The sequence below is a fragment of the Stigmatopora nigra genome, chromosome 4, assembly GCF_051989575.1.
Source record: "Stigmatopora nigra isolate UIUO_SnigA chromosome 4, RoL_Snig_1.1, whole genome shotgun sequence".
NCBI lineage: Eukaryota > Metazoa > Chordata > Actinopteri > Syngnathiformes > Syngnathidae > Stigmatopora > Stigmatopora nigra.
In genome coordinates this window covers 6,479,382-6,612,173 of record NC_135511.1, presented here as the reverse complement: position 1 = coordinate 6,612,173, position 132,792 = coordinate 6,479,382, and the positions used below count along the sequence as shown (strand labels likewise).

The 132,792-nt window shown below is 37.4% G+C and overlaps 6 protein-coding genes across 16 annotated transcripts; 3 read left to right on the top strand and 3 right to left on the bottom strand.

Moving 5' to 3' along the window:
• Positions 1-5,766: 5,766 nt before the first annotated feature.
• foxb2 (forkhead box B2) lies at positions 5,767-6,979 on the bottom strand. The gene has a single exon (XM_077715475.1). It carries the CDS (start codon positions 6,825-6,827, stop codon positions 5,910-5,912), a length of 918 nt encoding a protein of 305 aa, XP_077571601.1. The 5' UTR covers positions 6,828-6,979; the 3' UTR covers positions 5,767-5,909.
• Positions 6,980-12,756: 5,777 nt separating this feature from the next.
• On the top strand, positions 12,757-41,430 carry LOC144195040 (protein prune homolog 2-like). 8 transcript variants are annotated; one of them, XM_077714378.1, is made up of 20 exons: positions 12,757-13,028; positions 16,139-16,237; positions 17,175-17,380; positions 18,281-18,450; positions 19,172-19,288; positions 20,179-20,267; positions 27,176-27,325; positions 27,567-27,901; positions 27,973-30,912; positions 31,600-31,923; positions 33,231-33,337; positions 34,375-34,719; positions 34,788-34,887; positions 35,026-35,157; positions 35,329-35,415; positions 36,435-36,533; positions 37,071-37,112; positions 39,025-39,078; positions 39,614-39,646; positions 40,167-41,430. In XM_077714378.1, exons 1-20 carry the CDS (start codon positions 12,990-12,992, stop codon positions 40,195-40,197), a joined length of 5,499 nt encoding a protein of 1,832 aa, XP_077570504.1. In that variant the 5' UTR covers positions 12,757-12,989; the 3' UTR covers positions 40,198-41,430. The 8 variants fall into 8 exon arrangements, with proteins under 8 accessions (XP_077570504.1, XP_077570505.1, XP_077570503.1 ...); XM_077714379.1 differs by having other exon boundaries at positions 27,970-30,912; positions 34,393-34,719; XM_077714377.1 differs by having other exon boundaries at positions 27,970-30,912.
• A 2,510-nt stretch (positions 41,431-43,940) lies between these two features.
• tmem167a (transmembrane protein 167A) lies at positions 43,941-45,383 on the bottom strand. Its single transcript, XM_077714376.1, has 4 exons — positions 45,237-45,383; positions 44,537-44,646; positions 44,380-44,414; positions 43,941-44,311 (listed from the first exon to the last, which is right to left on the bottom strand). The coding sequence occupies exons 1-4, from the start codon at positions 45,237-45,239 to the stop codon at positions 44,241-44,243; spliced, it is 219 nt and encodes a 72-aa protein (XP_077570502.1). The 5' UTR covers positions 45,240-45,383; the 3' UTR covers positions 43,941-44,240.
• LOC144195038 (DNA repair protein XRCC4-like) lies at positions 45,330-62,043 on the top strand. 4 transcript variants are annotated; one of them, XM_077714374.1, is made up of 8 exons: positions 45,330-45,429; positions 47,438-47,606; positions 48,338-48,516; positions 54,509-54,675; positions 55,095-55,238; positions 56,619-56,719; positions 58,674-58,809; positions 61,916-62,043. In XM_077714374.1, the coding sequence occupies exons 2-7, from the start codon at positions 47,468-47,470 to the stop codon at positions 58,799-58,801; spliced, it is 858 nt and encodes a 285-aa protein (XP_077570500.1). In that variant the 5' UTR covers positions 45,330-45,429; positions 47,438-47,467; the 3' UTR covers positions 58,802-58,809; positions 61,916-62,043. The 4 variants fall into 4 exon arrangements, with proteins under 4 accessions (XP_077570500.1, XP_077570501.1, XP_077570497.1 ...); XM_077714375.1 differs by lacking the exon at positions 61,916-62,043 and adding an exon at positions 60,912-61,073; XM_077714371.1 differs by lacking the exon at positions 61,916-62,043 and adding an exon at positions 59,864-60,637.
• On the top strand, positions 61,914-93,017 carry LOC144195037 (brevican core protein-like). The gene is made up of 13 exons (XM_077714370.1): positions 61,914-62,031; positions 67,553-67,616; positions 69,329-69,709; positions 70,546-70,720; positions 70,822-70,949; positions 71,747-72,040; positions 87,410-87,523; positions 87,624-87,737; positions 87,914-88,072; positions 88,162-88,244; positions 89,777-89,921; positions 90,528-90,710; positions 90,785-93,017. The coding sequence occupies exons 2-13, from the start codon at positions 67,553-67,555 to the stop codon at positions 90,940-90,942; spliced, it is 1,998 nt and encodes a 665-aa protein (XP_077570496.1). The 5' UTR covers positions 61,914-62,031; the 3' UTR covers positions 90,943-93,017.
• Positions 93,018-94,409: 1,392 nt separating this feature from the next.
• On the bottom strand, positions 94,410-102,370 carry hapln1a (hyaluronan and proteoglycan link protein 1a). Its single transcript, XM_077714967.1, has 4 exons — positions 102,147-102,370; positions 96,932-97,273; positions 96,224-96,526; positions 94,410-95,312 (listed from the first exon to the last, which is right to left on the bottom strand). Exons 1-4 carry the CDS (start codon positions 102,229-102,231, stop codon positions 95,011-95,013), a joined length of 1,032 nt encoding a protein of 343 aa, XP_077571093.1. The 5' UTR covers positions 102,232-102,370; the 3' UTR covers positions 94,410-95,010.
• Positions 102,371-132,792: the final 30,422 nt, after the last annotated feature.

Genomic DNA, 132,792 nt, shown 5'->3' with positions numbered 1-132,792 from the left:
AATCTACAACTTTGAGACAATAAGCTTTTATGAATGTACTATATTTACACTAGAGGGCACCGCAGGATTCATAAACCCTTCCTTCCTGCCTCAACTACTACTTCACACTGCTGGACGCTATCCCATCTTTTCACAACAGAGCCATGAATCTTTTATTAAAAAAAAGGGAATTTTTTTAAAATATTTTTTTCCTTTAATTTCTATATTAAAACAACACTGATGTTTTGATCGTGGAAGCATGGAACATAGAAGGACCCAAATGCAGAGAATTGGGCAAGGACTTGGAATTGAGGGCACTAACAAAACTTTAATAAAACATGGCAAGGTTCTCCAAAAATAAATACTTTGGAATCAAAGAAGTAAATCAAACCTGCAGGAAACGAGGATCATGGGACAAGGGCATAGCAACACGGGGGTTTAAATAGACAGACTAGGGTTGATGAGACAATCAGAAACCCCTTGGTCACTCAAGAGGGAACAAGCAGGAGATACACCTGGGGCTGGAAGACAACAGGTGAACTCAATGGGCAATCAACATGGACAGGTCACACAGGGGAAAAAGACATAGGAAAATGAATCAGTAATAGGCCTTGTTTTTTTTGTGTCTAACCCTGAAAGGGGAGGCCTGGCCCGGTGGATTGAGTGGTGAGCGCGTTAGCCTCACAGTTCTGGGGTCCTGGGTTCAAATCAAGTTCGGTCCACATGTGTGGAGTTTGCATGTGGGGGTCTGTGTGGGTTTTCTCTGGGTACTCGGGTTTCCTCCCACATTCCAAAGACATGCATTGTAGGTTGATTGGACACTCAAATTTGACCCTAGGTACAAGTGTGAGCATAAATGATTGTTTGTCTCCTTGTGCCCTGCAATTGGCTGGCCATCAATTCAGGCCGTCCCTCGCTTTTGGCCCGAAGTCAGATGGGATAGGCTCAAGCACCCCCATTGCTGTCATTATATTTAGAATGGACAGGGCATCAGTGGAAGCCAATGAGATAAATGACATTCCTTGAAAGGGTTAACCTAAAGACTCATAAAACATGTCTTACTATTAATTGGAGCCTTTTATCACTTATTTACTTAGGGTTTACAGAAAAAAAAACATCAAAATGGCATTTTAACTGTATTTTCATGTAAAAGGTAAGTGCTGCTTATTCTTCATCTAATCTAGAAATGATTTTCATGATTACACTAATCAAAACATATTTCTCAATATGAGATCCCATTTCTGTGACCCAGTGATCCTTAATATTAACAATGTTCCATTATAATTGACTGGTAAATACAGAATGTGGAATAGCATCTTCACTGTGTGATGAATAAATTGAAGGAGAGAGAGAGGTCCTAAAGGTCAGGAGTATTTTTGTGGAAATGGAACTCGACTTTATTACGTTAATAAAAGCCAAAGTGCTTGCTTGTGATGCAGCAGTAAATGATTGAGAGTCAGATGGTAACCTCGCCGAGAATTGTTTTTGTGATTGTTGATTAACTCTAAAAAGCAGACAGAATTTTACCCAAATACAATCTTGCACTGTTCATATTAACATTAAACAATTAAATTGCAGTTATTGTATGAGCATGACCATAGAGAGTGTGGCTCGGTGGGCAAGTGTTTGGTTGGTCTCACAGTTCTGAGACCAAAGGTTTGATCCAAGGTTTCGGATCTGTCTAAGGGGAGTTTGCATGTTTTCACAGGCTTGCATGGGTTTTCTCTGGGTACTCTGGTTTCCTCCCATATCCCAACAACAGCATGGTAGGCTGGTTGAACATTCTAAATTGCCCCTAAGCATGAATATTTGTTTATTCACTTGTGGTCACCAATTCAGGGTATCCCCTGCCTGCTGCCCCTGGTTAGCTGGGATAAGCTCCAGCACCCCCCACGACTCTTGTGAGGATAAGCAGGAGGGAAAATGAATGAATGAATGAATCATAGATAGGCAACTCTGGGAATGAATTATATTCATGTAAAAGACAGTTGCTCATGTATGCAAATTATGAGTTTCTTGTATATCATATTATGGATTAACTATGGGTTAAACACAAAAAACAATGCTTATTAGCACAGTCATTTTATAAACATGATTACTGGTGCCTCAAGTCACATAGGCATGACATGAATCATAGGCTCCAGCATCCCTGTAACCCTTGTGAGGATAAGCAGTACATAAAATGAATGAAAGACTAATGATTACTAAAGAGGATCTATATCTCTTTAACTCATTGGCTGCTGTTGATTGTGATAGAAGAACCAGATATGCTCTAAAAATCAGTTTTTTACATTGAACTAGTTTCAATTTCCACTCATTGTACGTATTTGATCGTAGAGTTGCTCCTACCAACATGTTCTACCCACCTGTTGTAGTTTTGTGTCTTAATCGAATGCCACAAGTATAAAGCCGTTGTAGTCATGACACATTTTGACAAGCGCAACCATTCCTATAAATGTTAGGTAACCATCGTATTTTACCAACTATAACACAAAACAAGCACATCAAAAACATTTCTACTGTTTAAAAGGATGTATTGTTTTTTTTTAATGATTTTCACTATATACCTATATTCATTTTCTATACTGCTTATTCTCTCAACGGCTTAGCTATAATACCAAGCAGTAATTATACATTACTGGGTTTAATTTCAAAGACGAAAATAAGATGTTTTTTTTAATCAAATTGCGTGCAAACAACTCCAAATTTGGATGAACTCACTAGCTGCGATTGATGGGACTAAACGTCTAATTTATTTCAACAAGGAGGGCTGACTTTGATTATTTACTTCTAGCAGTCTAGCCTCTCCCAGTTCAAATAGATTAGACGTTTATCATTGTCAATGGCGCTGAAACATGATCTTTCACCTTTTAGATAATTTTGACATGCACACGAACCTCCAAGCAATTGTATTTCACAGTGTGTATGAGTTATAATGATTAGAACCAAATTAAGATGTTCATTATGATGTTATTATCACTAAAACAACGCATGTAGAATTTGCACCTCTGGCCTTTGTGAAATGCACTTAATTATTACTAATACACGATTACCTATTCAGCACTATAGTATCACTTGTGACACTAGCACACCTCTGAACTCCATGATTTATGGATATTTTATCCACTTTTAAGTCAAATTTAATACTGTGATCTGCACTTTGTGCTAAGTTTTTATCACATCATAGGAAACCAAAAGCAAACCAAAGCAAATTTACAATAATAAGAATAAGGAAGGCTGCTAATTAGTGTTTTTTAGTTAGAGTTTTTTTTATGCCTGTTACCGGCATACTCTTCAAAGCTTGACAAAAAAATGACAATTTCTGGTTTAAAATAACCTTTCGCCTGGGGCAGACTATTGTCAGTCTAGATTTTTGACAATCTATTTAAAATGGTTTCGAGCACCTGTGTCAAAGTGGCGGCCTGGGGGCCAAATATGGCCCGCCGCATCATTTTGTTTGGCCCGGGAAAGTAAATCACGAGTACCGACTTTCTGTTTTAGGATTAAATTAAAATGAAGAGTATAGATGTATATTATATTTCCTGATTTTCCCCCTTTTTAAATCGATAATTGCTATTTTTTATCAATACTTTGTTTTTAGTTCAAAAATCATTTTGAAAAAAAAATAAAATATATATATATATATATATATATATATATATATATATATATATATATATATATATATATATATATATATATATATATATATATATATATATATATATATATATATATATATATATATATATATATATATAAAAACATTGTTTTAGATCTATAGAAAACTGAAAATTCAGGGCCTTTAACTCAGTTCATTTAATCCATTTATTTAAAAAAAAATCTAAATATTATATCTAAAATGGTTCGGCCCACATGACATGAGTCTGACACCCTTGTTTTAGAGCTTCCCACTGTACTGTTTAAGATTGAAACTTTCCTATCACTGTATTTCTAGTGTTCGACAAATCACTTGCATCTACTGTTGTTGTTAATTAGTGGTGTATAATTATACAATCCCAAACTGAGGTTGTTTAGGGAATTAAGACACATCCGCATACACTTAGATCCCTAGGCACAATCTGTACCACTTTTGTAGCTATGAGCAATTCATAAATCATCGTATGTATTCATTTTTGTTCTAAAAATATGTAGAAAATCACATTTCTTTTGAAATTGGAACTCCTTTCAAATGACACGTTCTTATAAAATAAACAAAGATATGATTGAATCTTTAATATAATTCATAGATTAATTTTGACAAGACTGAAAAGAATACAATGAAATAATCACAAAAAGTCATTCTGACATGAATTTTTATTTATTTGACAAGACAAAAATAGTAATGATACAAATCCTCTTCACTTTATCTCTTTCTAATTGCACCGTGCTGATCGAATTTGAGCTAATTCCATCTAAGAAATAAAACACCCAAAGAGCGATCACAACGTATGTTCCTCTTCACTGTTGCAGCAAATCGTTTTTGTTTTTTTTCTCTCCCACGCCTTTTTCCTCTTTCTTGGTCGGCTTGTGCATGGCAATTATTTGTTCAGAGGGTCGTGCGACAGTGGAAAGACGCTGTTTTCTAGGAACCTTTGGGATGCTAAGCAGGGGTTTGTATACAAGTCACACTCAGTGATGCTTCATCTGCACAGAGAGGAGAGCTTCAAAGCCACTATTTAAACGCCGTCAAAAAAGAGGGATAACTTGTTCCCAATCCCTTTTTTTTAAGTTCAACTCCATTCATTTGGGACATCACCTCATTTGCTGTGTGTGTTTTATGCCACATTGTTTTAAAGGTCATGAAATCTTGTGAAAATTCTTCTCGAATCACACTTTCTGTTACACTGACATGATTTAATTTAATTTAAATTTGTATGTGTTTTCAAAGTGAATACTTATTTATCTTTACATAAATCACATTATAAACCAGATTAAACTATATTTTCTAATGAAAATGTATACTAAAGACCAGCTTTGCTCTCTAAAACCAATTGAAGTTATTTATTTAATGCTTTCCTTTTGCCTTAAAACCACAAAAGCACAATCAGTTGTTTGTTCTCTACAAATCATCAGATAAATACTGAGCATAAAAGAAACACAATGCACCAAGGCTAAAATAAAAATGGAGTAATACTGGAAAATAACAATAAATAATACAATTATTTCAATAAATGTATACATTGCATTTGGGAAAAATGCTAAATTTCTTTGGGTTCAGCATGATTGTAGTTTTATAATAAATCACACATTTTTTTCTGGGATCTTTACATTTGTGGACGTCACGTCAAGTTATGTCAGCCAAAATATATCACTTAAGATACAAGAGTGGCCTGCATGACCCAAAATGTGATGTCCTTTGTGGATGCCAGTTCAGAATCGCACATGTCAATCCAGTGTCTGTGGTTTTCTAAAACATGGCATAACAACTATTAATCTGGAACACTTTATATTTTGGGCTATTTTTATATGTTACTTGTTAAAAAAAATGTTTTTTTAAATACTTATGCATTTCCCATTTTTTTCCAAATCTCAATCTGACTGAAAAAAATGAATCCGTATTCTGCTTCTCAAAAAGAGTCTGCATCAGTGAAACCTTTTTTCCTATTGACCAGTTTTATTAATCACAATTAAACGTATTTAATTGTGAATAAAAGAATGACAAACTCCAAAAATGCCAATAACAATGAAAATATTAAAATAAATAGTGTTTTTAATATTACATAACTCATTGCTTGCCATTGACAATGATAGACGTTCAATTAATTTGACTGCGAGCAGCTGACAATAACAGTCACTACTCTAAATGGATTGGACGTCTGGCACTGTCAATGGCAAAATTGTAACAAAAAATATGATTATGGAAAAAAATCTATATTTCTAACGCAGTTCAACCTTTTTTTTGCTGCACAACCATCATCCACCAGTGATTAAGACAGCAGAAGACCCGGGTGTAGGGGGTTACCTTTCCCCTCCAGACCATCTCCTTGATGTAATGAAGACGTGGTCGAGACCGGGGGGCACATCCCTCGACCATGTGACCCGAGAGCAGGCGTGGGCTTGATCGGCACCGGCACAGCTGGTAGCACTGGTCCGTTGGCACTGGGATGATGCTGATGCTGATGGTGCTGGTACATACTTTTTTGCTGGACCCCGAAGGGTAGGTACTCCGGTGAAGGGGCCAGAGCTTCGGGTAGCATCCCAACGTGGGGCCACATGGAGGTCATCAGCTGTGGGGGTAAGGGGTAGCCCAGGTGGTGCATGACGGAGGTGAGGGGCACGACCCCCTTGTAGTCCCGGCTGATGATGTTCTCAATGGCGAAGGGGTGTTTAAAAGCACCCGGTTGCGCGCAGGTGACGCCCCCGTAGCTGTGGAAGTGCGTCGGCTGTGCGTGCGTGAGTGAAGGCAAGCGGTCGCTAGAGGGCTCCTGGTGGTCTGGTTTGCCGCTCGGCTGCAGGTGGTGGAAGTAGTGCAACATGGGTGAGTTTTTGCACGCCGCCAACTCGGCTCGAAGCACCTTGAAGCGCTTCCGGCGGCGCAAGAAGCTGCCGTTTTCGAACATGTCGCCGCAGTCCGGGTGCAGGGCCCAGAAGCTGCCTTTACCGGGCTGGTCGGGCCGTCTCGGGATTTTGATGAAACAGTCGTTGAAGGACAAATTGTGCCGAAGGGAGTTCTGCCAGCGTTGCGTGTTGTCCCGATAGTAGGGGAAACGTTCCATGATGAACTTGTAGATGTCACTCAGAGGAAGCATCTTCTCTTGGGAGTTCTGGATGGCCATAGCGGTTAAGGAAATGTATGAATAAGGAGGCTTCTGGTCACTGTAGGAGTTTTTTCCTGGTCGCGGCATCACTTCTTTTTGGTTCTGTCCGACATCCGTGCGTAAAAGTCCTGGCGTAAAAGTTGCTGGAACGTCCTTTCACTTTTGTCGATCTGTCCTCCTCGTGTGAGATGTTCACCACTCCGCTTGTTGTTGTTATTGTTGTTGTTGTTTTTATATATATCTGTGAGACCCCAGCAGGTCCGTGAAGCTATTATCCAGACACTTAAGAAATGGCACGCAAGGGTGCATGCATGCTTGTATGTGGATGTGTGGGAGGAGGAGAGAGAGACTAAGTCTCTCTCTCCTCCGGTCATAAGTCTGACTTATGAATAAAAATGAAGAATGAGGTGGGTATTCAAAAATATATTAATGAGACCATAGCAAAAGACCACTAGGGCACATCAGGTAACTTGACTCTAGTTGAGTTTAATGTGTTCAATCTCCATAGTCATATGTCAATGTATGATTTTTTTGAAACTCTATTATTTGTTCTATGCAGTCCAAATATTTATTTTCAATCAATAAAATGCTATGTTTCATTTAAAAGGAAACTGTAAAAGAAATACACATATTTTATGACTAGTCACTTTCCGTCATTATCACTGTAAAATTAAATAGAATTCCCATTGGTCCTGTTAAGAAAGGATTTGAAGTAAATGTTACTTAAATTCTAGGTCTCTTACATCATTTATGATTAATAATCCCAACTCATTTTAATGGGTATCAGCCATGGGTAAACTACGGCTTGCGGGCCACATCCGGCCCATGAGGCGTTTTAATCCGGCCCGCCGACGTTGTCCAAATAATGTATTTTTTTCCCCAAGATGGCGCAGTTACACGGAAGCCAGCGGCAGTAGCTCTGTCCACTCTTAATTGTTTTTTGTGTTACACAGCCCCTCTATCCTTTTTAAATTACATTTTAATATTTCTTAATACATTCCTTCTTACTTTACTTTGTACTTTTTACTTTAATGATGAGTGATGAGTATGTTAATACTTTAGTCCTTTTTTCTGTTTATGTTTCATATGTACTGTTAACGGATGCACTTTTTTATGTGTATCGTATCTTGTGCTGACCCGGCCCACATCTGTCAAATTTTTAAAGTCAATGTGGCCCACGGGCCGAAGAGTTTACCCACCCCTGGTTTATACTGTGATCAGGATTAATTAATTCGAATTACTTTACATCAGGTTTCACTACATACTATTAATCACTGTAAAAAAAAAAATAAACTCCTCATTGGTCATGCTAAATGCGAACTCAAAACATGAAGTATACACATTACTCTTATTCAAGGTCTCTTCTGTACCTTGTTTCATGTAACCATAACTCATTTTATCAAGTTCATACCGTGAACATGATTACATGAGTCAAATTAATTTGCATGATCAGGTCCAAAGGACTTAGTAATAGTTATATTTCGGAATAAACTAAAGTTCTAATGATAACTTTGCAACAGCGTTACTTCTCTGCCCTGTTATGCTATTTATTCTATGCTATTATAGTTTGTATCCCTGCTGGTAGCAACATGTTATAGATTTACTTCATCTGAAGTGCAGATTACTTATAAACATGGCTGTGACTTGATAAAAAGAATTAATTATTCACTTTGCATTGAATTAAACGTGATGAATCACAGTATAACAGCACAAAAAGACTGTTATTGTCCCTGTTAGAACTTAAAAACTCCAGCAAAGTAGTTTGACTTCTAATTTCAAATTCTGTCATCAAGATCTCAAAATGTTTCTTTAAGCTACCTGTCAGCTGGGATAGGCTCCAGCACCCTGCGAGCCTAATGTGAACAAATAGTGTTGAAAATGAATGAATGAATATTAGAAAATAGTAAAATAACTTTAAAAATGATCCATGCTAGCCAAATCGATAAAGCTGAAATTGGCTAAATAAACTTTAAAAAACAAGTTCAGTATTTAAAAACAACAACTCAGAATTCACAGGTGTAAAAGTATAACTTTAAAACAACACATTCTCTAGTAGCTTTTCTGTATTTGACATCTATTTTTTTGTTGAAAATAAGTGAAAAGGAAAGAGAGTAGTAACTTCAAGAGTGACTATGCCCCTACTTTCCCAAATGCCAGAACAAAATTCAAAATTGTAGGCCACCACTTTCCTTTTTAAGGCCGAATTGTCATCCTATTTCTACTTCCGCTTGGTTTTGGATACCCGAATGTCGGCCTCACTTAAATGTACTCGGCAGCACTTTGCGACTTTGCAAACAATAAATCATGTCTTGCTTTGCGCACCATCATCACTGAGCTCAAACACGTACACACGCGGACACACACACACACACACATGCTGCTCTTGATTAATTGCAGAGAGGGGCGTGCAGCGGCTGTCTGTCTGCTCAAACACTCTCGGGCGGATCCTACAAGGATGTAAACAAACTTCAAGCTGACTCTCGATGGAGCTGCAACTCCTATTCCCCCGCCCCTCTTTCTTCCTTTAACTGTACATCCTTCTCAGGCCAGGTGTCATGGCTGGGGGTCCTTGACAGGGAACGAGGGGCCCTACCCGAATACATTGCGATAATTAAGCCTTAGGTGAGTTTGGCCTCCTCGGAGAGGAAATCCAACAATGTAATTAAGGGACGGGCGTAGGGCTGCGTGGGCTATGAATATTCAGGAAAATCAGTGCTAGTTAATTAGCCACTCAAAAGGTCAACTGATGCGGCGCTGGGGTTACTTAAAAAATGTGACTTCAGTTTTAAATCTTTCTAATGTATTCACTCTGGTGCGTGTGTTTGGTTGTTTTTCTTCCTCTTTTTGCTTTGTTTTGATTTCTATGCACCACACGGGAACGTTTTACAGGACCCTCAGAGGCCCTCTCTGCTCTGAAAAAAAATGTTTCTCTTTATGCTCAGGAAAGATCAATATTAAATCTGTTTTCGCAAAGGGGGCCGTTAAATAGACACCGCGGCAGATCTGCATAACAAAATTAATTAGGTAACACGCACACACACAGGAATACGCCAAAGTCCTGGACAAATATCGGGTTATAAAGCACACCTTCTGGGCATTTGCAACATATGTCGGAATTATCCCTAATTGACTAATTACATAAATTACTCATTAAGTTTAGAGCACATCAATTATAAAAGATGTATCAATTAATTTTGCATAAATTACAAGTGGCGGCGGCGGGTTGCACGCAGAGGGCGGCGTGGGGAGTAAGGGCATTCGGGTGGGGGTCTACCAAGGTGGAGGCGCTTGTCTGTTTATTTCTTGTCTTCAGTAATAATAATGATGTGTTCGGCTTAGGGGCAAAGATGTTCCTCCAACCGCTGCCTTCCATTCGCATGTTGGGGAAAGTGAGGGGGGATAGTGGAAATTATACTGATAATAATAATCTTAAAGATCTCTGCTGTAACTCATGAGGGTTGCGGTAGTGTTAGAAAAAGTCATTAAAATCAATTAGTAGTGCCTATTGTTTTCAGTGCAAAAATTAAACTGGTTTTAATAGCGGCGACCAGATGTCCTAAGAGTAATCAGTGAGTTTAGGCCTCTCTGGTTTTATACAAATGGGTATTGCAGCATGGTATAGTTTAAGATTTTATAGAAGGGATTTGAAAGACAATGTTGTGATGGTGTAGCACTACAATTACCTGACTTTGTTGCATATGGTTCAGTGGGTGTGAATGTGGTGTGAGCTGTGTTTGGAAGAAAGTGTCAATGGTCTAATTCTGAGCTACAACAATCCACCGACAAAGTTATTATAGGGAAGAAACCTCCACTGAGTGTATCAATGTACAAATGTAAAGGACTTTGAGCATAATAAAAGCATGTAAATAATTGCACTATTCATACAATCTCATTTTACCATTGTAAAACTAACTTACTATATAATATGGTTGGATATATAAATGTGAATAACACAAGCTTGTTTAAGAACTTATCAGTTAAATTTACTCTTAGATTCTACTGCAATTTTATTGCCTAGCAACATCTTGGTATTGATGGTAGCAAAAATTGTTCTGACTTCCGGCTGTGAAGCTGCATTAGAGCTGCTACCATTTACACATTTTTCATCCCACATCATGCTTTGCAGTTGCCAATTTTGTCTACTTCCACAAGACACACAATTCCACCAATTAGTTGTAGGAGAACCTTCAAACATCCTCCTTAAATTTCCAAAATTTCCTTGCATTCCTTGCATTTCTAACTGAAGAAACTGTTATTGAGTTTTTGTTGTTTCTTGGCGCTGTCCGTGGTTCTGAAGTAGACATGCTTAATTGGTGTCTTGATGGAACTTTTTCTACATATATTCTACTTAGGCCAAATTTTCAAAATGACTGCTGACTTAACAGAATGTCAAGGCTGTCTTTTCTTAAAACAACAACACCAAAGTTTAATTCCACTGCATATATATATATATATATATATATATATATATATATATATATATATATATATATATATATATATATATATATATATATATATATATATATATATATATATATATATATATATATATATATATATATATATATATATATATATATATATATATATATATATATATATATATATATATATATATATATATGCAGTGGAATTAAACTTTGGTGTTGTTGTTTTAAGAAAAGACAGCCTTGACATTCTGTTATATATATATATATATATATATATATATATATATATATATATATATATATATATATATATATATATATATATATATATATATATATATATATATATATATATATATATATATATATATATATATATATATATATATATATATATATATATATATATATATATATATATATATATATATATATATATATATATATGCAGTGGAATTAAACTTTGGTGTTGTTGTTTTAAGAAAAGACAGCCTTGACATTCTGTTAAGTCAGCAGTCATTTTGAATATATATATATATATATATATATATATATATATATATATATATATATATATATATATATATATATATATATATATATATATATATATATATATATATATATATATATATATATATATATATATATATATATATATATATATATATATATATATATATATATATATATATATATATATATATATATATATATATATATATATATATATATATATATATATATATATATGTATATATATATATACAATATATATATATACATACTTTGGAAGTACATATATTTTCTATGGACTGAGGAGATGAAAGTGCAGCGATTTTGAAAACGTGTGAGTCCACTTCTTGCTTGATTTCATTTTTTTTTTCTGCTGAGGTTAACAGTAATTAAAAAAATAATCCAGAACACACCAGGAAGTGAAGTTTAGTATAGTTAATTTATTAATGATTTTTTTTGCTGTTGTGCTATGCGGTAATTAGACAAAAATCTGAAACACACCACAAGAAAACTTTGGGATGGCGTATTAATTTAGTTCAGTTTTTGTTGCCGTGGAAGGCCCATCCATTTTTCTTTAGTTTTGCTAAATAACAATAGAAATCACCCAGCAATAATGGAGTTTAATTGGGTTATCGGTGGTATTCACATTTTTTTGATGAGTTAAAACATTTAAGTGGGGAAATCAGTGAGAAGACAGAGTTTTCAAGGGGACTAATACTAACCATACATTTTCCGAACACCTTATCCCCACAAGGGTTGCAGGGGTGCTGGAGACCATCCCAGCCAACTATGGGCCTCTGGTGGGGGACGCCCTCAATTGGTGGCCGGCTAATCACAGGGAACAATGAGACGGACAAGCATTCACGCTCATAGCTGGGATAGTCTTCAACACCTCCTCCGACCCTAGTGAAGATAAGCGGTTCAGAAAATAAATGAATGAATATTAGGGACATTTTTTGTATTTTTTATTAGTAAAAGCTGATTAATTAACTTCAGACTTCTTGTTGCCTGTAGGTACTCAGTTAGCCAGTAGAGGTCAGAGTGACTCCTCCGCCACTCCAACTAGTGGCGTCCGTCTCCCACACCCAGGCAGCTTTCCGAGAAGGGGCGGTGCCAACACACACACAGCTGCAGAGGGACTGCTGCAGTGAGAGCTTAGCGGGGGGTGACTCCACGTCCACGCGTCTTTACGACACGTCCCCGCACGCGCTGGCGTTTCGACACATCCTTGTCCCCATCGGTCTCCTTGTGTGTATCCTATGTGGAGCTCCACGCTGGTGCCGCGCCGACGCAGGGCGACATGGACGACTATCTGCGGAGGGTGGACTGCAGACTAGGGGTGAGTTGCAAAGCCCCCGTCTGTTTGTGTGCGTGTGTGTTTGCCACAGGCATCTTTCCTGTTGCTGCACCTGTAGACACGCATAAGAACATTTAGTCTGATGTACCCCTCGAGGCTAAAACATCAACAAGTTAACCCACACCCTCCTCACCCCATCTACCCATTCAATGGGTACCCTAGCATGCTAGCATTCCACTCATTAGTGATTCTCAAGATGGATCAGCAAACAACAAAGTATCTCATTTTCTGAACTGCTTTATCCTCACTGGGGTTGTGGGGGGTGCTGGAGCCTATCCCAGCTGACTTCGGGCAAGAGGCGGGGGACAACATTCTGAATTGGTGGCCAGCCAATCACAGGGCACAAGGAGATAAACAAACATTCATGCTCACACTCATACCTTGGGGCAATTTAGAGTGTCCAATCAGTCTACTATGCATGTCTTTGGAATGTGGGAAGAACCCACAGTACCTGGAGAAAACCCACACAGGCCCGGGGAGAACATGCAAACTCCACACAGTTGGACCGACCAGGATTTGAACCCAGGTCCCCTACTTTTAGGCCAACACGCTAACCACTCATCCGCCATGCCTCTCATAACAAAATATGTTATAGTAAAAGAAAAAATATAAATGCATACACATTGGTTCATTAAAGATTGGCTGTTTCCTATTTGTGCTTTAGGCCAATCATTTCATTGGCTTCTACTGAAAGCAATAGACGTCCAATTTCTTGAAACTGGGAAGGATGGAATAGAATGAACAAATGTTCTTCTGTGCCAAACTTTCCAGTTCAAATTGATTGGACATGTACAAGTGACAAATTGAAAGAGTTGCCAGGCATTCTTATTTAAATGGATTGCATGTATAAAAGTGACAAACTATTTAAAAAAGTTTAAAAGTTTTAATAGCCACGTGATTGCACATCTATCATTGCACCGTGATTGTATCATATCAATAATTCTCATATTCCAACTGTTTTCTCTTGGCAATAGGATTTGTTTTCATTGCCACAGTACAAAAACATTTACATTACACATACTATTCCTGATTTCTTGAGTTCTTGGTCATTAATTAATACTATAGAAATATAAAAAAATACATAAATATGACCTATGTCTTGCCCCCAGGCCTTTACGCTTAACACCTGTGCTTTATATGCAACATTATATGAATATATACGAGATACACGTTGTGTTAATGTTTATTTTGACCTTTTTACTATGAGGGGTTTTGTGGAATCAAGTTTGACATGACAGGAACTAGTTATACGATCATAAAAGTTGCACAACAATGTATTCTTGTGTTCTGTTTATGTAATGCAGCTTATTGACCATTTTGCCTCTTTTGGAACATCGTATGTTGTATTCACCCATTGGCTGCCTTTGACAGTGATAGAAGAGCAATCCATTTTGACTAAAGTGTAAAATAGATTAAATGACTACCACCACCAATGGCCGCCAAATGATTGGATCCATTCTTTTTTCCTGCTTTCTCATACTTTGATAATAAGCATGGGTGATTTGTGCCATTGGAGGCTTCACTGTCATTGGTTATGGCGCTTTTGCGTGGCCACCATCCAGAGGATCCATACTTGTAATTGCCTTGAGTCTTACCTCTCACACTGATTTGAGCTCTATGTGTGTGTGCGCTCGTGTGTGTAACTCTGCAGATGAAACAATGTGCTGCGTAGCCTTTCGTCATTTTCCCCTTTTGCTCGGAGCAATCTGGTTACATCTCTAACTGGTGTCGCGATAATAACTCCAGGATGTCGGAACTTGTAGGCTCCACTCATCCCCATTTTGTAAAATTAACAATTATATAGTTGTACATTAGATTTTAAGTGCCCTCAACGCGTTGAATTCTATATATTTTTCACCCTCTTATTGTCACGTCTACATCGGGCCAAGTTTATGATGTCACTCATGAGGCTCCTCCCATTATAGCAAGTCTGATTATATTTTCAAATTACTTTATGCCACCTCATCTCATTTTCTGAACCGCTTCATCTTAATTTGGGTCACGGGAGGTGCTGGAGTCTAGCCCAAGCAATTTGTGCACCAGGCTGGGGACACCCTGATCAGTGGTCAGCCAATTGCAGGGCACAAGGAGACGGACAACCATTCACGCTCGTACCTATGGTCAATTTAGAGCGTTCCACAAGCCTTCTAAGCATGGTTTTGGGATGTGGGAGGAAATCGGAGAACCTAATTAGACCAATGGAACAAATTAGTTCTTAACTTTTGGTGTTTTGGTGTGGGTTTTCCTGCTATTCAAGATTACATGCTGACACATGCACATAGACGCACATACACAGAAGAGAAAGACACTAAGTGGATGTTCCCTTGCTAATGCATCACTTTCTCTCTCTCTCCGGTTGACCGCTATTGATTCGTCCTCCCTCTCGCTTTTCTCGCCTCCTCTTTTCTTCTTCCTCATGTTCACATTTTCAGATATCTTATTTCTGCCTTCATTTCCCATTTATTTGGTTATTGAGTATCTCCCCATACTTTCTTGTCTACTTTATTTGAAACGTCTATTTACACTCATTCATTTATCTTCAGTCCCGGGTTCCGACGTTTCCTGGAGCCTATTCCAGCTGACTTAACGCGAAAGGTAGAGTACACCATAAACTGATCGCCAGTCAGCCTTAGGCCATACAGCGAGACAAATGGCCATACACACTCACAATCATACTGCCACCTGCGGGAATTGAGCCTTTGCCTCCCCACACCGAAGTCAGGCGAGTGAAATTCTACACCGCAAGGCGGTTTCAGATGAAAACTTTATTTCTTCTTCTTAAAATTGAAATATGATTATTTGTTTAACATTCTGATTAAAGCAAACTGGCTTCACGAACGAACACCTTTTGGTGTTGTTTTTTTATTTTTTAAAGGATTTAAAAAATAAATATTGGCATTGATAAACGCATCATTATTAATGCAGACTGTTGTGTTCATCTTCAGTTGTTATACTTCATCAAGGCTGAGTCAAATATTGAAAAAATGCCAAGGTTGAATATCACCCATACACTACATTGCTTACCGAAACTCTTCTCCCTGGTGTTTTTGTCTGTGTGCATGTGTGTGAATATGGTTATTTTTCTTTTCTAGGGGTTGAGTGACAAGTATATCCATGCTGTGCTCGGCGGTCCAGAAGCAAATGTGGACACTGTGGCTGCTACACTGTGCTTAGCGTTACACCTTAGCCAGGTATACACATATGTCTGTGTATATATGTTAAGTCTGTTTGTGTGAGTGGTGTTAGTCATGCATTTTTATTGTTTATTTGAATACACAGAAAAAAAGCAATAAGTAGATGCTGTCATGCTTTTTTTTCAGTTTTTCATTTCCTCCAACAAAGATTAAAACCTGTCCTGTATCGAAGGTAAAAATATTGTAAAATACACTTTTTCTTTTGGTGGGTTTTTAGAAAATAGATCTTCATAAGGGAAATAGTGACTGGTGACTACAAATCTGTAGTGTAATAAGGTTTTATGTGGACCATTTTAAATATAATATTTAGATTTCTTTCCATAAATGGATTAAAAGAACTGGATTAAAAGCCGTGAATATTCAGTTTTTATATATCTAAAACAATGTTTATATTTTTAGATTTTACAAAATGATTTTTGAACTAAAAACACAGAAAAAATGATTACAAAAATTACAATTATTGATTTAAAAGGGAGAAAGTCAGGAAATTGAATATACATTTATACTCTTCAGTTTAATTTGATCCTAAAACAGAAAGTCGGCACTCCTGATTCACTTTCTTGGGTCGCACAAAATGATGCGGCGGGCCAGATTTGGCCCCCGGGTCGCCACTTTGACACCTGTGAGATTGCTCAAGGAGGCCTGTGTTCTCTATGTTTTGCCAATTAATCAAAAACAACATTTAAAGTGACAAAACTATAAAATATATTTGAAAAATCTTAGTATTTTAATGTAAAAAATAGCCTGAAATCAGATTTCCGATTATGCTCCTTTAGAACGGTAGCCCTGTTCTTAGTACATGTGTGTATGTGTGTGTGAGAGAGTTGCATCAGGTTAGTTATTTGTGTGTGTGTATTCCAGGAACATACATTGAAGCTCATAAAGTTTGTCCTTAACCCCCATGTCTCATTTCTGTATATATGATTCTCCTCAGACGCAGCCCTCTTTGGGCGTGTGCGTGCCGCTGCTGTGCGGCCGGCGTAGTGACGCAGCGTGGCTGCCTAGAGAGACCCTGGGATACTTGCACAAGATCAAAGTGTGCGAAAGCCACTTGCTTTGGAAGGATGATCTGGACCTGATCAAAATCCACCAAACAGGGAAACTGTCAGTCACATTGTTGAGGAATGGCTTGCTGGACAGGTATACAAACACTTGATGCACTTGATATTTGTTCATTAATACATCCAGTGACTTGAAATTTTATGCCAGTCTGCAAGGACCTCCCGTTTGTACCATTATTTTTCAAGCTAAAATAAAAAGAAGTATATTAATCTGGTCTGTTGATGAAACATGACTTGTATATGAGCCCATTAGTTGATTAGTCACTTCAAATGATTGATAATAATCGATTATGGCAGCCCTACCAACTGTACATGCACGCAAATACATAAAAAAATAAGTAAGTGTCAAACTAAAGGCCCAGAGGCAAGAATATGGTCCACCATATAGTTTGTGTGTGAATATTGACTTGAATATTTACATTTTTTTCCATATTTAAATAAACAAAATTTAGAAAATAACATAGAAAAGAATGTTTATCTTAGTGTTGTTGGTAATTGGGAAATAATATAAAACATAAATGTATAATTTTCCCATTTTTTAAATTCAGAAGATAAAAATCAAAAATAATAAAAAGAAATTATTGACTTTTGACTTTCACTTTTTTAATGAAAAGCAAAACCATCAGATATAAATTTGATTTTCTCATTATTATTTTCCAATGAGAAAAAATGTGATGAAATGCTCATGAAAATAATTCAAAGTCAACAATGTTTCTGAATTTATCAACAATCCAATTACATTATTCATTAGATAACTAATTAGTTGTTCATTTGTTAATTCATCATGGCAGCTCTACTTGGGATACATTAAAGCTGGATAAAACAATAACTACAATTTGGTTCATGATAAAAAAATTAGTTTGGCACTAGGGAGTACATGTAAACGTTTCTCTTTGCTCACACAATTGTGCACTAACATACTCGGGGGTGTGCGTATTTGCAAATGCATCCACTGACCTTATGTATATATGCAAATCAGCTCTGAGCTCCACACTTTGGACTCCAGCATCCTGAGAGTGGTTCATCACCATGATGATGATGATGATGATGATATCTGTGGCCTGAAGTCTGCAGCGGTGACGGTTGCCACAGAGCTTCTTCAAGAGGCACCAGAGCGCGTCGGAGCAGCGCTGAGGGAGAGCCTCGGAGGTGAGGCAGAACCGTACATGCACCCTGAGGGGGGTAATGAGGCGATATGTGCTCAAATTCAGTCACTTAACATCCACCATGAGAGGAAAATAGTCGAAGTGAGAAACGGAGACACAATAAAGTGGCACTGTTGCTGAGTTAAGTATGGGGATGGGTATTCAAAACTTTTAGATGTATACTCACCTTCATAAAAAAACTAACTGGGTGTGAGTTGCAAGTTAGATACATTTGGCTTGCTTATTTAAATGGTGCTAAATTGAAATGTTATATTTTTACCATGTGCACATGACAACAAGTCAGTGGAGATGCAAACTTCGAGTTAAGAAAATGGCTGTGGCGTGATATATGTTTGGACATCTACAGGCAATTCAATGCCTATAGGCCAAATTTGGTTCTTGAAAATGTTCTCCGCGAAAGTGATTCAATGAAGGGGAGAGTGAATTAAGGCCAGGGAAAGGCTAGAGAGACTACACACAAACACACAGAAACAAAATGATATAATTACATAACACCACGGCATGCAGTTAACTTGACTGTGACAGTCATTTGAACAAAGAGGCCTTCATAAAGTTGGAAAACACAAGTCGAGACGTCTATTATGAACGGACCTAAATTAATTGAAGTACTCTCTATATATATATACATACATTGACTTATAACATATTGCACTGTACCTCGGTGTAAGTAAAATACATACATATATTTGTTTATGTGCTTTCAGAGGCATTGCGGCTCCAAAATGAAGCCTACAAATTCCAACATGGCCACCGGTCCGAGCAACTCGATGAGCTGCAAAGACGCTTGGAGTGGTGTCCTGACAGCAAAGGTGGGCTACAAGGTGAGAAGAGCCGTATGATTGGAAGTCTACCATTGTCAATGGCACAGAAAGAATTAAAGTAGCTCGGTGCAGGATTAGTGGCCAAACATGTTACTGCAATCTGGGTCAAAATATTAAAGCACACAACAACCTATTCCCCTTTGGGTTGCCAGAAAAGCAATTTTCAATGGAGAATAAAGAAGCATTATGATACTAATGTTGCATGTTAATCAGAGAAAACTGAGGATAACAAACTAAACATCCATGTTGCAATGGCCATGTGAGTATACAATGTCTTCTACAATACGTATACAGTACACAATACACTCTTTAAAAGGAAGAGTGTCAAATTGCACTGCGGTTATGTTGATACTACACGGATAAATAATTTTAAGTGAAGTAAGTTAGTCCAAAGCATCTAATTGTGTGGAGTTTGCATGTTCTCCTTCCTGGGCATGCGTGGGTTTTCACTGGGTACTTTGTTTTCCTCCCACAGCCCAAAAACATACACTTGGGCTAGTTGAACAGTCTTAATTGCCCCTTGCTGTAAATGTTGCTGTGTATTGAGTTTTAAAATGGTAAAATCTCACCGTAACCATTGAGAATGATGTGAGAAGAATTTCTTTAATGTTTATTGAAATATTAGAGACATTTAATGATTAATAGAAGTGCAAATATTACAGAGTGGTTATTTAAAATTGTTAAACGGGGGATAGTCACTTCTTTTTGTGCTCTAAATTGCACACGGTATCTTTCCTCTTTTATACCGAATGTAAACAAAATGGAGTTCAAATTGTAAAAAATACTGTGAAGAATGATGGCTTCAAATTGTGCAAACATTAATGGACTAAATATTGTGGAGGTTCACCATATAACTGTTAGTCTTCTGTTATTGTGCCAACATGGCCTAGGGCTGGAGCACCTGCTGTCCAAGGAGCTGAAGGAGTTCTCAGACGGAGAGACCACCATCGCTCTCACCTCGGTCATTGTAGGTGAAGAGGTAAGCTTCTTAACTTCTCGGAAATGTCTGAAATCCCAATGATGGCCCGCTGCCTGGAAAGGCATGGTCGATAGGGTTGTTGCCATGGCGACTAATACTACTACCAACCAGGACACCCTTTACATTTCTGGAAAGATACTATTTGATTGCCTAAACCATTTAATATTCATTATACATTATTTAAAGTATCAAAGTAACAATGAAAACAACTCACAACATTAAAATCTATTGATTGATATGATAATTGAGAGGTATGAATGAACTGTGGGCAAAATTTTTGTAGTTGGAAAATCAAAATAACAAAACCTTAAAGTCATAAAATCTTGGCATATAGATACATGGACATTTTTGGTTATTTAGTCCTCATTATTAACATATGTGAGCGCAAGTTATAAAGTAGAGTTGCTAATTATGTTTTATTATTAATTTTTATTGTTATATAATTCTGTAAAAATACATTATAAAGTAGGGATATATTCATTCATAAAAATAACTCAAGGTCATGATACTGATAGTTTTGTGACACTGCTTCAAGCTGAGTCAAAACCAAATACTGATACATTGATAATGACAAAAAAATCGCCTACATAGCAAAATTTAATTATCGGAGCCAAAACCATTGGATTTTGAGAAAAAACTGTTCTTTTTTCATTGTTTATTTATATCCTGCTTTATTTTAAATACCATATTGGGTGCAGTCTAAATGTTACCATTGCAACAACCACCCGTTACATATTCATTCCTTTTCTCCCATCTCCATCTCTTAATGTCTTCATCCACACACATAAATTCATTAATATCTCCCTCTCTCTTGCAAAGCCCATCTCTGAGTGACTGCCCAGTGTGCGATATTAGACCAATGTGTAAAATAAATGATGTCTGTTGCCAGGGGGCTTGGGCTCTTTTTCCCCTGGAACACTACCCAACGCCCAAGGAACATTAAACACCCACACTGTCGTTTAGTGAATAAATAACTATTCATTTCAAAAGGCTTATTCGTGGACTTTCTGTGCATATTTTAGCACGGGAAGTGGGCTCCCCATTAGGGATTTTAGATAGAAGGAATGGCCAACGGCCCAGTGTCACGTTGGGCCGCTAATGACGTGAGATGATCCCCCGCCCCTGTCGCATTTGCAGTGTGTGTATTGATACGTGGAGTTTTAATTGTGTTTGCGAAAAGGGCCCTCCATACCAGCCGGTCATTTGTGGAGGTGCGTCAAGTGCTTACGGGGGTACTTCTACAGCCTTTAATGGATCTTTCCGGAAAACTAAATAAATTACATTCAATTAGCTGATAATGGTTTGTGTGCTTGGCGACTTGGTAATGGTTTGTGTGCTTGGTGACGGGTTCAATTTGTGCAGAGAGATTTGGACTATAAGATAGGCTAAATGTCTTTGATTGACTATGAAATTGAAGATTTGTTTGCAAACCCCACTGCCTGGTGGGCGGGTGGTTAACATGTCGGTCTCACGGTTCTGAGATCGATGGTTCAATCCCAAATTCGGATCCATCTGTGTAGAGTTTGCATGTTCTCCCCGGGCTTGCGGGGTTTTCTCTGGGTACTCCAGTTTAGTGACCACTACTACTATCACTAATACTACTACTGCTACTATCACTACTACTACTGCTACTACTACTGCTACTACTACTACTACTGCTACTACTACTGCTACTACTACTGCTACTACTACTACTACTGCTACTATCACTACTACTAATACTACTACTGCCACTACTACTACTACTGCTACTATCACTACTACTAATACTACTACTGCTACTATCACTACTACTACTGCTACTACTACTACTACTGCTACTATCACTACTACTAATACTACTACTGCTACTATCACTACTACTACTGCTACTACTACTACTGCTACTATCACTACTACTAATACTACTACTGCTACTACTACTACTACTACTACTACTACTACTGCTACTACTACTAATACTAAAACTACACTTTCGGCTTGTACTGTGAGCGATCGTCACAGAAATACAATTTTTCACTCATTCATTCATTCATTCATTAATTCTCCCTACCACTTCACAAGGTTCATGTGGGTACTTGTGCCTATTCCAGCTAACTGTGAGCAGTAGGGGGGGGGGGCACCCTGAACAGGTTGCCAGCCAATCGCAGGTCACACTGAGACAAATAGTCATTCACCCTACCACTGAGAGAAATTGCATGAGTCATGAGGAGTACATGCGAACTCAACACAGGAAGGTCGGAATCCACCGTAGATCCATCCCTCAATCTCAGAACTCTGAGGCGGACAAGTTAACCACTCACACAGCGTGCTACACCTGAATCAACTTTAAAAAAGAAGATTTAACTTGAAAAAAAATCCCACAAATTTAAGAATTCCTACTTTTTGTTTTTGAGTTTCATATCTTGAACAGCACATTTAGATGAACAAACAGTCAGACAACTATCAAAATAGTTGTTGATCCCTTTTCTAATTGATAAATTGTCTGTTAGTCCAATAATTGTGGTAGATACTAAACTAGCCCCCCAAAGCAAACCATATACTGACGTAACCTGCCACAAAGATGTGTTTGACAGTACGGATCTCGATGGAGACTTTATTGATCCTCTCCAAGTAAAACTGAAGGAAGCGGTCTCTTTTGATACAATACATACATCAAACAGCGTGAAGCTCAAATCTTAGTGTTGTCGTCAAGTTGTTGTAAGTATGTGTGTGTGCATGCAAATGAGCCCAAGCAGATGAAGCATTGTTGGGATGACGACTTGTCATGCTGTGGAATTGATGAACTGTAGGAGGGACAGCGCCCGCAGCCACAAACATGACTTTGTGAGTAATGTCTTGTTTTTCCCCTAGTGTGTTAATATGGACATTTATGCTTAGTGAATAGACTTTTAGAGTTTGTCACTTCCAATTGAGACTAAGTTTGAGTGTTGAGTTGCAGTCCTGTGTTGGACGTTAGTTATCGTTTTAATGGCCACCGATGGCCTCTAATGTTTTGTTTGTTCATGAGCCTGTGGTCCTTCTGTTTGCTTAAGTGGAGCCACTTTTTTCACGAGGCTCCTTGCACAAATAATTACGCTGGTTAATGACGGGGCCCGCAGCCAGTGCGCCCGCTAAATGCCTTTCTGATGGGAGGCGCCGGGAGACAGCAGGTGCAGAGCGGGCCTCCTGGGGACTAAGATTGAAGATGAGAAGTCCCCTCTTACTTCCCCTACTCACTCATTTTTTGGGATGTTTTTAAATAATACAATAATGCTTCTTAACAAGTTATAGAAAAACATTACCACTCTGTCATTCCATAAAATTGCGATCAGATTAGGACTGAGCAGCCCGGCGGATGACTGGTGAGCGCAGGGGTGGGCAAACTTTTCGGCCCGGGGGCCAAATTGACTTTAAAAATTTGACAGATGGGCCGGGTCAGCACAAAATATGATACATATAAAAAACTGCATCCGTTCATAAAATGTATGAATCAATGAATGAATGGTTTAACATCTCAGTTTTAGCCACAGAAGTATATAGCAATGGACTCAAACTATCCATGGCCCAACCCCGATCACGTCACCAGAAATTGAGCCCGATTAAGTCACATTTCAAAGGATTAAAATCGGGTGAAAAAGTTTAGGTTTTATAATGTATTGATTTTTATCTTTAAACATCAATGAAGTAGCTGTCACTGATGATGAGAGACTTCCAATTTCATTGTGACTGGGAGGACTGACAGCAATCGGTTTATTGCTGCTCACCCCTCATTCATATGATATTAGACGTCTCTTTGCGGCAATGGCAGTGAAACAAGATCACGTTGCATAGCAGTTATAGAGGAAAGATAACAAATAAAAAAATACTCTTTATATATTTTTTAAAAAGCAAATGTCCTGGTGAAATAAACGTTACTAAGTTGTCCCAAATACCAACCCTCACTAGCTACCTAAAAAGCCTTGAAGGGGTTATTTTTGGTTCCTTTGAAGCCTGACATCAAAGTTTGACAGTAGTTCTGAAGTGTCATACTGCATTGGTTATTTAACCATCTTAACTTTTCCCTTTTATCCTCTTAACTCTTTATTATCATTCTCTCCTCGTAGCATCTATGGGGTTTTGCGTGCAAAAAAACCCAAAACAAAACATTTGTGATTCAGCTCAGAATCACTCTAAGCCACACACACACACACACACAAACACACTCACACAAACACACTCACACACACACACCACCACCACCACCACCCCCACCACAACCACCACCACCATCGAAACCCCACGCTGAACGAATGAAGCATCATCATCAAGAGACCAAAAGATGGACATATGCGCTTGTTTTATGCAAACTTTTACCCCCCTCTCTCCTTCGCTCTAGTGTTGATGATGCTTCTACGTGTGTGCGCGCCTTTGAGCGGGGTGGCTTCCGCTGTGAAGGCAGACACGTGTATAAATCACAGCTGCCTTGATGGATTCATCAGGGTGGCTGAAAAGCCTCGACTGTCTTTCAATGTTGTGTCGAGTATGCAAAGGGTATGCAAAGAGTCTAAATGGCTAAACGCTTGATTAATTCTTTGTCGGTGACAGCAGGAAACTATTTTGATGTATGATCAGAATTCGTCGTGTGGAAACGTTTACCTGAAGTTGTTCAACTCTTGATGCCTGTGGATATAAGTACAAAAAAGTAGAGTTTAAATTATATATCACCGATTCTTTTTTTTTTTTTTTTTCCAATTTTAAAATTAAATGGCAGTGTGGCTCAGTGATAGAGGGGTTGGTACCCTACCCAGATGTTGTTGGTTTGATTACCTTCCATGGTATCCCTGTCTGAATATCCTTAATGAATGTCAGATTACTTCTAAATGATGATATAGTCATTTGAAATGGACAAAAAAACGCCAAAACATTTGTCATTTAAATTAAGGAAAAGCTCTATGTTACAATTCAGAACAATATTATGTGAAAATATATATCAAACAGGTTAATATGACAAGATTCGATAGACATTTTTATTCTTTACATTTAATTTTAATTCATGTTGTTTTTGTCATTATTTTTTAAATAATTTAGGTTTTATTTTGGATAACATTTTGTCAGTGAAAAAGTTTTTTTAGTCATTAATCATTAGATTTAAAATTTCTCATAGTTAAAAAAACAAATGTTAGTGTAAAATATATAGAATTTTTCAATTAATGCCTTTATAAAACAAATATACTGTTATATAAAAACGTCAATATATTTGTTATTTTAAACAGTACAAATATATTAACACAATGTTGGATCATTTCGATCTATTTATCATTTTTTTCCATTTTAAATTATATAAAATTACTTATGATTAAAAACTTAATATAAGAATGTTTCAAAAATAAATCAATCATGAATACCCATACAAAGTCTTAAAATCCCCTTCACTATAAAATTCCTATATTCCTTCCACATCTCTGATTAATTTTGACGTATTTCAACGTCAAAGCTTTACACGTGATAACACTCGGCCAGAGTTTCAGTAACGTGTTGCTAATTTATAGAAAAGTGCAGTCTATGGAAGTGGTTGGGTGGCTAATTTACACTGTTGGGAGCCAAATGGCGGACAGACTGTCTCACTGCATGTCATCTCATCCCGTTTTTGTATGCTTCATCTTCTCTATGCTCGTGTGAGTGTGGGTAAGTACTGTAACGTTAAACCAGCGATAGGCAACATGTGGTCTGGTCTGTATTTGTAGGGTAAAACTGGATTTGTAGTCATATTTTTTTTACTTTTTTTAATGCATATATTTTTAACAACTTGTTTTCGAGAAGTCATTCAATTATTTCAAAGAAGATTATTATCTTGGGTTGGATGTGATTTTTTCAACTACATTTTTATAGGAATTTATCTTTTATACGTATTTTTTAATTAACTGGTTATCTTAATAAATAAAGAAAATGAATAAGAATAAGTTACTATGAGTGTGGCCCACAAGATGACTGGTTAGCGTATTGGCTTTGGGGCCCTTGGTTCGAAACCCAGATCGGTTGTCCTATGAGGGGTTTGCGTGTTCTCCCCGGGCTTGTGTGGGTTTTCTCGGGGTACTCCGGTTTGCTCCCACATTCAAAAAACATGCATGGTAGGCTGGTTGAACGCTTTAAATTGCCTAGGTATTAATATGAGCATTTTTTTTTAATTCTGACTAATTTTACACAGATATTCTGCAACACCGCCCCCTTGTGCTCGAGTTATGGCACATGTGACAACAAACCAATGTGGCTCCAAAACCCTGTTCCCCTTTACTTTGACCCATCTGACAATTTTTTTTTAAACACAACATTTTAGCTTGTAAAAAAAATACAAAATCAACAGTTGCACAATAGATCCAAACAAATGAAACAAATGTGTACTCTGCAACTTAAGCTTGACAAACAAGACAATCAGTTAACATGGCTTTCTGCATTCATCCATCACTGCGAGAGAATTAGCATAATCTGTGTGGCGGATCTTTTAAGAGCAAACACTAATTGCCATGCTATAAATCAGTTTGACAGTTTTGTCTATCATAAATGAAGCCCTCCTTTTGCGAGGGAAATTATATCTGCGGTCATGTGTTGGCTCTGTAACAACAGTCGGAATTATATAAATTATTTTTACACCATGGTACACTGCACAAAAATGTTTTTTCTTTTTTTTCCCCTAATTATCTTTCTTTCTCTTGCTCTTGTTTTAAGAGACATTTTCATCCCTTGAAATGTATTAACCATTTCAAACAATTACAAGTTGCTCTTTACATTTTACATTAATAAAATTCTAATCTAACATTATTGTTTCAAACATGCATTCCCGATCCCTACAAAAGTTTTTGGTAAAATTCTTCCCAAAGATTTTAACAGTGAACTGTGTTTATCACATGTTTTTTAACAACAGATGTTGATATTTCTTTAATATTTCCCAGTGCGGGTACACTTATGAAGACGCCTTGAAATCTTTCTGCAATCGCCATGGCTATGATGGGTTAATGCTTCTCTTGGCTGTTGAAAATGCTGCCAATCCTCCTCGCCTGCATATGGTGGTCTGCTCCAACAACATGGAACTCCTCAACCAGGTGAGCTACCAGTGTTGTAAAACCCTTTATAACTGTGCAACCAATTTCTCTAAGCAGACATAACATACTATAAATACGTACAACCTTTTTTAAAGGAAAAAAAATCCTGAACAACCTCTTGCTCCTTGAAAAAAAACCTCAACTGTTTGGGCACTTATAGGTCAAATATTGCATATATCCTAAATACTCCAACTTTTTAGATGAATGTAAATAAAATATATGGGAGTGGCTGTCATTTCAGATCTGCTGTGAGCTTGAGCAGACCACCAGCTGGTCTCTCTCTAGTGAAACAGGAACGAGAAGTTGTCTGCGGGTTTATCAAGTGCAACTAAATGCCTTCTCGCCTTCGGGCACTTTATTAGTGCTACTGGAAAAGGAAGTCCGTGGCCTCCTAAAGGAGTTTGTGGACCGCCGGAGCTCGTTACTTGCCTGCCGCCCCAGCAGCAGGACGTCTTCCACTGAGGGCGTGGCAGGCAGTGTTGAGTTCTCCCAGGGTTCCTCCGGCATAAATGATATGGATACATCAGACACAGAAAGAGCTGATGGAGGTGGTGGCGATCCGATGGCAACAGAGAGGTGGGTAAAATGGTCGAATATCGGAACAACTAACATTCGAACATCATCCAACCTTTCATTTGTTCCAGCAGGGAAGCACCAGAGGGGGAGGATGATCCAGGAGATGTTCGAGTAAGTGGGGAGCTTGTAAGCCCTGACAGCGGTATGAACACCATCCGCAGTAGTCGCTCCAGCAAGGAGAGCTCTGTGTTCCTCAGCGATGACAGTCCTGTTGCCGAAATGGTTGGGTCCATTGCCGGTGCAGGGAGCCTCCTGTTAAGAAACTCTCCTCTCGGGTTATTGTCCCTCTCACCTCCTGTGCCCCCTGAGAGGAGGCGGTGTCAGCATTCCAACAGAAAGAAAAATGACAGCATAGATCAGTTTCATTTTGATCCGCTCCATTCACATTATGTCCTTCAAGATTCTGCTGGAAAGGCAGACGAAGAGCATCTAATAGTGGGAAGTTCCAGTCCTTCAGAGTATGAAGAACTCAACATGGTTGATTTCTCTCATCAAAGTCATTTGAGCCACCTGGAAAGTAGGAAGTCTTCTATTGAGCCAGACTGTCAAATCATGGAGATGATGGATACTGTGGTTCCTCCCACTCCAGTCAACAGCCTGGCGGGCGGTCACTCTTCCAGCAGTTGGGGTGCTAGGTTCTTCCCTGAGGATGTGGCAGAGAGGATCGTCGGCCTGCAGCACAAGGACAGTGTCTCGTCATCCTTGTCTGAAACTTGGGAGGAGCTTGGCTTCGACACTCCATCCTCTAATGATGCCTGGACTAGAATAAGAGGGTCTGAGAGCCCTCGGAATCTGGATGAAGTAAGGCACAGAGAGTCCGATTGTGTGAGGCTGAGTAGAGAAGGAAGATCACAGAGGGACTGGAGCATGGAACCACAACTTAGTCTGATCACCGAACAGACAGAAACCGGTGAAAACTGGAAACCAGATTCTGTTCTTGTTGAGCAATGGAATTCAGTAAGTGCGGCTGATCTGCAGTTGACACCACCAGAAGAAGATTTCAATGACAGTATTTGTGTTTTTGGAGTAAAAAAAATGACACATCCATCGCAGAAAAAGAAAATGATAATTAACACTTTAACACCAGAGACATCTAAGGAAGAAAATGATGAAGGACAGCAGGGTAAAGCAAGAAATACAATGCAGACACTGGATTTCTGGACCTATTCAGCACAGAAAGGCTTTCTGAAATCTGATAGTGGAACCACCACTTCATACCCAGAATCACTTGACTTGTGGAATACAACGATCCGGGATGACAGTTTTTCTCCTCTCATGACCCCTGACAATTCTTCTGAAGACTCAGGAAACTTTGGCGGGACAACTACAAGCATGGTAGGCAGTGCCTCTGTAGAAAGTCCTCAGGGTTTTCCCTATGTGGGGATGGAAATGTGGAACACGACTATACAAGAAGATAGCTCTTCATCTGGAAGTCCAGAAGCACCTGGAAATGGAAAGGACTATAAACACCCTGATCTAGAAGATGCAAATGATACCCATACTGATCAAAAGCAAAAAGTCCAAGTCATAGGAAAGGATAAAAGCAGAACATCAGACAAAAATAACTATGAGTTAGGAGGGAATCTTTCTGTTCCTCGCATGGTGATTTCAATTTCAGACTACGATAATGTAGGAAGTTGCAATTGGACCTCATCCTCTCCTGAAATTCATTGTGACCCAATGATACAACTAGAAGAACAGTCCAGCCCATTTATATCTGTGGCCAAACCGATAGAAGAGAAGAACCAATCCAATGTATGCACTTCAGACAAAATCTTTCTTTTTGAGGGACAGACTGACTTGAATTCGGTTGAAAAAAATGATTCTATTGAGCTATGTTCGCCGTTTATTCTGGTTGATAACTCTCAAACACTTTCACAAGATACTGGGTCAAATGTGGTTGAAGCCTGTGAATATCAAAACCAGACAGGGAATTCTTTATCTCGAAGTCCAGGTAGTTCATCAAGTTTTGTGTCCAGTAAAGCAGAAAGTTCTGGAACAGTGTCACCATCCAACAGTCGTCCACAAAGAGTTTCACTCCAAAACCAAGATGGTTTTGCAAGACAGCTAATGTCACCTAGCCCTGGAATTGATGCAGAAACACTCAAATTCAGCCCTGGAAGTCGAGATGAACTGCGGTCCAATTCCGATGGGGATTCATCATCATGCCTTGAAATGGAGTACATTCTTGTTCCAGGAACAGTAAAGTCAGCTGACCATGAAGTTAAAGAGGCGGAAGAACAATCTAAAAGAATAGGAGAGCCTATGGAAACATTTGAAATGCTTTCTTATGCTGTTTCTGTGCTGAAAGCTCAGAATCAGGAGACCCATGATCACTCAGCCAGTGAAGACCAACATCCTGAGCAATCCCCCAGTGATTCCTTCCTCCATTCAGAATCAAGGCCACCATCAGAAAATGAAATTGAATTGGAAGGAGGACCCTACGAAGATAAATTCAGTATTTGTGGTCGAAGTATATCACCTTCATTGCGACACCCGTCAGATCACTTCCTCAGAACAAGAGAGGAGGTTTATGTCCACTCCCAAATCTCCATGGAAGACTCAGGTTCAGACAGTGGTCATTCACCTATCAACAGCTCAACCTCGCCGCACCCTGACTTTCAAGTCTGGGGTGAACCATTGAAGACACAGTGTTCCTCGTCATGCAACAGCTCTGCTGCCTCTCATACCAGCTCCTTAGTTAGCACCCCTTTAAGCGATGCGGGTGTCTCTAGCAACAAGACCCTTGGATTACCATTTTCTGGGGATTTAATGGAGGAAGAGAAAGAGGAAGGACAGGAGGAAGAAGCTCAAATAGTACCGAGTTCTTACGACTTGTTGAGTTTCACTGAGGAGCTGGTTGATAGTCGTCCACTTCCATCAAATAGCCGCCCTATCCAACAGGATTTACTGGACTTTTATGGACAATCTGAAAGAACTGATGATTGTTTGGTTAAACAACATGATGGAGAATGTTGGGACTCTCGCCAAAGCTCTTCTCAAAATTTAGAGTAAGTAGTGTTTTGGTTGACTTGTTCCTTTTTGGATTGTGGGTTTAGATGGATGCTATCACTATGGGTGAAAAGCATGGTACATCCTCACTTGATCGCCTCGTGCTTTTTTGCATATTTGAATTTAGCAAAAAAAAAAGGGTAATTTCGGAAGAAATGAAATGCAATCTTTGGCATTTGCTAAGGACAAATTGTTTGAATTTTTGTTCATTATTATCATGAATTCTAATCTTGATCCCAGCATTATAAACCTTATTTGAATTATTTTTAATGCGTATTCTTTTAATATTAGGATATCACACATTAGGTGTATAACGTCAAGCTGTGATCCAGGTCTCTCAGTGCGTATTTATAAATGTGTTTACACCTCATTGAATATGCATTTCTTGCCCCACTGCAGCAAACGCAAACAGCTCCATGTGAGGCCTGTGTGTAGTTTTTCCTCCACTTTTGTGTTGGGAATTCAAGGTGTGCTTTAGTGCTTGCCTTTTTTACACAAGTAGGAGGAACACTGGTTGACCATGAAATGCAAAAGCAGAACATTTGACTGGCATGTTACTGCAAAAACACTTCAAGAATACATGCAAAAAATGGATTTGAAGTTTGCTGTTATTTAAAATTAAAAATGTCTTTGCATGTGAGTCTAGTTCGATGGCAAATTTGAATATCTTTTTCTCTCTCTTCCAGATGCCAAAATACAACATCACAAATGTTGCCCTATTCGGCAGAACGAAGTACTACACAACAATGGACAATGGCTCACGGTCCTTCTGTAACCAGTTACAATTACCAACATGTTGACCAAAGGACTGGAAACCAAGAAATCCATGAGCCTCCCAGGAATGCCTCAAGTGTCTATGCTGAGTTTTCAATTCAGCCCCCACTTGCAGACTTTGCAGCCGGACAGAATGACAACTACTTTGAACCTTGTAACAGAGAATATAAGCACTACGTTGGGGACGATCATGTCCAATATGTTCCTAAGGAATACGCCCACTTCCTCATGTCCAGGTCAGTATTCCCTAAAACTATTTTATCTTTAAATTAATGTTATCTCATTTTCTGAAATGCATCATCCTCATTAGGGTCGCTGGGGGTGCTGGAGCCTATCCCAGCTGACTCCGGGCCAGAGGAGGGGGACACCCTGAATTGGTCGCCAGCCGATCGCAGGGCACAAGGAGTTTACACTCATACATAGGGCAATTTAGAGTGCTGGTCACTTTTAAAAGTAAAATGAAGCAGCTTGAGTAACGTGCAAACATGGCCAAGTGTTAAAATCAGTTAACACAGAGTCTGCAGAAGCACATGCAAAGTGACCTTTTCACCTTTTTCGAGTACATTTAGCAATTTGAATCAGTGCATGAAGTTTAATTGCTTGATATTCACTTGATTTAACTGACATAATGTATTTTGTAGTACTGGATTAGCTATTTCTTGCAGCGAGAAAGAAAAGTCTGGTTACCCACAAGGCTTACAACGGACTGGGACTTTGTGTTAATATATTATCACTGTTTCAAATATTGACCATGAAAAATGTTGTTTGCAAGGGATAGACTATTCATTGCTCTAATTTTTGTTTATATTTACTATAAAAAAAACATTGGAAAGGAAAGTATAAATGAAAAACAAACAAAAATGTAGATCATAAAATAGGGGAAATATATCTATGTATATGTTTGTATTCTATTATACTACACAAGTTTTTAAATTTAATATTATCTAGTAATATCAGTATAACATGTACATACTCCTATGTGTGTACACATATAATGACTTTCAGTTTGTCCCAAGCATGTGTGTGTGTGTTTTAATGATGCTCATTAACAGTTGCATCACTTGGCCCCCACTTTGTTATTCCGATGACCCGCCCCCATCCTTTTTTCAGTGCGTGTCCCTCCCCCTTCTGTCTTTGTGTGTGCATGTTTTTGAGCCTGTCATTATGATGGTCATGTGACCCTGAGGCTGAGAAGTTGCTTAATGCTAAGGTAGGTATGCATATACGATGCGATTGTGTTTTTTTTTTTTTCATTTTACTCTTTTGTTACAAGCATTATGCTAATGAATTGCAGAAAGAGGCTAGTATGTTGTGAGGGGCATTGTTAGGGGCAGAGAGGAGGGTAGGGGTAACACTGTTCGGTATTGTTCCCCACTGTCCCACACGTGCATGAAGACTTTGTTCCTTTTTTTTTAAATTGTCTCACCCGGTTGCTCAATTATGTTTTTCTTGCTTGGCTTTTGTGGTGTTTTTTGTGTATGGTGCTCTTATTTATAGTGGTAGTTGTAAATGTCATTAATTTTGTTTCTGTGGCTTGGTGTAGGAAAGAGCACCACGAGGACCAACTGGCAGTGGGGACTGTGATGACAACAGAGATGATGATGCAGAGGGTCTCGACTGAGGAAGATGAGGATAGAGAAAACAGGGAAGGTAAAGAAAAAAAAACAGCATGCTGTAGTTGATTAAAGAATTTTGCAGAACAAAAAAGACAATATGAAACTGTGGGACTGTCCCTTTACCCCTTAATATGGCACTCATTTAACTCACACTCAGTTCTCACAGTTTAAATGAACTGGATGTATATTGTTGTCAATGGCATTAGATCACAAAGTTAAAAAAGTAACACCTAGAGTTATATTGAGGGCTACAACTATAATAGTATACGTTTGTTTACATTTGGGGGGGGGGATTGTAATGGGGGAAAAATAATGCAATTAAGTTAATTAATTGATTTAGTGATCAATCCAAATTTTGAGGGCATAGCAATATTTGTCCCAATAAATTATTATATTATTATTATATAATAATTATTTTCAAGTAAAATGATGTTATGTATACACACATAATAACAATAATAATAATCAGACTTAGGCTTTGTCATCATCATTGACTCGACAAAAGCCTATTTGTCATCATAACCAACTGCGTATGACGAAATTGGTAGTGCTTCTCCATAAGGTGCGTTTTCCCGGAAAAGATCCAAATAAGTGATAATTTCAGACTCGTTGGGATTCTTCCGTGATGGATACATCACATCACCCCCCGATTGGATCACTTACCTCTCACTGTCTCTCACTTACTTTCAGTCAGCCAGTAGGAGGCAGATAACCGCCCAATGTCTTTTCATGTTACCTCACCCCGAAGTTATTACACAGAAGGGATTGTGTGTCGTGTTACCGCAAGTTTAGAGTCCTGATGGGTGTGGGGAAAAACTGTCCTAATGCCTATTTGTGAGACCTATAGCGTATGCCAGAGGGTAGCAGCTGAGATTTGTTCTGGAAATGTTTGAGAATTTCTTATCATATTATGTAGCTAGTCCGTCTCCTTGTGCCCTGCGATCCTCTGGCTAGGAGTCACCTGGGATAGGCTCCAGGACCCCCTGCGACCCTAATGAGGGTAAAGCGGTTCCAAAAATGAGATGAGATGAGATCATGTAGTTTGTTAAAACATGTTATCCTTTATGGCAGATCCATCCTTTTCTGCAGACGTGTCAGCGGGCTCCAGTCAGAGGCGTAAATTAGTGGCGCCGCCTATGAACGTCTCACTGGAACACAGTGAAGGCTCCCCGCGTTCCGAAGACCCCCTGGATACAGACGAGGAGGAGGCGGCTCTGGACACTGGAGACGACTTGGACGTGGACATCGACGAGCTGGACACGTCCGAAGAAGAGTGCGACACTACGGCTCCATCGTCTGGAGGTTGCCAGAGGCACGAGGATAGCCGGGTCTGGAGGATTGTGGTGATTGGCGAGCAGGAGCATCGCATTGACATGAAGTGCATTGAGGCATACAAAAGGGTCATCTCACATGGAGGTAGAAGCAAACATGTTGTGGGAACCTCTTGACGCGTGCTTTGTATAACCCTGTATTTTCTCTGTCAGGGTATTACGCCGAGCAGAATGCCATTATTGTCTTTGCAGCCTGCTTTCTGCCCGACAGCGACTGTGACAGTTACAACTATGTTATGGAAAACCTTTTCTTGTGAGTAAAATATATATAGTGCTAGAAGTTCAATCCATTCAAGCCTCCCAGTCAAAATGGATTGGATGTCTACCATCGTCAATGGCAGTCATGAGCTCAAAGTTTGCCCCTTAAAGGGTTATTTTTTTCTGACTGTAGGTATGTCATAAGCACTTTGGAGTTAATGGTGGCAGACGACTACATGATTGTCTACCTGAACGGCGCCACCCCTAGGCGCAGGATGCCAGGCTTTACATGGATGAAGAAGTGCTACCAGATGATTGACAGAAGGTGACCATTCATTCAAAAGTTGAATGTAGTTAACAAAATCAATTCAAACAAAGCAAAATGATGTCCTGAAATCTATTAATTTATAAGTGTACACACACAATTTGGCCCATTTTGTACAGTGCACTTCGGACTTTATTGAAAAAACTGATGTCAGGTGTCTTTTTTTTCCAGGCTGAAAAAGAACTTGAAGATGTTTATCATTGTACATCCTTCCTGGTTTATCAGAACACTACTTGGCATCACCAGGCCTTTTATAAGGTGAATCACATTTCACAATGTTATTAATACTGTGGGATGTGTGGGATGTAATCAAACACAACAGGGTTAGTTGTCACATGGGTTTGTTGCACACTTGGTATAATTCAACCTCTAGAAGTGTTGTGTAATATTATTATGGAAATTATCAAAATTACTCTGGTTAAAAGAAAAAAAATACTTTACAGTGTCACTTTACTTGGAGGTCAAAGGAAATTACTTTTTTATAAGACCAATGTAAAAAATGGAAGGCTTCGAATTATGAAACCGTCACCATTAAAAGTTATGAGGACAAAGCTAGAGTTTAAATTCACTAGTTAGACAGTTAGCTGTTAGTTCTGTTTTTAGCCACAAACACGAATTGGAATTGGTCACAATCTGGATGGGAATTGCTGTCATACCATCACCAGTTAAAGGATTTTATTGTCACAGTACCGGGCACAGTGAAATTGAAGTGTATATAAAGCCCATTGTGTGACACCCAAACCCACAATGGGCATGTTTGTCACAGAGTGTCAAGAAGTGTTTGGTTAACGAAATCTGTTATATTAAAGCAAACACTTCTTTGGTCATTTGGGGTGCTGAATCCAACTCTAACCTTGGTTTTGTTTACCACTGTAGGACATAGCTTTTATGCAACTCAAGATTTAAATCATTTCTACAAGGCAAAATTATCTTTAACTAAGTGGATATATATCTATTACAAAAAAATAACCCAAAGTAACAATATGTTTATGGCACGATTGAGAGTGCTTACGTCTTGGGTTCACGTCTTGTGGCTTCCGACGTTTCTGTATGAAGTCTGCATGCTCCCCCCATGCCTGCATGGGTTTTTTCTGGATACTCCCGTTTTCTTTCAGATCCTACTTTACATTTTTTTTAATCCTCTGTGGATGATGACATAATGCAAAGAAAACAAATACATAAATAGTATGAAGTGAACTTCATTGTTGTTGAGTGCTTGATCTGTTGAGAGGTTTGTGATTTTAAAGCAACCACTGTACTTTGGGTTTTGTGTTCAGCTCAAAATTCAGCAGTAAAATCAAGTATGTGAGCAACCTGCAAGAGCTGGGACAAATCATCCCCATGGAGTACGTCCACATTCCACCCAGCATCATCAAGTGAGTTTGAATTACGACCAGTAGTGTGCCATGTGTTTGGCATCTCAGTCATCATTGTCAACTTAATCTACCTTCCCGTCACCTTGAAATTGTAAACTCCCCAACTCAAAGATGATTGAGACACTATTTCACTCCAATATCAGAATTTCACTGAAAAAGCAGATTGGTTGATGATTTCTTTGCTTTAATTCCAGTCATTTGCTCTCATAGAAGGTCAAAAACACTTGTGACAAAGAATAAATACCGTTAGTAATGCAAATTCAAATCCAATTTTCTAAATTATTGAGTTTAATGTAATGAATAACCAGAAAAGAAGAACCAATCCAAATGGACATTTTCATCCATAACATTTCAAATGGATTGGGCATCTATTTTCGTCAATGGCAGCCAAGAAAGCAAGTATTTAGCTAAATATCAAGTATTTAGCTATTCATATTATACTATAAAATTATCCAAATTTGTACTTAGGCTAATGATTTTAATGAAGTTTTTTAATGACCAACACAGTAGTTTGATATTTCATGTCCCTCTTTAAAGGTATGACCAGCAGAGGGTGGCAAACACATTTGAGTGCATGAGGTAAAAACAAATACAAAAATTAAAAAAAACAACTTACAAAAAACTCACCCAGCCACTGTACTAACAACCTTCATCTAATCCAGAATGGCAGCTATTCATTCAACTGTGCAAAGAAAATTTCTAGTTTGACTTCCTTTGCTTGCTTTACAATCTTTGTTGGTACGTTTAAGCCCTTCTGTCACCGTTATTTGATTGAATTTATGCCAAACTATGCCTTGACAAACATACCTATTAACCTAGTTTTGTTTTCTCTCTTAAATATTTCAATATGCTGTTGGATGTCACTAAAAGCATGGCTGAATTGGAATGTACTGTAGTATAATAACAATGAATTGTGCATTTCCTAACTACATAAGTTACAAGCTTTATGTTGGATTGTGCCTTTGCAGTCAAGGTGGCATTTCCATGATTAACGTTTAATTATAGCAATTGTATTTAGTGAAAGTGATGAATTTTGATGAGAAAAGGAGACTCACATCAGGATCAGTTGTCAGTTTCACTTGAGTGGCGTTAATCCATTTTGACTTTCTCCCAGTAAAAATGGTTTGCATGTCCACTGATGTCAATGGCAGTCAAGGATCATATCTTTAGACATTTAGAAGAAAACATCCTTTTCTTCACCTCTAGACTTAAACCTCTAGACTTAAACGTACTGATTAATGCAATGACGGCTGTATGTAAAAATGCACTTTTCCCCCCGTTCCTTTTGCCGTGTTTTCTGCTTTTGTCACAGTCAGAATTGTTTGAAAATGGATTGAAAACTCTGTGCACTGACTAGTATTGCACTGATAACATTTTCTTATCTTAATACTAATTCCCTGCTGGCTAGTATCAACCATTCTAGCGTGTACATTTATGCACCATTTAAAATATAATAAATCCTGCACGATATATAGTTTGAACATCACGTTGCATTACATTGTAAACACAATGGTCCCTGCTGTATTTTTTTTTGTTTTTTGTAACACACAAACCTTTTTTTTGCTATATATATATATATATATATATATATATATATATATATATATATATATATATGTATGTATGTATGTATGTATGTATGTATGTATGTATGTATGTATGTATGTATGTATGTATGTATGTATGTATGTATGTATGTATGTATGTATGTATGTATGTATGTATGTATGTATGTATGTATGTATGTATGTATGTATGTATGTATGTATGTATGTATGTATGTATGTATGTATGTATGTATGTATGTATGTATGTATGTATGTATGTATGTATGTATGTATGTATGTATGTATGTATGTATGTATGTATGTATGTATGTATGTATGTATGTATGTATGTATATATATATATATATATATATATATATATATATATATATATATATATATATATATATATATATATATATATATATATATACATATATATACATACATACATACATACATACATATATATATATGTATATATATATATATATATATATATATATATATATATATTATATATATATATATATATATATATATATATATATATATATATATATATATATATATATATTATATATATATATATATATATATATATATATATATATATATATATATATATATATATATATATATATATATATATATATATATATATATATATATATATATATATATATATATATATATATATATATATATATATATATATATATATATATATATATATATATATATATATATATATATATATATATATATATATATATATATATATATATATATATATATATATATATATATATATATATATATATATATATATATATATATATATATATATATATATATATATATATATATATATATATATTCAAGAAAATATGTATTGTAGATAAATAAGGGTGATCCTACTTTGAGGTTTTTTTTATTATTAGGGCGATTTATGGTCTACATTATCCGCGAAATGGGAGGGAAGAGAGGAGGTCATGGTGAGTCAACCAACGTATTTCCAAACAGTACAAGTCATCATCCAATTTCCTTTTTTTCAAATGATTTTCAGCCCAAAAGGCGATACGTAAATCAAAATGCTAAATGAGAACATTCAACAATACATGATTAGATTATACATTGAAAATGAAAATCCCCCTCCTAATGTCACAGCACGTCTGGATTTGACTCTTACCATTTTATACTCTAGTAGTTTGATTTTTAGCTTTTATTTTTCATTTTTTAAAATCAACTAATAAATTTTTCTTCTTCTGCAGCGTTCCTAATCAGCAGCCATGAAGGGTAGGGCAACTGACAGTATAAACCTAAATCCCAAAGTTCGTATTACAGCACTGGTGCATTATTTCATAATGCTCCCTAAATGTGTCATTTTTGTGATGTGTATCCGTATCGGATACTAGTATCAGTGCAATACTAGTTTTTACACGCTACTCATGTGTCGCAGTGGTCAGTGGCAATTATGAGATTCCCCCTGTAGCTAACTCCTCTCTTCTTTTCTTTACATTGCAACTCCAGGCTGGACACACATTTGATGGATGCCTCAGGAAAGTAAGTACACTCATGAGTTAAAATGGCTAATTTGTTATCCAGTTATCACAAAATTTCATTTTGACTACCTCAGACATGTTCTCAAATGCGCAGCAATATATGAGCTTTTAAAAACAGGCCAAAAAACCTTAAACTAGAAGCTCTGTGTCTGGGTGTAAGCACGGCTAGATTTTCTGTTGTATGTTCTGGCGTTTGGTCGCGGGAAGTTTGTTTGCTCGGGTGAATAGAATTTTGAGTGACGGTTTCAACAGTAGATATTTAGATATTAAACTTTCTCTCTCATAAATATAATTTTGAGCGCTGGTTTCAACAGTAAACTCTCTGTCATGTTGTCAAATGTCCGGCAACCAAACGCCAGGCGACCAAACGTCCGGGCGACCAAACGTCCGACGACCAAACGTCCGAGTATCGTGTTTGTATATACATCACCTCTTTCTACCTTTTCTTATGCAACATTCATCACATTATCTTTGAAATATTCTATGATCTAGTTTTAATCTTGTCCATTTCTGTTTGTCAGGTCTGACAAAAAGAAGGGTTTGGCCATATGACGAAATGGAGACTCTCGTCAAATAGGACGTTTTGGCAAGTGTTCTAAAACCACATCAAATGGAAGGTGCTCAAAAATCTGGACTTTAAAAGGTTTACATTGGTGTCTATTTATTTATCTATTTCCTTGACTAATATGCCTCTCCTCTCTGTACAGCAGTTTTTACCTTGAATAACCTCTCAAACATTGGCAGACATTCAACATTTTATTAGTTTACAAACACAACCAACCTTTGTACTCTATTTATAGACAGAATAATAAGAGAAAATGTTACAAAAATTGAGTGCTTAGACCTTAAAATGCCTATCACTCTCAATGACACTAAATCTTGATCACCCACTAACAGCGCAGATAAAATTCATTGGACTTATATCACATTTAGTGGCAGCCATTGAGTTTATAATATTCATCATAAACAAATTGTAAAAGACATTTAACATCATCACAATACAGTAATAGTGCAGTCATTTTTTTTTATTGGAACGACACAAATTAGAAAATGCAATTTCCAGAGAAATTGTTTGGGTCTACTTTAATCTGCTAGCTAGTTATTTTCTTTCCCCAATTGTCATTGTAATGAATGGATCCAATATCCATAACAGGAATTGAATCGTCAATTAATTTGACTGATTTTGATTTCATTTGAATTGAATTGATAGATATAGCGGTTATTGGAATTCACAGGTATTGCCTTCGTTGGAATTGACATATGTAGTCACCATTGTAAATGACAGATATATTAGTGACTGGAATTAACGGATTTCAGTTATTGAATTTCAAGGGTTTATGCGTCATTGGAATTGACATTAATGACTAATATATCTGTCTTTAAAACTGACTATTTTTGTTGTCATTGACATAGCTGTCATTATAAATTGGTAGTAAACAATCTACAATACATGATGCCACTTATGAAATAATTATGGTTAAACAATTGTTTGACCAAGAAAATCTTTGACAATATCATAAGGCAGCAGTGGCAGGTATGAAAGGGATATTGAGGCCTTTACAAAGTGTTTGTTTTCATTCAACAATCTGACAACTGTCTTAAACACTACTAATACATTCTATCACTGTGAAAGTCCTCAATGGTAGCAAAAGAGTACTTGAATGTGTATGCAGTGATTTGTGCATGCATTATGCTTGTGTGTACGAGAGTGAAGAATTGAAGAAGTTTCATGTTTGTGATTCTGCCTTCTTCTTCTTACTGTAAAATAAAGAAAAGATAAAATTACTCCGTTCTAAAGTTCTTCTCTTTTATCCATTTAAAAATATATACTAGTAAATTCCTAGTAAATCAATAGGAATTGATTTTACAAACAAGCGCCAACATTTAGGGACAGAATATAGTGTTGCTGTATTTTTTTTGTGCAAAATTTTTACATTGCAATATTCTCAGAGAATAGTTTAGGACCAAAATGTCCCTCCCTAAATTGGTAAAAATGTGAAAGTATTGCTGAAATAAAATTTTGCATACACTGCCCTTGAAGACTGGTTTGGGCCCCTTGCTTTATTTGAAAAATCTGTGTTGTGCATTTCTTAGCCACTTGGTGGAAGTATAGTATGGAAAACCAAAACTGCCAACAGAAATAGATAAGTGAACATAAAAAACGACTAAATATAAACACTTAAAAATAACATTCAAAGATTAAACTATACATCTGGAAATAAATACATGAATGAATTAAAGTGCAAATGAATAAAAAAAATAAAAAAAAATTCTATGAATGAAATTAATATATTTATTCTTTGGGCACCAGGTTGGGAGGCACCTTGAATCATTAAACCCCAGAACTGTGGGCCGTCCTATATAAAATTGAAATTTTAAAACAATACATAACAAATAAGTAATTTCATACAATAGTTGAATGGTATAATGTTTTTTAACATCAGATTGATCTCTTTAATGACCCCAATAACTCTCTTAATTGCTGTTTTTTTTTTATTCTTATCTTTTAAATTTCCTTCTAATTAGAGCAATGCCTTCCTATTGGAATGATAGTATCCCTCCAATTCATTTGAATTGGAAGTAGTGCCTGTGAATGCTCATTTTTCATGATGAATCATGACTTTGGACTGGAAGAGATAGCAGCGACCATTTGTTCCCAGTCAATGTGGATTAGATGCCTAGCACCCTCAATGACAGTCTATGAGTTAAATGAGTGCCCTAGGAAAAGTTAAACCTTATCTTAATCCATGGAACATCTGCCAAATACACTTCAGTTGTATTTAACTATTATGTACAACAAATTTGCACTTGATATGTAAGAATTGTTTTATTTTACCATTTATATAAAACAGACTGTCCTTGAGGGAGTTTGGCTGTAAATCAAAAGCAGCCGCCCAAACTACTTGTCATCCAAGATAGCGGTAAACCGAGAAACCACTCAGTTTAAATAAACCAGAATGCAAAAATAGAGCAGGATGCAAGGGATGAATTGTACAAATAATAGAACTAACTGACTCATGTGCTGTTCTGACAAGACTTCTTGCCACCCCTGTTGTCATTGTATATACACGGTTCATCCTTTTCAGGCTTTCTGTTCATCTTCACATTATTTGAAGACATTGAAAATACAAAGAAAAAACTCTTGTTTATCTCTATCCAGGGCTGATGAAAGGATCCGTATCTTCTCTCTTTGTTCATCAACAGAGACATTAAGGTGTTTCTTTCACATCAGTATCTCTGCCGAGCTAAGATAGGAACAGATTCCTAAGAGCTTCCTGTTTGTCCGTCATCATGGCGAGATAATCGCAACTTTACCGGCAGAAGTCACTTGAACTCGACCTGGCTGGGCCCAGAATGAATGCCGCTCCCTAAACACAGCACGGATCATGTGGGAGTGATGGGATATGAACACTCAGCTGGTATCAGACAATTTGAGGTGATCGTCGTTACCATCAATTCTTTCTCTTTCTCTCGAGTTTTCCACGACATGGGGAAAGAGGAAATATTTGTCTGGAACTGGGTGTGCTTCTATTATCTGGTGGTTTAAGTTTACGTACTAACTGAATGATGCAAGAACTCTGCAATTTTCAACCCAAATAAGGAACTACAGGCACATCTCAATAGATTAAGAGTAGTGATTCTCCAAGTTTGGTATGCAGACTTCCTATGACAGGGTTTGGGAACCTTTTTTGACCGAGAGCCAAAAAAAGAATTTAGACGTCACCTTTTTTTGGGGTAATTTCAACACTTTTAAAGTACAATTAGTTACTCTTAATAACTCTTGCTAATAGTGTCGGTGTTAAAGTGGTGTGGCAATGCGATGTTCTTATTGGTGCTTTCGGGACTTAGCTTTCACACCAGCAAGTTCCACATTTTAGCTTTCAGTTTAAAGCAGAGCAATATACACTCATTAAGAACCATATATGGCTCACAAGCCACAGTTTCCCTCCCTCTGTCCTATGGTAATACACAAAAGAATGACTTCCAGTTCAATTTATTTTATATATAAGTATTTAATTTTTTCACTGTCAGTTTTCAAAGCAGTTCCTCGTATTGTCAGGTGTTTATAGTCTAGGTAATTGGCCCTTTAATTAGTCATATAAGTAAATAATAAAAAATACAATAGTGATAAAGTTATTGGTCTGTTTTCGTGGGTCAGTGTTACTGAAAATGTTACTTTGTGGTCAATTTAGACTTTATTTTAGAGCAAATCTGGTTAATTTAATCACCATCAAAGGACTTGAATAGTTTAATAGACTGTTTTCCAGTGTTTGTTCTTAAAAAAAGAATACAAATTCTGACTGGAAAACAAAGTTGCCATGTTTATTTTAGGAACTGTTTTGAGATATTTGGACAAGCATCATTTGATCCCAGTTATTGATTTTCAAATCATCAATTCTCACTGACGTTGCCCAACCTGTGTCATTTCAAGGGTGGTACAAGGAGAGACATCCACATAAGAAAGAATGTACTGGAGTCCACAGGATTTCCCTATTTGTCCGTTATCCATCAACCCATCCTTGCTGTCTGTGCTCCTTTCAATAAGATGCATTGTCCATATTGTTATTGTTGTTGCCCTCTTCCTCTTTGGGGGACTACTGTAGGAATACTATACTAAACGCCATGATGACACAGCAGCAGGCCACCCAAGGACTCTTCCTTTCACCTGAAATAGACAAATTATATCAAGATAATATCAGACAGGTGTTGTGCAATGACAACACAATGCCTTACCGATTCTGGCGCATTTCCAGAAAATCCCTAGAAACCTGAAAAAGAAGAACAACAGAAATCAAATCCACCTTTACTGTTTAACTCTTGGTACACACATCACCGTGACTCACACCTTATAGAACAAAACAAGTCAGTTATTTATTAAATTAAACCATACCCAGTCTTATTCTTGTCCAGTAGACTGGGAGCCAATGATCTGATGTAGGCACATGTACAGATGAGAAGAAGAACCACGGTCAGCAGTGACTGAAAGTTGAAAATGGCCGACTGCAAAATAGCAAAAGAGAAATTTTATTCATGGCGTATTGAATTTACATTTTTAACCCACAATACCATCAAATAAAGTTCAAGACATGTGGGGATAAAGGTGCTGTAACAGCTGCTCAAAAACACAAGAAATCTTCAAGTCTCTGAAAGTGTTTATTTGCTGCATTTTATTTTAAATCGCTTTCTAAACAAGATCAAGACTTTATAAAAGATTAGTGCATTTGGTGTAAATGCCATGAGTGGAAACTGTTGCAGCAACGTGGCAACGTGAGTAAACATAACGGTGCAAGCAAAATTACCCAAAGGAATCAAGCTCGATGATAATGTTTCCGTAGGGACAAATTAGCATTCATCGACTTGGGAATCATATTTAGCAAAGCGATGTAAAAATAATCATTGACTATCATTAACTAGCTCATAATTTAGCAACAATGCCCAAACTAGCTAACTTACTCACAAATCCGTTCAACTAAGGATACACATTTACAATCCAGGTAGAACTACAACAATTACGCTTTAACGCGTATAGGTCCTCATTATTATTTTAATTTATCATTATGTTTGGAGTTTATTGACCAAAATTTGCTTACCATTTTGGTGTGTCAATGCCACATAACACTTCCGGTATTGAGTACTACGTAAAACGTCATGACGCAGTGCGTAACCGATGCGTTTTTCTGATTGGCTGAAGTAACTAGTTCAAGTTGTCAACAGGGAAATCAACCTTAATTTTATTTCTGCGCAGCAATCCTTTGGTCTTTGCAACTGGGCAATATTCTAACCGTAAGTAATTTAAGTATGTTTGATGTTTTGCAAAAATCTAAAGTATTTTTTCAAATAAGGGCGACACGAACTGCCGAACTCATAAATCTGTGTAAAGCCAGGCATATTTAGAATGAACCGCTTCATCCTTATTAGGGTTGCAGGGGGTGCTGGAGCCTATCCCAGCTGACACCCTGAATCGGTGGCCAGCCGATGGCTGGGCACAAGGAAACGGACACTCACACTCATACCTAGGGACAATTTGGAGTGTCCAATCAGCCTACCATGCATGTATTTGGAATGTGTGAGGAAACCCGAGTACCCAGAGAAAGCCCACACAGGTCTAGGGAAAATTTGCAAACTCCACACAGGTGGACCAACCTGGAATCGAACCCGGACCAATCATTCACAGGTATAATGTGTTTGATGAGCAGTATGTGACATAAATAGCAACACAGATTTTCTCCATTCTTGTTCAAGAAAATTTTGTGAGATTTCCATTCCGAGATGCAACTCATTTTTGTGGAAATCTGATATTAATACCTGATTTTGGCAATGGGAGACGAATCGTTAATGTATTCCACTCTCCATCCAAAAGGACCCTCTTGCTACTGTGACTACGAAATTTCCCGAATACGGGATGAATGAATTCATCCAATCCAAAAGCACAATTCTTTACTATTGACTGTTCTCCTTCAAAGTTTTCCTTGTGAACAATAACTTGTTTTCTTTTGGCTTTCGTAACATAGCCATGTTTTTAATTATTTTTATGTTGTTAGGAAAACACATTACAATTGCTTCAGGGCGAAAGGGTTACAGGGGAACTATTGTTCACAATATAAAGACTCCAGCGATTGTGCATGTGTGTGCTGATTGAGAACGTGAACAGATTCAGGATGGACTTTTTTTTTTCTTTTCTGCAGCACGCCATTCCTGGCTAAATTGGAATGTCCTTCTGTCATTACCACAGGGTCATGGTCCCCACACACCAGATGTTACAGTAACTAATGACTAGCTGGGCTCTGTTTATGAGGTTAAAGTTGAACCCTTCATCTCCCTCATCTCATTTGCTCTCTTGCTCTTGCCACGCCCCTTCTGGAAGCACAAAGGGTCAATTTTAATCAGATGTTATACAATTTTTAATATGACACACTGTGTTTTGTGCATTTCTACATATATACTACAATACGATAAAAAGGAAAATGTTCTTGCTGATGCCTTAAGAGTTATTTGAAGTGTCCAAAGGTACTCCTGTTTTCAACCATGTCCTGTTAGGTTAACCACTAATTTAACCAAGCCTTTTCCCTCCATCTCCAATTTGTTTGCCCTATATTTAAGCAGGCATGGTGTTGCACCCCGTCATACTTCCAGTGGTAACTGATAATCACCTGTTCTAGCATGGATATCTGCAAAAAAAGTAAAAGTTTCCGAATTATTTCACAGGAAAAAACGGTGTCACCAATTACCAAAATGGACAGTTACTGTCTGAGTCACTTTTTTTAATTGAATAAAGTTGTCACCCACAATTATCTGGCACTGTTAGAGTGTTAACAGCTGAAGTTTTTCAATTACGCCAAAGCAAACATAAACTCTTAACCCCATATTAAGAACTTGTTTTCGTTCTTTAAATGAAAACTGTATGTAGAAAGGTTGTTAATAAAATTAAAACCAATAATAAGACGTTAAATAGCAATTCATAGTGTTTAATCAAAGATAAGATTGTGTGAAATATAGTAGATGTTGCTGAATAAAACATGTTAAAGTGAAGTCTAACATAATTACTTTTGTTCGTGGTCAACGCTAAATCCTGCCAAAACCTGATTATCTCCATGTGGTTCCACTGACTCAATGAGACCCCCATTGAAACACACATATACGCATTAACACACAAACACTCACACACAGGCTTTGTATTGCCAAATCTGAAGATAAAACAATGAGGCATTTTGATGGTGTGATATCGAGTAGCTTTAAGTTCATTCTAATGTTAGGAACCTGAATTTTATCAAACCTATTTGTGTCCATTCAGTTTCCTACAGGTGAAGGTGACATATGAGACATGAGCGGTGCAGTCCGAAAAATCGATGTGACCACAGACCCCGGTACCCATTATTTCCTACGTGTGGACTTTGCTGTCAACCTAAGTTGTGGATTCAATCTCACTCTGTCTGATGGCATCTCTGCATGGACGGGAGAAGGTAAAATGACTTACTTAAAACAAAAAATGATCCATCACTTGAGGGTGATTATGGGGAATGGAAAGAAGCCTGCATATTGTGATAAAAAGACAGATTTACATTGTCTGTTATTCAAAATAATAGGACATGATTTTCAGCTAATTTAATTTGCCTTCTGATGGAGTGATTCGCACGTTGAGATCACAGTTCTGGGTTCAATGGTTTGATCCCAGGTTGGTTTTTACAGTGGGGAGTTTGCATGTTCTCCCCGGCCTATTCACGTGCACCTGGCAAAACCCTGTCTAATAATGTTATAAGTCTTTAACCAGTGGACACAGGTAAAGCTGTTTTCTGTTGTCCTTTCACTTCTGTGCTGCAGCTTTACAGGTGTATAGAGCTCTTGAAACTCCACAAGGCCCGTCTTTGTACATACATGCCTGTGTTGAGAGTTTTTAAACCCTCTGTGGAAGGACACCTGGAAATATAAGTGCTCCTTGATTTGCAGAACTGACAGATTGGGAGAGGGTTGTGACAGCTACAGTATGTGCAGACTCCATGCTCACTGTGTGTCCGTGTTTGATGTGTTAATTCTGAGCAGCTGTCCAACAGCTGATGATATTCCCCTCGGCTTCCCTTAAACTGTCTTCCACGTACATGCGTGCGTTGCCACGTAATTTGTGTTTACAATGTTGTGTTGCAGTCTGCTATTATGCCTTTGCTCCTTTTCCACTTTCTGCTTTCCTTCTATGCAGTTTCAGAAAATGAGGTTAGGAGGGAAGCCACCGTGATGGAGGTCCCAATGGAGAGTTATGTGGAGGACCTTCAACAAGTTTTGATGGGAGGTGGACAGAGAACACGGCATATTTACTCTTTCAGGCTTGATCTGGATTGCCTTCAACTCTCATATCACAAAATGTGTGACAATGTTTCGGTAAGCAAACATTTTGATACTACAAGCACAGGCCTGGAAGTCTCGAGAATGCAAAACACAAACTTTATAGTCATAAAGTAACAACTTTAAAGGCAGCATGTATTGCACATTGGCCAGATTTTCATCTAAGTTACTGGCTAGGCCAGGACTGACAGGTCGATAACCACACTGGTCTTACTGACTCTGAGATTCGACCTCAGACCCTCGTTTCCAATATCCCTGAATAAACCATACCAAAGCAATGAGTATCTGCACACTGATAAAAGATAACAATGTTTTTCTAATTAAGGTCACCAAGTTGACATATTTTAAACCCTCCCCAAAAGAGTCCAATGTTGGTCAAGCAGTCTATTAGTCATTAGTTTCGGCAACAATGTATTGTATATAGAGGCAGTGTTAAATTATTCCAATGTGCTGACTGCTAAATAGAATTTAATATTTATATTTCATATATGAATAAAATGTGAAATATACCAGTTTCTAATGTTGTAATTTTAGATTCTTTAATACTACTAATTAAAAACAACAACATAAAAATGATAGTTTTTATTCATAGTTTTTTGGATGGGCTCTAAACTTTTATACTCTTCACATCTCCAAACATACACCAACCAACACAAAAACATTAGCTGCAAATATTTGTTTTAATGTAGACACGCATGTACATCATGAGGGTAACAGAAAAACAAACATCCAACCAAAACACAATTTCTCCAAGAAAACAAAAGACCATGTTTAGAAAGCTGTCATCGTTGCCTCTTTTAGTCTGTCTGCTCTTAAATTCCTCAACATCCTGTTCCCCCCAACTCAAACTAGCCTTTTTCCCTAGGGAGAAATGCATGCAAGGGAAATCTTTTTACAGGGGGCTGTTAAGAAGATAAGGTTTATAGTAGACATTATTGAAGAAATAAAAAACCCTGTTGCCTCTAGGTGGCCTTGGAGGAAAGCACAGGATAGAAATCATCTGTTTGTTGCCAGGATATTGTTCACTAATGGGTACAGCTTGTAAATGTTTTGGCAATAACGTGTACTGATTGAACTTTGGCTGAATAGAAAGTTCTAGATGGCTATGAAAAAGTCTGTCAGTTGATTGTACACTGGCAACAGTCACTAATAAGAGATGTGCCAAATGAGGCTTTACATGGACTGCACCTGCAGTTCTTTAACAGTTCAGAAGGGGAGAAGGTTTGATTGACTTTTCAATGGGTTATTGTCATAGTCTTGTCAGGTGGTGTAGCCTACAGGGTATAAGCAACTAATTAGTTTGACTTTTCAGCACAGGTGACCAGAAGGAGAAAGCCAGGGGCTCAGGAACATTGTAAAGAACCGTAAAAGCCCTAATTATGTTTAGGACGCTCTAATCTCCTTCTAGTATTTAAATAAAGCGCGTTCCTTTCCCTCTAGATTTCTCTGTGTTGTCTCTCCCCCTCCAAAGAGGCAAATGTCTGCTAATTTCTAAAATTCTTTTTTTCAATTTAGTCACCATCGCCACCTATTAGTGCTGATTATTTGTTCACAACCTAATAAACCTGGCAATATTTTCTAAGTGAACCTGGATCAATTCTATGTTCATACAGTTTTATCTTATTCAGTTTAAAACACCAGTGAATATTGGATAACGAGAAAAAACAACACCCACAAATTGATTTGATTCCAGATACTTAGATTTTTTTAAATGATATATTTATAATGTACACATTAAACACAGTCAATAAAATGTCACCAAAAGCAAATAAATAAATAAATCAATAAAAATCAAGTTTAAGCGAGTGATAAAGAGAAAGAGAGCGAGAGAAAGACGTAGCATCTCTCTCAGGTATTGTGTGAGGGATCCCGCCAGAATGCCAACCACTAGCAGACCAGCATCTTAGTAACACTGTGACCCACACTGACCGCCATGTTTAAATTTTCTAAACTTTTTGGCTGTGCGAAAGAAATACTTGTTGTTGTCGTAAGGTGGGAAAAATCCTGTAAGAAGTGGATGATAAAATGTCATATTCCATTTCTTAACGTGAAAAAATCATAAGGTATGCTGCCGTAACCCGGGGGTCACTGTGTATAATTATGCCATCTTTTTAGAAACAAAGACACAATTGAAATTTCCAATTTGATCTATTGCTTTATAAGGTTTCCTCCCTTACTAACTGTGGGAACGAACATGTTTTTTTTATCAGGTATGGCCTTGTAGAGCCCGCCACTCACTTCCTTCTCTCTATCTCTCCCCACGCCTATGTGTGGTCTCTGATGGCACTGATCTTTTCTCCATGCCCACACTTTTTATCCAAAGTACACTAAGTCTTTTTCTGTCCCTCTGTGAGAATACCACTTTTCTGCTTAGTTGGTGATCATGATTAAAGGAAAAGAAAAAAAAACAATTAAAAAGACCAAAAAATAATTAAAAAGAAAAAAAAAACAATTAAAAAGACAAAAAAACAATTAAAAAGACAAAAAAATCATGTAAAAAATGGTTACTTAAATTCTTTAGGTTTGCAGATGAATAATGTCAGACCTCTTCTAATAAAGACCTTTTTTGGGTCTCTTATTCATATATTTATATTTGTTTGAATCACCTACCATTTAACTCATTGTCAGTCATTGAGAACAGTAGACACTGAATTCATTTAAACTGGCTGTGAATGCTCATGCTTGTGTGCCTTTGACAATGGTTAATGTGCAATCATTTTTGAAGACTTAAAGAGTTAAATGTATGCCCTTTGAAGGATTAAGGCCATTATGTTTGTCTGACTTGCATGGTATGTAGTACTTATTTTAAATCCATATATATCTGGTCTGTAATGGAATGCAAACCTTTCTGCCTTTGTGGCTCATATTGTTCTGGTGTCACTTTCACTCTGACGTGTTCAGGAGAACCTTGTCTTTGACACCTTCTGCTCTCGTTTGACCTTATGGTCTGCTTTAGCTGTGTGGGGACACACATAAACAAACACCAGACCACACATTGAAGCACATTGTCATTTGACTCAGATTTACCATCTGATTTCCTTATCATTCAAGTTTAAGAGATGAAATATTATCATTGGCCATCAAACTAATGTCTGGTGGCAAGGTTTTTCTTACAATTAGTTTATAAATGTATGTGATTTCTGGTGTTATTTTAGTGAGAGCATCTTAGACCTCCCACACCTTTGGAAGAGGCAAATTGACCTCTAGATTTATCTCTGTCTCAAGGGAAAAGCAGATGCCCAGGAAAATAAATGTATTCTGAGCTCCCTTTCTTCTTTCTACAAAGACCTGGAATCAATAACAAACAAATTCCTCAAGCATGCAGCAGCTTGATTGGATTTAAACGTTGCCGTTGTTACTTCTGATTTTAGGGTGCATATACTTGATGTAGGATGAAATGTTAATGATATGCTACTCATTTGTCTGGATTGAAGTCTTTAAAGAACTCCTTTATCTCAAGAGTACCGTTCATAAAGTTATAAATGTGTTCGTTCGTAGAACAGTAACTCAAAACAATCACACAAGTATTAAATGTCCAGTCTGGAATATGTACAGTATATTGTCTGATTCACAGCTATTATTATGATGAATATAACTTATTTGTCTTAACACTATGTCAAAACCATTCAACTCTTTGACAGTGCTAGACGTCCAATCAATTTTTATTGGGAGAGAATGACGCCGAGTGATTGCTCGCTGGAGTTGTGGTAGTAGCCTTTAAAGCATATTTTACATAGTACCTGTTATTACAGTATACTGTATGATGGTCATTATTAGAAACAATCTTCAGCTCTAAACTCGACTTTAGAATGTCTGCTATCCAAGTTCAGGTACTCTATGATATTTCTAGGTAAATCTATTACATAATTTGATATTACATCAACTTTGTACTTTACATTATTCCCATCACTTAGTTGATTTATTGCCAACTGATATATTTTACTATCCGATAACATGCAGCAGGTTCAAAAGCAAATTGGTGGAAGATTATAGCGCAAATGAAGGGGCTCAAAAAACACCTTGTAATTTATAGATGCGATTATTTGAGATGGATAGTCAGCAAACAGTAATACTCAGCATTTAGTATATGCGAAGTGAGATGTCAGCCAGTATTATGTCTAGGCTTTCACCTAGGTAGGACTCATCGTTTTGTAGTATTAGAAGAACAACTTGCCCAAACGGTGAGTCACAGTCCTGTGTCAAACACATTTCCCATGGGGAGTCTGCACTGGATCAATGTGACATTCTTATGTTGCACTGTTTTATGAGCTCATATGAGCATCCTTCTTAGATCTGGGGTGGTCTTCCCATGTGTAAATTCCACTTACAATACTTTTTATTCATTCATTTAATTTTTTAAAATGCTGATCTGCCTGTCATGTTAATGCTAGTCAGCAACTGGAGTGAAAAGTTTGAATGCAAAGGAGAATCAAGGAGTTGAATGATGAGAATTTGTTACTTTAGTAGCTTTTCTATCATTATTTAGTAAATATGGTTGCATTTTTTTCTTTGTGCTCACCAAAGAGATAAGCAGATCACACAAATTCAGTTACGCATATAGTTGTGATGTAGCATCCACATCATTGTTATACTCCTAAGCTGGAATTCGGGGTGCTTTCATTACTTTGCTTAAGGGAAATTGGATAACAGTATTTATGATCTTATGTATTGTCAAAATGCACTGCATTTTGCTATCACAATTTGAATGGGTATGTTTGTCACACCAACATCAGTTCAAAAGTTTCAGGGATTGTTATTGTGACTACAAGTCACAATTAATTAAGTATAGTTTAAAGGTTGAACAACCTCTAAAATAATAATCATAAAAAAACTACTTAAGGCTATAAAACAACAGTGTGTAATAAACAAGCAGTGGGTCAAACTATGCTAATAAAGAAACACTTAAAACAGAGTGGACAGATTGAACAGATAATTTGAAATCTGCACTAGTGTTTCAACACAAATATCCATTCTTCAGGAACATGTTTCGCAATGTGCAGGAAAACAGCTGAAAGGCCTACCAGGACAAAATCAGCCCAGGAAAAAAATGACAATTTCATTTTTTATGAGTGCTTTTGAAGATGACAATTTTATTATGGTGAGACTAAGACCTTGACATTGAGCATTTAAGATTTAGCACCTCATAAGCGTCTGGTTTTTCTAGCGCATCACAACCTGTACATCATTTAGACCTGGACAAAGTGCCGCAGAGAGGGGAAAATCTGGACCACAAAGGCAATAAACAAACAATTGTTTGCTAGGTAGTTAAAGTGACAGTTTTGTTAAAGTAATTGTCCGTCATATTAGTTATTAACGTGCTTGGAAAACCTCACTAGGAGGCATTCGAATTAGATGCCTGATCCATCTCATCTGATTCGTCTTAATGTGGGGGAGCAGCGGCTCTACTCTGAGCACTTCTTGTATGACCGAGGTTCTCACCCTATCTCGAAGCGACAGCCCAGAAACCCTGTGGTGGACATGTCATCGCTATAGAGCTTACGAATGCTGCCGCCCCCTTCCATTCAAAATGGATGGATGGAATGTCTTTTGCAGCCAATGGCCGCACAACATGATCATTTATGCCAGTCATCCCAGTTCAAATAGATTCGCCGTCTATCGCTTTCAATAGTAGTGAATGAATTATAACATTTACTTAGTCTGAGTCGCCTGTGAATTCTTAAATCAGAAGCAATAGCAGGTAACTCTGTTGACTCTTCTAGTTTAGCCGTTTGGCTATAAATCTCCTGTATTTCTCCCAGAAAAAAAATGCTCAGTATTACATAAAGTCACAGACTTCAGAGAAAATGTGATGTAATGTTCTCTTGCACCTTCATACGATCATCTTGGGATGGCACACAAGTGCAAATGTTTACTGAAACTGAAATGCACATTTTGGAATGCACTGGTGATGAAAGGTCAAGTTTATTTTTTCACCTGACGGTTAAGTTCTGTTTTGAAAATTCTTCCAACTTTGTGCGTTGCTAAGCCCAAAGTTAGTATTCATAGATTTATCTCTTTCACTTTTCAGGCTCGCTTAGGGTCTTTGAAGCTTCATCCTACTCCAGACCCAGTGTTGCTTATCCGGGAGATGATTGGTCAGTCGTTGAAACACAGCACTGAAATGGAGAAAGAAAATTTGCTGCTATTGGAGGAGAATTGTAAACTGAAAGAGGAACATGCACAAATCCTGAAGGAGTAAGTTTCAGCGTTTTTGATTTTTTTGGGGGGTGGTGTGGGTTTTTTGTTGTTGTTTGGCATTGAACCTTCAAACACAAAGTAAATGATGGCCAAAATATGTCAACACCAACAAAATAGTAATATTTATATACACATACAACAGTGAACTGCTTGATGGCAAACTTGTTGATTTTTCGTACTCACTGCCAGATGTTTTTATACACAGTCAACTGTTATGACATCATCTCCAGTTGTGCCACTGAGTAGTGAAGGTTACACCCATTGCTCCAAACTAGACTTGTGTTTTCTGGGAAATGGCGCTTTGCCTTTAACATTTTAGTCCTCTTGTTTTGTATGCTAATTCAATAAGAAATTTACAAATAAAACAAAAAACAATTGTGTGAGCACTTTTGTAACTGGGTCTTCTATTTTACTAGGCTGGAACATCATGTTCAAGATAAGGAAACAATGACACAGGAACTGTATACCCATTTTGTGACGGTGCTCAATGAGAAGAAGACAAGAATCCGAAGTTTGCAAGATGCTGTCAGACCATGTGCCAATGTTCAGAAGAAACAAAGGTTGGTTGATGAGTATATAACTTTGATTGGCTCTTGACATACAAAGTGATATATGCATATATGTTCACAGAATGACACCATGCTCATTAAATTAGCATTAAATAAATACAATTCCATCTTCATAATAATATATTTCATTTCGGGCGGCCTGACGGCTGAGTGGTTAGCGCCCCAGCCTCACAGTAGGGCTCCTGGGTTCAAATCCAGGTCGTTCACCTGTGTGGAGTTTGCATTTTTCCCCGAGCCTGTGGAGACACCCTGAATTGGGGGCCAGCCAATCACAGTGCACAATGAGAAAAACAACTATTCATGGTCACACTCATTCCAATAAACCAGAGTACCTGGAGAAAACCCATGCAGGCATGGGGAGAACATGCAAGCTTCTCATAGAATGGTCGGAGCCAAGGATTGAACCCCTGATCTTCGAACTCATTCATTCATTCATCTTTCGTACCGCCATCCTCGAAAGGGCTGCAGGGGTGTAGGAATGTATCCCAACCGACTTTGAGCAAAAAGCAGACTACACCCTAAACTGGTCGCCAGTCAGCCGTAGGGTACACAGATAGACAAACGACAATATGCATTCCCAATCATAACACCACCAGCGGGAATTGGGTTCGCGCCTGCCTGAACATAAGTCAGGCGAGTGAATCACTACTCTACCAGGAAGCTAGATGTAATCGTCTTGTAGGATTACCTTCCTTGTGATCTTTTCCTTAATGTACTACTTGGACAGCACTACAATGATTTAAAAAGTGTGTTACAAATTGAATTGACAGGCTATTTTATTCATATTTGGTTGATTGTATTAAGCGTTTATTAAAGTTTTTTTTGTTAACCTCATTTAATGTACTTTCATTATGGACCTCATTACTTGCACCAAGTGCTTAAAGTCAGTACTCAATGTCTTGCTATATTCGCAGTACCATAGGCTCATCAGCTGTGGCAACGGCATCAGTAATATTTTGCTTTAGGTCAGTAATGTTCCGTATCTTTGTTCAATACATTATATCTTTAACACAGCCCCATGGAAAGAAATACAGAGGAGTGATATCTGGTTGAACGTGGCGACCAAGGACTTTGTGAGAGAACGTGAAAATGATTGTTTTGCACAATTGCTTGTTTTCTTTAGTTGTGCTCAGTCGCCCACTCCTTCCTTTATCTAACACTGTCCCTGTCTTAAAAATGTATTGTTCTATGCACAAATTGACGGGTGCGATGGTTTTTGCGATTTATCCGATTTTGTTTCAATATCCCATGAGGCACATTGGAAGGCTTTACTGTTGTTCATAGCATCCCCACAGTTTGTTAAATGTAATGGGAGAATTCCTTCAAGGTTTGGTCACCCATACACAGCATCACCCACATATTTTTTTAAAGAGAGAATCCTGTCCCTTCTGATGAAGATGACAGTCCAGACACAAAAACGGAGACCGTTCAGAGCAGTTATTCATCACTGGATCCCACTATTCCTATAACAGGTTTGTTTGTTTTTATCAGAAGCAAAATGACAATAACACATTTAGAGGGAAACCATTTTTATTTGTTTTTGAAAAATTCCGAGTTCATACAAGAAAAAAAAAACATAATCCAATCAGAACAGTGAACAGAGAAATCTTCACCTTCACTCATTCATGATCATGATAATAGAGAGGGTGGCTTGGTGGGCAAGTTTTTGCGTTGGTCCCGCAGTTCCCAGACCGAAGGTTTGATCCCTGGTCCGGATCTTTCTGTGGGGAGTTTGCATCTTCTCCATGGGCTTGCGTGGCTTTTCTCCGGGTACCCCTGTTTCTTCCCACATCCCAAAAACAAGCAGGGTAGGCTGGTTGAAAACTCTAAATTGCAATACTTGAGATGTCTTCTATCAGTACAGCACATTCTTTTCCTGGATTTGCCCTCATGATGATCTATGCCATAATCTGGCTCTCTCCTGATGCAGACTAGGTGAAACTTGAGTTTCGGCACCTTCCAGTGGATCTTACAAGCCAATAAAGTTCACAGTTAAAAGAGACTTACTTACATAAGCATAAATGTGAAGTTAAAAAAGTTTCCCCTCGAGTATCTGAGTTCAGGGAAACACTTCAAGTGCAAAGTCGGTCATGATTACTCTAAACCGAGCTGTGAGGTGGTCTCCAACTTCCTGCGTCATTGGGCAGGCATGATGTCAGATTCCCACAATAAAACAGTGATGTCTGAAGGGATCACCCTCCCAGCGCCCACAAACTAAGTTCTTGTCTGTAAAACTCCTCTTTGGTGTAAGCATGTCACAAAAAATTGCTCACCACTCGTGTATCAATGATTTTTTCCAACCATTCTACGTCATTACGCAGATGTTTTCAAGATTGCGCGTGTATGGGTGTGTTTCCGAGGATACAGTGTTGCAACAATTCTGGGTGTTTTCTTGGTTATAAGGATAATGGTGGAAAAAACGAATGTTTCTGTGATATTGCACATGGTAAGGGTGTTGTCTGTCCCTTAAGTTGAAAGGCTCCTATTGTAATGACAATGCAGTACAATAACAAAACAATGACTGCCACAACTTTACACATTGGGCTAATTATTCACCCTTGAGGCATGCTTGGCCTTAGTTGCTCCTGGCTGTGACAGACAGAATCAGAGCAGAACCAGAAACAAAAGAATAAAAACACTAAGGCTTTAAGCATCTGCTTGTGGCAACATAGGAAACAATTCACTTGCAGTGAGGTGCTGCCAGATAAAAAAAAGATAAAGATGAAAGCTCGGTAATGGTAGGGAGGCAGAGGGGAAAAAGGGTGTTGCCAATAAAACTGTACTAATGGATACAATTCACCCAACTCAAATGCCTGCTAGTGACAACGACAGACATTCAGTTGCGAAGACTGGCTGTTAATGCTCATTTATCACTGTTGATTTTTTTTTCTTTTACTCAGTGCCAAACGATTTTATACACAATAGTACAGTTGTCCCCATGCTGAATGAAAGGTAAAATGTTGATATTAAACTTTAAAACGAATAATTGATTTTTAAATAACAGGATGGATTACACCCCACTGAAAAATGTCGATTTTATTATAATTTTTTATAGAGCTAATAAGACATTTCTGATATTACAGAAAAAAACATCATAGACCAGGCGTTGAATAATTTTGAACACAGCTATATTTCTTGAAATCACTACAGATCGATTGCCCGAGTAATATTTCCATTTGTCCATTATAGCTGCACAATTAGCTTATCTGATCTTAATTTAAGTAGCCAAGAAGCAATGTCAAAGCGCACACCGGTGATTTTGGAACAATGTTTGAATATATATAATTACAGCCTACTTTGATAAGCTTGTTTTTATGGTCAGACAGCTTATAAATTTGTGATTGAAAATTCAAAATTCTTAAGTAGAACCTGAAGATATATTTTGATGTGTTGATGCTGTATCTAAATGTGTGTTTCTACATGCAGGCCTTGATCAAGTCAGCCAGGGTTTCTCTTTGGACCATACCATGTCTCTTGACGACAATGTTCAACCTCAATGGACATCAACACAATCAATTGACGATCAGAGCCCAGGAACTACTGAAATGGAATGAAAACACAGGTTTGTTAAATACTTAGTTAGTATGCTGCTGGTGGTGTTTAATTTATCATGGAAAAAAATTCTGGTATAAAATATTGACTTATATTTTTTATCTAGATATAGTACACCTTTTAGATAGAATATTAAACCAGTGTGTCCTCTAAGGGATTCCCAAATTTGATCCAAGCCTGCTTCCCATGTTATATTTATTTATTTAAAAAATCCCATCTGGATAGTTTTAAATCTTCCTTGGCTAAGTGACACTGTAAAAAGAGGAACTGAATGCTCCCTTATGAATGTTCTTGGGAAATGCATAATGTTGGCGCTAATGACTTGTAGAATAAGACCCGGCACGAGGAACATGGAAGTCATTTCTTAACTGTTGGTCTTTGCCGCGAACTCTGTGGAATTACATCTTGTTCAGTCCACGCCCAGAAAACAAAGTATCATCACTAAGCAACCCAAGTTGCATTGTTGCAGTTTATTTGCCATGCTTTGCTGAGGTTTCACCTCATCTGCTCCTCTATTATGAATGAAATATATGTGCATCACCTTAAGATTATGGTACTTATTGTTTTTGACGAATAATAAAAGAGCAGTTTTAAAACTTTTAAACGAATCTATAATTAAAAAAAATCCCAAACCTTTATAGCCTCCCGTCCACATTGCAGCATGTTTGATCAAATCTTTGTTTAAAAGCTTAAATCATCACAACACAAATATCAATTACCATGAAGATATTGCCTGAAAAGAATAATTTAGATATTTGTTTGGAATACACAATGTGTGATGATCTTTGCTTTGTTTAGTTTGCCAGTAGATGTCAACAAGTATTGAATGCTTGTGAAATACTTTGAGTTGACTTCTTACCAGAACGGTTCGGATTTGAAAGTTATACACACGGTTTTTCTTATTTTTCTGGTTTGCACAACCATGCCTCAAGCGGTAAATGTCGACCTATTTATGTTTGTCATTGTTATTCGCTTGTCCTCTGACCTCAAGTAACTGAGGTGTGTTAAACTGAGGTTAATGGGGTTATTCTCTCCACCTATTCACTTCCTTCCTCTCTTTTAAGCCTCAGCTCAACTACCAGCTTCAGGTCCTGAGGTCATGGCAACAAGTCATCGCACTGTCAGTTATGGCTCAAAGAAGACATGTCTGGTCACCCAACTGTTGACTCCCGGTTGTCTCCTTTGGCCATGAAAGTTTCAATTAACTGTACGTCCGCTCTACAGTACCAAATGCGCACCAATATAATCCTTCTCAATTTTTCCTTTGTCTTTTTGATTCCAATCAATATTTTCTTAAAATCCTTTTGGAAGCCAGCAAGTGTGTATTCAAAATGTCACCCAAGCTTTATTAGAGATAAAGGTGTCACGTTCTGCTATGAAGTGAGCCAAGACCACTTTGCAGGCAAGGTCTTGGAGCAGCCTTTTGCACAAGAGTTCAATGGCTTATGTTCACACCAAGGGTTTTTTTTGGGCGGTCCATCACCCGCCTGCAGAAGTTGGCTCTTTTGACGTGGAATGTAACTTCTCTGGTCAGGAAGGAGCCTGGGCTAATGCGTGAGGTTAATAAGTTCTGACCAGATGTAGTCAGGCTTATGTTGTGGTGCTACTCCTCTCAAGGAGGGGTTGGACACTTCCATTTTGGAGTCGCCCATGGTGAAAATTGATAAACAGGTGTGGGCATACTTGTTGCCCTCCAGGTCAGAGTGTCTACATTGGGGTTCACCCAGTAGAAGAGAGGGTAGTCCCGGCGCTAGACGTTCAATCCATTTTAATTGGAGGCCAGCCTCTTCCAGTCAAAATGGACTAGACATCTTTAGCCATCAATGTCAACTACTTACTTAAATGAATGACGTATAAAGGCTTGAAAAAAATAAAAAATGTTTTTTTGATTTTTTTTTCTTTTAATCATGCCCGCATTTACATTTTATGGAAGATCCTCTGTTTCACTACCCAATGCCCATAAATGGTTTGATCCAGTTTGCACAATGCTGTTCTTTTCGAAAAACACATGGGACAGCTCCATGACGTGGAAAATTTCTGTTTCTCGTTATCGACCAATTTACTGCGGTTCTTCTCACTTCCTCCCGGTTTGTTCTTTTGCCATCTTTTCAGAAGATATAGTTTGCAAGTTGGTGGTGGTTACAGTGATTCAGCACGCTGAGGCATCGTCATTTCGGCGAAATGGCTGTGTCACAGTCATAGAGACCAAGTACAGAACATTCTCTGGGTGTACACAAGGGTCATGGGAGGTGCTGGAGCCTATCCCAGGCAGGGGACACCCTAAATTGGTGGCCACTAGCTAACCTAGCATCCATGTTCAGATGGGATGTGAGAGAAAACCTGAGTACCCGAAGAAAACCCTCGCAGACCCAGGTAGAACATACAAACTGCACAGCAGTCCACCTGGGATTCAACCCTTGATCTCTGAACCATGAGGCCGGTGTGCTAACCAATTATTTGCCGGGTTGCCCATGAGGTTTATCTTCAAAAAAATCAAACAAAAATCTATGAGTTAAAAAAAAGCATTCTTCTAAATAGACAGATAAAATCCCTCTTAAAACTGTTTATACTACTTGTAGTTATAAGCTCAGATTCCTATACCCATAATATAAAGACACAAAAAGTAAAGCATATGTTACAAGATTTTGATTTTTGAGAACTCAATTAAAAGTAATTCATATGCCCCTCACCTCTGTTTGGCTTCAAATAAAGCTTGGGGGATCATCCTCAGTGGTCTGGGCCTCCATGCTTGGCTCCACAGGATCAAGGTTCACATCTATCCAGAGGCAACTTCATTTTCCCACACAATAGATGGCTCACTCAGGGTAAAAAAACAAAAAGAAACAAAATCAATCCTCTTGTACCTGGAGGTTACAATGTTATGGTTTGTTCCACAGGTTGCTGAGAAACAGGTAGAGTATGAATTTAAGCATTTGTTATTAATGTTTGTTGTTATAATATATTGGTTTCCATATTTAGAGTAATTTTTAATGTTGCGACAATAAGAACCAATTATTTTCGGAACCGCTTATCCTCACAGGAGGACACCCTGAGTTGGTGGCCAGCCAATCGCAGGGCAGTTAAAATCTAATTACTCTATATTGTTTTTGTTTCAGTCTTGACGCCAGTTTCTCTGAAGCTGAAGTACTACTTACCATTAGCTCACCCAGTTGATTCTCCTTAAATTATCCATTTTGGATGCCAGCAATTTCTACAACGACAATATGCACAAGTAAGAGCTGTATTCGAATCACTGTTTCTTAAATCAATGGACAACCTGCTCAACCAACGGCCCCACCATCTCTAGGTTAAATCCCTATAATGCTGATTTATTATTGCTTATTTTTCCTAAAATCCAAAACACTGCCTATATTTGGAGTAAAATCCCTGTATTTCTTAGTGATGGTTTCCTCATTTGTCAACTGCTCTTTGAGGAAGGTTTTTTGTTTAATTTATGAAGGAAAAAGTACTAAGTATAGCTAAGGTTGGCTTAGTTTTGAAAGATTAATTTATGTTTGTCAAAGGAAAACTAAGGAGTTTATTCTTCCAAGGGCAATATTCTCCACAGCCGCAATATCAATGTAAATTATGGTACTTTAGAGTTTACGGGTCCCTCAGACTCATTGTAACCCACAAAAAAAAGTCTGACTATCTTGCTCTATTTCAATAAGACAAATCCCCAGAGGGCCAAACAGTAATTTAATGCTCCTTTAATGCTGTCTGAGGTGGCATGGGGCCTGAGAGACCACCTTTAGAGGTCATGTGATATGTGGGTCATCGCGGGGCTCACATAGCAGATCCCATGGATCAAACACACTTTGATTGGCTCTTTATGCCATGATTTATGGAGACTGAAAGACCATAGGAAATCCCGGTTTACGCATGCATTGGAGACCATTTACACAGCAGTAAGTCGCTTGCAACATCATAGCCGTGACTCATTTAACAAGTTAAAGCATTAACGAAAAAAAATGATTCCCTTAACCCCCAAGCTAAGTCCTTGTTAATTAACATTCAGCTCAAGCGGTAAATTCCGGCAAAAACCGAGGTCAGTCTTACCCTTCTGTCAACGTCCCAAAGCAATGTCAACTTCTGGTACCATATTATAATGGCTCAGATGGACATGTTTTCATACTCTTTTTAATTCAATCGTGCCTCGTGCCTTCCGTAAAGCAAGCTTTTACTAAGAACTGAATGCAGTATCTGGTCAGCAACACTTTAAAGTTGGTGCAATATGAAACACATCCTTTTAAAATGAATGCCGTCCAGTATTACAGGTTTAACCTCACTTTTCCCCTTGTTTACCTCAATATAGTATGACTGCAATTAATCAACCAAGAAAATACATCTTTTCTCCCTCATTATATTCATTCATTCCTTTTCAGGAAGGCAATGGGCTAACTCAAGTAGACAGAACTCAAATTCTTGATTTCTTCACTTATGTTCATTCATACGATAAGAACCATTCACTCATTTTCTGAGCTGCTTGTCCTAACAAGGGTTGCAGAGGGTCCTGGAGCCTAACCCAGCCCGCTTTGGACAGGTGGGTGACACCCCAAATTGGTTTCTCAGCCAATCGCAGGGCACAATGAATGAAATGAATAACCACTCATGCTCACAATCACACTGCCACCGAGTAGGAATCGAACCCAAAGTCAGGCTGAAGAACCACTGCGCCATCGAGTTGTGTTACTTTGTTATATATAACCCATTTTATTTAGTTAATATTTCAAACTTGAATATATGAATTAAAATGTGGACCATACGCGAATACAAGTTCTGAGAAAACAACTTTAAATAATAATTTCAATGATGATAACCTTACCTTGGGTAACTTATTTATTTACCTAAACCCTAAGTCTTGTTTATTTAAAATAAACACCAATAGGGGCAGGCGCCGGCTCGATTCCCCCTGCTGGTGCTATGATTGTGAGTGCAAATGCTCGTTTGTCTCTCTGTGGGCTCTATGACTGACTGACGACCGATCTAGGGTGTAGTCTGCCTGTCACTTGAAGTCAGCTAGGGTTGGCTCCGACAACCTTTGAGCGGTATAGAAGATGAATCAATGCATGAGTTCAAACTCCTGTACGTTAGGGTATTTAGATTTTTTCTATCAAGACTTGAAAAGTCAAGTTGTTGACTTGAAATTACAACTTCTCCTAACTCTTTAGTTTTTATAATGCACCTGATAAATCTAATGAGAAGCCCAGTCTCACCTTTTGAGATTGACAGAACTGCTGCTGGCAACAACAAGTTGTTGTGACTCAACTTGCACCAGAGACATGACTACCACCTTGTTTCCATTGCGCGCCCATGAGCAAGTGGCGCGCGGACATGCCGCTTACGTATTTAATGTAAACTGCTTGAATTTGCTTCCTAAACAACCTAGCAACGACTACACCATTTGTATTCCTAGGCCTCGTTCTGTTTATGTTTTAAGCCATATGCTGCCATTGATAGTGATGCGCGTCCAATCCTATTTGACTGGGAGAGGTTGGAAGCGAGTAGTAACTGTCGGACCTCCCTATATACCCATGGGCAATTTAGATTTTCCAACCAGACTACCATGCATGTTTGTGAAATGTGACAGGAAATCAGAAAGCTAGAGTAAACCCACACAGGCCCGGGGAGAACATGCAAAAACTTCAGACAGATTGACCGACCCGGATTTGAAACCAGCACCCAGAACTATGAGGCCGACACACTAACCACTTTCTGCTGGGCTGCCAATGATAATAGTATTATTAATAATAATAATAAAAGTAATAGGAATATCAATATGAATAGTTATTTGGGGTGTTTCAAATGATGCTAATTTTTAATTGCAATACTTTCACAATTGTTTTATTAACATTGTTTACATGCAAAAAAAAAATCTAAAACTGTATCCTCACAAGGATCACAGGGGGGGCTGGAGCCTATCCCAGCTGATTCCGGACCAGAGTTGAGGGACACCCTAAAATCAGTGGCCAGCCAATGACAGAGCACAAGGAGACAGACAACCATGCATACTCACACCCATACCTAGGGGCAATTTAGAGTGTCCAATGAGCCTACCATACATGTTTTTGGAATGTGGGAGGAAACCGGAGTACCCGGAGAAAACCCACGCAGGCCCGGGAAGAACATCAAAACTCCACACAGATGGACATGACTTGGATTTGAACCCAGGACCCCAGAGCTGTGAGGCCGATGTGCTAACCACTCACACCCCAGATGCATAATTTTCTCTTTTTTTGTCTTTGTGGTGCTTGTTCATAAATTTCCAAGAGAGAAGGCGACAGAAAATGTCCTCCAGCTCTGGCAACAATGTCCCGTTTGTTTTAGGTAGAACCCATAAAAGTGGTGTCCTGGTTTGCGAGGCAGACACACGTGTTACCTGGAAAAATAGAGACTGATTGGCCCATGATGGGGACCATAGCCAAATGAAGTGACCCCCTCCCTCCCTAAATGCTCTCATTCACTTTTCAACGTGCACTTTCCTGCCCCTCCTCTCTCGAACCAAGGACATAACAGCGTGCTTCGGACACAAGTCAGTCAGTTCAAGGCTTGTAGGCTTGCTGTCGCTCCGTCCACAAACGCGACCAATCTCGGAGTAAAAAGAGAAAATCCGCGAAAGGGCGCGTGTCTATCGCGTTTACGCACGCACATTACGCACTAGGATTTACTGGATTTAAGCGGATATTTGGGCATTTTATGGAATAGACATCTTCACCGTAAGTATTTTTCAACAAAAATAACTAAATCAATATTTTTTATGATACTGCATGGACGCGTAATTTTTTTTTCATTGTGTGTTGAAACAAATTATAAGCAAAATAGTGGTTCTGAACTCGTGGGGAAATATTTTTAAGTAATTGACAATGATGCTGTTATGTCCTCCTATAACCTCATGCTGAAGGACAGGCAGACGCGTTTAATGTAATATTATTGCTTGTTGATCTTTAATGATCATGATTTATTCTTCACTAATTATTAGGTATACACCAGGGACAGTGGTCACATCGGAGCACGATTTCAAAGTTTACACGTGATTTTTTTTGGCAATAAAATCGAATATACTAGCAATTATTATTATTATGATGATTATTATTATACGTTTATATTATTTTAATTCATTTGCAGAACCACTTATCCTCACAAGGGGCCCCGGGGGTGCTGGAGCCTTTCCCAGCCAACTATAGACAACAGCCTATTGGTTGCCAGCCAATTGAAGGGTACAATAAGACAAATTAATTATGCTCAAACTCATACCTTGGGACAATTTAGATTGTGGTTCTCAGTGTCCCCCGGCAACTGCTCACAGTTTATCTGGGTTAGGCTCCGGCACCACTTTTGTAAGGAAAAGATGAACGGAAATTGAATGATGTTTTGTTTTTTTACCCATATATAAATCAGAAACATATCAGGGTTTTTATATATCATTTTTTCCCTGTCATTTTATTCATTGATATATAGCAAAATTTGACTGATCATTTCAGTGCCACTTGTGTTGAAAAAGTATGAACGAGAGTGTGCATGTGTATGTTTGAAGGGTGGGAGTATTGGGGGATACCCATGTGCAGTTTGACCCCACAGGAAGTCTTTGTGCGGTGGTGCCAAACTTGTTTTTATTGCTGACAAAATTGTAATTATAGTCTCCCTATGAATCCTGTATTGAAAATCTATGAATGCATATTCATCCTTTCAAATCATTATAAAGTCAAATATTTGAAACCCTTAAGAAGTGGCATGGAAGAAGAATGAATGAATGAATGCATGAATTAATGAATTACCAGCCATGCAACACAATGAGCTACATTTCACAGTTTTGGTCGTAATGTTGGTCGCAAAATGAATGGATGGTGAACTTATTTTTTGTTAACTATAACACGCCCCTATTTACGACACAAACTGTTTAACATTTCAAAACTCTTTCGATAAAACAGAAAAATTGCTCTTTTAAGGTTACAATACCTTTGTCTAACCATTTTGAACTTTATTTTAGGAATATGAACTTAAAAAAATTCTAAAAGTATACAATATATAGCAGTAGAAGGTATGCATGTTTGGGGGCTGAATGCAGGTCATCATTTCGACACAGTACATACCACCATAATGTCAAGATCTTCATTAAAGTAGAGATGGAAAGTCAGCACTCATTCTTTTTTTTTTTTGTATGTTCAGAGCAACTGGGCAGGGCGAAAACCGTTGCCCTTCTCACCACACAAATTCAGTCTGCCTTCCACTTTTTCCTCAGTTGTTCCAATGATGACAGTTTATAACTCATACACTATTCCCTTGAATCAGTTCCGCTAGAATCCAGACACAATTACTGCTTTACACTCAAATTACAGTTCTAAAACAAACTTTTTTTCCCCTCAAAAAACACTATACATGTTATCGTTCCTTTTGGGAAAGGTTATGGAGTTGTGTCGCCATTTGTTGAACAAAGGAGACATCTGATAATCCACTAGATTCAACAATTTATTCCGAAAAAGGCTAATTGTAGCCTTAACCTTGAGTCATCATCTGGGAACGTGATTGGCAAAAGGCACTGGTGGATTCTAATATATTTAAAAAACATACTAGTCTTTTTTTTATGTTAGTTTTCCCATCCTTAAATTGGAGGAAATGGGAAATAACTCATAGCTCTATGCATACGCAAAAAGACTGTTCGTGATTATGAATGAAAATAACATGTTATGACCCACCAAAAGCAAGAATAAGATGCTTCTGTTTCTAAATGTTCGTTTATGTCTTTCTGTCAACAGATGTTACTAAATATAAAGCAGATCCTGTGGTTATATTTTCTCTGTGAAGTTGCCACTGCAAGCGGTAGGTTCAGAATGAACTTCCTAAATGCTCATTTCCCACACTGTCCTTTTTCTCTCGCATATTTTCCAACAAGGTCAAATTTAACTGAGTGATGTATAGCCAACGATGGCTTACAGCATAAGGTTCCCTGTCATTTTTTTTTAAACTAGTGATATAAAAAAAATAAAGCTCCAGCTGGTGTTCCAAGGGGTTCAATTTGCCCCATGGAATGAGGGAATTTGTAAATAAAAAGAGAAAAAACACACAGCCTCGGGGAGAACGTGCCAACTCCACTCAGGTGAAACTAACTGGATTTGAACCCATTACTGACGTGCTAACCTTTCAAGCCGCTGGGAACATCCATGATAGGCTGATTGGACACTCTAAATTGCACCTTGTTATTATTGTGAGTGTGAACGGTCTCCTTGTGTAGGCTCCAGCACCCTCTGTGACCCTTGTAAGCGGTTCAGAAAATGAATTAATCAATAATCATTCATGTTACTGTTTCAAACCACTTGACATCGAATTAGACTCCTTCTAACCAAACCTGTGTAATCTTTGGCAAGATGACAATGTGTCATAGACATTTGCCCCATTGGCTGGTTTCTTGGCCCCTGGTCTCTGTCTGCATCAGAGGACAGAGGGACACCTTACAATTAGAGTCCGTTCCCAGTCTGGAAATAACAGCTGGTTTCACCTCTCATCCTAATAAGGCCCTGTGTTAAAACGCGCACACTCATGCCTGGGAGGTAGTCCCACCGCTGTTTCCAGAGCATTCCCTACATTATTCCTGAGCAATGAGCCCCCCCAACACTTCTTACCTCCAATCACAACCCCTTAAGGGACAAAAAAGTGAATTCCCTCAATCCTCCTCAAATGAGTAAGCATGATTCAGCTTGTTCTCATGTTATGTTTGGGTGTCTGTTTGATTTCTCCTGTGCTTCCTAACTCGGAAGTAGACTAAGAATCAGTCAGCAGGAACAAAAAACAGTCACCCTGTCTAGTTCGGAACAAAGACTTGATTTAAAAAAAAAAGTAATTTGGCTCATACATAGTAAATCATGGTATATTGCACTGGACTGAACAATTTAGTTGGAAATGTGGGATGAAACCAAAAAACATGATGGAAAAAATACTACATACAGTTGCTATTCAAATTTCCAATCGGAGCAAAATCATCCACTCGTAAAAACGGGAAGGTTTAGTTCCTTTAAGCACATCACTCAAGCGTGTGGTATAGTCTACATTCAGTTGGGCATAATTCAAAAGATGAGGCCTGATTTTCCAAAGGTAATTTTCAGGCCCATGATGTTACTGAACCGTTTGGGTGGTTTTCTCATGCTCTGTCAAATGATTTGGGCGTATGTACATCATCACTTGGGTGGTACGCTTAAATATCACAAGCCTCTTGAAGATAGACTTGTACAGCTTGCATACTCTTCTTGTTGCAGTTCTATATTCAGTGTATTAAAAAAAAGCCATATGCAAGATTAACACCTAAAAAGTGCACTGCAACCAAGATCAAAATATTGACTTGTCATCTTCAAGATAAGCACTTTGCAGTGGAGAATGAAGCTGCCGTATCATGTTATTATTATCTAGCGGCAATTTAGAGTGTTAAATACAGTAATTGAAGTGCAATTCTCACATGTGGCTCTTTTAGAGCTACAACGCAGTATAATCATATTTTAATGAATGTGCATTAATCCCTTTTGTTGAATTCTCCCTTCCAGTCGCCAACACATTGTCAATAATCAAGCCAGTCACTGGGTCCCTCTCCGGGATGGTCAACCTTCCCTGTTTCTTCTCCACAATTCCAACTTCCTCACCTGTCAAGCCGAACGCCACCGTCCTTTCTTCTATAGACTACTTACGAATCAAATGGACCAAAATTAAGGGTGATGTGGAATCAACTGTGTTAGTGGCACAGAAGGGAGTCATCAAGATTGGCTCCAGCTACAGGAATCGTGTATCGGTGCCCAGTCACCCTGAAGATGTGGGGGATGCCTCCTTGACGATGGTCAAGCTGCGCGCTAGTGATGCCGGCACGTATCGCTGTGAAGTCATGTACGGCATTGAGGATACTCGAGATACAGTTAACCTCAATGTTGAAGGTAAGAAGATTACACGGTAAAAAAATGACACATTTCTATTAATCAGGGCAATTTAAATCAATAAAATTTGAAGTGGTAGGTTTGTCAACCCTCTCGATATACTAAAAAAGCGTGGCCATTTGTTATTTTGTCTAGTTTGCCTAAAATGTCAAGTTTCACTGATACGTTTTGTTTTGTTTTTCATCAAAACTTCAAAATTCAATTGAAATTGATTGGCTAGGAATGTTAAGTTCTGCCATTTTTTCCCCTTAGGTAACTTTTCACTTTTCTCCACAATGACTAAACTTTAACTAAAATTTACATCAAATCATAATTTGCCTCGACATTTGGTCATTTTAACTTAACAAATTCAGTTTTTACTAACATTGAAGACATTTGAAAATGTATTTATAGTATAAAAATATTTTTAAAAAACAATAAGGGTGATTCAACAAGATAGGATACATAGTACTTATAAGTGATACATGAACGATAGATGACATTTGAAAAAAACAAGTAGGGCTTAAAGATTTAGTGTATTTGGCGTATGATCATTATCTGCAATATGTCTTTACTTAGAGCTGCAACTCATTTTAGGGGGATTTAGAAAACAAGGGTGGGATTATTGTGTCATTAGAATATGTGGTGGTTAACAATCAATGATTCATTGGCAACCTTTTTCCTTTTAGGCGTGTTTTGTTCTTTTCTATAGAGAAGGTAGTCAAAATCATTTTATGTTTCTTTCACCGTTTTGATCCTTTTCACATTAAACATCATCTTGAGATTAAAAAAAAGCATGTCACTTCTGGTTCAAGTTTCTGAATGCAAATATAGAATTATTTTATTTTTCCATGTAGGGGTTGTCTTCCACTACCGTGCCAACAGCAACAGGTACTCATTAGACTACGAGAATGCTGTCGAAGCTTGCCAAAACATCGGCGCCACAATCGCAACATCCGACCAACTGAAAGCAGCGTATGAAGATGGTTTTGATCAGTGTGATGCTGGCTGGATTGCTGACCAGACAGTGAGGTGTGTTGCAATTCAAATGTGTCCAGTAAACCATTCAATTTCCTTGCATTTTTCCACAATTTGGTTGTATAATGAATCTTGCATCTTGTGTTCACAAATAGATATCCAATCATAAGGCCCAGAAAAGGGTGTTACGGAAATTTACAGACTAAACCTGGTGTCAGGACATATGGGACCAAGAAACGTACAGACACATATGATGTATACTGTTATGTGGACAGACTTAATGGTGAGACACAATGGTTTTTTTTGTAAAGCTTACCTAAAAACATACTGAAAAAAACAACATTTTCTCTCCTAAGTGGTAAGTCAATAAAAAAGAAATGTGATAATGGTGTCGTAAAAGTCTAGGAGTTGTTTCTGCTAATCTTTCCTCAGTGTTTTTCTTATCACTCGTGTTCCAGACTCTTACTGCTGACAAGTTTAATTCGGCTCTCAACACAGCCTTTTAATGACGGTTTAAATCTTTGAGGAAAAGCCCGGTCACCTTTCAGTTCTTCATCTCCTTGGCATTTCTATTGTTCAACTCTCATATCCAATTGGGGCATGTAATGTGAGGATTATTTAGCAGCACGAATACACTCATTTGGAATGTCACCAGTGCGAACACATGGTGGTGTTAGCCAGAAAAGAAAACCCAACCCGACAGCAGGGAAGGTGACACACAATTCAATTTATTTTCTGTAAATGTGATCTTAGTATTAACATCTTTATAGTGACTGATTTATCTAAGAAGGGAAACTCATACATTACAAACACAAATTTGTACACAAAGATTATAACCTTTAAAATTGACTGAAATTCCAGTAAAAAAATGTAAAGAAAACTAATTTACTACAATTCAGCTGGTTCGATTTATATATTGCTGCTAGGCCATCCCTACCAAATGGATTGGACGTCTATCACCATCAAAAGCAGTTAAAGTGTCGCTTTGTTAATTTCTATAATGCGCCGGAATGTAAAAGTTGTAATGACTATGGTCTGTGACTGACTAACTTATGTTGCAATTTGTTAACTTTATTCCAGGTGAGGTATTTTACGCTCCCGTATCCCAAAAAATGACTTTTGAGGAAGCGAAGCAAGAATGTAAGAGAAGGGATGGCGAACTGGCTTCACCTGGCCAGCTTCACGCTGCTTGGCGGCGAGGTCTCGACAGGTGTGACTATGGCTGGCTTTCGGATGGCAGTGCACGATATCCTGTTGCTGTACCCAAAATCCAGTGCGGGGGAGGCCTACTGGGGGTTCGGACTTTGTATCGGTACAGGAACCAAAGTGGATTCCCAGAACCGATGACTCAGCTTGGTGCTTACTGTTTTAAAGGTGAGACCGTCATGTTGATGAGTGACATGGAACATGGCATTACCTGTGTGAGATGTTGTTTACAGCAGCATGTGTTCATATTTGGCTCCATTGGAAACCAGTTTTGAAAGCTCAGACGTTTTTGTAAAACTGTCCAGACGATGATCTCATCTAGTATTTATTCCACACCCTTTCCCCTTTAACCCTCCATGTTCCCTTTTAAGGTTAAAATAATGTTCACTCCACTTATAATGGTTTTGTCAGGTTCTGCAGACTCATTTTCAGTAACATCATCATTAATTAACAATATTTTTGATCTAACATTTTTTTATATCCTCGATTTAACTTTCTGAAAATGCAGTGTCCAGTTGACTTCACTGTCTTAATCCCCTAAAACCATTTCCAATGCTGCAAAAATTAACCGAAGGGAGGGGTACTTGTGACAAACTGTTTACCTAAAAATTATTGGCCACACCGACCAACTTAATGGCAGGTTTAATTGCCAGTTTTGCTGGAACGTTTGAATGTGTCTTTCTACTACTTCAGGCTAGTGGGAAACATAGGGACCCAGGGCAAAATCCAGCCTGGCACATCATTTTATGTGGCCCTGGAAGAAAATCATTTGTCGTCCTCATGTTTTTCGCGATCTATATATCTTTATCTATATATATCTATATATAGATATAGATATCTATCTATCTATCTATCTATATATCTATATATCTATATATATATATATATATATATATATATATATATATATATATATATATATATATATATATATATATATATATATATATATATATATATATATATATATATATATATATATATATATATATATATATATATATATATATATATATATATATATATATATATAAATTACAAAGAGTATTCACTTGTGTCTTTTGTAAAGTAAATACATTTTTTTGTTCAGTTTTTAACAAAAAAATAACTAAGAAAAAGACTACATTTACTGCCCTTTCTAGTTTTTTTTTATTCATCCAAAATGTCAATTAATCTGAAAATGTAAAAACCAAGGAGTAGTACTCATTCAAGTTCTACTCAATCACTGTTCAAGTGTCTCTTGGCAGAACATACATGTCAGAAAAGAGTTAGTTCAATTCAATGTTGACATCAATTGATCTCAGGTCTCAACCCATTGAAAAGATTCACGTATGCGTACGAATAAGGTCATTGTTGTGCCGCGGGAAGAGACTTTGGAAATACATCTCAACAGGAGTAACACGTCGTGGTTCACTGGAAGTTAGCAGACTGGGACAATTCTTAACTAATCAGCATCCCCGGGGCATAGCCAACGACTGATGATAGATTCCTTTTAGAGAATCAGCAGAATCCCTCACCTGTCAGCCCTTTCAGGCTCACTATCTTTCTGCCTTTTTTGCCTTTCTCCCTTCATTTCCGCTGTCAGACTTTTTCACTCCATCATTCTCACTTGTACTTATCAGAGCAGACAAATGGATAATGGACAAAGCTACCGCTGGACTTCTAAATTCAGTCATCCTCGGTGACCCTTGACCCAGCCTTTCCATCTTTACAAATGGGAGCTTGGGCAGATAAGCCGTCCCCTGCCTGGCCCTTTAGTGCTCTGAGGAAGCCTGACTCTCGCGGTGATAAGTCTTCATGGGGTTCAGAGGGCACACAAACAGCGCAGCCGCTCCTCCCTGCTGTGTGTTTCGTGTCGCTTCTCTCAGCCATTTGTATTCACGCCCCCATCTGAGTGCTTTTCAATTGCCCTTGTTTGACGGGACCCGCTGCATCATTTCCTGGCTCTGCGACCATATGTCGCAAGACAAATTATTTTCTAAACTCTGGATACACTAGGTTTCCTAAACTTCATGTATTTCTTTTTTTTTGCGGCACACTAACTGGTCCCTAACTTTGGATTGTAAACAAGGAGTTTTAGTGGCATACAAAGTAAATTCATTTGCCATCTAAATATTGACATTCTGTATCATGAAACCGGAGTACTCAGAGAAAACCCACACAAGCCCGGAAAGAACATGCAAACACCACACAGTGAGGACCTACTGTGATCAAACCATCAACCCCAGAACTGTGAGGCTAACACGCTAGGCACTCGCCCACGGGCCGTCATGCACAATTAGATTGATAACTTATTTGCTCTGTCCCAAATGTAGGAGTAAAATAGGATTTATATCTGGAGCCCTGTCTGTTGAAGTGCTAATCTCAACAATTATTACATGTTTATTGAGTCTGCATTGATAGGTTCTGAGGATATATAACCATTTTATGTGTCTGTAGTTGCCTTATATCAAAATTACTTTGTTGAATACCTCTTTTTGTGCATGTGCAATATCCTAAACCACAGCCAGTGTTCTACAACAACGATGAATCTTCAGTTTTTAGGTTTTACAGGAGACCTGGCAATCCAGCAGTCTTTCCCTGCCCACCCACAAGGTTAAAAAAGTGCTACAAAACAAAACGGATATAAAGTATAAACATTTATCCCCACATTAACCACATCTGATGCTATTGCAGAAAACGCTATGGGAAATAAACCTCTCCCAGCTCTCTCCCATCACACTGAATTGCATTTTATTTTTGTTGGTTTACTAAAACTATTTAAACACTGCGCCTTTTTATAAGACTTTTTGTTTACGTTTTGTTAAGAAAGGACTTAATAACACATGGGCAGCATAGTGGATTGTTACGATAAATATGAAGAGATGTCATTTTATATATGTATTTTTAAACAGCTCCAATGTAATTTTAATAAAAGGTTGGTTGTGTAATATTTTAACTTATTTATTTTGCAGGTTGGAAATTGATGTTCAACCAAACCTCTTTTGTGGACCTAACAGCAACCAACATCACGACCACAACCTTCAGTTCCTCTACCATTCCTTCCCTTGAAAATGATGTGTTCACTCAAAGCCAAATTTCTGAAACTTGGACAGAGACTGAAACAGACTCAATCTTTCTTTCTAATGCGCCATCAATGTTTTCAACTAGTATGATTCCACCACGACCCACTCCAGTGGGTAAAGAAGAGGAGTTATTCACCACAGTGGCACCAACAATTATAGACGACCATGAAGACATTGATGATCTGACACCAGTAGACCTCGACTTTGACGACTTTGTACATGAGAATGTAACATACTTTGAATCCATACCCTATCGTGGTGACACAATTCGCATTCAATCAGAAAGTACTGAAAGAACAGTGCCAGTGTCCAAAGCAATGGAAGAGCTAGATGATCATTCAGTGATTCAGATCAACACTATAGAATCTGAAACAGTACTACAAGATGCCTCTCCTAGCAGAGAGCCAATGTTTGCTGGTGGGGAAACAGAAGAGTCCATAGTGAAATCTAATCTTACCGACATACAAACAGAATTAAATAATGTGACAATTGATGAACTTTTCAATTTTACACCAACTGGACCAACACCAAAATTCCCATTCTACGAGAGTGACACTGATGATATGGAGACAGATTTACTTGTGGAGACACTGCCACCCACAAAGTCATCACAGGACTTTTTGCTCAGTACAGATGTGACAGATACCCCTGCTACTACAGCCATTCCCACAAGTACAACCTTTATGTACAACACCAAGCTTGGGGCGGAGTTCGAAATCAACACCCCGGATCATTCACAACCGCAAACAACCACTCAGAACGAAGTCCTTTTACATGATGCCATAACACCAGAAGAAAGCCTGTTTGAATCTGGAACAGGTGCTCCTATTCTCATCGAACACGCAACATCAGATGATGTGTCGACACGTGTTTTTGACGAGTCCACCAGTCAAGTGTCGGAGCTAAATGGCGACAACTTTATGCTTATTGATACAACCACAGACATTGATGCAGAGTTCTTCACTACGAATGCTCCACTAATTTCAACTGTGAACATAAGAAGTACCATCGCTCCTGAAACAACAGAGGCATCTCTCAAAGAGACCACAGTCATGCAGAAGCAGAACACATCAGGTAAGACTTACCAACAAGACATTTAGCCTAGGACAAACGAGTGTCAAACTGATCTTTTGATGCAGGCAAGTTGTCATTGTTTTTCTTCTATGGTTGCTCATTTGGGCAATCACAATAGAATAAACTGGCTATTTTTAAAGTCAATGAATAGTTTACAAATATTTTTGACAGAAAATGTGTCTAAATCATCATTTCAGCACATTCACATTAATCATCCGGATCACTAAATTCTTTGATTTATTTAGTTCTTGATATTTCATTTAAAAATAAATACATTTCATAGACTTCATCTTAGAGGGGAAAATTACATCAATCTATACGATCTACTCTCGCCAGACATACAAAAATATGTAATAGGACGTCTCTGACCCCTGGACCTAGAGTTTTACACCTTCAGCCTAGGATTTATGTATTACCTGTAAAGATGAATGAACATAGATGTTTGTCAGGTGGGTGTTTCTCTTTATTAATGGAGTCTGCCTCGTCAAATAATATAAAACAACCATTCTCTTTGCCAAGAAAACTAATTTAAGATACAAGATTTCAGCTGTTTCCTGTTATTGGGAACATCTTGTAAACAACAGGTGCATCTTTTCTCCACATTTTATTCAAGAGCCATCTCAGTTACGAGTAACAGTCCCACAACGACTTCATCCATGGAATTTAGAGTGAAAAACGTTTTTCGTCTGTGATTTATTACTTATTTGACTTCCTGGGAAACTGTAGTGAAGTTTCTTTTCTTTGCTCTGTTTAATGGAACACTAGTCGTAGGTTTTCTATTGATGCATGTCTGTGTTTAAACACAGTCTGTCTGTATAGACTAGTAGGTGTCAATGCAACATGTCTGTAAAGTATGCACAATTTCTTTCCTTGTGAGAACACGTGATGAACAGGTTTTACAGTAGGTGTCTGTTGTTCAAAAGTCAGTGCAGATTCCCTTATTTTTGTGATGTCATCTCAAAGGAGAAGTCTCCACTCGTTGCCAGAACAGCTGGAAGCCACGTGAGCTAAGTGGGCGATTATAGCTACTTTTACTTCAACATCATGTCATGAGGCTCAGATGACACACACATGGTGCTCTCTTGGGATTCGGGGGAAACTTTTTGGAAAAATGGCATAGTAGCATGTATGTCTTGCCTGGTCGCATAGTAACAGAACAAAATAAGGTTTTTACTCGATTTGTACACGTGTGATGAGTTGGAGGAGGGCAGAGTTGTAAATGTAAAGTGTCTTGCTTACATCAATAGTCTTCAGTTTATTATGTGTTAGAGCCATGACAACTCAAACATTTGGTCTGTCGCAAACTTGGAGAGGGCAAAGCATTTTACATTAATAGAACAATTGTAAAAATGTTTTTGTCCATCATGGATTTTAGAACAGTGATGAATCCCTGAATTTGTTTGTCGGTTGTTTTTTTTTCCGGTAAAAACAGTACTTGTGGTGGTTAAATGTTTGACATTTGGTCCAATACTATAGGCGTGTTAAACACATTTTTGTCACGAGTCACATTCAATTTGTGGTTTTCTTCTCAGGAGGCATACTGACTGCAAATGTGTGTAATGGTTTATGTAGATGTATTTTACTGTTTTGGTTTTGCATGTTTGTTTGGTTATATTTTATACTTTTTTTCCCCCATAAATTATATTATTACCGCAATCTAAGCAATCAAAAAATTGCTCTCAGCTCAGTCTAACTAGACATCTATCACTTTTAATGATACTGAAACATGCTAGCTTCCAGTTAATTTGATAAAGATATGCAACAAATTGAGTGATACCTGGTTAACAAATCAAAATGAATGCAATTTCCAAACATTTTTAAAAGTGACAGCAATTGGAGATTTTGATATTCTATCAATAAGCTTGAATATGTTGGACATGTTTTGCTTTCATTTGCCACACAAATAGGAAGACAGATCAGGTCACCAATTTGCGTGTATGACACCTTTCCTTTAGTAAAGCCACAAAACGAGTGACTGCGTGAGTGTGTGTGTGTGTGTTGGTGGGTGGGTGGGTCATGTTTTTTTTTGGTGCCTCCTTGCGCGCAAGGGAGTATCTGGTCTATAATATGCATTAGTCATGTGTTTCACCAAGTGTTCCCAGGCTGGTCTTGACTTTAAACAGGTGGTACAGGTGTTCTTTCGTCCCAACCACTAATCTTTTTCAGGAACCATTTCCACTCATTTGTGGGAAAAAGTTAGAGTGTCAGGCAACATCCTTCTTTTACATGATTCATTGCAAAATATCACATAATTTATTGTCTTATTGATGGGATATGATTACATTTTATACATGACCCTTTTCTTTTTCTTTTTTGCAGTTGACCAGGTTCTGCAGTCACAAAACTCTCAGTCAACTGTCCCGCCGCAACGTCCCACTGATTCCATAGTACATGACAAGCCCATTCTACAAAGTGAACAATCAGAATTGTTACATGCCACAATAAATACCACACATACTGTTAGCTATATAAATGAGAAACATGAGATAACACTTGATCCACTGAGTCCTGGGGAGAGAGAAGGCAAGGGTACCCAGATTGTGACAAACACAAAAACTTTCGAAGAAAGTGACAAAATAACTACCACTACAGTTGATAATGAATGGCCTAATATTTCTGTTGATAGTTTCACCAAATCAGCAGAAGACCATTTTTTAATCACAGAAACATTCCACCCAGATGACTCTGATCTTAATATTATCCCAGTTGTTCAAACAGAAGCCCCTCATATTTTTTCTGAAAATGAAGAAGATAAACCATCTGCTCCATCTACAACTGTGGGTGAAACAACGCCATTTCAAACCACACGAAAGGATAGTGCTGCGAAGTGGGATGGGACAGCTACTTCTGCAAATTTGTTGTCACGCGTATCGCCATTTGAAGCAAATAGGACAAAAATAATCAAGGACATCCAAAATTCCCTGGAAGATATGGTAACCTCCAATGCCATAACGGAATCTGGGCAAGCAGAAGGCGATGAGTCATGGGGTGCTCCCACAACTATGAAGGGTGACTCACAAGTATCTCTGACAGAAAAAACTGAGAATCCATCCCTTTTTACAACAGATTTTCACACAGACCCGACCACTGCTGATGACACGCAAGAAACAAAAAGCACATCTGCCACAAACACTGCTAAAGGATCCTCTCAAGCTTCTCTAAAGACAGTGTACACTCCCTCATCTGAAAAAGCTGATGGGAAAACAACAAGCACGCAGAGCAGCTTTACAGAGGGGACATCAAAACCATCTATAATTCAAGGGGCAGCAACTATTTCTTCTGGCATAAAACTAACATCAATTTTATCTTCTACACTTAGTCCACCATCAAGTACATTTTCTATTTACGGCACCGACACTTCAACAGAACAAAACACACCCCAAAATGAAGTTCAAGATAGTTCAGGTGACCTAACTGAACACACGATCATTGAGTCTTCTTCTTTGAATGCGAGTCCTACTCTCTACAGTACAAAACTATTTACTGCGGAATACCCTAAAGAAATGTCATCGGCCCCAGAGATTAAGATTCTTTCAAGTTTAAGAGCTGAAGCACAATCGTTATCAATATTGAATACTTTTACAGAAGGTTCTGGAGACAGGGCCATAGACCTTACTGGAGAAACATTAATTTCAACAACCACTCCCATCTCAATAATTAGCACTAACACCCAAGTCATAAAAACAAGTCAAACTGAGGATTCATCCCTACCACCAGAGACGACTTCAACAAAGACCAGTAGTGAACAAATAACTGAGGTCACTGGAACTACAATTAATGATATTAAAGCTAAATCTAGTGAGACTGTGACAGTTGAGTATATTCCTTCATTCAGTGAAACTTATTCCCATCCTAAAAACCCAACATTTTCCACTTCAACAAACATAAAGAATTCCGGAGACTCAAAAATCACAACACCTCCAGCTTCTTTATTCTTTAGTACTGAGACATCAGCCATGACAACATCAGCTAATGGGTCTCTTGAAATTCAACCATCATCGAACATGGCTAAGACTAATTATGTGCAATTAACAACAGATGCAACCTCTTTTATGACCGCAAGTGATCAAAGTGCCCTTGATATTGAAGAGGAAAATTTGAGCACAGAGTCCATTCCGCCTGTGATCGGCTCAAGTACGATACCTCAAACAGAATTATTACCGGTCGGTAACACTTTTACAGAAGGTTCTGGAGATGATTTGTTCATTGTGTCAACTATTTCCCCATCACTTGCACCTGATGCAACAAATTTAGTGTCAACTCTCAGTGGACCAATGATGGAAAGTTCCATTGCATCCTTCTATATTATATCAGAGAGTTCTGGAGATGGCACTGACACTCACAGTGAAGAGTCAAAAATAATTACAACTTCTCTTTCTTCCATGTTTAACACTGATACACCGACAGTGACAACATCACATGGAACAAGCCAGACTGAGAGCCTATCACTTACAACTGAAATTAATTCAGCTCTCTCAAAAACAGAGAAATACAACTCAGGTGAACAAATGACTGAGATGACCGCAAAACTGCCGGTATCTCCTACTTTTTCATCATTGTTCAGCACAGAAAAAACAACAGATCTACCTGGTGAGGATAAAAATACAATTAACACAGGTTTACCTTCATATATCACTCAATCCCAAAGATCACTTGAAATGACAGAAAACAATGAACCAGATATGACATCAGTTACAAGACAACCATCAGTTTCTGACGTCTCAGATGTAACTAACCCATTATCAACCATCCATGGGCAAAACACAGAGGATGTATTGGGATCATTTTCTTCTACTACACATACCGAGAATTCTGCAGATGGCCCTGAGTTTTTAAATGAGGACGCTAAAACCATACCAACTTCCCTTTCTTCAGTATTTAGTACAACCGAAGCAGAGTCACACGAGCACATGATAACAGACAGTTTAGACAAAGCTGTCACTACTGGTTCATTCCTTTACAGTAATGAAAAGACAACTCAAGATGATTTTGTAATGCAATCATCATCAAGTCCATCTAGGACTGAAGAAGGCTCTTTTGTGACCCCATTAGATCAAGATGGTTCAGGTGATCAGAACCAGGACATTCACCAACATTCATATTCTCCCATTTCTGAATCTACTCTCTACATCACTGAAGAGCCACTTGTAGAAACTTCCACAAGTGTAATGGCCCCTGCAGATATTCTGGCTGAAGTTGTGAGCACTGAGATAACCCCATCAGTCACTGAACCAGGCAGTACTCCAGAAACAGGATATTTTACAAATGTAAATGATGGAATAATGAGCACTAGGCTAATTGAGTCATTAACATCATTAGATAGAACAACTATGGTACCTGGAACGGAGAAGGAAACAGAAGGTTCTGGAGACCTTCTTTATGAAGTTACTGGAGAAATCACAACACCGGTCTCCTCAATGGTTAGCACTGAGACACCAGCGGCAATAATATCAAATAAAGATGTCACAGACAACATTCCAAAGACCTCAGGTCCTGCTGTTTCATCGTTTCATAGTACTATGAAAACAAGTCCAATGTCTTCGTTCACCACGGACAAAATCTCAATTCTGGCACAAGGAGAACTAGATGGTTCGGGGGAGCAAACCACAGAGATTAAGGAATTTTCTATCACTGCTTCCTCTCTGTCCAGTACTGAGAAACCAAAAGGAACTTCTGTTACAGATGCAAATACTGAGATCAGTCTGAGCACTAAGTCCATTTCATTCACAATAGAACCATCATTTGTTAGTACTACTTCAAATGAAGGTACAGGTACTGTTTCAAAGGATGATGACATTTTGAGCACAGTTGGGTCTGTTCCTTCTTTCAGTGGCTCAACCATTCAACCTGGAAGTTCATCATTTTTTACAGTCACAAGCATAGAGGGTTCCGGAAACAACATTGAGGAATCTTCTGAAGCAGTTGAAAAAAATGTAGATTCGATGTTTATCACCGATACGGCAGTAATGACAACATTACAGCGAAATGAAACAAATACTTTCTCAAAGACAGCAACATCAGAACCTTTGATTATGTCAACTACACCAAGTATGACACTTGAAACAAAACTATCAGGCACTGCTATTGACAGTTCAGAAATTCCCAATGAACAGACTGAAGAGTTATTAATTTCTGCAAAAACTTACTCTTCAATGCTAAACACTGACACCCCAGCAGTGACAGCAACACATGAAACATTTTCTGAATCCCATTCACATGTAAGTAAGAATGAAAACTCACCATTGCCACCACAGATGATATCAACTTTTCAAGAAACTGAGGAAGAGAGCTCAGGAGAAGAACTTTCTAAGATGCCCCAGGAAACTCCATCTCCAACAAAATTGCCACTTTGGGAACATCAGCCTTTCACCGATAGCATTTTTTTAATTAAAACAACAGAAAGCCATAAAACAAAAATATCATCAGTGATCACATCAGACTTTGACAGTTCTGGAGACAGCAGTGAAAATCTGAAAGCAGACCTTAAAGTCTTAACACCTATAGATTCCTCTATTTTGAGCACAGAAACACCCACAGTGACTGCATCCCAGAATGATGGAACCATTGACATTTCAAAGAAATCTGTTACTGCTGTATCATCCTTATTTAGTACTGAAAAAACAATTTCAACTGTGTCATATGATGACACCACCACAGATTTTGAGAATTCTGGAGATGATGTTGACGAACTAATGAAGGAGTCAACAACAGCAAATACTTCATCAATATTCAGTACAGGAACACCAGCAATGATTACTCAAAACACTCCAGTCCCAAAGGTGTCAGTAACATCTTCCCTCCCAATTTCTGATAAACACACTTCAGCATCTCCCAAAAGACTTAGGAATGATGCAATACTGTTCACAACTGAGACAAAACCAAACCTCGATCAACTTGAAGGGTCTGGTGATCCAATCCAAGACCTATTTACACCAACATCATCTTCTATCTCCAACACTGAAAGGACGTCTTCATTCACAAGATCTGAGAAACAAACACAAGAGTCAGACATGCACACTCCTGATCAAGTAGAAGACTCTACTGGTACAACCCCTAAGACTGATCGCATCAGCCAATCTGCAATACTAGCAACCAATACTGAAATACATTCGACCATCTTGCCGACTCAAAAACAAGACAGCACTTCAGCACTTCCAATCATAAATGAATTTGATGGAGGCTCAACAATCATTCTTACAGAACAGAATAATTTGAATGGAGAAACAACTCAATTTTTGACGGAGGAGTCTTCTACTATTTCTTTATTGACAACTACAGACAACACAGTGGAACATATCAGCCACTCAGCTGTTGTTATTGACACCTCGCAGGAGACAACAGTTCAAACTCAAACAAGTTCTGTTTTAAAACCTCAAGTCACATCAGTGTCCTCTCTGTTCAGTACTAAGAAAACAGTGTCAGTGACTCCCATTAAAGTTCAAAGTACATTCACTATATCAGTAGAACCAGAAACTGTTGGAAATTCAGGAGATGGTATTTCAGCTGTCACCGGTGTAATTAATCCACAAAAAACAGAAGAATCATCTATTCAACAAGCAACCCATTTGAAAACGACCATCACACCATCAGTCAGAGTTGAGGAAGAAAGTTCTGGTGACAGCATTTTTACGGTTTCATCAAGTTCCAATATATTTGAAGAGACTAAACCCATGTTAATTCCCAGTCCCTCTATATATCCCTCGAAAGAAATTTCTACTTTTGATGACATGGAGATGTCCGGGATTTCACCCGAAGAGGATGATTTAGAGACAAGTTCAGATGGATCAGGTGGGGAACTACCCATTGAAACAACTGATGAAGCAGAAATAGATCAAACATACGAGTCATCAACTCAGCCAAGCAGACAGCCCATACCCGGATTTGTGCCATCAACCAAATATCCACACACGGGCAATGAGCTTTACTTAACTGAGCAAGGAAGTGGTGTCTTTGATGATTCAAAAACTGAGGATGAAAGTTCAGGTAGTGACTTTTTTGACTTCTCAACAACATCCAAACCAATGGCACCATCATCGCCACCAATATCAACTCTGGCCTCTTCCATATTTGAGACATCAGCAACTGGAGAATCTAAATCTGCTGAAACCTCAGCTTCTTCTCTCTCCGGTACAAAACAGTTTCCTGTAACAGCGACAACTTCTCTTTTCAACACAGTTAATCCAATCCTCAAAACTACAAAAGTGATGCCATCTGTCCAATCAGTTGTCACACATGTCCCTAATGTATCAATGCCCAATAGAATTTCGACAGTAGATGAAAGTTCTGGTGACCAAAGCACACATATGTTCACTGCCAAACCATCTGTGATTATGAACCTTACACTTGCTCCAACCACAGATGAGCAATCTTCCTCGCAGTATGTGCAAATGACTCAGGATGCAAAAACTCTCAATAGCCAAGAGATTACAATTTCTCCATTTACCACTGGCCCTGACACATTTCCGTCAGCTGAGGACACAACAATGTCCTCTTTTGCAACTCTGCCCCCTCTCACAGTTGATGGTTCGAGTGATATTTACAATACAAAGGACCCAAGCATTGTTGACTCAAGCAGTGAATATAAACAAGGTGAAATCACATCGTTGCCAACCCAAATTCCTTCAGAACAACTGGTAGTCATCAGCACGCCCAGGGGGGAGACCAAGACTGATTTAAAAGAGCAGACATCCTCTGTAGTGCAAGATGTATCTCAAACATCAAACAGTAAAATAATTGTACTTACTGATGATACAAATAATGAATATGAACAGTTCTCCCCAGTTACACATGGCTTAGGAGAAGAAAGTCCGACTCCTGAGGTCACCACAAGTACTGATATCATAATAGATGCTGATGCAATTTCCATAATCTCATCTTCTCCATTTTACCCAAGTATTAAGACAGAAGAGGCAGGAGGTGTCTCTCCATTTACAATGATGCCACAAATGGAGGTGACAGATGAACCAGAAGGGTCAGGAACACAGGAATACATTAAAGCATTGCCATCACAAGCCATCACAACTACTATAACCGACTCAACCAAACCAATTCACACAATATTTTATGATGTCATGCCATCGCATTCAGTTTTATCACTTAATACTCATACAGCACCAGTTACTAAGAGGATGGATGGTGTTGACTTAGATACATTCTCCACTTCCTCACCCAGAGCTGTCACAGCAAGTGTTGCGGTTGAAACATCCAGTGTGTCTTCACAAATCTCAGTACATTCAGATACTGTCACAACACATACACCGGTGTCCACAGCTGTAAAAACAACCAGTCAAGTAATCCATCAAGAAGTGTCATGGTCAGGCGAAGGCACTGAAGGACTAAGAGTGTTCAGCACTGAACCCACAGAAGTGATAGATTCATCCTCCGCAAGGACATCATCTGATAAAAGATTAATATCATCAATTTCTTCACTGTTCAGCACCAAGAAGCCTGTAACTGTTACTGACGCTGCCACAGACAAAGATATAAAATCCTCAAACACTTGGTCTCCACTCGACACTTCGGTAAAATCAATTGCCTCTCTGACGTTTGATGTCAGTAACCCCTTGGATAATGATATGTCGACAGTTCCAACGGTGAAGACTGAAACGATATCACATCTAGATTTGTTCACTGACCTTGGTAGTGGGGAGGCTGAAATATATGAAACAAGTGACGCTTCAAGTGTCTACAGCACTGATAGGCCAACTGTCACTTCCTTCACTGGTATTACAAAAATCCAATCACCTGGATACGTTAATGTCACAGAGAGTCCAACACGGGCATCTGCTACTGGTCAAAAGCTATTCACATTATTATATCCTGCAATTTTGGAGGGTTCTGCTGATGACGACTCAAATGGCACAAATGCTTCTTCACTTACAGTAACAGTTGATAGTACAAATTCACCTAAAACGGCAGATACTGAAGCAACAGCATATCTCGATGTTGAAATTGTAACAACGCCAAATTCACCTGTAAGTGAACAAAGCCTACATGAAATAACTGAATCACTTGCATTGCAATCAAACAATACTCCATCACCAATGTCACGACCTGTAACTAAATCAGGCGCAACCATTATAGATATTACTGAACAATTAAACTTTGTTGAAAATGGAAAGTTGACTACATTTGGGCCGGATACCGCTAGTCAAAGTTCAAGCTCTTTGGAGAACCAAGAAGCTTCTGTCTCAAAAGAACCGAGTCATATTACTTCAGCAGAGGAAGATGGATCAGGTGTCACAGTACCAAGTGTATACAATCCAGATTTGACTAATCCAACATCAAGGTCACATCAAGAAACATTCGATTTTACAGTTATTGATAGTTTTTTGACCGAGGATTATTCAACAGAGTCACTTTACATAACAAGCACACCAGCATTTACCAGTATAATAGGTACTGGAGAGACCCCTGGCAACTCCAAAGAGGTGGCAGCAACAATACCAACAGAAGTCATTCCAGACGTCCTTTCTGGATCAAACACTTCACAGGAAAATATTTTAGTAAAGTCTGTCACAACAGTTGATCCCCAACAAAACCTGACACCTTCCAGAGAATCATTAGAACAAGTGCATTCAGAGATTACTCTTACCCATCGTCCTGACACAAATTTCTCCTCTGAAGATGTATCACTAACCGATTCTACATCTACAGGTGTTTTTGATGATTTCACTAGAGAGCCTGTGTCTTCCTCAGTGGATCTAGCTACAATTGACCCAACAGATGAACAAGCTTCAACAATTGGTGAAAAAATTGTACAAACTCCACATACAGATGTCCGAGTAACCTCGTCACCAGCTGGCAGCTTTTATGAAGAAGTAAGTGAAGAGACTCCAGACTATGTGGTATCAAATCCCAATTTAGTGGAAAGCAATCCAGAAGACAATTACATTATTAAAACAACTGAAGCCACATCGCAGTCTACGAGCCAACCTCCTGGGAGTCGTTTCGTTGACAGAATAAGCAATACTGAAGGTGTTACTGTTCAAAAATCAACACCTTCTTCAAATCCTCAACCAGCTTCTGAAAGCGCTAGCAGATTAGAAAATCGCAAGAATACAGCAACACAATACAACCAAATACAAGACCAAGTGTTCACTACATCGACAACATCTAAGATCCAAAGCCATAATAAGCTATCAGTCACATTGCCTGGCACTACTCAATCATCCACTCTCTTGGTTGACAATTTAGACAATGACATAACTCCACCTCCATTGGCCACTGGAGGTGAAACACATATATCAGGGGAAATCCCAAGTTCACTCCCTGTTCTAGAACCCAGCCAGGAGAGCACAATTGTAGAAGAGGCCGTGGAAATTTCAGGTTTGTTTCTCAATTTTATGATTGTTTATCAACAAATACAATTGTTGATATATATTTTTCAATGCTCTAGGAATTGACTCATGTGCTGAAAACATTTGTCTAAATGGAGGATCTTGCATGATGAGTGGTAGCATCCCAACATGTAGCTGTGCACCTGGTTATGGCGGTGATCGCTGTGAAGCAGGTTGGAAAATGTCTATGTCCTCAGCAAAATCAGTTTTTAAATTGTTTTGTGGTTTGTTAGTAATAATGGATATATTTTCCGTTTTTTCTGTTTTTTAAAGATATTGATGAGTGTCAGTCCAACCCTTGTCGCAATGGAGGCACATGTGTTGATGGAATAGCTTGCATTCAATGTGTTTGCCTCCCGAGTTACGCTGGACGTTTTTGTGAGGAGGGTAAGTTTTTGCTGTGTAAATACATAATAACTATTCAAATGGATTGTTCCTGTTTCACTAAGTTTTTAGCAGTACTGCCAAAAGCCTCAAATGAAAAGACACTTGTATTGATCAGACTGTAAAAAATTGTATTCTATATTTGCATTTTGCTAATCTTTCTCACTGTTTCCTTGCAGATACCGAGAGTTGTGAATATGGCTGGCACAAGTTTCAGGGCCATTGCTACAAGTATTTCCCCATTCGAAAAAACTGGGATGCAGCAGAGCGAGAATGTCGCATGCAAGGAGCCCATCTTATCAGCATCCTCTCCCATGATGAGCAACAGTTTGTCAACGGTGTGTCTGAAAAGCAAAACATTTTTTTCTTTTATAAACAGTCCTTTTAAGGGTGAGAAATATAATCTTTTGTCTGTATTGGTTGATAGGTCTTGGACATGATTATCAATGGATTGGCTTAAACGACAAGATGTTTGATAGTGACTTCCGCTGGACCGATGGCAGCCCTACGGTAAGATAGATGGCATTCTCAAAGTTCTTCCCCACGCCCCCTCAACAAACATGGCAGGGCAGCAGTCTAAATATTTAGACGTCATGTCAATGACAGATGCACTCATGTAAAGAGGAACAGCCTTTATTAGAGGGCACTGTTGATTTTTCTACAAGTTCTTCACTGTTGAAAACATTACCAATGTGATGTCCACATGTGAAAGTCAAGTCTGATAATTTTTTTTATGTATAATTCATCATTACTGTATTGTCATATTTTTTTCTTATGAAAGGGTAAATAATATACATTTAAAAAACATGGTATAAGTACAGTGATTACATTTTTCTACCTGTTATCCATTAGTGACAGTATACATTAAAAGCGTCTAAGTGCTATGTACATTAGTGCTGTACAGGGTAGATGCTCTCTCGGGAACGATTATTCAGCAGACAGGGTTTAAAGATAAGGACAGACCACCTATTTAGTGCCTTTTCCAAATGAGGCCGTGTATGTGACACTTTTTGTCGGAGATGGAGGGCATAGTGTGGCAGGCGTGGACAAGTATGATCACCCTACCCCATTCCTCCCTCCCCTCTCACGGCAGGCAGCCACTTAGATGAAGAAGGGCCACCAGGCAGGCAAACAACACAGATGGACGGCACCTGTGCCCGCCTGCAGAAAGACAGAGAAATGGACATAGCAATATGGGGGGTCTGCATGGGTGGTCACACTCACTTATAGACTCACATTTGCTCAGATTTTGTGACTTGTTCACATATTTTATTTAGTATCATGCCAATATTACTGTAAAATTGATATTTCCAGTGGCCCTTATGCTACAAGCAATTATTTTTATTGAAATCTCACTGATAATGGTAATTAGTCTACCAATCAGGTCGAATATACATTTTTATTAGTTGATGTTTTATTACTCTGTACTTAAAATCTTACCCGTGAATATTTTGCTGTTAACATTTATTGCTGTAGTTGTGATATAGATGTGGATGCTTTAAAATTATAATGACAGTAGCACAGCCCAGGCACAAGACTTGTAGTAGAGTTGTCGGTTGGGGTGTGTGAGGATGTCCAGAGGGGAGTTAGCTATAGTTTTGTTTGTTTGTGTGTGTGTGTGTGTGTGTGTGTGTGTGTGTGTGTGTGTGTGTGTGTGTGTGTGTGTGTGTGTGTGTGTGTGTGTGTGTGTGTGTGTGTGTGTGTGTGTGTGTGTGTGTGTGTGTGTGTGTACACCTTTGAAAATTTTGTTTGAACCCACAGTGCGTTGAAAGACTTAAGGTCACGTCAATTGTACCCCACACCACTACAGCTGTGTGCATGTTGTTTAAATGTGCAAATGAGCGGTACATCTATGAAGGTATAGTAATTGCAATGTAAAGCTTGCAGACTGTGAGAGGAAATGAGAGATGTCATATTATTAAGAAAAGTTTTGTCAGGATTCTACACGGAATATAAAAGTCCCCTGCAGAGGCGACCTCTTGTGGCTGTTGAATAAAAGCACAATACTTTCCCGATTAATGACCACACGTTTTAAATTGCAGAATTATGAAAACTGGAGGCCCAACCAGCCCGACAGCTTCTTCTCTGCTGGAGAAGATTGCGTGGTGATGATTTGGCATGAGAACGGCCAGTGGAATGACGTTCCATGCAACTACCACCTCACCTTTACTTGCAAGAAGGGCACAGGTAAACATCACCATGACAAGTCAGAATATTTAACTCACTTTAAACTGGGATGGTTGGCTTTAAATGATCATGTTTCAGTGTCATTGATGGTGATTGACATACAATACTGTTCATTCATTCAATCCCTGCTGGTCCTCCCAGTGGAAATGTATTAGAATAGGTTAAGGTAAAGATTTCTTTGTTCACTGGACTGGAAGGGCCTCACAGAAATCAACAGGTTTATTTATTTTAAAATGTAAACAGTAATTTAATTGAAATAATTAGTAATTAAAACTTTTGGGGAGTTCTTTTCTTGGGAAATTAAACTAGTCAACACTGAACTCACCATTCTAAAAAAACTGGACTAATTGCTAGTTGAATTTGTAATATAACATCTCTCATATCATTTCATTTTCTGAACCGCTTTATCTTCATTAGGGTTGTGGGGGGTGCTGGAACCTATCCCTGCAAACTCCGCACATATGGACTTGACCTGGATTTAAACCCAGGAACTTTTTAGAAGCAATCAGGATTTTTTTTATCACCTTTAGTAACCCAATAACCTAAATTATTTTCTTTATAAGTTTCCATTCTGAGCATTTTATATTTGTTGTTTGTATTCATTAGTGATTTGCAGTCAGCCTCCTCAAGTGGAGAATGCCAGAACATTTGGGCGACAACGTGAACGCTATGAGGTCAATTCATTGGTCAGGTACCAGTGCGGCAAAGGCTACATTCAAAGGCACCCCCCAACAATTCGTTGTCGTGGCGACGGACATTGGGATGCTCCAAAAATCACCTGCATGAACCGTGAGTAGAATATAAAAGTATTCATTCAACGAAAGAAAAAGTTCTCCTGCTAAATTTCCTGTTCCTCATAACAGCATCCAATTATCAAAGAAGCTACTTAAGGAAACACCAACATAGAAATCTATACAGCATCAACAACTTCAGACAATGGCCAGATCAGACCTTCCATCTGCATTATCAGCACTACAGGGGACGAAGAGATGAACTGGAACACAAACGGAAAAGGATCTGATTGCAGGTACAATCGCTCCATGTAGTTTTAAAACGAAAACCGTGCCGAAAATATGAAGCACGCACTAACTAGGGAGTACAAACAAAAAGGACCTGCGTTCTGGATTACAGTGATGTTTTGTGAAGTGCCTTTCGAAAGAAGATGAGATTTTTCTCTTAAGAAACACTGTGTTTTAAAATTGCCTTCGTGGAGAAAAACTTGGCTACTGGAACTGCAAAAAAAGGGCACTTTTCTTATCAAAAAAGTGCAACATTGACTGTCACTTTCTGACATGACTATTGCTCAATATAGTCAATTCCATCTGAGATATTTCAAATTGCCGTAAGTGTTCCTTAATTAAACACCAAAAAAGAGTTTGTGAGTTTATAGCGCTTACCTTGTGTAGTACATGAATTCTTTATGATGACGTGCCGGATTATATTTCAGGTTGTAGTTTCATCATTTTAAATGAACACTGATTTGGAATTAATCCTTAAAGAGAAAGGCAACACCTTTATCACGGCCTTACAAGCAAAAAATAATCATTATAATTTATAAAATGAAAGAACACAGAAGGATATTTTTCAGATTTGTAACATTGGAGAAAAACTGTTTACATGTGCAAGTGTAACTGACGGCACAGTCTTTTACAGGAATGTCAGTTATGATAAGTGTTGTCTTTCCTTTAAAGTGGCGGCTGCTTTCAAAGGTACCAACTTGAACTACAATGTTAATGAATAGATTTCTGCAGGAGGATCTTTTGTTACGTTTACATTTCTCACATTGACTCATGGTAGTAGCATTTAGTATGATTGACTGTTTTTTTTTACATGTAGATTCACTGTTTTGTTATTTTAAAACAGGATTTAGTGTGGCAGCCTTATTCTCCCTTCACCAAACTATCAGGAGATAAATCTATCAAATTATCATACCCATTTGATTATGTAGCTCTTTTACAGACAGTTAAATGTTGCTCAAATTGTTTTATCCTTTTATTTGGTCTTATATGAATGTAACTGTGTATTAACCTAGTTTGACGCAGCATGGACTGCATTTATTTAAGTTGTATGGTCGGCTCTTTTCAAAATTCAATTGTCAATACATTTAGAGTATACTGTCATTTTTATAGTTTTCTTTTTGCCATTTGATAATTCTGATTGTATTAAGTAAATGTCGTATTTAAGGAGACAACATCAATGTTCTATTCATCTGCCTTACAATACGAAAATAGGCTGTGGATATATTATTTTATCAGTCCCGTGTAAAAGAGTTTTAAGTATTAAAAATCACTGAGCAACATTCAATTGGGGAAAAGCGCTTTATGACAATCATGCCGGTACGCTACTCTGACAAACTATGATAAACTGACAAACTATGCAAATCTGACAGAATATTTATTGCTCTGCGAAGCTCACGTAGTTCATGGGAATTTATAATGACTATTTATTTGTTATTTAGAGACAATAAAGTCTTTATATAGCAGAGATTTCACTTCCTAACTCCTCTGCCATCACAATAGTGACTTTTTGTCTTACACCCAACTACCCACGAGCCCAAAATATGTATCGAAAGATCCTCCTAAATAAAAATCCAATAAATATTTAATGCCCACCCGTTGTCTTATAAAATGTGTGTTGCTGAATTTATAATATGTTTACAATAAATAATGCTGTTTAAATGTATACACCACAGAACGTTGCTCTCATTTGCTACTTTTGAGCTACACTTCGGGAAAAGTTATGACTATTGTGGGTAGAATGTATTTTGTGAAATTCTCTGAAAGGCTTGAACATTTAAGCAGAGATTCATAGTTTATTGTGTATATGCTCCTTAATATCCTTACATTTTTCTACTTTATTGGCCAGCGATAATCTCACTGATGACGTTGGCAAACATGACAAAATCTTCCATTTCTCTATGCAATAATGGACAGTTGAATTGTTTTGGGAATTATTTGTGAATGTCCTCTTGAGTGTCTTAATGTGCACAAAATATACTTTTATATTTATAAAAAATGCTTGTGTCACACTGTGAATGTCTGAAATGTTGTGATTTTATTCTTTTTAAAAGGTCAACCTGTTCACACTTTGCTTTAGTTCACCAAAGAAATAAAGATAATTCATTAAAATGATGAGCACATTTATTTCATAAGTTTTGTTCCAAACCTCTTAATCCGCCAATCATCTTAAAAGCTGGATTTTGAATGAACAACATTGAGATCACAATAATGTCTAAAATTGTGCTGTGTGTGTTAGTGTGTGTTTGTCATTGTTTACCTTCAACCTGCACAAGGGACAAAAGATGGAAATTAGCCCTCGGCTACCATCTTACATATTTACATTCATTACATTAATACACATATTTCACCAATATGTACTGTCCCTTATTTAAAAAAAAAATCAAATTCAAACCAGCAGATGACGCTGTTGTTCAATCATTTGCCTTTCAAATGGGTCATCAATTTTTTTTTCAACCTGCTTCAACTTTAACATGTTGGCTGCCATTGACATCCAAATTATTATGACTGAGAGGAGAGAATGATCACCCCCCCCCCCACCCCACACACACCTCCCAAGATGGATATGACGTCATCCCCCTTAATGGCACCCAATGAGGACAATTAAGGATTGCACTGTGTGGTTGTATTCAGTCAGTACCATAGGAAATCCCCTAAAAGACCCTTGTGTATTTTCTTGTTTAAACCCTGTTCTTTTCTATGCGTCGCACCATACATTGACGTTGCATCAATAGACCTTTCACCAAGCTGGCATTTCACTGGTGCAGCAACCTAACTCTGACCCCATTCCCATGCATTAAAACAGACTGCCTTTGAGACAGACAACTGTTCCTTTTGTTAACTAGTGCGGCCTGCCAGTCTAATGCAAACTCAAATAAGCTAAAGAATAAATAAGTGCATTGAGCCATAGTTTGGTCTAGAATCCCTCTAATTTGGCACCACTTACAAATGTAAGGTTTTCCTTAAAAAAAATATGCTGACCGTGGGAAGAAAAACAACTCAAAGTGACTGATTAGAGTTTTTGCCCCTTTATTATCATCATTTCAGCCCTTTCAACATATGTGTGTGTATATATATATGTATATATATATATATATATATATATATATATATATATATATATATATATATATATATATATATATATATATATATATATATATATATATATATATATATATATATATATATATATATATATATATATATATATATATATATATATATATATATATATATATATATATATATATATATATATATATATATATATATATATATATATATATATATATATATATATATATATATATATATATATATATATATATATATATATATACTCCCACATGATCCTTGTGAGGATGAGTGGTTCAGAAAATGAATAAAAGTTAGTCAAAATTATTTTATATCACTGGACTTGTTGTTCCTGCTTTTATGTAATATTAAAAAAAATGGATATTACACAAAGTAAAATCATGTCAATTTTATGGCAGCTGATACATTTAGTGCATCTCCAACAGTTTTAATTGATTCATTCATGATACATTCATTTTACCGGCTTAAAAAAAAACATCACATGTGGTTGAAATGAAAACATTTAAGAATTGAAGCTGTAATAAAACATGTTAACTGCAGCCCAGAACATGTAGAGAAGTTTTTGGAAATGTATTGAATAGTTTAGTTATGTTTATTTAACGAAAACAGAACTGGTTTGGATTTTTCCACTTTGACATTGCAGTGCAAAATCACTATAGCGAAAAAATACGCCGCCCCTTGTCGCTGTTTATTATTATTCCTTCAAATGATTGCACATGGAATTTAGACTTCTTAACTCATTCACTGACTTTAGCGGTGATAGGCATCCAATTCATTTTGTCTGGGAGTGAGTGAATGAGCATTCATTCATCCCTTTGCAGTAAAATTAAATTGGACGTCTATAACCGTCAATGACAGCAAATTATAGGCCAATTTAACCACAGTTTCTGGATGTTATCACATCGGGATACAAAGACTAAGCACACTCTTGGGGTTGTGGTTGCAGCTCTTTGGTGGTTATTGCTTGTAATGGGTTAATCAAGGCTCAGGCCTAAAGCAGTAAAGCAGTAGACACCATAGAGCCTTTCTTGTTTGTCCGGAAATGCAACAAAACGCACCGCAGCCTCTGTCGGGCTGCAGTTCTTGCGGGGTCTGGAGATAGGGTAGCGCACGCTGCCGTCAGCCAACCAGCCGGCGTCGCAACGATCGTAGCCTTCCAGCTTCCAAGCGGCGAACATATGCCCCACCTTGGCAATTTCGGCACCGTCATCGTGGCAAGCTTGGACGGCCTCGACGAAGTTGAGCCTGTTGGGCTGAGTCAGCCAGTAGAAATCGCCTGTGTGGAGTTTGAGCACATTTACTACCTTCCAAAAATTCAAATTAGTTTCACCACATTCCTTTTATAAATGACACAAACAACTGAAAATGACAGAAATGTATTCACCGCAGCACTGAATTAAGGGCCATGTGTGGACTAAATCCTGTCCAACTGTATTACTCATGCCTTTTTTTCTTCTTTTCTGATTTCTTTCATTAAAATGGCAGTGGAAAGGAATTGTCAGGTATCATTACTTTTCTTTAACAACAACTTTTATTTTCCACTCTCCACCTTTGTAATATATATTACATATATATAGAAATATACAATATATACATATATATATATATATATATATATATATATATATATATATATATATATATATATATATATATATATATATATATATATATATATATATATATATATATATATATATATATATATATATATATATATATATATATATATATATATATATATATATATATATATATATATATATATATATATATATATATATATATATATATATATATATATATATATATATATATATATATATATATATATATATATATATATATATATATATATATATATATATATATATATATATATATATATATATATATATATATATATATATATATATATATATATATATATATATATATATATATATATACATATACATATATATATATATATATATATATATATATATATATATATATATATATATATATATATATATATATATATATATATATATATATATATATATATATATATATATATATATATATATATATATATATATATATATATATATATATATATATATAAATATATATATTAGAATTAAAGATTAAATTCATTGAATCATTGAAAACATCCCCAAAACAACAACTAAGTATCCTCACCCTTCAGTGGAGTGGCAAAGCAAAATACATCAAAGCGGCTGAGGAACTTGTCACGGCGACCGTAGCTTCTCAGGCCTGGACCCATTTCGGTACCGCCACAGGGTTCCCTGGGCTTTGTTATGGGATACTGCACAGTACCGTCATCCAGCCAGCCTGCATTACACCAGTCCAGGCCGCTCTTCCAGGCTCGGAACAGGTCTTCAAAACTGGCAACTACCGCATCCTGATCCATACAAGCCTGCACAGCCTCTTGAAAGTTAAAGCTGTAGCGACCAACAGGTGGTGAGTAGGGGAACACCACTCCTATGATAGAGATGATACCATTCAAACCGTTAAAATCACAGATGCCACTTTTATCATGGGCATTTCACAATCTTGTTTAATTGTTCGGAAAACAGAAACAGAATTTCATTTTATTAAAGCTTAACCGTGCAAATAAAAAAAAGGCTATAAGAGTGGTTGAAGTCATTTCATCGATGCCAGTAACAGTTTAACCAGTCAAATTTGAGTATCTAAAACTATAAATCTATAATTTCTGATTATTATAGACATGAAAGAACATTCAGCCTGTTGAGAAATCAGGAGTTTTGTAGATCTATTTGCTTAGTTTGTGTCTTTAAAATTGGAAAATGTCAACGTTACTGTTTGGTCAATGTGAATATTTGTTAATTCACAGCCGACAATAAGTTAGGAGCCAAAATAATTTACCATCATTCATTTCACTTTGCACCTCCAAGGAAACCTCTTGTATGGAATCTGTCATTCCATTGATGATCTCACAACGGTACGTCCCTGAATCATCCATGGAAAGGTCAGTCATCACCAAGGAAGCATCATCGCTATCCTGTTCCTGCAGATAGACGCGATCCTCGAAGCTCCCGTAGGTTTTCTTGTGGAAGCCCATGGATAGCAGCACATCCTCATTAAGAGCCTCGTCCTCGGCAATCTTGGTCCATTTGACACGGATGCCAACGTTAAAGAAACTGGAGATGTGTTGTGGGAGACGGCACGGCAAAGTAACATTGCCTCCCAAATCGGCGGTCATCTTAACTACAAAAAAAAAGCACAGAATGTTTATCATGAATGTATTGTCAGAAACTAGTTCTGAGTTTCTTTAGAAGACTATTTTGTCTTCCACAATTAATCGACAAATTGATTGTTAACCTTGTTTAGAGAAATAATTAGCCTAACTATTTTCCAAATACTCTCTATATTATATAATATAATCTATATATATATATATATATATATATATATTTTTTTTTTTTTTTTTAAAGAAGTAATTGGATAATAGTCCTTAATTCATATATTTTTTGTTGCTTTTTTTTAATTAAAAATGGGGAAAAGTGTCAACAATTTCTTTGTATTTATTTGATTTAAATTTAAAATAACAGAAAAGCATATTGCTTTTACTCTTTTTAAATCAAATATTTTTACTGTATTCGGGATTGTTCTTACATTTTTAAAAAGAGCAAATAAGCAGTAAATATTCTCTCGCTTCTGTAGCGACACCCATGGAGTCAATTCACAATGATTATGTTTGTGGGGCAAACAAATGTGGCAAGCCGGATCCAGTCACCAGTGTCTCAGCTGTGGCTTTTTCAATAAATCTGGCCATGTGTGTCACACAGTAAACACTACCAAAAAGCAAAAACATTTCGGTCTTGTAAGAAAGTCTGATGACAAACACAATTAATTGTGCTCTTCCTGTGCTGAAAGCTGCACCACTTCCATATGATAGCTAATTTATCTTGTAACATGTGTTCCCACAGCCTCTGAAATTACCATTTTTTGACTTCACAGGGGTATGTGTAGCAGCAAAGCAGGAATGATCCCCTCTAAGCAGTAATGGACCCCAGATGGACAGATGTACATAACCCCTTGACCTCTGCCTCCACAGGTAACAGCAGTTGAATCCGTAGTAATTAGAGTGAGTGAGCTAGTGTGTCTTAGATTTCTTATGACACCGGTTGAATGGAAAAACCAAATTTGTGCTTTTCTTTGAATATTCACAATCTATTTTCTCAGTATACCATATAAGAACTAACTAGCGCCACTGGTATGCTGTTATACTGGTATGTACCCATTCATAGATAATATAAAATTAATGGTCAAAGTTACTTGAGTCCACTGCTTCATTGGGAAACACATATGTTTGAACTCCTCCTCTTGGGAAAGGACCTCATCCTTGACTCAGAGAGGAGGGATACCACCTTTTTTTCCCGATTTTTTTTCGGATTTGGAGATGCTGATTACCATCCTGAACGATTCATACACAGTTGCAAATCGCTCCAGTAAGAGTTGAAGATCGGCTTGATGAAGCCAATAGAACTACATTATGCGCAAAGAGCAGAGATGCAATGCAGAGTCTACCAAAACGGACTCCCTCAACGCCTTGGATGTGTCTATCTATTGGTATTGGTGACAAAGGTCAGTCTTGGTGGAGTTCAACCCTGACTGGAAATTGATCCGATTTATTGCCGGCTACGAGGACATAACGTTCACAACATTCCCACAGGTGCGTTAACCAAGACAACGTCACAGCATCCAGAGCCTTTTGGAAAATCCTTCTTGTTTACTACAACCCGGAACATTGGAGAATCCAGCTCAGAGTTCCCATGTTTAGCTTTCGCATGGGGAGACATTTTGGTGGATTTGAGGATGTCTTCAAATTAATCACCCCACCAACTCACAACATCCTGAAACAAGTTCAGCAGCAACCCATTCTAGCAATACAGTTTTAGTGCGGGACTGTTTTCCTCTCTTGAGATACCGGATGATGAACCAAAATTTCTTTGAAGCTGCCCAGGAGTAATTCTCCATTGCATCACTGAGTTTTTGCCTCAGAGACCACCAGAGCTGCGTGCCACCACGAGGTTCCTGTGTGTGAGAATAACTACTTCTGTTTAATGGCATCCCTTTGGAACATAGTCCATCTGGACTAAATTTACCCTGCCTCTCATGGGCAAAGCTGTGCCAGAGTTGGGAGTTGAAACTTCATCTAACGGGGCACTGTGCCAGGCATTCCCATCAGACCCTCACAAAAGGTTTAGGACTACCAGGCTGGGGGGGCATCTACTCCCATCAGTGGACCTAACTCTTAGCGAGTGGCTGGTGCATTGGCTTCACTAATTTAGCATATATATTTAAAGAACAATTCATCCAAAAATAAAAGCCTAGCACTAAAAACACTCACACAGCTCAGCATCTATCTTTCTATATTTCAAATATAAACACATGAGAGGAATCCCTATATAAATAGAGCTGCTAACAAGTAGCAACCAGGGGGCTGAACTATTTAATTTCGAAAATGTCTATTTTCGGTCATATAATGTCACATTTTTGGTCATTGTCCTCTAATAATGCAGTTTAAAATAGAAAAAAATACTCTGGATCAGTTTCCAAAGTAATTCGGTCCTTAATTCTCACCACATGGGAGACACACCTATATTTATATATTTTTTCTCCAGAGAATATTTGGAACCACTGGTAGGCTTGAACCCATTTGGATAATCTGCCTCAATGCACATTAACACTTAGAAAGATTGCCAATGGAAAGGCAGCCAAAAGAGCCCAGTGTTTATTCTAACCACCCAGTAGACATTTCTGAAATATGAGAGGCTGTCACATCATTAATACTGAGCTGTCATAAACCTAAACCGGCTCAAATCAAGCCAAAACATATTCCACAAAATTCACATGTAAGTTGAGTTGCAAACTGCATGCCAAGTATCACAAGAGTTAAAGGAAATAACTCTCTCAAGGCCAATTACAAGCATCTTTGAGGTTTTTTTCCTCCATGTTGCCAAGAGTGATTCAAGGCTTAACCAGGCCTCATAAATTCTCCACGTGAGTACTTGTTCATGAGGTGTGCTTCAAAACTGAGCGATTGAGATTGACGAAACAGCCATTGAAAATTCCTGGCACGGATGACAGTGACGTCAAGATTGGCTCTCCAGATGGGACTGTTCTTCAAACCTTATGGACTGAGTATCTGGAAATTTCATTTTCATTTTTCAATTGTTCTTGTTTCAGCACTGTACAAAAGAATAGACTTCTAATACATTTTAACCAGAAGGTCCTGGAAATAAATATTCCCAACTAGCGGGGCGGGGACAGGTAATGGTCCGTGAGCCACCTGGTACCGGTCCATCAGAGAAATAAATACTAACATTTTCAATCCGCCCCTCCTTTCTTCGTGTGAAGTAATTAAAAAGCCCAGCTGGTATAAAAACTGCACGCAAAAACCTACTCACTATGGTTGCAAACTACACGATAAGTGGTCTCAACACATACTTACCTTTTATGTTGGATTGAACTCATAATTCATTATTACATAGTGTCAGTAAATACTACTTCATCAGTGTCTGACCTTGTAAACCAAAGAATACGTCAAGCCTGGCTTGGATGGATGCCATTTCCAAGTAAGCCCCTTCGTCATTACAGCCCTGGTAACCAATGAGCAGCAGCCACAGCGGGAACCACACTTTATTGACTATTACCTCAGAGGGAGAGGCACGGTCATTTGCTATTCAGTATGGGGCGCTGTACGTTTGCGTTGTGCGTCTTTAATCTTAACTGTGGTCTTGTCAGGATGGCCGTTAGCATGGCGTATTGCCAGAATGCTCTGGGTGAAGGATTGAATCGCTAAGTGGAGGACAGGCAATACTTTTCGAGCATGCAAAATAAAAAATACACTGTTCAGAGGGTTGATAAAATACGGTAGTGTATTGCATTGCCATATTTCTTCTCAGTTCTTTAATCAAATGAAGTCTTTTATAGTCTAAAAAGTGGTTGAAAGTCCGGTTCTCGAGAGCCCCTATCCAGTCTGTTTTCCATAAAGCATCATCAGCAAACTGTCCAGAAGCTTCATACCGATCCTGACTATTTGATTCAGGTGTGTTGGTGGAGGTAGAACTGGAAAATACACTGGATAGGGGCTCTCGAGGACCTGACTTGGCATATCCTGCACCTAACCTTAAACCTTACGCTAAACCTGACCCTAATCCTAATCCTAAACCTCATTACGTTTAGGGTTATGCTTAGGGTGAGGTTTTTTAAGATGTAGTTATCCAAAAAATGTTACATGAACAGGTGCTTTTTGGGCCGTTGTTTTCTCTTTCATTGTGCATTTTTTTGGCTAGTGCAACTTACACTCAGGTCCGACTTGTGGTCTGAAAAATATGTTAAATATATGTCACTAAGAGCTATAAGAGATTGTTAATTTGTTGTTAATGTGAACTCAGCTGTGCAAATACTATCACATGGCCCAGTCAGTAAGTCACACAAACGCTTGAATGGTCTTTGTGGGAACCCTTCCAACGACTGGAAAAAAAAAACATTCAGCTTTCCCCAGAATCTCATACACAGCCTGCTCGGAATACTGTAAAGTGGGCTGCCTCTTCTGTCTGAGTCAGCATGTGAGGATAACATGGAATAGGTTTAAATCAAATCTGCTACAGCAATTACTGGTACATTTCGAAATACACACTACGTTAATAAGTAAAGTTTGTTGAATTTCACTTTTGATTGAAGTATTTTCATTAGGAATGGAATTTTAAGGTCGGCAAACATAGAGGCCAGATGCCTGTTTAACAAAATGAATTATTAAGTAAACAAAAGATTAACTGATTCTATATATGAAATTTATAACAAGTCCTATCCTAGAGAATGGTACCAAGTAATACTGTGCTTCTTTCAATCTGATTTGTAGAGCACTGGCAGGTGCAGTAAGCGGGAATTATGCCCAACTTGCTCTACAATGTAGTCCTCCACTGGCAGAAAGTCAATGAGTCAATGTTTGTGTGACATCCACTGATGCTGTGTGGAAGCACTTTGCTAATTCCTACCCAAGATAGTCTCTAAAATATTTTTTAAAAGAAAAAAGGCATCATTTTTAATAGGATGAAAAATGGAATCTTACCTGAATATGACATGCCTGCCGGTTGGCTGTAGGCAATGCCAGCAAGGGTCAAGGAGAATATAGTGATACACAGCAGACTCGTCATAATGGCTTTTTTTCAGTGGTAAAATAAATGTTAAAAATGATGAGAAAGGGATAATAACTATTAAAGTCTCTTTCTTTTAAAAAAAATAAATAACAGAGCCTCTATCTTCCAGTGCAGCACACGCCTTTGATGCTACTGCAAAGTTGGGCTCCACACAGGCCCCCTTTAAGTGGCTTTTATTGAAACCTTGTACGGTCATGACCACTCCCCTCACCATCAGCCCATCAGCATGCACAGCTCTATTGGGGCTCCTCTTTGGCATTTTCTCAGGAACCCCCTCCTCCATCTAGGCTGAATGGGAGACTTGGCTCAGCTTCTTCTCAACACGTAGACAACGTGTGTAATTACCGGTGTGTGGATTTTTGTGGGATTCCCAGTGATTCAGCTTTTGTTTAAAAAAAAACTAAAAGTCTCACGGTGATTTAACACACTTCAGAGTAGAGGTGTCAAAATCATCTTTGACATTGTTACGGTTTCCTTGGGAGGTTGAATACATGACTAATCAACAACAAATCAATAATCAAATGAATCGAAAACTGTTCTGATGGTCAATTTTACATTGAGCCAGTGAGAACTTAATACTCTGAATCCTCTATTTTGAGCCATTTAATAGCAATTATAGACTTTTTTATATCAAACTTCACATGTATATTTTGTCCATTGCTTTTTTAACACAGAAAAACATGTTTGCAATGTTTTTTTTTTTCAAAGGAGAAAAATAAATTGATTTATAATTAACAATAAATATTCACTTTATATAATTTATTTGTTAATTAATAAAACATAAAAGAGGAAAAGTGAGGAGTCACGGGGTATTCTGAGTACTTTTGTTATATTCTATACTTTTTTTTTTTAATTTTCTGAAACACTTTTTCTTCACTAGGGTCGCAGGGGATGCTGGAGCCTATCTCAGCTGAGACACCCCAAATTGATGGCCAGCCAATCGTAGGGCACAATGAGACAATCAGCCATTCATGCTTACTCTCATACCTTGGGACAATTTAAAACGTCCAATCAGCTTACCATGGATATCTTTGGAATGTGGGCGGTAACCGGAGTACCCGGAGAAAACCCACGCAGGCCCGGGGAGAACATGCAAGCTCCACACAGATGGACCGATCCTGATTTGAACCCAGGACCCCCACTGAGAGGCCGACATGCTAACCACTCAGCCGCTGAGCCGTCCTTATTCAGTTATTTAGTTAAGATTATTTTATGGTACTTTCAATTTCATCTTACCACAATGTTTCCTCACACAAAATGCTGCATGCATGAATTAGTAGAGAAATATTGCAGCTTATGCTGCTCTGAACAAGACCATTTGAGCTGGACTCAAAGGACCATACAAGTCATTAGAAGCAAGTCACTTGAGTTATCAAAGCTCTGATAAGATAATTGTTTTCTGTCGCCATTCCTTGCTTTTGTCTGCCTGTCAGTCCACTAAGATGACAGCAAGGCAGGCATCCATTGTTCCTTATATTCCCCAGTTTTCGATTCCACCAAATCTCTGAAGGACTAAGGGAAAGTTGGATAAGACACAAACTTTTATGGTTTCAATGTGAATATTACTACTACTTTATATGTGGGCTTAAATCACTGATGTGAATCAACACCACCCCCACCCTCTCTCCTTTGTGGTTGTTTCACCATTTACTGCGACAATAATTCCAAGTTGCATCAGCTCTTTTAGTTTTGGCTTTTACAAATAGGAATCAAGGTGTTTATAGCAAATAAAAATGAACAAAATGTAACATTTACTTTTTCTGACCTGAAATAAATTGTATTTCAAAGTGACCAATTTGAAAAGCACTGAATGCATTTTATTAAATGTGCTGTTTTAGAGCGTTATTTTATTCTTTTTCAAGACCACAAATATAACCCGAATTTTTTTTTTTTAAAAATCTAACTAACATAAAAATGAATAAAAACTCAACTAAAACATTCATTTTCTGTACCACTTATCTTCACAAGGGTTATGGAAGGGTTTGTAGGAGCCTATCTTGTCTACGAGGAGTAGGCGGGCGACACCCACTTATTCCTACGGACAATTTGCAGTGTTTAATCAGCCTAGTATGCATGTTTTGGGATGTGGGAGGAAACCCAAAGTACCTAGAGAAAACCCACGCAGGCACAGAGAGAAAACATGGGAACTCAACACAGAAAAGTCAAAGCTCACCAGGGATTGAACCATTGATCACAGAACTGTGGTGCATACATGCTAACCATCCCTCGACCATGTCACCATGCTAAAGTCAGTCAGTGGTATATTTTCCAAACAGCTTACAATTTTTTTGCTATAAAAAAAAAAAATTCCACCTTCCACGGTTTGTTTTTGGTTACAAGAAAATGCCAGAATAATATTCCCATTGTTTGCTTTGGGGATGGAAAAGTTGCAATTCAGGCAAAAATGATCGGGGACAATTACTTACAACTAAAACACATGAGGCATAAAGTTTGCTGCTCCGTGCTAGAAATCATTCAACATACTTATGACAGGGAGAAAATTTATGTCTGCCTTGACGCAATAATGAGCCAACAGCAGGACGTCCTGTTCTGGATGTATTCTCTTATTGTCTTTCCCAAATTTAGTTCTCACTGCTGAGGAAATGACATATTATATAATATAACAGCTACCTTATTTGAACTCTGATAGAAACACGATTATAAAAATGCATTTTATGCATACGCAAACTTTCTTAAGTGTAATTTAGAACTCATTGTCTGGCATTGACTACGAAAGACAATCCATCCAATTCATTTGAACTAGTAGGAGCTGATAGCGCCGTCAGCCCTCCTAGTACAAATGGATTGGACATCTTTCACCATCAATGGCAACCGCAGAGTTAAAAATGTGAATGGTTAATAAACTAACAAAAATTAAACAACAAAAACTAGCAGTGTATCAACCAATTCAAGGTTTTCCCTGCCTGCTGCCCAAATTTGGCTGGGATAGGCTCCAGTACCCTCCGCGATCCATGGGAGAATAAGCAGTATGAAAACAAGAATGAATAAAAAAGTGTAGTATCGATACCAATATCAGAAGGTCCCCCAATAATGCTGCAAAACACTGGCATCGGTATTGATAAGCACCAAAAAATAAGAGAAATAGAAGAAGAAAAGAAGACTTCTGTCGCCATCTAGGCTTGGGTACTAAAATGCAGGACTGTTTTTGATTGAACGAGTCGTAACAAGACCAAATAAAAACAAATATTTCAGGTCTTTTGTATTTTACTATATTATCTACATGTTTGTTTGTTTGTTGTTATTTTGGCATTACGTGGTGCGAGTGTTAACTCTCATTATACTTGTATAATGACAATAAAAGCATTCAATTTAATCCAATTAACTATTTTCATCTTGAAGAAAAGTGATAGTGGTTCTAGTTGATATTTCAGGCAAGGTGGGACAAAAATCTGAGGCAATAACTATCTTCTTAAGGTAAGAAATGTGTTGTCAATCGCAAAAAACAAGGCTATTTAGATTATTTTTCAATTTTTTTTCTCCATAAAATGGTATTGGGACAGTATTGCATTGCTCTGTATCTGAATCGATATTGGGTGCAAAAAAATATGTCAAATAGTCATTTTGGAGGGAAAACGGAAAGATAAGATAGACAATCTGCAAAATCGACAAACAATACTAACATTGTTTTAAAAAAACAAACGTTTTTGGACATTCATGAGTTTGTCTACACACTTGACAGGACAGAATGTACTAGACTCTTTTGATGTATATCGTCTGTCTAGAATTTTGGAGCTCCACCCAAAATGTCTTTCAGTGGTCCTTTGCACCAGGGCCAATTCTCAGAGACATGAATGCATTCACAGCTGGCTCTCTGGCAGTGGAGCTTCCAGCTCTTTGCTGGCTTGTAAAGTGCCTGCTAACAACTAGCAGCTCTCTCTCTCTCTCTCTGTCCTGGCCTTCCGAGCATCGGGGAACAGGGACAAGCGAGTCCTGCGGGAGTCTCTTACGTAAAGTTTCAAGAGTGAAGGTGAAAGCGGCACTGAGCTGAGTTATGATGGACTTGCCAGATTTATAACAGCCAAGCACGTGTTTCTCATTATTTTCATCAAGACGAATTGGGGGGAGTGCATTGTTTGCTGCTAACAAGGTGGAGAAACTACGTGAGAGAGCAGTGACCAAAAGGCTTATGTGGAATAAGAGAGTACTAAATATGCTGACTGGAGGCAAACTTGAGAAGGCCAGCGTTGTCTTCTCACAGCAGGCGGGCCTTTTGCTACATGTTAGAAGAACTGGGAGGAACAGAAAATATGGATTTTGTTACGGTATTTGATGACTCATTTCAGTTTAAGTTCTTTGGGTCGTTCTCAGTCATTATTGTTGGATCAATATCACACGATAGGCCTACTATGCATCACTTTTCTATATCGATTATCCTTATGAACTCATTGGCTGCCATTGACAGCAATTGATGTCCAATACATTTAAAATGGGTGGTCTTAAAACCAATGAATTCATTCAAATGAGTGGTATTGAGAGTCATAAGACGGCATTTTTTAAGTATGTTTTAAATGCCAAATTATTTAATCATTAATGTAGTGAAATAAATGAAACTGTGGAAGACGAAAAATAAGTTTACATTAAAAGTTAGACTTAGCAAACCAGCCCATATGACACAAACATTGATGTCCACAAAAAATGAAAAGTACAGCACAGTGAACTTTAAACTAATAATACATTGTAGGGGAACAGTTCAAGTTCACAATAATCTTGTTCCATTCCATTTCTCTTTTTTGTTTTTTTGTCTCCAATAAGTCAGTGAAGCACTTTTATGTGAGTGCTGCCACTCACTCTCAATTTATAATTTGTGAAAGCATTAGTGTTTTCTCTCTCTATTTCGACATACCCAACCCAAGAAGAGGAAACCTTTCCATTCTCCACCTTCAGTCTCTGACAACATATGGTACGTATATATTTTTTCTACCTTACTACTGGCTTGGGAGTGGGCTGACCTATTTGATTCCAACAGCTGTATTTAAACTATACGTACATCTATATTGACTAATGTTTCCTCATTTTTGTTTGGGTAATATGCACGTTGTTTTTGTTATATGTATAAACTACTTTTTAGGATTAATCATTTGGTAGAATTTCTTTACTTAAAAGTAAAAACAACTGGCAGTTGTAATGTGCTTTAAGTCAAGTACGGACACCGTCTGTTTGCAATCAGCAAAACTGTGTTAAGAGCCCACTTTGTTTTCAATTCAAACTTGTTCTTCGTAACCTCACGCAACAAAGCGTCATTCATCAAATGTGATAATTTTGTTTGGTTTGTTTCCATTAAACTGTGAACATTTCATCAGAGTTTTTGACATGTCTTTGTTCATAAGTTCAAATGAATGACCCAACCCATGTTTTTGGCTGCTTCTCCACTCCAAACTTTAAACTTTACTTTTAATACAAAACTTTAATCAGTCCTGAATAAAAAGCACATGCGCTGAAATTCTGAATGTGATAATGACCAGTTTTTCATGAAATCAGAAAAAAATCCACCAAAAATCTTTCGTCACAGTCTACAGCTCAAGATCTTAAGATGATGATGTTTAATACTGAAAGGCATTTTAATATTGAAGAGCTGCTCTTTCCCACACCACTTTTGTTTCCTATCATGTTGTCACAGTACTAACATTTTCTATTCAATATCAATATGTACTCTAAAAAGTATTTGATAGTCATTACCATTTTCGCCATTACAAAAAAAATGAATCATCTATTGTCCATTCGTGATCAATATTTTTGTCAAAATAAAAAACCCTCAAAATGACCCAAAATCAACAGAAAGTGAACCCAAATCAACCAGTGTTAATAATAACATTGAAAAATAAATAAATGGATAAATAATCAATACAAAATATACTATTCCCTTGGAATAATTATCAAGTTTAGTTAAAAAAAAAACCTGTGGTAGAAGAAAAATACTACTTTTGCAAAAAAAATTCTAAACAATACTTCTGCAGTAAAATTTCTAACCAATACTTCTGCAATCAGATGCTAACCATGCAAAAGATTTAGACATTAATTCTGCAATACCTTGTGACACTTGACAACACCATTGTAATTGTGATTTAATGTAACTCTAAAATAGAGGACTATTTAAGTATGCAATAAACAGTGATAATTACTTCACAGCCATAAAATATGATGACTGAAAAAAAAAGTAGGACATTTTATTTTGGAATTAAACAAATTGCTGTTAACTTCAACATTACTTTAAGTGAAACCTGTAGGTCTAACAAGCAAATCTTGTTATTGAATGGTTAAAACTTAAAAGTGTCTGCTGTAAACAACATACCCCACGTCACAGATCATTTTCACAAGACAAATATAACTCATTGTTGTTAGTGAAAACTAAAACAAAACAAAATAAAAAGATAATCTTACTAACATGGAATGAAGAATTGTGGAACTGTGTGAAATTTTAGATTGTTGCTTTCATACATTCAAATTATTCTTACCATAACAACCAAAGCAACATTTACCTAACACCATACATGTTATAATTCTTGCCTAAACCACTCTCTCCGCTGTCTCACCGGAAAATGCTACTCATGTTCTTCTCAGAAACGCCTACATTTATCATCTACGTGGAGAAAACCAGCTATTTGTGGTATATCAGATTAACGACCTGAACATGTTCCATTAAAAAATCTCCATGTGTGACTCAGTGTTGTGGCAACTCCATTCGCTCACCTCAATTGCAGGTCCGATGAATCAACATCCGGTAATATATCACATTTGTGTTTTGGCATGACTCAGAATTTCCGGTAGTGTTTTGATTCATGAATTAAGATGTAGTTTCATTCCATCTGCTAGTTGGTAAAACAGACATTTTATATTTGGTTGCATCTGTTGTTTGTTTATGTTCAAGATAACTCAAGAACAAATTAAGGGGTCATTATTAAACTTGCTGATATGTTTGCAGTATGAAACAAATAAGACAATTGCATTTCGGGTTAATTAGGTCAAAGGTAACAGACCCATGCAAATCCTGATTTCTAGGCAGGGGTCTACTTTCTCATCATTTTTTATTTGGCCAGATCAACTTTCTATTGGGCGGTCCGGCGAACTGATTGGGTAATGTGTCTTACTCACAGTTCTGGGATCTTGGGTTCGATCCCAGGTCGATCCTCCTTTGTGGAGATTGCATGTTCTCTCTGGGTGTGCGTGGGTTTTCTCCAGGTACTCCCAGCTTCCAAAAATATGCAGGTAGAACACTATAAATTGCCCCTAGGTATGATTTGCTGGCCACCAATTCAAGGTGACCCCTGCCGGATACCCAAAGGCTCTGGCACACCCTGCGACCCTTATGAGGATAAGCGATACAGATAATTATTGAATTAATAGATTTCCATCCATAAATATATCAATACGTCAATACTTTAAATTGATTGCCAAATAGCAAGTATTCACTTAAAAGTCCCCTTTTTACAATGTGATCAGATATCATGAGCTCAATACACAGATGGAATTGTTTAGGAGATTGTATCACATTTGTCTGCAGCTGTTGCTAACACACCCATGAGTGAGAACTTGGCAGTATAAAGACAAACGACCGTATAAGGGGCTTAAGAAGCTATAATATAAATCCACTTCTGACATAAACTCATGTCCAGCAAATACTTACTCATATTTCTCATGATGTAACATCTTCAAAATGTTCTGTTCAATAGGGTCCATCATGACAAAAAAAAAGGAAAACTCTTGAACAGCTATATTCAGTTGATAGAAAAAGCAATTTCACTCAATATACTTTGGTTCATGGCCATTGGAAGTATAGGTGAAATCTATGAATGGCAGAGGTATATTTTTATGTCAAATATCCTCTATTGTATGCTTGTTTGTAAAGTTGTGTTCATGATAACTCAAGAACGAATTAAGGATTTATTATAAAACCCGCAGGATTTTTCAAATATTTAACGAAAGCGGTAATTAAATCTTCATAAAATCACAGTGTCAAATTTAATTGGTTAGCTCTGCTATCTCTGAGTGCTCCTCTGGTTTTGTTATGTTTGCAATGATCTTTTGTGCTTAAACTAGTAAGTAGTTTCAATTTCAAAACAATTTATATGTTTTATTGTGTAATGAAAATATAAAGCATTTGGTATATTCTCAGTGTTGTCCCAATTAAATGAAGATTTTATGAAAAATTGAAGGAGAATAGGTTAATTCTACCTTAGCCCTTTTTAAACCAATTGGCAATTTTAGCTGTAGTCATTGACAGTGAGCATCTTTTCTCCAGACAATTAAAACGCAATGACCAATAAATAACAAATAAAAGAGCAATAAATAATTATGCCTGATTGAATTTAGAGTTAAACAAAAATTACCAATTTGTAAAAGCGGTATCTTAGTCCGAACAAAAGTTTGCAGACCCCATAAAAGATCCAGTGACTGTCACCAACAACTACTTAAACATTCATTTAGAATAGTTAAAACATGATTTATCACGTTATTTTGAGGTTGTGATCTGGAAGGAACATAAAACTTACTTCTTTATTTGTCTGGGTGCATTGCGGCCATTATTTCTTTTCAATTTCATCCCTTGACATCAGCAATATTGGTTTGTTTTTTTGTTTAATTTGACTGCGTGATAGAAACTCAGTTCTGATATTTAATGTCATCTCTCATAATCATAACACCAAAATTCCTTACATTTTCCTAATGATTATTGAATTGCAATAAAGCGGACTCAAACACCAGACTACCAATGATTGGTAATAACTGCAAAAGCCTCAAATCGGTGATCCGTGAGGCTATAAAAAGGCATCTTTCGGAGCTTGGCCAAACACAATGTTGACTTTAACCGCTTTATATATAAAGCAAGCTGCGATGCAAAGAACTGTGCAATCCCCCAACCTAAACAGACTGCCCCCATCCCTTCACTGGCTGGCGTGCAGTCTGGCCTCACAGAGGATCCTTTGTGTAACCGGTGGCGGTGTGAAAGCGAGAGAAAATTAAAGCGGAATGAATTTCTTATAATCCTTTCTTATCCTCAATCACGCTGCAAATCCATCTTTGGAAGGGAGTAATCGAATGAAGTAATGGTTGTAAATGACTTAAATGCCTTCATTGGAAGAGTGATGAAGCTCATACAATGACTCAAGAGGAAAATGAGGAAAATAATAAAAATAACGATCTGATTATTGTACAAAGAAATTGCTCAGATGGCTTATATTCGTCCAAACAATGTATTCACTCTTCAAAATCTTGAGAGTCTTATTATAAAAGAAATATGTGTCTTCTTCTTTGAGCCAACTCATGTGTGGCAAGTAAATAAAAAAAATCTTATAATGACCTAATTCAACAATGTACTTGTTTTATCACTTTACTTTGCAGAAGTGTTGAAAAAGGCTATTCTTATATTTAGAATCCAATATAAAAACAGAATATGGTAATCAAATAATAAGATGCAACTGCCACTACAGAAACACAACTGTGCTTTCCTACAAAAATAACAATCATTTTATATGAAAAGTCTGCTGACAGCCTTCGAAGTGACTATTATTAGCTTTGGAAAGGAACCTTATATTGGATCCTCGTAGGAAAACAATATAAAGCTTCAATGTCAGTCACCTATAGAGTAGGAGTGCACATGCAGCAAATTTGCACTGAAACCATCCAAAACGTACTCTATATTCAAGTCTGTAAAACATTTTGGGGGCTTGTGTTAGGTAAATGAAAGGAATGAGGACAAAAAAAAATCTAGAAAGTTCAAAATGCTTTTTAAAATAACAAATAATAATTATTGCCTGCCACTGACAGTGATTGATGAATCACATATGCTTTAAAAATAAAGTGATTTAAATTGACCACATAGTAACTGCCATACTACCATGTTAAAAACTCAAATTAAGGAAACACACCAACAACCTCAAGTTAATTACCCCAGCCAAAAGGCACAACTCACAGAAAGCAGAGGTTGTGTATATATATATATATTTTGTTTGTAGTTTTGTGTTCCAGACTTCCAGATAATAATATATCTTCAAAATGAAGTGAAAGGGTTGATGATATTTTGGAGAAATGGAGTAAAGAGTCATAATAGAAGTCAGAAAAATAATTTGTTAATATCTTTATCTTAGCTATTATCTAGGCCAAATGGGCAAACTACGGTCCGCGGGCCGCAGCCGGCCCGTTAGGCTCTTTTATCCGACCCGCCAACATTGTCCAAATATGTATAATATATATATATTTTTACCCGAGATGGAGCCGTCACACGGAATCTAGTGGCAGTAGCTCTGTCCACTCTTATTTGTTTTGTCGTGTTTTACAGCCCTTCTATCTTTTTTAGAATTATTTTAATATTTCTGAGTACATTCCTTTTTACTTTACTTTGTACTTTATACTTTTTACTTTAATAATGAGTGATGAGTATGTTAATACTTTAGTCCTTCTTTTCTGTCTATGTTTCATATGTACTGTTAACGGATGCACTTTTTTATGTGTATCGTATCTTGTGCTGACCCGGCCCGTCTGTCAAATTTTTAAAGTCAATGTGGCCCCTGGACGAAAGGTTTGCCCACCCCTGATCTTTATTTAGTTTAACTCAATTTGGTGACATGATGAGATGAGGAAGAATACAATTTAAAGGAATAAAGGAAGGGAATTTACCAAATATGGCAATACTTTGAGTTTAGTGGCTCAGGTGGAATTCTGCTCACCCTGTTACCATCCATGTGAATGCAATAATAATATACGTATAGATATTAAACTGGCCACCCACTTACCAAAATCCCAATTTGCCAGACAAGATTCATCTTACTCTCAAATGTTTGCATCTTATGAATAATACAAATGCAAATAGAGGTCCCTTTGGGCGTAGCATTGGAAGACCACCCGACTATTTTAACGCACGGAAAGGAAGTTCAACTTCGGCTCCCAAACAAGGTGACAGTGTTGTGGTAGGTACAACATACAGCTGTTGCTGTTTTTCAATGGAGTTCACCAGTAAAAAAACATGTTTGCTCCTCTGCAGTCAAATCCAGGACATTTAATTCTAACCACAACAGTCAAACAATGAGGATATTTTCATGTAAATCTACTGTTTAATGTTATACACATGCTTATTCTCCTTGTTTCCAGGCTTCTGAGCTTTTTCTCTCTGCAGCTAATCATAAAAGTCCCCTCCTTTGCCAATCGCATAAATATCTTGCATAAATATCATTAAGCAAGATTAAAAGAGAATTCTGGATCAATTTCACCGAATCTGTTTGTAAGCTTCAAGGACACAACTGCAAAAAAATGTTTTTTGTTTCGATTTTTAAAAAATATGACTTATACACCAGTGCAACATTTTTTTCCCTCTTCATTGTGTATTCTTCGGCTGGTGTGACTTACAGTCCAATGTATTTTTTACATCACATTTTCCCTAATGACTGTCTCTTGTGTTTACAGTTATCTAAAAGATGACATATAAAACATTATTTTGCTACACATGGTTACTTTTGGGCTATTTTTTAAATGCCAGGTGAATACATACATAGGCTGTTAAAAATAAAAAAAATCCATAATGAAGTTCCACGAAAGAACAAACAAGAGATTTTGATTCATCATCTCACAAAAAAACAAAAAAGAAGATTCAGATAAGCTTTTAGTGTCCTACGTGAAATTTAATTCAACTGAAAGAAGAACATAATCCATTATCCCAGGTAAATAGGATGGCCAACACTTTGGTGGAAAAAAATACTACTAATCTCACACATTTTTGATGTACTAAATTGAGTGCTTATTTCATTTTAGCCCGTTCGTACTGCTTACTTCAGCATGCTCGCTCACTTGTAATATGCGTACAAGCTGTATGTGTAAGTCTTTGCTTACATTTTCCACAAGTTCATATTGAACAGACAAGATTTTAAAAATGCTATTGTGAAAATAAATGTGGGCTGTACTGTAAATAATAATTGTAAGATAGTGGAAAATGAAATTTTACCTATTTTTTTAGACTAAACCAGACTAAAATCATTTTTTATAGACTAGATTTTTGAAGGGAACGTCAAATACAACTAGACTGACTAAAAATGGCTACAATAATGTGGGCTTTCAAAAAAAAAAAAAAACACCGCTCTTAACGCTTACCGATCTCAGTCTGGACTTTATAACTCAAGATTGTTGAAGACCTGTTTGACATTTTCTTATCCTTTTAGTACTTTAATGGAATCTCCTGCTATTTCTGTCTATAAAAAGTCACTAAATGATGGGTTAATTTTAAACAAGCTTTAATACAAGACAATTGCCTTTCCTGAAGTTCAGGTGCAAACATGACAAGAGTTTCTACGTTTTTCTGCAGTGTAAAAATCTGAAAAAAGAAAAAGATATGTGAATACACCACTGTGTGTATGGGTAACATTTATCTTTCATTAGACTTCTCTGGGAGGCGCCCATCCCAATTGGGAACCACATGAACAGACTGAATTTGTTAAACATTAAATCACCTTCAATGTTTGGACCAGTTTATTTCCCAGAAAGGAGGTAGTCTTAAGTTTTTCCATTGAAATTCACGATGAAAGCAATAAACTCAGTTGTTCTTCCAGTAAATGCAATAAATGTGTTTTCATCTAAGACCTTGGAAAAGTGCTCTTTGGCCTAGTTTTGTTTGCAGAACAAAGGCACAATAGCTTTTCAGCCAAATCTACTGGGGGAGAAAATAAAGATGCTAACTTTTCAATTTCAATTCCTGTCACTTTGCATGAAGTGCGTTTAAAATTGACTGATGAAGCAAAACAAACTAAATGAGGAAAATACATGTTAAATTCAATTTAATGAAAATGAAAAAAAGATTGACCAAAAATCTGTGTCATGAAAACTAAGTCAGTTTTTCCAGTATTGGTTGCCACTAAATGATCTCCGCCAGCCATCCTAGTCCGAATGGATAAGAAGTACGGCACCATCAGTGGTACTGAAAGATGAACGGACAAAATCACTCCTCACAGTTTAAATAAATCGGACATATCTATTGTTTTTAAAGGCAGATATTGAGTTAAAGGGAATGATAACATTATCATTCAATAATTCTCCATTAATCCATTTAAAAAAACTGAATTTCTTATGTCTAACGTGTAAGTAATAGTGGAGAAAAACGAATATCAGCTCATATTTCCAAGGAGTAACTGCCTTACATGGTAGCAGACTATTTATCAGTGCTGGTAATATCTCATCTCATGTCATTTTCTGAACCTCTTCATCCTCATTAGGGTCGTGGGGGTGCTGGCATTCCGTTATGCTCGGTTCCATCTAGCGGATGCATAAGGTAACCCTTAAACCAATCAAACTAACAGTATTGCCAATGTCCTGTACTTTAGTCCCTTGTTCCAGATTGTACATATAAGAAAAAATGTTTGCCTTGTTGTTTTGTCCTGTCTGTTGTCTTTATCAGACAAAAAAAAAATGATCACAGCATCATTGATCATCATTCGTTTTCAATGACTGTGACATGAAATCTTGGATCTTTTTCTTCACAAATGTAGTTCCTTTTAATGAGGTACTGGCTCCATGTACCAACATGTACTATGACGACCCATCCCTTTGTTGGCCTTCATTTAATGTCTTCATCTTTCTCTCGCTGTTAGGGTTGACTCACCATCAGTCATACACATGAAAGAAACATGTGTATAGTCGTATTTAGCACGTACATGTGTGAGCTCCATGCTTAGATGCAAACAGACAGGTCTTCTGGCTGGAGGTCAGATTTGCTCGTCCAGCGTTTGTATTAACAATCTTTCAGCAGCTTTGTCTAAAAAACCACATGCTTGCAGTTCACCAAAGCAGAATGAAGCAAACTGTACATCGAGGCAGTTATAAGATGGAGTTACCTCTTTGAATTCTTGAAGATATCCCTGGTGTATGACCCACACTGTTTGAAAAACCAACATGAAGGCATGCACATGAATTTGATTATTCCTGTCCCTGGAGTCGATTCTTATCTCAGATGTACGGATTCTTTAGTAGAAAATCTTGCTCTAATACTACTGGACATTAAGACTGGTGTAATTTATAGCTGTAATTAGTTTTTAATCTTAAGGCTTTCATACATCATTTATGATTAAAAAATAAAAACAGGCAATGATTATTTAACTCATTGCCTTTTTCTGACAACTGTAGATGGCCATTAAGCACTAAAATGCAAGCTTTCAGAGTCGGTATTCCTGGATTAAAGGAATTGGACGGCTATTGCCATCAATGGCATGCAATCGGTTGAATTCCATGGAAAAACATATTTTAAAGTCTCCCTTTTGGCTTAAATAGTGTGTATTTGCGTATTTATAATGACATAAAATCATATAAAATACAACAATGCTTAAAAATTTAAAAAAAAAAACACTCATAATAACATTTTCTCATATTTTTGTTTTGTTGTAATTGCTAAAAAACTCTTCAGAATCTTTAATCAACTTCTCTATTGTTTTAAAGTAATTCAACTCTACAAACAAAATCATGACATTGATACCTATAAAGAGTAAAATAAGGGCAATGTGCTCAGTGGTTATTTTTCTCATTGGCTGTGATTAACTGCAATGGACATCCCAACAACTCCCAGTCAAAATGGAATGGACGTCTATTGCTGTCAATGGGATTGATACAAGATCATTCACTGGTTTAAATGTCCATACTATAACATTCAAAATATCCCACAATTCACTTAAAAATGGTTAAATGCAACGAAACAACAATGAAAGAAAGCACTTTGTACTCCTCATTGGCAGTTTTGGAAGCAACATCTTTATTGCAATCAAAACTTCACTGTAGGTCATTTGCAGCACACTGACCCATTGTTGCATAAACATTTGGTACCACTTATTTCTGAAGGGTCCCATATGCTTCCTCAACTACTTCAGTGCAATACACGACACGTGGGATTTGTTTTCATCCCATCATGCTGTGTAGGGACATTTATCTGATTCATGTCTATGAACAGTTGGTTTGAAGAAAATGGTGGCGATTTATAAAACAATCTACTTATTCTCAAATTGGAAACATTAACACTCAGCTTGAGTGAATGCCACCCATGACAACATGTAAAATATTAGGTCATTAAGAAATGGGGGATTTAGTAACTCTATTTTTACACACGCATATGTTACGGCTGAATTTTTGGTAAAAAATGAAATAAAATTCTGGCGAATAACTAATAAATTTAAAGTATAAAGTGCAACTCCTTTCAACACCGTGTTTCGAATTTAACACAAAAAAATGTAAAATTAATGTTTCTCAAATCTCTCTAATAGCAGTTTGCTATTTATTAGTGTTTTTTGAGAATAAGCCTGCTTCCATGCACATGAATTTTCTACCTTCTCATTCCAAATCCCTATCTGTATTGTCAAGAGTGTTAAGCGTATATTCAGAATATAGGAGCACCCACCGAGACCACCATTTCTGACTATGTGAACATGAAATTGAGTTTTTAGGAAAAGATGATTGCTGGTCTGCCTCTGGATTTCAGCTCTACATTGTGCTATATGTTTTAATGTCAGATGAGCATATCTGTGGCATTAATCTCAGAAATGGAAAAGTAAATTGTCTGCCATTGACTCCGGTAGACATTATTTTGACTGGGTGGACTGGTAGCAATCATTGAATCGATCATATTTAAAATAGATTGAATGTCCATTGCCAATAATATGTACAAATTATATAATTACTAACTACCGAAGCACATGCTACACTACCAACTTCACTCTTCCACCCCAATAAGAGCATTTAAAAAGATAATTTGGATAGCTTTTAATGGCTTATTTTTTTTGTGATGGACTTTAGATGTAAAATCTGTCAAATAACAAAAACTTTAAGTGACGAAACCACTTCTGGAAGAAATACATTTTGTGAGTAGAGGTACCACTGAATTTAAATGCGTTTTGTAACTGTTTTAACCACATCTATTTCAGAGAAAACTATTAGGTTTAGTATATAGTGTTGGTGTTTTGTGTTAAATTAGTCTTAACTATTTCCTTGTGTAACATATAATGTCCATTGTTATCACTTCTTGTTGCCTCCCCTATACGTCTCAGCTATTCTGTTGCCTTGTGTGTAAGAAACTTGTTTTTCAATGTCTAGTTAAGCCATCTCTGTGCATATAAATCCCTTTTGTTTGTTCTATTCTTGTTGGGTCCTGTCTGAATCAATCTAATCCCCGATGATTAAACTTTTACTCCAGCTAAAGCTGAAGCACATATATAAAAAAAAACACCAGTAATAATCTCATAAAATTGTAATATTATTTAGGAATATAGCCACATTTTAGTGAAATGATTTTACTCATCAAAAATGCTTTTTATTTGTACACAAAATCCATCCTCCCTTTTGGCTAGAAGATTCCATCTTGCATTTTTAGCCATTCCCTTTAACAATAGTTCCTGATTGCCAAAAAAAAAGATGACAGTCTTTCAGTCTTATTATGATTTCCCTAATTTATTTTTTTTACGCAATGGTTATAGAGATACCCTTCCTGCACACTTGCTCGTGCACCTTTAGAAAATGTTGGATCTCAACGTCCCCTGAAAGTGTCCGGCAGTGCTTTGGGGTTGCATTGCTGCCTTGGTAAGGGAATTCAAATGTACAAATCAATCAATCAATCAAACCAAAAAGCCTTTAATTTCATTATACAACAGCTGCATATAACAAAATTAGTGGTGCCAATCCATGAAGTGCGCGTTTCTCAGTAAAAACATGAATAAGTAATGTAAAAAGTCACGTCCGGGCAAGGTAAATTCTAAAATATTGTGCAAACCCACGACATAATACACATAAAATCCAATATTTTTTCAAATACCATGTCAATGTGTGGCAAATACCAATTACTCCCCAGCAATAGAATTTGCCCTCGATGTCACCAACTCGAATTCTGATTGGTTAAAGTCTGACTGACACTTATTCTATGGGACGGGGCCAGCAGAACTGATTATGAAGGGTAGATTTCTCACCCTGGCAATAAATGCTGAAATATGATTGATTAAATGCCTAAATATGAAAACAATCTGAAGGAAGCACAACCAGGGGAAAGCAATGAAAGGAAAGGTGACAGTCAATTCGGAATTATTTAATTAGTATTCATAGATGTGACATAATTACCATCAGTTTATGATTCAGACATTTTTTAGGCCAGCAGAGAAGGCCCTGCAGGCCCTGATGGCCAACCACTGCGTCCTTGCCAGGTGTGATTGATTCTACGTTTTTTTTGGGGTCATGTTTGTAATTTTGGATTCCCTGCTTTTGTTTGCCTTGTGTTTTTTTTTTAATATTTTTTAATCAAAACCTTTAAGTATGCCATTGTCCTGCTGTCCCTGTTTTCTGGTGATTAGGTCCATCTCATTTTCACATTTGCACGGCCGCACTTCGTGACAAAAACTCTTGAATAATGCTTCTTTTGCCAGCAGTTTTCCACATGTAACATTTTTATATATTGGATCTTTAATATTGGAACAATGAGAGAACACAAGTTTAGTTCTTGAGACGCCTTGGTGAAAACGGTGTTCCGTTTATCTTGCGTGTGGTCAACTTTACGGTTACACCGCAAAACTCTAGCAACTTTCAAGCGCAGACCTCTTTCAAGGTCAAATTGTGTACAAAAACGAAAACAGATTGCACATCGACATGAAACAAGACCTTGGCATACGCCTCTCAAAGCCACACAGTTAGTACATGTACTTCACTGCGGTATATGCAGTTGAAGGTTTTTGGTTCAAATTGACTTTTCATGGTCTTTTGTTCTTCGGATAGCCCAGTCAAGATACCAAAGCAATTTAATTGGCATGTACTGTTGACGAGGTGTTGTCTGATTTAAAAGTAAGCATTACTCACCCCCCTTTGGCCTTTGAGGACTTGATTTTGTTTTTTGTTTTTTTCTTATAAACACATTTTTGGTCTGACATTTTCACTGGTTTTGTAAGTTTGGTGTTGAAACAGCAGGAATGCCAAAACAAAACATACAAAGATATAAACACTTTCTCAATAGTTCAAAAAGAAACACTAATTTCCAACCTGTCAGTTGCACGTTTTTTTGTAGTTTAGCTGAGCATGTGACTAGTATAAGTGCAATTATGTGTTAGTTATGTTTTTTTTTTAATCTGACAAAACCTACAAAAGTGTTAAATATCTTTCATTTCAGTAATTAAAGAGTAAATATTCACTTAAGGGCAGTAGGCAATTGTCACTTCGTAGAAGCAGTCTTCAGTATTATGTAATCAAACGAACAATATAGTAAACTTTCTGGCTTTTCCACATACTTCTTCAGCTCATTACTTAATCGAAGGGTAAAAAATGAGAGCCTCATATAGACTGTGGTCGTGTTAATGCAATTTCTTTACATGTATTAACTGTTTAATCCAATAAAACAATTTAATTTCCTTAAAAAATATGTCAAACACAGGCTGCTACAGTAATGAAACTTCAAGGAAGAGGACACAGTGCAAGAAGATGTCATTCAAAATTTGATTAAAACCATGTTATGTGCTGGTGCGAGATCTGAGGTGTGTGACTTCAGTACTGTATATGGTTGCTTTCTAAATGAGCCACATGATTTCTCAGCACAGCGGCCAATTTTGTATTGCTTTTATTACCTTATGTGATGATCTTGGAGGCAGTCTTTGTGGATGTAATTAAACTGACACTGCCCCATACAATAAAAATATTAATATTTTGTACATCCCGAAGGGAAAACCTATAAAGTATAAGTCATTGTATAAGTCAAATCAACTTCAACTGCAATCACACTGGAATTTATTAACAATTACCAAAAAAATATATTCTTTTAAAGTCTCCTCCAATATTTTGACTTTCTCATGTAACGGCGAGTTAATGAAAACAGAAAACACATCTCTATATGACGATGGACATTGTTTTTCAAGCATGATTATCTTGGTACAGGCAGCTGTTTAAGTCTGCTCCAGATTACCAACACGAACCTTTCTCAGGTTTCTGCGCCATAGTGTAGAAAATCATTGCTATTTGTCAATAAATCATTGATTTAATGGATATATATATATATATATATATATATATATATATATATATATATATATATATATATATATATATATATATATATATATATATATATATATATATATATATATATATATATATATATATATATATATATATATATATATATATATATATATATATATATATATATATATATATTTATATAATTGTGCTTCTTGACAAGACTGACTTTACAGAATATTGCTATTCTGAAAAGAAAATCATTGTTTTTCCTTATCTTTATTTCAGTTTTTTTCCCTAAAAATCTACTTACAGGCCTGGTGGTTAGCGTGTCGTATATGGATGACACACACAAACATTACCCAAATATAATACATCTCAGTAGAGCAACAGTAACTTAACTGAATAGCATGGAGATCCAATGAAAAGTGACGTAAAATAATGTGGCAGGCCACTATTGACCTATGATTTTGCCACCTGTGTTCTAGTTGAAAAAAGTTTCATGACAGTATACTTGTTGTTATAATAAATTAATTTGTTTCTATGAATTTTTATTGAAAAAAATATTCCTGATCACTATCCCATTCCTTGAGTAAAAAGGCAAAAATGAGCTGTTGCAATTAATTCTTGACATGAGAAAGGCAAATTTGATGCCTTTAAGCCATGCCATTTCTCAATTTGCATATCACAACTCCAAAAAGAAGTACTAAAATAAAAAAAAGCAGCTTCCAAAGTGTTCATGTTCGACATGTTCACATAACAGCGAATGTTCGCCTTAGGAAGTGACTTAGTTGCGATAATTGGAAGCAAACTTCAAAACAAATGCAGAGTTCAATGGGACACCCTTTATGCATCCCCTGGGCTTTTAATGACATACTACTGATTCTACGCCCACAAAAGCTTTCCTCTCTCATTAATTTCTGTTTTTAAAATACTGAATTAATGTAATAAAAAATGTCCCCTCCAAAACAAGGCCACAACTAAAATTCCATCCCTTACTGTCAAATATAAAGTTACAAACTCAAACTGAGTGTTTTTTCAAAGACTCTGAAAGGTTACAATTTTATTCCTTAACATGACAATGAAAAATAGCTTGAATAAGAACAGTTCACAGTGAACTATGAGACACTATAAAAGAGAGGTACATGTGCAGTAGACCTCCAACAAATAAGTGGAATCCATGTGACGTTGTGTGGCTCACTGCCCATTCTCCACATACCCTAGGGAGTAATTTCACACTCCTGAGAGGTTCCTGCACGCATTTCTCAAAAGCCAAGGAGGACTGAGCCGCAAAGGATGTGGCCATTTTATTTCCCGTGGGTGAGCTTGCTGATAGGTCCACTTTTATATAAGTTTTGCTTACTGTAGAACCCACAGAGTTTTTGAAAATGTCTTTCACAAAGGTGATGGGGAGAACATCTGGTGTGTTTGATGAAAAAAACATCACCTATCGTCTGTTTATGTTACTCCACGTCTCCCTCCAGATGGGGTGAGAAGAGAAAACACAGCAAATGTAGCTAGAAGTGTCAGTATGACACAGACAATGTGCCTACTTTTTGATTTTTTTTTTATATCAATTGCCATGTAATTAAATACTTTATAATACTACTATAATTGCGTAGGATACCAATGCTCAAAGTATGTGTCCTATAAAAGCACAGTATATTATATCAATGGCACTGAAGCATGAACATTTACCATGTTAATTGTTGAAGGCTTAGATGCCACATAAGAATGCAGCTCACTGTCTATTTCATGAAGGATTGGAATGAAAAGGGCAAAGAAAGTTTCTTTACATTCAAACTATCATCAGTACATACTTTGTAAAGCAAGGGTGTCAGACTCGGGTTGGTTCGCGGGCCGCTTTAACGTCAACTTAATTTCACGTGAATCGGACCATTTTAGATATAATATTTAGATTCATTAATTTTTTTAATGGATGGATTAAAAGAGCTGGATTTAAAGCCCCGAATATTCTGTTTTTCATAGATCTAAAACACTGTTTATTTTATCTTTTTGAACTAAAAACAGAAAAAAATGGATTAAAAAATGACAATTATTGATTTAATAGGGGAAAATCAGGAAATGTAATATATGTCTATACTCTTCATTTTAATGTGATCCTAAAACAGAAAGTCGGCATTCATGATTTACTTTCCCGGGCCCCCATGCCGCCTCTTTGACACGGGTTGAAAAGTATAATCTAAAGAGTGGTTTGTCTTTTAGGGTAAGCTTATACCTAGGCAGCCATTATTGAATATATCACTAATTTGGTGGAGTGGGCACTCCTTCTCTATTTCTATGACCTTTGACTTCATTACACCAAAATATAATCTTTGCTTCCAGGTCATACTACAAACATATCCTTCAAGTTTCAATTATTTAGCAAAATTACCTTTATGACCTCTGTGACCTTTGTACTCCAAGTCAACTGAAGAGTACATTTGCAAGAATTATTTGAAATACCACGAGATCTTATTTATATACGTACTGTGCTTTTGCTCTTTTCTGATTGAATCACACTCTTTGTTTTCACTTTTGTGTATAGGACATGCAATAGCAATATTTGTTTTTAATGGAGGTTGCAATGGTCCTTGCTGGGCCGATCTTTAGAAGAGTAGTTAAAAAAATATATATGTGGACTTGAACCGAATGTTAAAAAAAGGATGGAAAACAGATTTTATGTGCTTACTCTTCTTTGTGGTTGTCACATATACATAGGGCACCACAGGGCCTCTATCTTCAAAGATATTTGAGTAGTTTAATGCAATACAATTTCTGCTGACCAAAGTAGAAATAGATTGTAAAATACTTCCCTACAGCCTCAGTGGATATACGACGACTCAGCCGAGAGGCCAGAGAGAATGATTTGAACTTGGAATCATTTTTTGTTAAAGCTCCTCTCCCTTGCCACTAAAATGTTCTCTTCAGCAGTCGCGATAATTTTCTTCTGTCAGGAGAGAGAACAAATGCCAGCTGTAAGACGTGAGAAGACTTTAGTGAATGAGGCCATTATGTTCACTTGATTCAGGCATCATGCACAAAGAACGTATGTAGATTTGCATCCTGCATTTATGTAAAGACTCAAAGCCCAAGACTCCAGCAATTCCCAACACTGACTGAATGACAGCATTATCTTGAGTTGACTGTGTGAAAAGGTTAAAGGTCATCCGTATCATTCTGTGAAAGCCTCAAAGCAGGAGACTTGATTCAATATTGACGCACCCTGTGTACATGTGTGCATTCTTTCTACCAAGAGACCTGACAATGCACATAAATGAACATAGTCTAACCGTATATCTATTAGTAGTTTTAATACCGCATACAAAAAGATTAAAAAATAAATAAATGGTAAGAGAAAGAAAAGGTTCGCTGCCGCCAATGATAATCTAAGAAATAACATTACAGCTGAGCAAACAGTTGGAAGGTTGTTAATCTGTTTTTTTTTCTTTATTTTTTTATTGTCAATATAGAAACAGATTATGAAAAAAAATGAAATGAAAATCAGACATAGGCATTGTCGTCATCATTGACTTGACAAAAAGCCTAGTAGTCATCATACCCTCATCAGCGTATTATCTGCAAGCAACTGTGATTTATCTGGCAATATCAAGCCAACAAGTTAATTTCCAGTAAATTGTGTATCTCACCATGCATCTTTATCTCAATGCCGACCCTGGACTGTAATAATACATCCATATCTGCTGGAAAAACAAGTTGTTGCAACCATTGTCAAGATAATAGGTATGGAAAACTAGAAAAGGAATGATTTTCTATTTGATTGACATCTGGACTATTGACAGGCATACACAGTGAGTGATTACATTGGCAAAATGCATTCCTTCAATCATTCATTTTCCAATATGCTTAACCTCGCAAAGGTCAGTCACACACATACCTAAGGGCAATATAGAGTGCTCAACCAGCCTACCATTCATGTTTTTGGGGATCTAGGAGGAAACCAGAGTACCCAGAGAAAATCCATGCAGGCACAAGGAATACAGGCAAATTCCCCACAGGAAGGACCCCTCTAGGATTGAAGCCTCGATCTCAGAACTGTACGACTGACCCACTGGACTACCTCAAAATGCATTATCATCTTAAAACATATTTCATCAGCAAATCTCCTTTTCACTGATGGTATATATATATATATATATATATATATATATATATATATATATATATATATATATATATATATATATATATATATATATATATATATATATATATATATATATATATATATATATATATATATATATATATATATATATATATATATATATATATATATATATATATATATATATATATATATATATATATATATATATATATATATATATATATATATATATATATATATATATATATATATATATATATATATATATATATATATATATATATAAAACCCTTTTCAACTCCCTTTTCCATCTGCATATCTTGATAATTTTACAACAGCTATCGTTTCCATCTGCTTGTGTGTTTCAACACACCGATGACAGTAAAGGGAATCACAGACATCCTGGAGCTTAAAGGCCACACAACAGCAGGACTCAAACAGCTGTGTCAATGGCCTCCCTCCCAAAAAAAAACTCCACAAAAAAAAAACGCACACTTCTTTCAGTCAATCTGACATCTGATTTTATTAATAACGTCAATGAACACGTGTTAAGTGTGAGAATCATGCTGCATTATGTTCTAGCACACTGCACATGTTGTCTATTTGCTGTTTTTACTCAGCTCCAGGATTAGAATTGCAAATGAAAATTTGTTCTCCATTTCAGGGCCAGAATTCATTAAACGGATTGAAGAACATTCGAAGAAATATACAAAAGCCCAACATTTAACTTGTAGTTTTAGTGAACGTGTTAGGTTTATCATTGTTACAAATTTGCTTATGCACACTGAGATATGAAATTTACTGGAAATTAACTTGTTGGCTTGATATTGCTAGATAAATTACAGTTGCTTGCATAAAAGCTGTTTTATATTGACGATAAAAAATGAAACATGGTATGGTTGTGAGTTTGAATATTTGTCTGTCTTTCTGAATGCCCGATGGTTGACTGGCGACCACTCTAGGGTGTAGTTTCCCTTTCACCCAAAGCCAGGTGGCATAGAATACGGAAATGTCTGTTGCAATTACAAGTATGCGTGGTATGGAAGATTTTCCATACTACTTATCCTCACAAGGGTTACAAGGGGTGTTGGAGCTTTTCCTAGCCAGCCATTGGCATCAGATGGTGGACACTCGAAATTGGTGACTATCCAATCGCAGGGCTAATAAAAAAAAACAAGTTAAAATCTACCATTGAAAGCAAAAGACATTAATTATATTTGTAATAATATTTCAGTGGAAATGATGGTCATAGATATCCAAATGTGTTTTTAAAATCTCACAATAGGTGGGAGAGAAAATTTCGTATCATCCTGCAATGACCCAATTAACAAATATAACAGTTTCACACCATCAACATGCTCCCTATCTCTATTTGTCAGCGTGAGACTCCGCTGCTCAGAACACACTTTATTGAGCTTTGATTGGCTGCTCACATTAACCTGAGCACATCATTAGTCACTGTCATCCCCCCTACTTTCTGTCTTAGTCTCTGAAGGAAGGGCCCATACCATGATGGATATTGCCTAGGGGATATCGTTCATCTCCACGGGGCTTGCAACAAGAGTGGGTGCGCAAAAGTGAAGGAACAACCCCCTATTCTGGCACTGAGATGAAGGGAACACGTAGGTTAAACAACCCACCATTTAGGCCTCTTTGTGCTACAATGTATCAAGTCGACTGGTGTTATTTACTAAGATGTTTCTCTATTAAGGCACTTACTGGATTGATGTGTTTATAGGGAATAGGAAAATAGCTGGAATGTGATGTATTCATCCAGGAAGATACACATTCAGCACCATTAAGCTTTCACCATGCAACACAGATGCTTTGATATAGCAGGTGAATAAAAGGTAAAGAGCAGTTGCATCAGCTTGTTTGGTGAATACGGTATTTTGTCTTTGGTAAGAAGATAAGAGCATGCAATGGATTGCTTCTATATGAACTTAAATCTTATCTGTTGGAGGAACAAACACACATAAATGCTAGTATACTCCATGTATGGTAGTTTGAATTGTTTACCATTGACAGCGATAGACATCTGGTCCTTTTGACTAGGAGAACTTGTCCTCCCAGTCAGAATTGTAGTCATCAATTGCGTTAATGTATGATAACTTAGTGCTAAAAATAAGAAGCCAATTGAGATTCAACACAAGGTCTTTTATAGACGAGAGATCATTAATAATATGATCAGCATAAAAAAAGAAAATATGGTAGGTTTATATTACCCATCAAACCCTTATGGACAGTGTGTGAGATATTAAAACACATTTATGTAGCACATTAAATCTTTTTAGCCTTTGAAGACACTCATATCCCCATCCTCCCGGTGTAAACAGCTGAATTAAACAGGTTTTTAAAAAAGAGTCCTACTTGCTAATAGAATTTTTCATCTGTGTATGATCTAGATTTACAATTTACCAACGCCAAATAGAACTAGAATCACAAAATATTTTATATGTATTGTCTCTGATATTACATATTAACAAACACGATTGTAATGTTTTTTTTAAAGTTTTAGCAAGTGTTTTTTGCATAATTGGTAAACGCTGGTGCTTCTATAGTTTGATACTACAATTATCCTACCATGTTATCCTATATATTAAATGCAATGACATGGTAAGTTGCAATTTACAAGATCAAAATAACAAGGGTCGTTTAAATATACCAGTAAATTGTTCCGTGTTTCTTTTGGCTTTTTTTTGTAGTTGAAAAAACAAACATATATATTATAACATAAGATGATCAATAAGTTCATTTGTCAATCAGACGATCAATTATATTAAAATATTCCTCATAAATCACCCCAAACTGTATTCTAGGTGACTCCAATGATACCATCACATTCATGAGTGAATGCTTATGAGAGACATCGATGGGTGTTAATAAAATAAATGATATACTTAACTTTTATTTACCAAATCAGTAACTTTTTATACAAATTTAACGGAAAGAGATTCAGTTGTATCTGAATGGAGGCTGCTCCCCTTGATCATTGACTCCATGGTACTGAATAACAATTAATCCTGTCACAAGCATTCAGTCATGTTCATGACAGGTGCCATGACATAATTATGAGTTTTATGAACCCATATTCAAATAAATTATCTCCAAAGAGTAAGCCGCATTTATAAAGTGTTGTGGTCCTAAATCAGGGGTGGCCAAGTCCGGTCCCCGAGAGCCCCTATCCTGTCTGTTTTCCACATCTCCCTCCGCTACCACACCTGAATCAAATGATGAACTCATCAGCATCCTGTCCAGAAGCTTGATCCAGATCCAGATTATTTGACTCAGGTGTTTTGCTTGGAGGGAAATATGGAAAACAGCTCGGATATGGGCTCTCGAGGACCGGAGTTGCCAACCCCTGTCCTAAATTGAAGTGTAGTTTGAGGTATTGACCACAAGATAGCACCATTAGTCATGTTCTACTTGACTCTCCCTTTCAGCATGTTATTTATGTTTAGGGTGCGGTGTAGTCAGGTTGGATGCTTTTAATAATAATAACATTAAAAATAATGATATTAGTACTACTACTACTACTCCTACTCCTACTACTCCTACTACTCCTACTACTACTACTCCTACTACTCCTACTACTACTACTACTACTACTACTACTACTACTACTACTACTACTACTACTACTACTACTACTACTACTACTACTACTACTACTACTACTACTACTACAACAACAACTACTACTACTACTACTACTACAACAACTACTACTACTACTCCTCCTCCTCCTCCTCCTCCTCCTACTACTACTACTACTACTTCTACTACTACTACTACTACTACTACTACTTCTACGACTACTACTACTACTACTACTACTACTACTACTACTTCTACTACTACTACTACTACTACTACTACTACTACTACTACTTCTACTACTACTACTACTACTACTACTACTACTACCACTACTACTACTACTACTACTAATACTAATACTAATACTACTAAATGTATCACCATAGCTAATAAAATGCAGTGCAGAACACTGCATAAAAGAAACATTATTATTATTGTACTTTTTCAATGTTTTTGTTTTGTATTTCTGTTTCCAGAGCTAGTAGTGGGAGCTATTATACCATGACATCTAGCGGCTGGGATGAAACTGACAGGTAAAATTTAATGTTATGTACTAAGTCAACCTGCAGCGGTAGGCAAACCAGACCCCGAGAGCTGCTGTTTTTGTTCTAACCAATCCAGTACAGACACTTTGACGAATGAGATATCTGCAGAAAGCAAGAAGCACATGACTGCCATCCACTGATTGCACTTGTAGGGTACCAGATTGTTGAAAAGGTGTCCTCTTTATGGGTTGGAAAGAAAACCTGCACCCACTGTGGCACTTTGTGGAATAATTTGACCACCTTGCTGTCTCGTCTGCTTCTGCTGACCTCATTGAAATCAGTGTAGAATTCCCCAATTGCTGGTTCCTGGGAGGATGATATAGGTTAATTAATAGTGGCACTAATATTCATTTGTCTCATTTTTGTCTATAACTAAAACCTGCTTTATGGATAAGGATGTGTAGAGGACAATTAACTTCTCTCCACATCGTCTGTTAAAAATCTGTATCATTTACTACAGTTTCTCATCTCTTCTCATTTTCTGATCCGCTTTATCCTCATTATCCCAGGTGATTCCAGGCTAGAAGCGGGGGATACCTTGAATCAATGGCCAGTTAATCGCAAGGCACAAGGAGACAGACAACCATACACACTCACACTCATACCAAGGGGCAATTTGGAGTGTCAAATCAGCCTAGCATGCATGATTTTACAATGTGGGAGGAAACTGGAGTATCCAGTGGAAATCCACACAGGAGAACATGCCAACTCCACATAAGTGGAGGTAACCTGGATTTGAACCCAGGGGCCCAGAGCTGTAAGGCCGACGTGCTAACCACACACGAAACTAGGCCACCCTTGACTACTTTATTTCAATTCAAATACTAAAGGCATTGTTTCCCCAGCCATACGGATCATGTTGGCCAATCATTGAACTTTTTAAATGTTGCTTTTTGAAGTGAAGAAAATTATTCTTTTTTCCTCATGACTTAAACTTCTCTGGTCTTTGAAGAAGGATCGACGAGGAAATCAAGAAAGCACACAACCCACCTCTACCACTGACTTGCACCCGAGTCTGCATTATTGAACATGCCGCCGCATGACCAGAAGCAAAGACACCAGGTCATTGTGGGAGAATCCGATTAGTTTTAGTGGACATGTTCTGTTTAAATAAAGGTCAAACTTGTCCTTAGAGAAGCACAATTGTGGGGGTGCTCTGGGCGTAAATCGAGGTTAATTGATTTAAAGAGACAGCCAGCTTTCTATTCAGTGGGAATCTTCTTTTCCTATACCAGAAAGAAAACAATTGTCTATAGAGTTTTAAGACTTTCAATGTTAGAAGATTGAAAGGAAGAACAACAATGAAAATAAATCCTAATCAGTAAAACAAACGTAAGTAGTAGTAAAAGTAAAAATAGCTCTGTACAAAAATTATATAAATAAAACAAATATTACAGTCACAATTGATATTGGGGGGGGGGGGCACACTGCGGCATCTTGATGAATGAAGGATTATCATCTATTTTTGGCTTCAGAAAGACCACACAGTATGCTTCATGTGATCTCAGCTGTCTTGCTACCTAATCGCTTAAAGGCATATCTCCAAGAAAACCGTGAGGGAATAGTAATATCACACGATTCTCCCTTAAAAATTAATTGGGGAATCTTCCAAAAAGTGACTTGTGCTTAAATATTTTTTGGCTGTCATTCATAGCTAATCGGTAGAATACTCAATTTTGAAGTTGGAGTATTATTAAATGCGTCAAAAATGTGGGGTGAAATCATTTCCTCATCTCATCTCATTTTCTGAAACGCTTTTCCTTCACCAGGGTCAAGGGGGTGCTGGAGTCTGTCCCAGGTGAATACGGGCCAGAGGCGGGGGACACCCTGAATTGGTGGCCAGCCAATCGCAGGGCACAAGGAGACAAACAACCATTCACGCTAACCACTTGCCTCACAGAGCTGCCCAAAATCAGTTTCCGTTTATTTTATTTTACAAATAGGCTAAGATAGAATGCAATGGCATAGGATGGGCTAGAATTAAATAGAACCAAAAATAAGACAGAAAATAACAATGGATATGAGAGCGGAATGGAAGCGAACCAAACCGAACAGAACCGGACAAAACATGATTTACTTCTGCGGACTACACAAAGTGATATAGTGTGCTGTATCCCGCCCCCGGGCTTTGACTTTGACACAGTTGTTTTAGATTGCAGAAATAATTGACAATTCTTTTGATATAACTTTTGCAAAGAAGTTACATAAAGCCCAAGGATAAAATAAGGAAATCAAATAAATGGGTGAAATAGAGATACCATCGCACCAGAGCATATTGCATGCATCTAAGAAAGTGGACTAGAAGTTCTCTGGCCCAGATGCTGACTGCTGTAATAAGATTCTTTCTTCACAGGCTCATTTGTTGACAAACACAATTTATGGCTGGAGGCTGGGAGAATTTTGCAATTATCCATGTGTGCCTGAGAAGCCCTGCTTGAACTGCATATAACAATACGTGTATTTGGCTCCATAGCACCCAACGGAAAGGGCATTCATACTGTTCAGCCAGCATTGTAGCTAGCGGGGAACCTATCATTTAACTCAGTATGCGCCTAATAAAGCAGCAATTTAGAAGAAAATAAACTATATGATTTTATATCTTGGGGCAATCTAAACAGCTTGATTGCGAGGGTTTTACAAACTGCTTCCATATAAACCTCAAAAGAACAGAATGGAACTGTTTACTTTCATTTACTTTATTACAGCCCGATTTTATTTTCATAGTGTCATCCCCTATTACACCATCATTGGGACCAATAAAGCACAATTACAAAAAAAAAAAAACCTGTATATTACTGGAGAAATTAGAAGTTTCGATAAACACATAGTCGTGGAAGCATCTTTAGTAGAGAAATAAAAATATAGCCAGCAATCTAAAAAAAAAACAAAGACATTAATAATTTAGACCAACCCACACACACTTGCGCACGCATGTGAGGTTTTTTGTTATGTAAGTCTGCAGCATGTATATATATATAAAAAAAAAAAAAATCGTTGAACGTACTAGCAGCTATGGTTTCCCGAATTATACATTTAAAGTCATAAAACATTCATCTCAATTTAATATGTGTAATTTGTACACTCTTCCAATCTCTCATAGGCAATGAGTAAGACATAACAGAACCAAAATAGTAATACATTTTCTGGATTTAAATTATACTATTAAAATGGGATCTTGCCTTCACCATTCGAAGCTCTGAACTATTTCCAAATACATATTTTGAATTAAAGTATATATATATATATATATATATATATATATATATATATATATATATATATATATATATATATATATATATATATATATATATATATATATATATA

What these genes read in the sequence shown, in the direction of transcription:
- foxb2 (XM_077715475.1), bottom strand. Translation starts at nt 6,827, where the DNA reads ATGCCGCGACCAGGAAAAAACTCCTACAGTGACCAGAAGCCTCCTTAT.
- LOC144195038 (XM_077714374.1), top strand. Translation starts at nt 47,468, where the DNA reads ATGAGCGGTGCAGTCCGAAAAATCGATGTGACCACAGACCCCGGTACC. An exon ending in CTCTGCATGGACGGGAGAAG is followed by an intron (nt 47,607 to 48,337) that starts GTAAAATGACTT and finishes CCTTCTATGCAG; the next exon opens with TTTCAGAAAATGAGGTTAGG. An exon ending in CATGCACAAATCCTGAAGGA is followed by an intron (nt 54,676 to 55,094) that starts GTAAGTTTCAGC and finishes CTATTTTACTAG; the next exon opens with GCTGGAACATCATGTTCAAG.
- tmem167a (XM_077714376.1), bottom strand. An exon ending in CTGGACAAGAATAAGACTGG is followed by an intron (nt 44,415 to 44,536) that starts GTATGGTTTAAT and finishes CTTCTTTTTCAG; the next exon opens with GTTTCTAGGGATTTTCTGGA. An exon ending in CTGGAAATGCGCCAGAATCG is followed by an intron (nt 44,312 to 44,379) that starts GTAAGGCATTGT and finishes TGTCTATTTCAG; the next exon opens with GTGAAAGGAAGAGTCCTTGG.
- LOC144195040 (XM_077714377.1), top strand. Translation starts at nt 12,990, where the DNA reads ATGGACGACTATCTGCGGAGGGTGGACTGCAGACTAGGG. An exon ending in GGGTGGACTGCAGACTAGGG is followed by an intron (nt 13,029 to 16,138) that starts GTGAGTTGCAAA and finishes TTTCTTTTCTAG; the next exon opens with GGGTTGAGTGACAAGTATAT. An exon ending in ACATGGAACTCCTCAACCAG is followed by an intron (nt 27,326 to 27,566) that starts GTGAGCTACCAG and finishes CTGTCATTTCAG; the next exon opens with ATCTGCTGTGAGCTTGAGCA.
- hapln1a (XM_077714967.1), bottom strand. Translation starts at nt 102,231, where the DNA reads ATGACGAGTCTGCTGTGTATCACTATATTCTCCTTGACCCTTGCTGGC. An exon ending in GGCAGGCATGTCATATTCAG is followed by an intron (nt 97,274 to 102,146) that starts GTAAGATTCCAT and finishes TTTTTTTTGTAG; the next exon opens with TTAAGATGACCGCCGATTTG. An exon ending in GCAAAGTGAAATGAATGATG is followed by an intron (nt 96,527 to 96,931) that starts GTAAATTATTTT and finishes TCTCTATCATAG; the next exon opens with GAGTGGTGTTCCCCTACTCA.
- LOC144195037 (XM_077714370.1), top strand. Translation starts at nt 67,553, where the DNA reads ATGTTACTAAATATAAAGCAGATCCTGTGGTTATATTTTCTCTGTGAA. An exon ending in AGTTAACCTCAATGTTGAAG is followed by an intron (nt 69,710 to 70,545) that starts GTAAGAAGATTA and finishes TTTTCCATGTAG; the next exon opens with GGGTTGTCTTCCACTACCGT. An exon ending in TTATGTGGACAGACTTAATG is followed by an intron (nt 70,950 to 71,746) that starts GTGAGACACAAT and finishes ACTTTATTCCAG; the next exon opens with GTGAGGTATTTTACGCTCCC.